This window comes from Phocoena sinus, chromosome 3 (genome assembly GCF_008692025.1).
Source record: "Phocoena sinus isolate mPhoSin1 chromosome 3, mPhoSin1.pri, whole genome shotgun sequence".
NCBI classification, from domain to species: domain Eukaryota; kingdom Metazoa; phylum Chordata; class Mammalia; order Artiodactyla; family Phocoenidae; genus Phocoena; species Phocoena sinus.
The window spans coordinates 137,596,932-137,741,110 of NC_045765.1; the positions used below are offsets into that span (position 1 = coordinate 137,596,932).

General features: G+C 39.4%; 5 protein-coding genes, 1 long non-coding RNA gene and 1 pseudogene across 13 annotated transcripts; 5 read left to right on the forward strand and 2 right to left on the reverse strand.

The window, feature by feature from the left end:
• Window positions 1-3,409: 3,409 nt before the first annotated feature.
• Window positions 3,410-32,506, forward strand: PAIP1 (poly(A) binding protein interacting protein 1). Of its 2 annotated transcripts, none has more exons than XM_032627523.1 (11): window positions 3,410-3,934; window positions 4,524-4,693; window positions 11,070-11,255; window positions 14,639-14,751; window positions 18,471-18,582; window positions 20,224-20,349; window positions 21,509-21,615; window positions 24,469-24,586; window positions 25,340-25,394; window positions 29,773-29,866; window positions 31,324-32,506. In XM_032627523.1, exons 1-11 carry the CDS (start codon window positions 3,661-3,663, stop codon window positions 31,415-31,417), a joined length of 1,449 nt encoding a protein of 482 aa, XP_032483414.1. In that variant the 5' UTR covers window positions 3,410-3,660; the 3' UTR covers window positions 31,418-32,506. The 2 variants fall into 2 exon arrangements, with proteins under 2 accessions (XP_032483414.1, XP_032483415.1); XM_032627524.1 differs by having other exon boundaries at window positions 3,412-3,688.
• LOC116750535 lies at window positions 21,787-22,817 on the forward strand (annotated as a pseudogene).
• Window positions 32,507-37,164: 4,658 nt separating the features above from the next.
• Window positions 37,165-70,817, forward strand: C3H5orf34 (chromosome 3 C5orf34 homolog). Of its 2 annotated transcripts, none has more exons than XM_032627853.1 (13): window positions 37,165-37,516; window positions 41,030-41,263; window positions 41,416-41,505; window positions 43,869-46,361; window positions 48,452-48,553; window positions 52,042-52,165; window positions 57,669-57,760; window positions 58,937-59,006; window positions 59,662-59,832; window positions 60,260-60,354; window positions 61,705-61,803; window positions 64,830-64,870; window positions 70,415-70,815. In XM_032627853.1, the coding sequence occupies exons 4-13, from the start codon at window positions 45,775-45,777 to the stop codon at window positions 70,606-70,608; spliced, it is 1,575 nt and encodes a 524-aa protein (XP_032483744.1). In that variant the 5' UTR covers window positions 37,165-37,516; window positions 41,030-41,263; window positions 41,416-41,505; window positions 43,869-45,774; the 3' UTR covers window positions 70,609-70,815. The 2 variants fall into 2 exon arrangements, with proteins under 2 accessions (XP_032483744.1, XP_032483743.1); XM_032627852.1 differs by having other exon boundaries at window positions 37,167-37,516; window positions 45,718-46,361; window positions 70,415-70,817.
• On the reverse strand, window positions 46,153-62,751 carry LOC116751666. Its single transcript, XR_004349313.1, has 3 exons — window positions 62,414-62,751; window positions 60,239-60,357; window positions 46,153-46,285 (listed from the first exon to the last, which is right to left on the reverse strand). It is a non-coding gene; the product is annotated as an uncharacterized LOC116751666 (long non-coding RNA).
• A 1,436-nt stretch (window positions 70,818-72,253) lies between the features above and the next one.
• Window positions 72,254-103,668, forward strand: TMEM267 (transmembrane protein 267). Of its 6 annotated transcripts, XM_032627859.1 has the most exons (4): window positions 82,336-82,496; window positions 83,844-83,967; window positions 84,715-85,102; window positions 102,139-103,668. In XM_032627859.1, the coding sequence occupies exons 3-4, from the start codon at window positions 84,791-84,793 to the stop codon at window positions 102,472-102,474; spliced, it is 648 nt and encodes a 215-aa protein (XP_032483750.1). In that variant the 5' UTR covers window positions 82,336-82,496; window positions 83,844-83,967; window positions 84,715-84,790; the 3' UTR covers window positions 102,475-103,668. The 6 variants fall into 6 exon arrangements, with proteins under 6 accessions (XP_032483748.1, XP_032483751.1, XP_032483750.1 ...); XM_032627857.1 differs by lacking the exons at window positions 82,336-82,496; window positions 83,844-83,967 and adding an exon at window positions 72,254-72,699; XM_032627860.1 differs by lacking the exons at window positions 82,336-82,496; window positions 83,844-83,967 and adding an exon at window positions 73,034-73,084.
• LOC116751664 (kinetochore protein Spc25-like) lies at window positions 79,926-81,554 on the reverse strand. The gene has a single exon (XM_032627855.1). The coding sequence runs from the start codon at window positions 81,049-81,051 to the stop codon at window positions 80,371-80,373; it is 681 nt and encodes a 226-aa protein (XP_032483746.1). The 5' UTR covers window positions 81,052-81,554; the 3' UTR covers window positions 79,926-80,370.
• A 15,730-nt stretch (window positions 103,669-119,398) lies between the features above and the next one.
• Window positions 119,399-141,073, forward strand: CCL28 (C-C motif chemokine ligand 28). Its single transcript, XM_032627178.1, has 3 exons — window positions 119,399-119,593; window positions 134,559-134,685; window positions 140,356-141,073. The coding sequence occupies exons 1-3, from the start codon at window positions 119,530-119,532 to the stop codon at window positions 140,546-140,548; spliced, it is 384 nt and encodes a 127-aa protein (XP_032483069.1). The 5' UTR covers window positions 119,399-119,529; the 3' UTR covers window positions 140,549-141,073.
• Window positions 141,074-144,179: the final 3,106 nt, after the last annotated feature.

Consider the following 144,179-nt stretch of genomic DNA (forward strand, 5'->3'; position numbering starts at 1 on the left):
TCTTCATACTTTTAATAGCCGCACCTACTTCTCTCCAAACCCCACCCCCTCCTTAATCCCTGGTAACCACTAAACTGTTCTCCATCTTTATAACTTTTTCACCTTTATAATTTTGTCATGTATAAATGGAATCATACAATAACCTTTTTGCTGTGGAGCACAGGCTCCGGACATGCAGGCCCTGCTGCCATGGCTCGCGGGCCCAGCCACTCCGCACGCGGGATCCTCCCGGATCCTCCCGGACCGGGGCACGAACCCGTGTCCCCTGAACCGGCAGGCGGACTCCCAACCACTGCGCCACCAGGGAAGCCCTACAATAACCTTTTGAGATTACTTTCTTTTAACTCAGCATAATTCCCTTGAGAGCCATCAAAGCTGCATTTATCAGTGGTTTTCTTGCTGAGTAGTGTTTTATGGTATGAATACCACAGTTAAACCATTCACCCGTTAAAGAATTTATGTTGTTCCCCGTTTGGGCTATTATGAACAAACCTGTTATAAAAATTGGGGTACAGGTTTTTGTGTGAACATAAATCTTCATTTCTCTGGCATAAATGCCTAATTTGGGCTGCTTTAACAAAAATACCACAGACTGGGTGGAAGCACATCACTTAGCTGGTTTCACAGGTTCACAGCTGGAGAGGATCTTTGCCACTTTATAAGGATTGCCTTTTCTCCGTTGTCCAAAAACATCTTCATTTCTGTCTGATACCTCATCAGAATCACCTTTAGTGTCCATATTTCTAACAACATTCTGTACATGATTATTTGTATACTCTAAGAAGATGGAAGCTTTCTCTACAGCTCTCCTCTTTTCCTTTCTCAGCCCTGACCAGCATTACCATTAACAACCCCTTCATGGCAATGTCGACTTTTTCTAGCATGCATCAAAAACCACTACCAGCCTATACCCATTAACCAGTTCAAAAGCCTCTTCCACATTTTTAAGGTATTTGTTACAGCTGCACCCCACTTCTGAATATCAGATTCTTTCTTAGAGTTCTTCAGAGAAAGAGAACTAATATATATAATATATATATGTATACATATATATGATTTACTATGAGGAATTGGCTTATGTGCTCAAGGAGGCTGCGAAGTTCCATGAGTTAATGTCTGCAAGCTGGAAACCCAGGAAAGCTAGTAGTGGCGTTCTAGTCCGAATCTGAAGGCCTGAGAATCAGAGCAACAGTGTAAAAAAAACACATCCATGTTGTCTGCAAGTCCACTTTTCATATGTCATGAGAATAGGGCTAAAGTTATATAACAGTTAATAGGGAGAGGCAAAGGACAAGATCTCAATTATCTAACTTATCTAACAAAAGGGACTGTAAAGATACCCTGATGTCACCATGGATGCAGAAGAGCCTCATCCTCAGATAAGAAAGTCTTAGGTAAGGAAAAGGAGTTAGCCATCATAAAAGTTCTAAGGGGAAATAAAGGGTGGTGAATGCAAACAAAAGCCTGGGACAGGATTGGAGCATCTGCTTTAGTGGAACATATAGGATAACTGTTGTTGAGCGTACAGTTTGTGGGGCTTTCCTACGCAATAGAAAAGACTGGGCAAGAAGTGACTGACGACTACCTAAAAAAATGGATTTTTATGTTATTGGCATTACCTCATCTAATTTTTAAATTGTAATCTTGTCCTGTCTTTGTAATATATGCTCAGTGCTACAACATACTTACTTTATACATGAGGAAACTGAGGCCCAGAGAAGCTAAATCCCTTACTTACCCAAGACCGCACAGGCATTAAGGGTCTAGGCCAGGATCCAAACCAAAGCTCTGGCCTACTTTGAACCCTACATTCTTTTTTTTTTTTTTTTTTCCTTTAGCGGTACGCGGGCCTCTCACTGTTGTGGCCTCTCCTGCCGCGGAGCACAGGCTCCGGACGCGCGGGCCCAGCGGCCATGGCTCACGGGCCCAGCCACTCCGCGGCATGTGGGGTCCTACTGGACCGGGGCACGAACCCGCGTCCCGTGCATCGGCAGGCGGACGCTCAACCACTGCGCCACCAGGGAAGCCCTGAACCCTACATTCTTTCTCAACACCAAGGAACCACACTTTTTGCTGGCTTCCTTCCCTGACTTCATTATTTTTGCCAACCATCAACAGCATGAATCAGTTATTCACGATTGCCTTCATTAGAGCCATTTTCCTCTTTCAGTTGGGTGAAGATGTCAGTGTTTTCTTCATTAGCAAGAAGAGAAAATGGTTAAAAAGAGTTTTCTTAACTGAAATGATTCTCAAGATGACAATGGTGAAAAACATTAAGGCTTGCTTAAAACACAGGGCTACAATCAATTTGTGGAGATGTTTCAATCTAACAGTAAAGAAATCATTTTTCCCCTCCTTTTCATTACTTATATTCATCCTTCATTTGGCTTTAGTACCGTCAGGACTGATTAAAACAATAATTTACACATAAATAATGTCTAGAACTTTGTTGTGCAATGCGGTAGCCATTAGCCACAGGGGGCTATTGAGCACCTGAAATGTGCCTAATCCCAAGTGAGGTTTGCAGAAAATGTAAAATACACTTTGGATTTTGATTAGTATGAAAAAAGAGAAACTCTCATTAATATCTTTATATTAATTACATGTTGGAATGATACCATTTGGGATCTACTGGGTTAGGTAAACTATATTATGAAAATTAATTTCACCTGTTTCTTTTCACGCGCGTAATGTGCCTTCTAGAAAATTTATAATTACATAAGTGGCTTGCATTTGTGGTTCGCATTATATTTTGATTGGACAGCACTGGTAAAAGATGAAAGGGAGGAGAGTTTCATTGAAAGGTAGGGTATTTTCTTAAAATTTCTGGAGGGGAAGAGAAAAGGGAAGAGAGTAAAGCTTGGTCACAGTGTGACCTACTGTGATAAATATCTACAGTGAATTGAGATGGGCCGGGGTGGGGGGCATTTTTGATTCTGTTCCTACTCCCCTCCCCGCAGCTCACGTAGCAGGTGGCAGAGCAGCTTCCAGAGCCCCCTTCCCGACCAGTCCTCCGGTTTCGCAGGCGCCGGGTCATTGAACACACCTGCGCGCCCACGGAGGTGCGCGTCCGCGAACCCTGGCTCTGGCTCCACGCCCCCTCCCCCCGTATTTTTATTTTCCTGGCATCAACCGTCAGTGACTTCTCTCCATAGAACCTCGTGTAGGCCGGGCCCGCCAGGGGTAAGCGAGCCCGGCCCCGGGAACCGACATGCCCTCGCCCCTCGCCCGGCCCTCGCCCGACATGCCCTCGGCCGGCCCGAGGCGAGCAGGGCTGTCCAGCGGTCTAGCTGCCCCTCTCCCGGCAGCCTGCAGGACCGCGGCTGCCGGCCCGCCGCGAACGGGGCCTCCGGGCCGCGGGGGGCCGCTGTGACCCGCCTTCGCCCCCGACGCGCCGAAGGCGGGGGAGCTGGGTTTTGGGGGAGAATCAGAAAGCGGAGGGTAGCCGTGGGGGCCGGGCGCTCCGGTGCGGCGGCTTTGGCGGGTGCTCAAGCTGCCGTCCGCTCCGCCGAAGCGCGGAAGAGCCGAGCAGGGGCCCGCCGCCCTCCTCCTCCATGAGGCCCCAGTGAGCTCGGCGGCGAGAGCCGGCCTGCGACGCCTCTCCCGGCGTCCTCTTCCGAGCGCAGCGGCGGTGGCCCCCGCAGGAGGAGGAGGAGGAGCATGTCGGACGGTTTCGATCGGGCCCCAGGTGCTGGTCGGGGCCGGAGCCGGGGCCTGGGCCTGGGCCGCGGAGGGGGCGGGCCTGAGGGCGGCGGTTTCCCGAGCGGAACTGGGCCTGCTGAGCGGCCGCGGCACCCGCCGCCGCCGCAGCCAAAAGCCCCGGGCTTCCTGCAGCCGCCGCCGCTGCGCCAGCCCAGGACGGCCCCGCCGCCAGGGGCCCAGTGCGAGGTCCCCGCCGGCCCCCAGAGGCCTCCCCGGCCCGGGGCGCTCCCAGGTACGGAGCCGCTCTAGGGGACCCCGTCCTCCTGGGCCAAACGCTTCCCCACGGCCCTACGCGCGCGGGCGAGGGCGGCGCTCTGTCTCGTCTTTCCTCCCGGTTCCCCGAAAGCATTCCCCGAGGGGCCCGGTTGTTACGGGGTGGGGACGGGCCCGGAACGGGGTTTGGAAGGTGGCCGCTGGAATCCTTTGTGCGCCCGGGCTGGGGGAGGGGTCCGGTGCGTGGTCTCCTGAGTTCTGTTGTCCCGGGAGGAAGTAAAAATCGCCTCCCCCTCCCCAGCCCCCGAGAGGGAGGCCTTAGGCGGGCAACCATCTCTTTTTAACCGACTTTAAAAAGAAAAAAAAAAAGGAAAAATAAGCCCTCAAATGTTTATTCAGGAAGCAGGTCTGTTCATAAATGAGCTAAAGCAAGTCTATTGTTCCTTTTTGTAGGCTCTCTGCGCATATCCTGGCGATAACCTTAAATTTCGTGAGGGTTCTTGTTTGACTTAAAAACCATCCCTGCTCAGATGGCTTCTCAGTGTACAGTAAGTTGTTATACAAGGGAATGAACGCATCTAACACCGATTTTTTTTTTCCTTTCTCAGAACAAACGAGGCCCCTGAGAGCTCCACCTAGTTCGCAGGATAATAGCCCACAGCAGAATTCGGAGTCAACAATGGCTAAACCCCAGGTGGTTGCAGCTCCTGTGTTAATGTCTAAGCTGTCCGTGAACGCCCCTGAATTTTACCCATCAAGTTATTCTTCTAATTATACAGTAAGTACAGTTTTACTGCAACTCTAGGTTAATATTATTGGAATAATACGGTTATTGCATCATTTATCAGTATACTGGTGTGCTTTCTGTACCACACATAAAACATTGTATGAATTTCTTGAAATCATGAAACAAAATTGATTCAAGAATGTATTTTGTAGTTATTATATTCAAGAGATCAGAATGTAAGCTTAAGAGTAGACAATCTTGTCTATTTTGTTTCCTGCTGTATTTCCAGCATCTATAGACTATCTCTAGGCTAATAAATTTAAGGTGGTCAAGGACATCTTCAGTCTATGAAACTAAAGTCTGTGTCCTGACTTTATGGACAACCTATAGAATAGTGGCCTGGCAAAGTTAATTTTTGATTTTAGTAGGACAGCTGAATATTCATTGGTAGCTTTAGGGTAAATTATCAGTGGTTTTGCTGCAGACTAATTCAGGTAGGTTTTTGAATGTTGAGAAATACACATCTGGGCTCTGTTATGTTAAAATAGAAGTGTTTCTGGTTCTAATTAACAGTTATGTAGAAATGTAGGGAGTTTTGATGAAGTGTTTTAAACTTTTGATAAAGTGTTTTAAACTTTCAGAGTCATCTTTGTCAATAACGTAAGAATTTTAGAAATTGATCACACTTAAATGGCAGGAAAAAACACCAAGCACGATTGGGATATATAGAAAGGAATTTGTTGTGCTATGTAAATGCATAGCGATTAATTATAGATAAGCAGGGCAGGGCCCATTCTGGATTGAAGAAATGATAATACTTTAGCATAAGTCCTGTTTTTCCAGTCTTCATTTTTTGACATGTAATATACAGAATAGTGTACATTAAGTTATCAACACCCCCAAAGCCCGCTCTGTCCCCTTCTAATCGTTACTGTTCTCCAAAGGTAACCGCTATTTTGCTTGAACAATAGTTTTGCCTCTGTTCAAAGTTCATATAAATGGAGTCATATAAAATATATTTTTCTTTCATTCAATATCAAAAGTAATCCATATTGTAGCATGTAATTGGAGGTGACTAATTCTCATAGCATTCCATTGTGTGAATATTTGTCTGTTGATGAGCACTTGGGTAGCTTTCAGTTTGGGGCTTGTACGATTAGGGCTGCTATTCTTGTCCATGCCTTGGTGGACATTTGCCCTTGTTTCTGTTTGGTATATACCTAGGAGTGGAGTTGTTGGGACTCAAGGTAGCCAGCTTTAGTAGAGACTGCCAAATATTTTTCCAAAGAGACTGTTCCAATGTATGCATTGAGTACTGTTTGGTTTCCAGTCGCTTTAATTCCTTGTCAGCACTAGGTATTTGCTATTTAAGTTTAGCCATTCTGGTGGATGGGTGTTAGTTTTTTAATTTGAATGTACCTGATCCACTAATGGTGGCACACCTTTTTTTGTTACTTTTGGGGCGAGAATGGGGGGACTTGACTTTCATATTTGATAGAAAGCATGGGAAAGCTTTATTCCATATTGTAGAAACTTCATGCATCTTAGACTGCATTAAGAAGAACCTTGGGGCTGGAGGGGGAAAATATAGGCATAGTAGGAAGAGCAATTGATTTGGGGTGGAATGGGCCATCAATCAGGTAAAGTAGAAATGAGAGCAGCTGGATTCTTGCCCCAAAACTGTATTTGGCTTAGAGAAGAAAGGAACCATTGGAGAGCTGTGAGTAGTTGAATAACTCTTAAGGATACTTACCTTAAGAACCACAAATGTTCCTCATTTGTTTGTCTTCCTATTGATTTGGGCTATCTTATGGTGGGAGGGATGCAATTTTTTTTTTTTGCAGTTCTTTACCAACTAGTTTTATACATAGTTCAAGTGATTCCTGAGAGCAGTGTGTTGAGCCATGTTAGTCCACCTCCTTTGAGCCACGGCCATCTTTTAGGCGCTCCTTGGTCTCCTCAGCTCCTGCTGCACTCATTTTGCCAGAAAAGATTGCAGACTGGAAGCCTGTGGCTCACGTGTACCCTGCAGGTGTGTCTTTTTTGGCCCTGAGTATTTTTAAAAGGGGCTTTATAATTTACCGGTACTTAAATTAGATATTGCAAATCTGAATTTTTTGGTTTCTCTTGAAATCCATAAGATCTGGCCGTACTGGACTGCTGTTTTGATAGAGCAGAGTTGGCTGGAGCTGAATAGAGGCAGCCCCTTTATATAGAATGTGTAAGCTGTAATTTGCTCACTGGCTTACTTCATTTGCCTGTAATCCACCTGGATTCTATAGGCATTCAAGCTTGCTACCCCTGCCCTGATATATTTTCGGGCCTTACCCTTTTACCCTCTGTCAAAGCTAGGAGTTTTTCTCAATCCAGTTAGTCACAGAACAGCAAAATCCTTGTTTTTCCCAAGTCTTAGGATAAAATCTGGTTATGAGAGAAACTTTTCCTTGTAGTAACCGTAATCCAAAGTCACTCACTCATTAAGAAATAGTTGAGGGCTTCCCTGGTGGCACAGTGGTTAAGAATCTGCCTGCCAATGCAGGGGATGCGGGTTTGAGCCCTGGTCCAGGAAGATCCCGTATGCCGTGGAGCAACTAAGCCCATGTGCCACAACTACTGAGCCTGTGCTCCAGAGCCCGTGAGCCACAACTGCTGAAGCCCGCGCGCCTAGAGCCCGTGCTGGGAAACAAAGAGGAGCCTCCACAACGAGAAGCCCACACACTGCAATGAAGAGTAATGCCCACTCGCCGCAACTAGAGAAAGCCTGCGTGCGGCAATGAAGACCCAACGCAGCCAAAAATAAAATAAAATAAAAGTCGAATGCTTACCACAAGTCAGGGGCTGGGGATACAGCAGTGGATAAAATGGACAAAAATTCTTGTCTTTGTAGAGCCTCTATTCTAGTGGTCTCCTAGCTGGGTTTCCAGAAGTTCCTTGAGTCTGCTTTTGTTACACACATGAGAAGCTGTTTGCCTGGTATCATTGAGCTGGATCTGCTCTCAAAAGTGCATGCTTTTTAAATTTTTTCTGATAGTCTTTTGCTGTGCTTTCATAACCCTTCTAAAACTCCAAGCCCTTTTATCTTCAATCCTTCCTCTAATCCCACTGCTAGAATTTTACTGCTTACCATGCCTTCTTACCAATGAGTTGCTGTATCCATCTATTCCTGGCCATTGCTTCTTCTCAGGTAAGCCATTACATCTTGAATATTTAATCACGGTTCACTTACGAGAACCAAAAATTCCACACAGGAGTTGATAAAGCATTTATTAAGAGACAACCCCACCCCACCCCACCCCCACGTGCACAAAAAAATCCCAGCTTTTGCTAAGAACATCCTCCTTCAACTTACTGCCCAGTTTTTCTTCTGCCTTTCAATAGTGATGTTCTCCAAAATGAAAAATTATTCACTGTTGGTACTACTTTACTTCTCACTGACCGTTCAAACCTCTGCAGACTGATCCTCTTAATTGTACTGATATTATTTTTGTGACAGATGCTGATGTTGTTTGGGTTTTAAAATCTATCGTCCTCTTAAACCTCATCTAGATAGACTTTGTTGACCACAGTGTGATCTATAAGGTTTAATTCCCAGTGTGGGTCCTGTTCTAGGTGCCAAGGGTACCTTTTCAGCCTTTCAGGATTTCTTCCTTTTTATAAAAACTGAATATTTAAGATACTAATATACTCAGGTTTTTTCTCTGTGTGCATAGTTCTGATTCCTAAGACTCTGCAACCATCATTCTCTCAGATTTTAACCAATGACATTCTGTAGCATTTGCTATTATGAGCCCCTCTCCTCATTTACCTTTTCCTTTGGCTTCTGTGGCAGTACTTCGTCCTCCCAACTTTGAGACCATTCCTCCTTCCCTCAGACTGCAGGCTCTGAGGTTCTGTCTTTTGTCTGTTTTATTACCTCCCTTAGTGATACTAGAATCCCCTAGAATCTGACCATCACCAACCTGCCTGTTGATAACTCGGGAATCTAATTCTTCCTCTTAACTCCAGGCTTGTGTTTCCATTTGTCTTGACCTTTTCTGAGGATCTCACATTCAAACTCAAGAACGAAAAAGAATTTATCTTTTGCAAACCTCTTCTTATACTTTTATATTCTAACTAGCTGCTCAGGCTAAAAGCTTGTGGTGTATTGACTCACTTTCCTCTTTCACACTCTTGCCCGCTTCCAATCAAGTTAACTAAAATAGTCTCGACTATTCCACCTAAGTGATCATTTCCTTTTGTCCCACTGCTTTGGATTAGGTTCTCATCTCTTGACAGTGTATTCAAAGTACCTACTGGGAAGTGAGTTTTCTTTTTTGTTTTTGTTTTTGTTTTTTTTTAATTAATAGACTGTTTTTTAGAGCAGCTTTAGATTCACAGCACAGCTGATTGGCGAGTACAGAGAGTTCCCATATACCCCTATCCCCCCATATGTACCGCCTCCCCCGGAAGTGAGTTTTCTAGTTGATGTCCCTCCTAACCTCTTGTCACAGAACTCTTTCTAAGAAAAATAAAACTTAAATATTCCTCTGCTTGGAAGCCATTTGACTTCACATTGAAGACTGAAGAAATGTATACTTTTAAAAATCTGGTACTAGAGAACTAATACAAGCTTTAATTCAAACACATTGGAGTGCTTATCTGTTCAGAATACTGTGTCTCCCTTTTTGCTTGAAACAACAGGCCCTGAATCCCCTTTTCACCTTTTTTCAGAACAGCTCTACTTTCCCACTTCAAATTCTCTTAAAAGAGTTATGCTTATTTGGAAAAAAAAAAGACTGAAATCAGTGTTCTAAACTGCATTTGCCACAATGAATGACGTTTGATAGGAACAGTTAAGAAATCAGTACCATCAACTGGGACCTGTAGACTTCCCGCTTTTCATTGTCATTAATAGTAGGATACTACAAATCTATAAAACTCTAAACTGTATATCAGAAACTTAAACTAGTTTTTAATTGTAAAATTCACACGTTTGTGGTTAACATTAAGTAATTATTTAATATACATGCATTTATAATGCTTAACTGCTTTCACATTTCATAATAAAGGGTCTGTATTTATAACATAAATGTTTCCTCACTCCAGATGTAACTACTATTATCCCTTGTCTATCTTCCCAGAAATTTTTATTGGCTGTAAGTCTCTCTAAAAATTAAATAATACTAAAATATGGTTCTGTGTTCTTTTAATTAAAAGGTTGGGAACTACTTAAAGGTGATAGTGGTATATTTAAAAAAAATTGTATTGGAGTATAGTTAATTTACAATGTTGTGTTAGTTTCAGCAAAGTGAATCAGTTATACATATATCCACTCTTTTTTAGATTCTTTTCCCATATAGGTCATTACAGAGTATTGAGTAGAGTTCCTTTTGCTATACAGTAGGTCCTTATTAGTTATCTGTTTTATATATAGTAGTGTGTATATGTCAGTCCCATTCTCTCAGTTTATCCCTTCTCCCTCCTTTCCTCCCTGGTAGCCATAAGTTTGTTTTCTACAAACTTTGTGACTCCATTTCTATTTTGTGAATATGTTCATTTGTGTCATTTTTTTTAGATTCCACATGTAAGTGATATCATATGATCTTTGTCTTTCTCTGTCTGACTGACTTCACTTAGTATGATAATCTCTAGGTCCATCCATGTTGCTTCAAATAGCATTATTTCATTCTTTTTTATGACTGAGTAATATTCCGTTATATATAAGTACCACATCTTCTTTATCCATTCATCTGTCGACGGGCATTTAGGTTGCTTCCGTACCTTGGCTATTGTAAATAATGTTGCTATGAACATTGGGGTGGTAGTGATGGATATTAATTGGAAACTGTTGCTACTATCAAGATTGGCTGGAAACTTGGACATAGCAAGTCTCCTACCACTGTACACTATGATATTTTATAGTCATTTAACTATATATTTATTTCCATGTCCTTGGGGATTGACAGATGACAAACTTCATTTTTCAATATAGAAATTGTCAAATATCTACAAGGATAGAGAATGGTATAATGAATGCCTATGGCCTCAATAGTTAGCTACAGGTGGCCATTCTTGTTTCTATATCTCTGGTCCCTCTCCCCCTCCCATTTTGAAACAAATCCTGGATCTTATTGTATCTATAAATCTTAATTTTGATCTTGGTATTATAATGAAATGTTGGTTTAAACTTTATTTCTCAGCCATCTTGTAAATCTACCAGAGGTGAGAAGACAATTCTCTACCCAGCGAGATGAAGCCCTTCTATTATAACATTTTGGCTATTGGGCAAGGAAGAAGTGGACTTAACTTTTTGAAGAAAATAACACATTTTATCAGGTTAAGGATTCTTAAAAATATAATTTGAGCTACAGACATCCCAACTCAAAGCTGCTTCATGTTTTTTTAGCCAGTGGCTTGGATTAATTTTTTTTAACCTTTTGATCTATAGGAATCCTATGAGGATGGTTGTGAGGATTATCCCACTTTGTCAGAATATGTTCAGGATTTTTTGAATCATCTTACAGAGCAGCCTGGCAGTTTTGAAACTGAAATTGAACAGTTTGCAGAGACACTGAATGGCTGGGTTACAACAGATGATGCTTTGCAAGAACTTGTGGAACTCATCTATCAACAGGTAGGTTGGCTAATAGCATGGGGCAATCACTGGATAGCTTCCTTGATGCCCAGAGGTGGTGGCTGCTCCTTGAGGGAGGCCAGGTACGTGTTCACCAGCCTCCACACTCCTTGACTCTATGGTTCATGAGAGCTTTTAAGTCTCTATCGTACAGAATTTCTGTAATTAGGGATCCAGAACTAGAGCCAGACTGCAAATTTTCCTGTGTAGCCAAGGCTCTGTACAGGCAGTTGGAAGGAGCTTTGGACACTTCTGAGGCCACTACATGAGTATCATGCCTTTTTTCCAAACCCCTGTTTTATAAGGATCTGCCATTATTGGAGTAGGGGAGAAAAAAAGTCATGGGAGAACTTTTTTGCCTCACAAATAATTCTTTATTTAAAAAAAAAAAAAAGGACCACAAAACACCTTGATTTAAGTCTTAACATTTCTGTTTGTCTTTAAAAATTTCAAGGATTTACATCTCAACTCCTTTAAAAAAATCTAATGTCAGCCTAGGTTGTTCACACAAAGTTTAGTTTTAATTCTAGCATATTGGTCATTGACACATTAATGCTATTTTAAGGGGGAAAAAATAGACAACACTCAATTTTGAAGACAAATTTAAGGTCATTGAGGAGACTGGCCAAAAACAGAGTAGGAGATAAATGCCACCAAAGGTTATATTTCTGTTTCAGTCATTGCTGAAAGAGCAGCTCAAACTTGGAATAGATGTGAGGGTGACTTATGATAGCAGGTTGTTTTTTGTGTGTTTTCTTAATCCTACCTCGTGTTTCATTTGACTACTTTTCCAGTTTGTTCTGGATTGTTACTGGACCTCAGTATTACCTGGCCAACTCTTAGATTTCTGAAAATGCCTGAGGTTTTAGGAAGATAGATCTGCTCTATTTGTCCTGATTCCTACTTTTGCCATCTAAATGGATTAAAAAGGAATATTAGATAAGAAAATGGAAGAATTTTACTGTTTTTTTTTTGCTTTTCTGGCTCTATTTAGTTTCAGCTCTTCAGTAGGCTGCTTGATTATAGTTCTTATATCAGAATTATATTATTATAGTTCTTATTATGCTCATATTATATCAGGGTTGGTTAGAAAGGCTCTAACCTAACAAACTACAATTTCTGTGATTGTCTCAAAGCCAATGCTTCAAATATTTTAAGTTCTACCATTTTATGGTCAGTGATATAGATTTACCAACAGTAAAAAAAAAAAAAAACAAAAAAAACCCAGATTAAACCTACATACTCAATTTTGATTCCTCACCAAATACTACTATAAAATGACAGTGTGGGGATTTTAGAACACCAAAAGCCCATAAGGACTTATATGGCGAAAGGAGATAGAAGTACCCATTTTGGAGACAAGAACGCAGATGGGTGAGTGGTAACTGACCTGGCGGATTTTTTTAAAAGTTGAATTCCAAGCCAGTGGGGAAAGTCGAGAATCGCCCTGATTTATGATGCAGAATCTCCAAAAAGGTTCTAGGATAAGGATGGAATGAGGCTAAAAAGATTGCTTGAAAATCTAAAAAAATTAGACTGTCTAGATCTTTTTGCACTGAGTAACCAGTTTGAAGTTTTATCATAATCCTTCTTGAAGTTATTGAAGGAGGTACTCCACCAAAAGGACGATTTAAGGATGAAGACATGGGAACTAGGAAACAGGGTATTTTACAGGAGAGGCTAAGTGAATCATCCAGATGATGGTGAAGGGAGATCCCAAGATAGTAGCCATGCACATAGTAGGCCTAGAGGTACAAGGCTTCACTGGAATCGGGCAGAATGCTCCAGGAGAGACTTCCCTGGTAAGATGAGCACACTCCCTTATGTTTGAAGATATTAAGAAGAAAAAACTAATGAGAAGTCAGTGAGAAATATATTTAAAAAGTAGAAAAAATTAAGTCTAGGGAAAACAAGGTTGTGCAAGAGAGGAGAAATCAGCATAATACATGGTACAACTGTAAAGGGAAACACAAAACTATTTTAAAAAATCACAGTGTATCTACAGTTATACCATAGTGGAATGAAGTAAGGTTAAACAGGGTGAAAAGTAAATGCTCATCTTCCTTCGTGGGGAGCTAGTAAGAAATGGCTAAACTCAAATCATGGAGCATGGAGATACGGAGGTTAAAACCTTTTCAGCTGAAAGAATTGAAAGTGGTTGTCTATGGAAGTAAAATTGAGGTATAGCAGGGAGGCAGGAAACTTTAATGACCAGCCTTGTTGTCTTTAAATTTACTTTAAATTTTAAAAGTAAAGGAAAACAGGCAATGCCAATAATGGGAAAAGTATAAATTTTGAATTTCAAGTCTTCTGGGGTACCAGATACACATACATGAATGTCAGGAGAAATCAATCTTTCTTCCTTGCTGAGAAATGTACAGGGTCCTGTGTGAGCAAGGAAATAATTAGAAATAAAAAGTTCTAACTATAAAGTACTTACTCCATGCCGGGCAATGCTAAACACTTGACCTGTAGTTAACTCATTTAATCCTCAGTGGTTGCAAGGTATTACTCTTATCCCCATTTTATACATAGCTTAACAGAGGTTAAATGACTTGTCTAAGGTTGCACATGAGTAAGTAGACCCAACATAGGATTGGAGGGGCATCAGGCCATTTGTTAGATCTAGACTATGGTAAACTACTACCTTTGTGGGATTGGCCAAGTCCCTTAACCTCTTAATGTGTGTGTTCTACTGTTCTTTAAAAACTGCAGTGAAAGTTAAACTTCCTGAGTACTTCTTTGGCTATGTCACACAGTCTTTGATACTCAGTGTTTTTCCCCTGTCTTCTTATTAAAAATAGCTTATTTCTTTTGATTTCCTCTTTTATTACCCCAAGTGTTTGGAGTGTTGTTGAAGTGTTAATCTTTTGCATCAGGTACCGTTAATTACCTCTTTAGGAATCAAGAAACTGAAGCTCAGGGAGGTTTAGAGATATCCAGGGTCACAAAACAGGCCTGGGATTCTTGTTCTGGACTGCTAGATGCCAAAGTTGGTGCCATCCTATTCCTGAGAAATGCCACAGATCATTAGTTTGGCAAATATACTTCATAATTGGCACTATGCAACTGGGTACATGTACATATTTTGTGCAAAAATTAGTTGGTGTAAAGAGAGATTTATCTCTTTGCTTTCTGCTAACCTCGGGTAAATGGTGGGGAGAGCTTACCTTAATGTTTTTCTTTGTACTTATTCTGGTTCTTGGTGTAAGGTTGGGAGGGAGAGTTAATATCCTTATGCCTAACAATTACAAATGACTTGTACATTTTTCTGTATAGTTTTGGGGGCAGGAATGTTTTTCCTCTTTAGAATATTGCTGTTAAGTGTTTGCATTAATAACTTGATGTGTCTGTGTCATATAAAACTTTTTTCTTTTTGAAAGGCCACATCTATCCCAAATTTCTCTTACATGGGAGCTCGCCTCTGTAATTACCTGTCCCATCATCTGACAATTAGCCCACAGAGTGGCAACTTCCGCCAATTGCTACTTCAAAGGTTAGTGTGTATATATGAAATTAAAGGAAAACTACTTCTAAATGTACTAGAATTTGACCATTCTTCTTTGCTAAAGACTGTTCTTTATAGAAAGTTGCAGGGGAGAATAGGGCAACCATTCTTTTTTCTTTCTTTTTAAAATTTTTATTTTATTTTTTATTTTTGGCTGCATTGGATCTTCGTTGCTGTGCAGGGGCTTTCTCTAGTTGCAGTGAGCAAGGGCTACTATTTGTTGTGAGCGGGCTTCTCATTGCAGTGGCTTCTCTTGTTGTGGAGCACGGGCTCTAGGCATGCAGGCTTCAGTAGTTGCAGCTCGTGGGCTCAGTATTTGTGGCTCGCGGGCTCTAGAGCACAGGCTCACTAGTTGTGGTGCACAGGCTTAGTTGCTCCGTGACATTCGGATCTTCCTGGACTAGGGTTCAAACCCGTGTACCCTGCATTGGCAGGTGGATTCTTGACCACTGCACCACCAGGGAAGCCTGGCAGGTGGATTCTTAACCGCTGCGCCACCGGGGAAGTCCAAGGGCAGACCATTCTTATTTGTATAGTATTAAGTTTATAGTCATATATATGCCTTTTTCTTATGATGGTTTCTGCCTTTGGTTTTGTGCCTAGAAAGGTCTTTTCCTTTTCCAAGATCTTAAAAATAGTCACTTTACATATTTTTTAGTACTTTTGGCTTGAGTAAGGATCTAATTTCATTTATTGCCACATGTTTAACCAATTTTTCCCATACCACTTTTTTGAATGATCCATTCCTTATTAGAACTGCTGCCTTTATCACACTACATACATCCTTATATTTGCGTTGATTCTGGACTTTCATTCTATTCCATTCATTACTTGTTCTCTTCCTGTTTTATTACCAGGCTATTAAAAAACTCTCATTTTTTCACACTAGTTCCCCATTCGTTTGTGTGTCTGTGTGTGTGTGTGTAGTCTTCTTTGCTATTCTTGCATGCTTATTTTCTCTGAACTTTAGAATCAGCATGTGAAATTACACAAATGTTGTTACTTATTTATGTTTTGGGATGACATTGAATTAATGAGCTAATGTAGGGAAATGAATTTTCTTATAATCTGAGTTGTTTTATTCAATAACAAGGTTGTCTTTGAGTTTATTAGAGATTGCCTGTTAGTTCTTTAAAGATACTTTTAATGGTTGCAAAGTATTCCATCGTGTGGTTAAACTGCACTGGAACAGAATAAAGACTCCAAAAGTACACTCCAGAGACACTTGAAAATTAAGCTTTTAACGAAGGTGACACTTCAGATACATGAGTAAAAGACAAATTGTGCTGCTGACATAACTGGCTAGTCATTTGGGAAGAAAAAAACAAAGATGGGTTCCTGTCTCATTCTTTACACCAAAATATATTTCAGATATAAAACTGAAACAGTAAATACTAGGGGAAAAAATGACAAACAAAAATATTAGGTTGGTAAAGCCATTTTAAGCAAGACATGATACCTCAGGCCCTAAAACAAGAGATTAAACTTAATTTCATATAGATTATAATATTGGAGGGGTCATAAATTTATAAGAAGTGAAGTAAAAATAGGGACATTTGTAACAACATGGCAGTGAGCTCATTTATTTAATATGAAAAGAGAGGCCTCTTAGGAATGAGTAAGAAAAAGGCCAGAAATATTTCTATTTTTAATAGAAGTATTTGGAATGACTCTGGATAGGTGCAGTTTGGAAAAATATAACTGACAAAGTTACAGAAATATCTACCCTTACCTAATCATTAAAGTACAAATTATAGCTTTTGGAAAGATGTGAAAGTTGGCACTTTGAGGAGGTAGGATGGTAGAAAGGCTTGCTTATCTTCCCTTGTGCTACTCACCCCTGGCTCTGCCTTAGAGTTACCTAGAGACTTAAAATGGGGCTAAGCCTCCAGTCTTGGAAATTCTGATATAATTAGACTGAAGGAGAGTGTGGGCATGGTTTATAAATCTCCCCAAGTGATTCTACTATGTAGTCATGGTTGAGAATCACTCTTCTGGCTCTTTTGACTCTGTATCCCCTGTGTGTGCTTCTCTAGTACTAGGATACTGTCAAAGCTATCAACATGGAAAGACACTAATCATATAACAAGTGAAAAGATCATAATTCTGTTAACTTAAAAATATGGAATACTTTGAAACAGATAGAAGTTACGTTCACAGCAGTTATTTCTGGGCTGCAGTGTCTTTATTCTTTATATTTTTCTGTTTTAACCTTTTTGAAATAGCCATGTATTACTTTTATAATTGAAAGTCTTTAGCTTAAAGTTTTAGAGTCTTTCCTCTCACCTAGATAATCAACCATGTACAAGGGTAGGGATTTGCATTTGTACATACATTAACATATATTAATATATAATCTAATAGTAATGGCGTTGATAAAACAAAAAGGTCATTTCATCGAAGCTCTTACCTGAAAAGTCATAAAGACAGAAAGGAAAGCAGCCAACAAGGTGCTTGGATAACTGAATTGGCATTAATTAACTGATCCTTTCCATTATTAACCAGTGTTCTATTTATAGATATCCCAACTTTTTTTCTGATGAGGAATTAATATGTATGAGAAGATAACCAATATCTTTCCATGTCTGACTCAAACAGCAGATGTCGCTCATTTAATATAGCTTGTAAGCACTGGCACACTAGGCTAAGCTGGGTTTATGATTGATACATAAACTGAACCAAGGTAAATTCTTGGACAAGAAATGACTTTTTAGGTTCTTTTTGAAAATTTTTTTAAATTGGTACCTAAGGTATGAAAGCCATTAACCCTTCATAAGCTGCTCCCTTGGTCTTTAAAAGGAGAACTATCAAAATCATTTTTATAAAACACATGATTTTTCTAGAATGTTCTTACACCTTATCAAGAAAAATAAAAAAATCTTTAACACCAAAATGGTGAACATTAAAAGTACATTTTAAAAATCCATTTTAGTAACAGTAGCTGACACCATAATTCATTGGTATACACAATGACAGGCTTCTTGTGATTATTTTAGATAATAAGAACTATGTAAGCTCTAAGGTGAATGCACCAAGTCAGGGAGAAATCAAACAAGGGAAAATAAATTGACTCCTTTAGTCTCTATTAGAAACAAAGACCCAAACAAAGACCAGATTAATTGCCTTCTGTGTTTCTGTGTGGTTTCATTTGGGGACTTCTCTTACTTCACTTCTCTGATTTGTATAATAGAAATTCTAAGAATAATGGGCTTAATAAGAATTCATTTTCAACTTAGTTGGACGTCATCTGTATATATCTTTCTTAAAGCTCTGTTCAAAGTTCGTATTTCAGCAAGAGCAGAATATTTTAGGGATACTTCGCATAAAAACAGTGCTTTCTTTAAAAGCCTATGAGACAATAAATAAGGTGAGGCAGTGAGGGTTTTTGTTTTGTTTTTTAGTGCCAATATACAACGAACCTCATGAAATCTATGTAGCTGTAACTTGTTATAATTTGTTCTAGTAATAGGTTTATTTTCAACTATTCTCATCAGTTTCTTAAGACTGGGAATCTTTGTATGAAAAGATAGTACATATTCTGATCGCTACAATAGACAGGAACACTTTTTATTACAGAAAATCAGAGTGTTGGTGCATTGTACTTGCCTCTGTATTGCTTGTGAACAACCAAACTGACAAATGGTCATCTTGTTTGACTATTTAAAAAACAAAGCAATGTGAGATTACAAAAGGTATGTCTTTATTAGATGTCGGACTGAATATGAAGTTAAAGATCAAGCTGCAAAAGGGGACGAAGTGACTCGAAAACGATTCCATGCATTTGTACTCTTTCTGGGAGAACTTTATCTTAACCTGGAGGTGAGGAGAAATTTTTCTTTTTAGTACTGACAAAGCCTGAGAATATAAATTGATCTCAATAAGGGATTTGTGTTTACTCTTTTATAACATTAAAAGTGAAATGGGAGATAAAGAAAATAGTCTCAGTACCTACTCATGGTAGTATCTGTCCTCAAATGGAACATATGTACCATTTTGTCTTCCTGTTCATGGGCAATGTTGGGAGATAGTTACTAAGCATTTTAAAGTCTTTATGTACTTTTGGAAAGCCATGGTTTACATGTGATTTCAAGCTTTTGGAATACAGACAGTCACACCTTTTTGAATCCTTGTATCATAAATATTAGCACATTTAGTACGTTGACTTTCAGGTGGTGACCCAAAAGCAACTTGCCCTGCAGAGCATAAAACTTTGAAGAGGGGAGAGACTAGAGTTTCTGTGTTTGTTTGGTTTTTTTCACCTGATTCACCTGCAGTAGTTCTTTTTGGTCCTATTTTATATATTAATCTTCTATATAGAATGTATTTGTACAAAGTCTACAGCTAAATTGGTGGCATACTTGAGTATATGCTTGTTGGTAGGCAACATAAGTGCTGAATATTACTTTTGTAATGGATTTGCTTGATTTTTTTTTTTTTAACTAGTTAGTCCCAGATATCGGTATACCTTCTTAAACTCTGATTTGAGGACTTAGTATTGTAAATACCACTGAAAAGACACACGAATCCACCGTCAAATGTACATCTCAGTCAATGCATCTAAAAGGTCTTTGTCCAATCTCGTGCCTAATTTACTATGCCTTTTTACCACAGATGGCCTTAATTTTTAACAAAATCTCATGCCGTAATCTTTCTCAGTTTATTTTTGTATAAGCCAAATAAGAACACCAATATAAAATGTACCTTAAATGAATTGTCACTTTAAGAATGCAGTTGAACTTCCTATGTAGAAGTCATGATGATATGTGTGGTGGAAGTTATAAAGATAAGGCATGGCTCCTGAACCTACAGTTCTTCAAGCCGGAGAGCTGAGATACATATTCTATTCTGATGCAAGTTAGAGTATTTTTAAATAGTATAAAAAGCAGAAAAAAGCTCTGTGTTCCCAAAAAGGTGTTAATAGGCTAGAGACTGCTTTATGAAGCAGTAATATTAAAGGAGGCTTAAATTATCCTGACCGTATATATTTTTTTAATATATAAATTTATTTATTTATTTTTGGCTGTGTTGGGTCTTTGTTGCTGTGCGCGGGCTTTCTCTAGTTGCGGCGAGCGGGCGCTACTCTTCCTTACGGTGCGCGGACTTCTCATTGTCATGGCTTCTCTTGTTGCAGAGCACAGGCTCTAGGCATGCGGGCTTCAGTAGCTGTGGTACGTGGGCTCAGTAGTTGTGGCTCGCGGGCTCTAGAGCGCAGGCTCAGTAGTTGTGGAGCACGAGCTTAGTTGCTCCGCGGCATGTGGGATCTTCCCCAGCCAGGGCTCAAACCTGTGTCCCTTGCATTGGCAGGCAGATTCTTAACCACTGTGCCACCAGGGAAGACCCTGACCATATGTTTTGTATTGTTTAACTTAAAACACTTATTTTGCCAGCACTTTGTTAGACCATTTGTATATCTGTGTTATATTTTGGCATAGTTGCTTTTCATTTTCTTTTCCCCAAAAGATCAAAGGAACAAATGGACAGGTTACAAGGGCAGACATTCTTCAGGTCGGTCTTCGGGAGTTGCTGAATGCCCTCTTTTCTAATCCTATGGATGACAACTTAATTTGTGCAGTAAAATTACTGAAGGTAGGTTTTACTTATTTTTTTCTTAAAATGTAACTGTTTCATCCCTTTAGTATATAATTTAGAGGAAGGAAAGTACATATAATGCACAAATAGATCCAAGAGTAAGTTATTTAAGTTAAATATTGACATTTTACTTTACTCTCGAATTTAATATTGGAAAGGCAATATATACTTATTGTTTAACATAAGCAATTTAAAAGTGAAAAATGGAAGTCCTTCACTCCACCCCATACGTAAAGTCCCTTTCTTTCTCTTCCTCTATCTGCATGTGTGCTCCCGTAAGATCTTACTCTGATGTGGCTTGCTTTTTTACCACCAAATGAAGATCTTGGATTTTTGCATGGCTCTTTCTTCAGTAGCTTCCCAGTGTTCCATTGTATGCATGCACATTGTTCATCCATTCCATCCTTGAGCAGTTATTTTCAGTTTAGCCACTACAGCACTGTCAGTAATCTTTCATTGTATCTTTATATATGCAGTTGTTTATGTAACTTAAATTCTTACCCATAGATTTGGTGGCTCAGTGAGCATGTATACCTTAATTTGATAAGTAATGCCAAATTTCCCTTGCAAATGCTGAATCAGAGTGTGTTCCCACCAACAGTGAATGAGTATACCTCTTTTCCCATATCCTTATCAGTGATGGATAGAATCAATCCTAGGTTTTATTTTGTCATCGTGATGAGTAAAAACAAAAAGCTCATTTTAATTTGCATTTCTGTGACTAAAATCACTAGTGAATTAAAGCCTTTTTTTGTTTGTAAGCCATTTTTTTAGTTTCTGTGAATTACCTGCTTATATCCTTAACTCATTTTTTCCTGATTGTGTTTTTTAAATTCTGAGTTTCTACACTTGTTGGATGTTGCATATTTCAAAAAGTGATATGTTGATTACAATTTTATAGCCTTGGTCATATAGCAAATATGCCATACAGTCATTGGCCTATAAAGCCTATGATAAAACTTCTGCTATAGTTCATTCCTTTTTCCTGTCAAGAAAAAGTATAGCGATTCCTGAATATTAGATGGTAAAAAATAATTAGGAATATTTAACTTGCTAAATTCATCTTGTTTAAAGAATGCTTGAACTGCTACTAATATCTTTTTAGAATTTCTGTACTTTATTGAATTCTTTATTTTACTGATACTTGCTTTTTTAGTTGACAGGGTCAGTTTTAGAAGATGCCTGGAAGGAAAAAGGAAAGACTGATATGGAAGAAGTTATTCAGAGAATTGAAAATGTTGTCCTAGACGCAAATTGCAGCAGGTAGGAAAAGAAGTAATATAGATAGCCAGTGGATCTCAATTCCTTGCTTTTTCTTTGGGGTTGTTTTTAATCTGTTGTGCTTCATCAGAATACTCTTTAGAAATCTACAGAAATTTTTTTTAACCTATGGCTTCTGCTCACCTAGCCACTTTTCTTCAATTATGCTTATGAATGGAAGAAGTTAAGATATTCCTGTGGGAATATGAGTCCCTTAAAAAATAAAATGATTTATACTTTTAAGCTCAATAAATATTTGGGTAAAGTACTACTGTAAGTCCAGTTGGAGGTATAAAAGTGTTAGCAGGATCGCACTGCCTTTAAGAACCATATATAGCCACAGTTATATGGAATAAATTTCAAGCCTGTCTTAAAAAAAAAAAAAAAAAAAAAAGACAGCAGGAGCCAGGCAGTGGGGTGCGAGCATGTAGACTTCACCTCAGTGCGTAAGAGAGCACTTCAGACCCTCTGGACAGTGCTGGGTGCCGTTGACCAAATGCGGCTCTCAGAGGCGAGGACAGGCTCCTCAGTGGGCGGCAGTGAGGGCTCTGGCCTCAGTAAAGCAGAAACCGCTGCCAAGTGCAGCGAGGCCCAGTGAAGATCTGAAGGCGCTCCTCTGAAGTCCCACTACCTCCAGTGGAGCCCAGTCATCCCTTCCACAGCAACGTCAGTGAGAATCGAAGGCATGGAGACCTCACTGGATATTAGCTACCCTCCCGTGAGAGTCTGAAGGATACTATTACCAGAGCTCTGCCCTTTTGGAAGGAAGAAATAGTTTCCCAGATCAAGAAGGGGAAACGGGTATTGGCTGTAGCCCGTGGCACCAGCCTCCAGGGGCATTGTCAAGCAGAGAGGGTCTCTGAAGAGCTTATCATGGAGCTGAGCCTGCTGACTGTGAATTGGACAAGAACATGAAGCCCGTCACACCTGTGCAGTTCCTGGGGGATGAGGAGACTGTGTGTAAAGCCATGGACTCTGTGGCTGCCCAGGGCAAGGCCAAGAAGGGAGGGCAAGCAGCAGACAAACTACTCCCAAGGACACCCTCCCTGCCCATCCCATTCCTCTGCACTTCTCCCCTACACATATCAAACTGACCGCATCTGTAAGTTGTAGCTCCAGATGGGGACCAGTGGCTCCCAATTTCATATTAGCCATTTTTTTCTCTTGTACCCACTCCCTTCATGCAGTCTAGTCAGAATGGCACCTCTGGGGCAGGGTTGTCAGTCCAAGCAAGGGAAGACTTGTCCAAGAGGGTGGACAGGAAGTAATTCGGGGCGGGGGGGGTTGCTAATGCTTTGTCTATTACTAAGGACCTGCTTGAGTAAGTGTTGGGGGGAACCATGTTAGGCGTGACCCATGAGGGAAAACAAGAGAGCCTATTTATGTTCCCAGGGGCCAGTCCTGTATTATTCTGTAGTCAGGTGACTGGGTGGCTCTAGTCATTCCAGTGGAGAATGAATGTAATATGCGTGGCAATTGAAACAAATATTTCCTCCCTGCCTGCAGAAGATTGGGATCAATCCTGGTGCTTATGTGTTGTATTTACTTTTACAAAAAAGTATATAATTTAAAAAAAATTTTTTAACATCTTTATTGGAGTATAATTGCTTTACAATGTTGTGTTAGTTTCTGCTGTATTACAAAGTGAGCCAGCTATACGTATACATATACCCCCATAACCCCTCCCTCTTGCGTCTCCCTCCCACCCTCCCTATCCCACCCCTCTAGGTGGTCACAAAGCACCGAGCTGATCTCCCTGTGCTATGCAGCTGCTTCCCACTAGCTGTCTATTTTACATTTGGTAGTGTATATATATCAATGCTACTCTCTCACTTTGTCCCAGCTTACCCTTCCCCCTCCCCGTGTCCTCAAGTCCATTCTCTACATCTGCGTCTTTATTCCTGTCCTGCCCCTACGTTCATCAGAACTTTTTTTTTTTTAGATTCCACATATATGTGTTAGCATATGGTATTTGTCTTTCTCTTTCTGACTTACTTCACTCTGTATGACAGACTCTAGGTCCATCGCCCCACTACAAATAACTCAATTTCGTTTCTTTTTACGTCTGAGTAATATTCCATTGTATATATGTGCCACATCTTCTTTATCTATTCATCTGTCGATGGACACTTAGGTTGCTTCCATGTCCTGGCTATTGTAAATAGTGCTGCAATGAACATTGTGGTACATGTCTCTTTTTGAATTATGGTTTTCTCAGGGTATATGCCTAGTAGTGGGATTGCTGGGTCATATGGTAGTTCTATTTTTAGATTTTTAAGGAACCTCCATACCGTTATCCATAGTGGCTATATCAATTTACATTCCCACCAACAGTGCAGTTATTGTTTGTAGATTTTAAAATTACATAATTAAAAAAAAAACCTTCTGGGGTTTCTGATGACTGTTGAAATATTCCCACGTGTGGTCATCAGCAAATGAGCCATTCCTTACACCAACATGGGATAAGCTCCTTGATTTCCAAGGTGTAGGAGTTCATCCTCTCACATGTGTTAGAATCCCTCCGTTGCCTTATTATTTTATGGTAGTGAAATGCCTCTTGATCACGTCCAAGTATGTCTTTCACTGTGCCAGATTTCTGAATCATGTTCCAGTTGCTTGGCCTGCCACTTGGGCCCAGTACGCGTTTGAGCATAACTGTACTAAATCCTTTTTTCCAGATCAGTATAGTAAAGGAGTGATGTGCATTTTTTTAAAAAGATAAATTTGTGTTATTACAGGAAATGTCTAGAATATCAAAGCATGTTAAATTTTTGAAACAACGTTTTAGGCATCTGTGATATATTAGAGCACGATGACACTTGCTCGTTTTAACTCATTTTCAACTTTTGTCTGCAGAGATGTAAAACAGATGCTCTTGAAGCTTGTAGAACTCCGGTCAAGTAACTGGGGTAGAGTCCATGCAACTTCAACATACAGGGAAGCAACACCTGAAAATGATCCTAATTATTTTATGGTATGCCAGTGTTTGCATTTTAAATTTGGTTATTGCTTGAATTCAATTTTGGCAATTTGTAGATAAGTTACATAAACTTATCTCAGAATTTAATACCTAATAACTCTTTTCACTGGCTTAGAGTCACATGGCAGCCATGGAAGGAATCCTCAGTGAAAGGGTAGACTAGACAAAGAGCCATTCAATGGCAAGGGAAATGAATAAGGCTTGACTTGGACTTGGGTGAGTGTAGGGATTCCTCAAAGCAGTTTTTCCAGAGAATTCATGATCAAAGGCCTGCATTTCAAACTTTTACTTGGCATTTTGTAGTAAAGTAAATTAAGAAAACGAAAATGGTTACCAGGCCAGTGATGCCCTGAAGCTCTCGACAGGATCAAACAGAAAGAAACTATGGAGGAATGCTCTTACAATCCAGTCTTGGAAATACTTAAAGAAAAAAATGGTTGCAGGGGGTGGGAACCACAACTAAAAATCAGCTGACGCTAAATCACAGCGCACAACGCACCAAGTCACCAAGGGTGTGACAGGCAGCAGACGGTGGGGTTAGACCCACAAGAACTTGAGATAATAGAATAGTAATCTGAAGACCATAGACTTTCCCAGTGAAATGAAAATGGCTGCTAGGAATTTAGTTTTTTGCTTGTTTTTGTATTATCAGGTACAGATGAATGAAATCAGCCATGCTCAATTAATGTGCTTTAAAAAAGCAATTCTGAAATGATAACATGTTTTAATCGCTCTGATTCCTCCTAGAATGAGCCAACATTTTATACATCTGATGGTGTTCCTTTCACTGCCGCTGATCCAGGTATGTTGTCTCAGTCATTTTCTGACCATTTTTTGGTAAGATAGTAAATTACAGAAAACCGTACCCTCACTGGCACAAAGTTGTAGCATTTTGAAGAGTTCACATCGTTCTAAAATATAGGGTAAAGGTTTGTCTCACTAGAATATTCTTACAGTTACCACTTGGAACCATTTCACATCAAACATTTGATTCAGTATATAGTGTCTTGTCACCCTAACAGTGAAGGATTGGAAGATCCCTCAATTAAATGCAAGCATTTTTACTTTATATTTCCTCTAATATTTTGTTTTTATACTCTAAACTTTCAGGTAGTTAAAGCAGAAGGGAAAGATGGTTGTAGTTCACTATATAGTCAGCAGCTTTCATTGGTACAGGTTAATACTTGCAGATACTAAGAACTGTGGATCTTACTAATATTTGGTGGGTCAGTTAATTAAAATCTAAATCTCTGCACACTTCCCTTCCCAGAAAAGAGCCGTTTTATAGAATGAGTGCTTTAATTGTGATAAACAGAACTGCACTGTGAGCAAGAGAACATTTCCCCACTTTGAACAAACTTACAACCAGCTTATCAGAATTTTCCCATTTGTTTCCTCTGGATAGCAGGCACTGACTGTCCTATGCCTCTAGCACAAAGTGGTAGAAAGAAGAACCGCTTAACTTCTCAATTTTAAATTATGAAATATTCAAAAATATTGAAACCACACACAAAAAAGGGCATATTGATTCACTGTCAAGATTGAACCAATTTCACTTATCAATATATACTTTGGGTCTTTTCAAAGAAATAAAACCCTTTATAGATAGTAATAACCATTCTCTGTTTCTATAATTGATACCTCACCTTCAAGTCCAGTCCTTCCATAACTTCCCCCCACAGAGGTAATTACTGTCCTGACATTGGTGTCCTTGTGCTGTCTTTTTACTTCATGTATGACTGTAAATGATAGGTGTTACCATACACAGCAGTATTAACCTAAATGGTGCCTTATTGTGCACGTCTTTTTGCGACTTATTTTTTATTCGGTATTTTTGGTGTTCATGTTGATTGATATATATATAGCTTTAGTTCATTCATTTTAAATGCCAAATAATAACATACTCATAGTAAACCACAGTTTATAGATCCCCTCCCACTTGTGGATGGTTGGTTGGTTCACACTCGTTACTACCTACAGTGCTGTGCAAACATCTTTAAGAATCTTTGTGCACATGCAGGAATTTCTTTAGAGTAATGAAGTAGAATTGTTACATTATAGGCTACATGCATCTTCAACTTCACTAAATGTTGCTAAACTGCTTTCCATCATGATTATACCACTTAATATTCCCACCAGCAACATGTGAAAGTTCCTATTTCCCATTGTTGGCAACACTTATTGATACCAGACCTATTTTTTTGTCAGTCTGTTTGTATGAAATTGTAAACTTTTATTTCCCTACTAGTGGTAGTGAATTTCTTTTCATGTTTCTATTGACCTCTGATTTCTTTGTTTGAGAATCACCTGTTTGTGTCCTTTGCCTGTATTTCTGTTGGATCATTTGTCTTTCTTACTGATTTGTAATTACTTACATGGCCTGGAAAGTGATCCTTAGTTTCTCCCAGTATGTGCTGTCTTTCCGTTTCATGTGTTGTCACATAGAAGCTTTGAGTGTTAAAGTCTTGTTTGTGCTCTCTGTGACTTACTATGATCAAATTCCATTGTCTTCTAAACCTTGTTGCTTTTTATATTTAGGTGTTTAATCCATCTGGCTAGTTTTTATATGTGGTAAATGCTAGGACTTAAATATTCTATAGTTACTCATCTCAGTAACAGGTCATCCTTCCTCTCTTGGACAAAACATTCCTCTGTGTACCATGTAACTCCCTATAGATTTGTGTCTTATTCCTGTGTCCATGAATGTGGATCTTCTTGTTTGTCTTGACACCAATACTGCATTCTTAATTATTCTTACCTACTGTAAATCTTGCTATGTCTGGTGAGACAAATTTTCCTTCTTCCCTTATTCTTTGAGGCTACCTTGATTCATTTTGGTTCTTCGATCTTCATCATTGTCCAATCTGTTTTTCCTACTTATTTCTAGTGACTATTTTATTTATAGAAATTCAGTTTGGTTTTCAAACTGAATTTTGTTTCTGCATTTTGTTCAAAGTATCTTGATCTTAAAGTTTTGAGTCCTTTTTTTGTCATCATTCTAAACATGCTTATTTTTGCTTCATACTTTTGTTTTCTTTTAATTCTAATCCTACTGTTATTTCTAATTGTCATACACAAAATGATTTATGTTGTGTTCTTTTTTTGCAATCTCAAATTTAACTGTCTTTCTTAAACTTTTTTTGTGGAAGTGATTTCAAACTTACAGTAAAGTTATAAAAGTAAAAACTGTGCAAAGAACATCCATCTACCTTTTACTCAGATGTACCTTCAACAGTTTACTCCATTTATAATTTGTTCTCTCCACACTCACTTTTTTTTTTCTAAATCATTTGAAGTTAAGTTGCATATACTGTGGCCCTTCATGACAGCTCCAGCGTTTTAACTGCCTGTTTGTTTTTGTTTATAAAAACTTGTGGCTTGGATTGTAGGAACATCTCTCCAAAGGGGGGTTTATATTTGCTTGTGCCAGGAGCCACAGGGGTAATACTGGCTTGGAACAAGTTTCTATTTTCTTGTCGTAGGGATTCTTTACGTGGATAATAGAAATTTGAAGTGCAGGCCCATTCATAAAAATTCTCTGGGGAACCAGTTTCTTCAGAGTACTTCTGTCCTCCCTCCAAACCCAGGCAGAGACAACCAAGCTTCTTTGCCATCTCCCTTTGCCACCGAGGTGTTTTTTGTTTTTCCTTGGTTAACCTTTTGCTTGCAATACCAGTTCTTTGAATGTTCAGCCTTTGTGTTGGTGAGATGGACTTGGGGCATGAATTCCATCTCTCTGTTTCACGTGGACTCAAGGCCTTGCTTTCTGACCTTCTGTGGGTTTTAAAATCGAAGCCCTTTGTTCATAATACCACCTGGTCTATCAGCCTCCCAGCTGCAGTAGTTATGTATGGCTTTCAGTTCCCTTCTCGTTTCTGTCATCTGGTGACTTGATTGTGTGTGTGTGTGTGTGTGTGTGTGTGTGTGTGTGTGTGAACTCATTCGTATATTTAAAAGAATGTTTTATCTGTTGCCTTAAGCATTTGTTGCAGAAAGGTTTTATAGTTAAAATTGTCTCCAAATTGCCAAGATTGGGTATCAAAATATCACTAACCCTTTAAGCTAGAATTAGAGTTTTATAGAGACTGACAATCTTGGAAAAACATGGTCTCTGTCGAGTTAAATGTAATTACATCATCCTCTCAAAATTTGAGGTAGCTGTTGTTCACAAGAAACTAATTGTAAGATAACTAGTTTTAATATACACTGACCCATTATATTATTCAGAGGTAAGGACTTCATACACACATGCTAATCTTTAAAGATACTCGGTAACTCTGCTTAAGACAGTTGGCAGATGGAGCGGAGAACTATAATATCACCTGTTACTGCCTTAGAAGAGCCCAACCAAGGGATAGTATAGCTGAAACATTTATCAGGTATCTACGTTCCAGCTGTCTCTAAGGAGAGGGAAGAAAAGAAAATCTCCTATGCTCAGAACATTTGCTAGGTTAGCCTCCTCTGATTGAGAAACTTCAAGCAATGATGGCTCTTACCTGCTAGCCAGGTAGCTCACTTTACCTCCTTGGGAAGGAGTAATTGGGGAGCCAGAAACTAGGAGGTTTGATTGAAATCCCTCCTTGTGGAAGGAAAAACAGTAGTATGGAAGAAACATGTTCTTCCCCAACAAGTTAGGACAATATCTTGTCTGATGGAAAGAAGCAGCAGAGAATGTAAACAGCATGCACACTGGGTGTGAAATGTACTCTGTTATGCTCACAGTGGCTTTGATTTCCATCTTATATTTAGAGGAATATTAAATATACATTTGACCCCTGAACAACACAGGTTTGAACTGCACAGGTCTGTTTATATGTGGATTTTTTCACTAAATATGTGCTACAGTACTTACACAGGGTTGGTTGAATTGCAAATACAAAGGAAACGTGTGTAAGGAGGGTGGGCTAAGTTATATGTGGATTTTCGATTGTGTGGAGGGTCAGTGACCCTAAAGGGCCAACTGTATAATTTATGAGCATATTTTGGGGGCGGGGAGAAATAAAGCAAGCCAATTAGAATATAAGTTTTGTAAAAGATATTCTTAAATATGTAGTTGGAACCTTAATGTTATTTAAATGTATCTGCTTAAATGAAAAGCCATAATATTAAAAAAATTTTTAGGGATAACTGGCCATTTCATATGAATATTTTTCAGCATTAAAATTTTTTATTTTTTATAGATTACCAAGAGAAATATCAAGAGTTACTTGAAAGAGAAGACTTTTTTCCAGATTATGAAGAAAATGGAACAGATTTATCAGGGGGTGGTGATCCGTAAGTTCTGTTTAGCTGCTTTCTTTTTGGGGGTTTTTTGGGTTGTTTCTTGGGGTTTTTTTATGGGGGGGGCATTGTTTTGCTTTGTTTGGCCATGCTGCGCGGCTTGCCAGCATGATCTTAGTTCCCCAACCAGGAATTGAACCCGGCCCCCCTGCAGTGGAAGTGTGGAGTCCTAACCACTGGACTGCCAGGGAATTCTCATCTTTAGCCGTTTTCTTTGTGAAATTTCTGTGGCCACAGTTTGTAGGTGGAGTTTAGACTAGAAAAGATGATGAAAGAATGTGCATTTTGATTTAATGGTGTTATAGTGGGTATATATGTAGTAGTTATTTACCAAAAATTTTCAGAAAATCATATTAGAGAAAACACTGGTTCTGAAAATTAAATATAGCTAAGGTGGAAAAACTATTAATGTAGCATATTCAAACAATTAGTTTTTATAAAATAAATACTATTATTATACCTAAGACTTTAAATAAGTAACTCTAATGCTGTAAGATCTTTGGTAAGTTCTGTGCCTGTTTCTCCATCTATTAAATAGGAATAGTAGACCCCTCCTTGAGTTTTTTTGAGAACTAAATGAGATACATAAATACCTGAGACAGCCCCCTGGCACATAGTAAAAGGCTCAAAGCTTAGCTGTTAAAAGATTAAAATTAAAACATAGATAATTATATAAAAATGTTCGGACTGATAGACATATATAAATTATAGTCCTGTTCTCATCTCTCAATCTTCATCTGCCATTCTTTGTAATAAAATAAACTTTTACTGTATTACTCATTTATCGTTAGATTGTACTGCATTTTGTATATGGAAGGACCAAGAACTTGTGAGGTTTAGTTCCAGTTCTGTTAACAATTCATGTGAATTTGGACATGCTACTTGGATTCTCCTCTTCATAAGTGGAGGGTGGAAATAAATTAAGTCTGTGACTTCAGTTTTTCTTATCCCTTCTCATGTGTTGTAGGTTTAAAAAAAAATGAACCACCTTTATTCTGTCTCTAAGTAGTAACATTTTAATTATATGTCAGTGTAAGATTTTCTAATGTTAACATACTTTTGTGTACTAGTTTAATAGAAAAAAATACAGGGATGGGCTTCCAAGCACAATTAGGAAGGTTCAGCCCTGCCGACAGTATACTACTGGAAATTAAAGTTGTCCTTGGCATTGAATTTCAGGTTATCCTCTAAAGTTTTGTTTGGTAAGCATTATATTCTCTTTGCCCTAATGAACTTGTGGCATTTCAACATATGGCCTTGTACTAGAAATGGGGGAGGAAGAAGGAGAAAGACCCATCAGCAATTGGTAGGATTGGTAAGATAGTTTTGTCACATATTGGTAGAAAGGGTCATGGGGGATGGGGAGACACATACTTACTTTCATGGCGTAGTATCTTAGACATTTTCTGAATTAAAAAACATTAAACTTGTCATATATGCTTCTTTCACAGATACTTGGATGATATTGATGATGAGATGGACCCAGAGATAGAAGAAGCTTATGAAAAGTTTTGTTTGGAATCAGAGCGTAAGCGAAAACAGTAAAATTAAATTTCAGCATATCAATTTTATAAAGCAGTTTAGGTTATGGTGACTTAGCAGAACACAGGAAAGCAAGAAAATGTGTCACACTTATACCAAATTAAGGATGTTGAGTTATGTTACTAATGTATGCAACTTTAATTTTGTTTAACACTCTCTGCCAAAATAAACTTTATTCCCTATAACTTAAAATGTGTATATATATATAATAGTTTATTATGTACAGTTAATTCCACTGTTTTGGCTGCAATAAAATCGATTTTGAAAAAAATGAAAAATGTCGAAAGTAAATTTTGCTAGCTGGTTAGAAGCTTATCCTTTAAATTCTGCTTTTCTTGAGGGAAAAATTCTTAGCCTGGAAATATATATTACTGCAAAATGTAGCATCCTTTTTTAGATATGAGTATTATAGCTTTCACTTAGTTTTACATTTAGTGTCTCAATGAATTGAGTTTCAAATAGGAATCAGAATCATGAATATCTTTAGCACTGAAGTCTTAGAATATATCATTAACAACTGATTCACATATCCAGATGCTATTTGAGACCAAGGGCTTTTAAAATGGCTTAAAAAAAAAGACTAAGAACTCCCAACTAAACAACCAGGATTCTTCACTGAGGATTTATTGCAATTCTAGAATTGGTTTTTTTCACCTAACCTCACTACCCTAAAGCCTGGAACATTATTCTGCTTTATTTATATGACTTTCTCATTTTTGTTTTATAGCATGAGTTGCATTGACTTTTTTACTAGAGAATTTTACTAGATCTTTGTCACTCAAGTTTTCATCTGCTTTATAATTGCTATACCTTGAGAATCACTTTTCTAATACTTTTATTACTATAATGTGGTACCACCTCAGCCCTACCTAATTAATATTTTTACCAATGTCAAAAATCTTTTTCCAACTAACTAAAAGTAAAACTTAATGTACAAAAGGATTGCTTGTAAATATGCATGTAAATAGTTCTGTTAATAACCCACTGTTTTACATTTGGTACATCTGTGTCTGCCTATACAATCAGCTTTCTCACTTTTCTGCTTGTTTGTTTGGTCTGGATTAAAATTAGACTTTAAAAATAAAATTTAAATAGTTTTGTTTCCTCTAAGTTTTTGGATGGTATCCTGGTATTTTAAAGAGTTTCTGTTGAACTTTTTTACATGACATCATAAAGTTCAGATTTGAAATCAGAGAAACTATACTAGGATAGAAGATATTCTTTGAACAAGAGTTTCAATAACATATACACCTACTCAGAAAAAAACAGCAATTATAAAACATTAAAATTCTTTAGCGTCCTTATTATAAAAGAGAAATATATATGTAATTGGGGCTTTTGGAAATTGTAATAGTCAGAACTCTTTTTTTCAGAATGGCTCCTAACATGGTGGCTAGTACTTTAATCTGCCATTCTCTAAAGATTGAGCTCACTGTAAGTCTGAGGGATAGGGGGAAGGGGGTGTAGGGAAGGGGCCCGACATTAGACTGGGGCCAAGAATATGCTAACTGAATATACTTTAAACTTTGCCCAGTCGCTCTGTGCATAAACACCCAGTTTTATCTGCTAGCTCATTGTCACCAACTACTGCTGTACTCAAAACAGCTACCAGCAGGATCAGTATGTTCCAATTACTAGTGCTACTTAAGTAACCACCCAAACTTAGTGTCTTCAAACAACAAGCGTTTTATTATGCTCATGCTTCTGTGGCTCAGGAATTTGGACAGGGTACAATAGGGGTGGCTTTTCTCTATCCTGCAGTGTTTTGAGGCCTCGGCTGGGAAAACTAAGGACGAGGGGTGGCTCCAACAGCTGGTGGCTCTAATCTTCTGGAGTCGTCTTGACTCACATGGCTGATGACCGGGCTGAGATGACTTGAAGCCATCACTCAACCAGACCCACCTACACAAGGCCTGTCCACATGGCTTGGGCTTCTTGCAGCATGGTAGCTGGGTGTTGAGGGGCCATTGCAAAAGACCTGGAAGAAGCTGCCTTGGAAGCTGCGTGCAGCATTACTTCTGCTACAGTGTCTTGGTTCTAAGTGAGAGGCTTGCTATAAAGCTGTATCAGATAGAAGGCCTTCAAAGAATGTGTGGACATGCTTTAAAGCTGCAACAGTACATACTGAAAGGAAGAGTTGGCCGTGTGCCACGATAGCTGGCCTTTAGGATTGCCATATCTTCAACAGAAATATGGATCAGTAAGTCTTTTGTAACAGGGACTATTAGTACAAATCTTTAATGAGCAAGGACACAAAGGTGCCAGTGAATGTTAGTCTTGTGTCTGGTAACAAAGTGCAAATATTAGTCTGAACCTGGCAGTTGTGTCATCAACTCAGACCCTCTGTATTGTCAGTGCTCTTCAGCCAAGGACTATCAGGACCATACCTGTACCTGAATGTGCTGGGTTTAGTACTTGTTGTCGTGAGGCAGAATGTACACCATGGGGAACTGTGGGGTATGTCAGTAAGAGGGTGTTCAAAAGAACTTACAGGATTTGGGCTTTGGTTGGATAATTTGGGAGAGGGCCTAAGAAACCGGAGGTACACTCTAGCTTAGATGCTGTCAGAAAGCAGGGGCAATTCTATGATTAGGTATTTCATTCAATCTTACCTGTAGGGAGGACAGTAGAGTATGGATTAAGTTGTAATTTGTTTAATAAAAAAATCGTCACATTTATCGAGAGAGGATGCTTGGTGTAAAAGAGTAAAAACCTGTCCAGGACTGAAGGACTGAAAATTAGCTCATACTGAAAAAGAAGGAAGTAGCCCTGCCTATTAATCAGTCTGGGAGGACAGACACAGGTAAAGCCAGCTGCAAATTTAACAGGAAACATTTTTCCCCAAGGCCATGACCACCTCTTTGTGTGACCACTGCTCTGTTAACAATGATGCCTCCAGACCTGCTTTGCTATCCTCACCCATCTTTTACTGGGGATACCCAATTGCTAAACTGCACTCACCTCATGATAACAGCCAGTCCCTCAGTTAAACCCTGCTTCTAATCCTGTGCAGAAACAGCATCCAACCAGGAAGTGGTCTCTCTTCCCTTAGAGCTTCCTCAGAATTCTTCAGCAGGAACCCAAACCTTACAACGATGACGCCCTCCTCCCCCTGTGGAGAGCACCATTTGTGTTTCCTCTGAAGTGTGCTTCCTTCCTTACATGTCAAATATTTTGTCAGACTACAGGCTTGAGCCTGGTGGTCTTTGGCTGACTAGACTTTAGCAGATGTAAATAATTTAAGGTCATGTATGCTACTGCTGTAGTGTGTAAGCCTAGCAAAATGCCAGCCCTGGATGAACTGGACACTGCTGCTGCATCCAAGCATCTGGAGGTCATGTTTCTGGTAGGTTTGTACTGCTATAAATTCAGAGTCACCACCTTCATTTAGGCTGTCAGTGCTGCCTGTAATCTTACTATTTCTTCATTCTCTTGTTTAATTCAAACCCTCCCTACTCTGCTTGCCCCTTTATTCCCTAAAGACTTGCTTCACTGGAAAAAAAAAAAAAAAAGCCACCAGACAAATGTATACAAATGCATCTGCATGTACTTCATTCCTCCTCTTCCTGTATAAGAAGTATCCCTCCACCTATTAAAAACCAGTTACTCAACATGTGCTTGAATCCCATGCCCTCTCCCTCTCATGAACTCTGTTGTTACTTGGTCTGTAATTTTTTTAAAAATCTTTCTGCATCGGCCCTTTGCATGAGCTGTTGACCATGCCATTCCTCTCATCAAAAGAAATCTGGCCCTTACATTTCTCTCCAACTACAGTCCTATCTTTGGTTCCTGGTCAGACTTCTCAAGTGTTTTCCCATTTTTTTCCATTTCCTTACCCATTTGCTCTTCAAACCCACTATAGCTTCTGCCACCACTATATACAACAGACCTCATTAGTCAATAATGATGTCCATGTCATTAAGTTGAATAAAGACTTCATTCTTTAGCTTGTTCTCTAGGCAAGACACCAAAATTGAATACACCCAGGCATCTAGAATACAATAGCTTGCTTTCTAGCTTTTGTGCTGTTTCTCAGTGTTTGGGGGGATTCTTTTCCCTTACCTAATCTGTAAGAACTGGTGTTCCTCAAAGCTCAGTCCTAAGCATTCTTTTCTCATGTCACAATTTCCTTGGACTATTTCATCTTCTCCTGAAGCTTCAGTTAGCATATATCACCATTGACCTCCATATTTATTTCTAATCTCCTGATTCTAGACCTTTACTAACTTGTTTCCACTGGGAGGTCTCACAAAATTTGTCATACTATTCCCTAAGTTTACTCTTCTTACATTCCCCTCTCATTGATGGCACTGACACCTACTCACTTTCCCCAATCAGAAACCCCTGGAATTGTTTTTAACTCCTACACTTAAATCATCCCCAAGACCAAAGAGTTGATCTAAATATTTCTTGGAGCTATGCTCTCCATTCTCACTGTCCAGTCTTGAGTCTGAACTGCCATCAACTCTCCTGTTGCTCTTTCAAAAGCCTTTTACTGGGCTCCACGCGTCTGTTCTCACATCCTACAATCCACTCTCTATTCAGCAGTTCCAGGAATTTTTCTAAAGTACAAAAAGCACCACAAAACCCCTCTGTAGTAGACAGAATTTATATATAGGAGGTTCTTATACAATGGAGGGGGAAAAGGTGGGAGTTGGATAGGACCTAAGTTAGCACTGTGTAATAAAACTGATGTTACAGATCAATGAAAACATGGCTGTCTGAGGATGCCCTTATTACACTTTACATAAGATTGAGGTCAATTTGCATATAAGACTTTTAAAAATGGAGATGAATTTAAGGAGCTATACTTCAATCCCTTAGGGCTGCCACCTTTTGCTTAAAGCCCTTGTAATAGTTTACCACTGCTATTAAGATAAAGTCCATAATTCATATATCTGTACTACCTACCTCTATAGCCCAATTTCAGGCTTCTCTCCCCTAAGAAGAGCCTCTCTCTTCTCTTTAATCATTCTTAAACCAAACTGGCTTTTTTTTCAGCCCTTTTAAGGGGCCAGATCTTTCCTTTGGGCCTCAGAGCCTTAACACTAGGCTGTTACCTCTGCTTGAAACACTTTCCCCCTCTACTTGGCTAACACCTACTTAGCCTTTGGATTTCAGTGAAAATATTTCTTCAGTCTAGGTTAGGTCTGCCCACTATATACTCCCACAGACCTCTGTATTTTATCTTAGGAACACTTATCACAACTGTGATCAAATTATTGTCCAGTCGTTTCTTTCCAGTTAATCTCCAGCCCCCATCCTCAACCCGGGTCTCATTCGCTGCTTTATCCCCAGCACGCCCGGCACGTAAAAGGCTCTCCATAAATACTTGTTTTAATGGAAATAAATAAATATAGCAGACGCGTCCACTTGCCATTGTAGAAAAAGATTTAAAAGGTGCAGAGAAACTGTTGAAAGACATTTTCTGATACCAAACTAGGAAAAGGTCTCTATCTTTGCCCAATTTTTTAACGGCTTTATTGACGTATAATTGCTTAGATTATTTAAATAAGCATTACTCCACTAAATTATACCTCTGTAGCTATCTCGGATAGACCATCAGAATGCAAGTCCCAACCAGGCTTGAAACAACCAGGTCAGACCAGCTCCTTGTGGGGTACCGGAAGTAAAAACCGGAGAGGAGCGGACCAGCTTCCGGACTGGGAGCCCCCGCCTACCCTACTTCCGGTCCCGCCCCCCAATGCGAGCGGAGGGCGCGGTCAGGTCGGGACTTCCGGTCTTCATTTGTAAAGTGGGGCGGCTTTTCTAGGATGCGGGAAGGTTTGAATCGCAGCTGTTTGCCATCGCTTCCTCTGCGGGGTCAGAGCTGTTGCTGCTGCTGCTGCTCCTCCGCTCCTCTGACTCGACGAAAGACCGCCAAATACTCTCCCTGTGGCCTTATTCCTTTCGGTTATAATTGTTTTCTTTCATCGAGAAACATAACTTGCTGGTAATTTGTTAAACTCAAGACAAATTCCTCGAGAAGCAATCGTGGGCAGGCGCAGACGTTTCTACTCCGACCATTTTGGCAAATCAAAAGCACAAGGGCCGTTGATTGTCCTCATTTCCACGACTTTTCAGCTCAGAACTGCTTGCTGTGTGAGTTTAAGATGTTGGTTGTTGTTTTGATGAGGCTTTTTCTGTAACTAGATAGCGCATTTTGAAAAATGAGGTTCCCGTTTATGTCAAGAACAAACTTGTGGCTTTTTGATCGTTAAATGTACTCGGATGTAATGTGCTGGGTAGTGAGAACACAAACAGGAATAGGACAGTAGAGATGAGGCTGGAAATTTAGGTTGGAGCTGGATTTTTTTTTTTATGATGCCAGGAACTTTAGACATTTCTACTGTTTCTTGTGTATGCTTGATTATTTAAATAATCTAAACAACAATTATACCCCAATGAGCTGTTAAAAAAAAAGAAAACTTGGCTAAAGATAAAGACCTTTTTCCAATTGTTATCAGAAAATATGTTTTCCAACTGTGTATCTGCACTTGTTTTTTTCAGAAATAGCAAGTTGATATCATGCATATATATGATACGTATAGCTGCAATATAAATATATTTATTGCTATGAATATTTATTGCCGTTTAACAAGTATGTAGACAAGTGATGTAAAGCGGTTGGTATGGTCGGGTTGTGGAAAGTTACTTGTGAGGGCAGTACTGGAAATGGATTGGAGAGGGGAAAAATTGGAAAAAGGTCCCAGACAGTCTACAGGAATGGAGGGGAAAGTTGAGGCCTGAAATAGGAAAAGGAGGAGCCAGATTTATGGGGGAGACTGACTAAATCAACAGGACTTGTTACTTGGATGTAAAGGGAACCACTGAGAAATCAAATATTGCTAACATTGAGATGCCATTAACTCAAATTGCAAATTCAGGAGGAGCAAGAATTTTAAAATTCATTTATATATTCTTATATATTACTTATATATTTATCATTAAAAAAAATTTATTGCACCCTTATTATTGGCCAAGTATTGTTTTAGGTGCCAGGGATAGAACTGTGAATAAGACAGATGAGGGCCCTGCTCTGATTGAGTTTATGTCCTAGTGGGAAAAGACTAAAAGCAAGTAAATAAATAGAACAGTTTTGATAGTAATAGATATTATGAAGAAAAACGATGAAATGGTTAAAAAGTGATTGGGAGATGGTTGGGAACAACTTTAACTGGTCAAGTTAGGCCTTTGAGGAAGTTAGAAATTTGTGCTGAGATATTAACGGTGCCAAAGAACCAGCCATGTGATGAGCCAGGGAAAGGACATGCTAGGCAGAAGGAACAGTGCAAGGGTTCTGACATGTGATACAGCTTTCTTAAAAAACATTAAAAAGGCCAGCGTAGCTAAGTTGTCCTGAACATGGAGGAGAGGGTTAGGAGATGACATTGGAGAGGTAGAAGATGACATTGGAGAGGTAGATGGGGGCAGGTTGTATGGCTTTTATAGGCTGTGGTTAAGAATTTGAGTTTGGGGCTTCCCTGGTGGTGCAGTGGTTAAGAATCCACCTGCCAATGCAGGGGACACGGGTTTGAGCCCTGGTTCGGGAAGATCCCACATGCCAAGGAGCAACTAAGCCCATGTACCGCAACTACTGAGCCTGTGCTCTAGAGCCCATGAGCCGCAATTACTGAGCCGGTGTGCCACAACTGAAGCCCACGTGCCTAGAGCCTGTGCTCCGCAACAAGAGAAGCCACCGCAGTGAGAAGCCTGCGCACCACAATGAAGAGTAACCCCCGATCGCTGCAACTAGAGAAAGCCCATGCACAGCAAAGAAGACCCAATGCAGCCAAAAATAAATAAATAAAATAAATTAATTTAAAAAAATTATTCAGGTTTTATCTAAGTGCAAATGTTGGGTTGTAAGTCAAGAAGGGTTAGATCTCATTTTTATTTTAAAAGGTCCCTCTAGCTACTGTTTGTAGACTGGCCTCCAGGGAGTTGAGTGAAAGTGAATTAGGGGGTATTACTGAAGTCTGCTTTTGGTGGGAGTGATTAAGTTCCATTTTAGTCACGTGGCGTTTGATGTATCTGTGGAACAGGGACATGAAGAGAGGTCCTGCAGGCAACTGAAAGCTCTGGAGAGAGGTCAGGTAGATTTGGAAGTTCTCTAGAGAAAGAAAATGATTAAAGTTGTGTGAATTTCCTCAGGAGAGCTCATTTAATATCGGTTTAATATTTACTTATATGCTGACATATTCTGCAAAAGATTATAGGCTATATCATATGTAGCTAATTATATACATTGAAAAGGGGTAAGATTTTTTTTAAAAAGCAAGGGTGAGCATAAAAGCAACATGAGTGTATCTAGTAAGAAGAGATGAAATGGGGACTAAATAAGGTCAGGTGCTGATGAATCCTTGATTTGAGAGAATGGTGAAGAAAAGGAACGATTAAACTAAAAAGAGCAATAGATATAGAGGGGGTGGTGGAGGAGGGACCATGGCGCACCCCCCACCCTTTTTTTTAAAAAATAAGAGGCAGAGGAAGAGGAAGTTTGGTGCAAGGGAAGATAGACAACATTGTCACACATTGACCAGTTTAGTAGGGTGAAGACTGAAGTCATTGGGTATAGGAAGATACTGGTAACAGTTGTGAAACAATTTCAGTAGAGAGGTGGAGGAGAAAGCTGGATTGCAATTCATCGAAGATTGTTGGGAGAGAAAGCTGACACTGAGTGGATACTATACCTGAGAAGTTTATTGGTAGGAAATAGAGGTAAACTGGGGAAAGTGGTATCCATGGAAAGTTTTTTTTTTCTGACAGGTGAAACTTTATCACCTGAGTAACAGAAGGAGATGATGTCCTAGAAGGGGATGGAGTTAGTTTTAGAAAGAATCATAAAATTTACTGAGTTCCTACAAGGCAACATTCACACTACTGGCACTGTCATACATGTTGTCTCATTTAATCCTCACAACGATCCTGTTACCCCCATTTTACAAATAAGGAAACAACCAACCCAGCCAACCTGTGGTTTATAGCTATGAGCTAGTGGAGGTGGAACCCAGCCCTCCATTCCCCTTCCGTCATACCTATATGGAAAGCGTAAGTGAAAATACAGAGACATTTCAGAGGTAAAGAAGAGGAAATTGAATTCAATGAAATAAGGATGAATCTAAGACACTAGCTGGTTAATTAGCTTTCTGAGTCGTGACATGGATCTACTTCCTTAATGCCAGGCTAGGGGCAAGAATCCAGGTGTTCTTTTCCTTTAGGCCTAATAGTTACTTTTGGCCTGCCTTTTACATGTCCTACAAATGATTTGCTGTATTCTTTTTGCAAAGATGGAATTTGCTTGTTATTTGAAATGAGATACCGAGCATACAATTTTCAGAAGTTAAACTTCAGAAGTAAAGCTACTAAAATGATAAGGGCATTTATAACTTGGTGGGCCATCTCCCTCTCAGTTATCTTCCACACTGAAGTAGAGCCCTTGGGGTTAATGAAGGCATTCAGATCACATAAGCGTGTATAGCAAGATAATCACTTTTCATTCAACAAAAGTAAATGCAATGGCAATTTTGTGTTTTGCTTATGTTCACTTATTTTGATAGAACTTTTGTACATGAAGAGAACTATTTGGTGCTACTGTATTTCTTATTTCCTCAGCCTTTGCCTTGGAAGGACATTTTAGCCATAGTCACATTAATGGCGGCTGAAGTGCAAATAGTACTTTATGAAGATGACTCAGTGGAGGTACAATATGTTGATGGTTCCAGATTGCAGCTTTCTCCCTGTGGCTCTGAATTTTTATTTGAAAAAGCACCTCCTATTTCAGCACATCCTTTACAACAACCAGAAAGAATTCGCCAAAGGACACACTTTGTTATTAGCACGTACCGAGTAAGTAAAGATGACACAAAAACTACTCTTTTTAATACTAAAATATTGTTGAGGTGGCCAGAATATGGAAAGTAGTTAGGATTCCGGATTACTGTCATTCTAAATTGATTTTCAAATCATTTTTTAAAATTATTTTGTATTTCTTTTTGTAGGAGCAGCTACAGCGAGCCCTAGATTTCCGTAACTCCTTTGCTACTTGCCCTTTTTTATCTGAAAGCATCATACCTTCTGAAAGGAAAAAGGTAATATTTTTTAAACTTCATTTTTAAAACAAATATTTGAGGACAAGTAATTACAAACAGGTATTTTAATATTTAGTCTTTTTCTTCATGACACTTTGAGCATAGACATATTGCTATAAAACACATAGGCCTATATATTTCCACAGACTAGGGTGTTTTGATATTTTGTACATTGAGACACAGAAGTTATATAGTTTCTCTCTCTGCCTTTTTTTTTCCTTTAACATCTTTATTGGAGTATAATTGCTGTACAATGTTGTGTTAGTTTCTGCTGTATAACAAAGTGAATCAGCTATACATATACATATATCCCCATATCCCCTCCCTCTTGCGTCTCCCTACCACCCTCCCTATCCTACCCCGCTAGGTGGTTGCAAAGCACCGAGCTGATCTCCCTGTGCTAGGTGGCTGCTTCCCACTAGCTATCTATTTTACATTTGGTAGTGTATATATGTCCATGCCACTCTTTCACTTCGTCCCAGCTTACCCTTCCCCCTCCCTGCATCCTCAAGTCCATCTCTATGTCTGCATCTTTATTCCTGTCCTGCCCTAGGTTCTTCAGAACCATTTATATGTGTTAGCATATATATGTGTTAGATTCCGTATATATGTGTTAGCATACGGTATTTGTTTTCTCTTTCTGACTTCACTCTGTATGACCAACTCTAGGTCCATCCACCCCACTACAAATAACTCAATTTCGTTTCTTTTTATGGCTGAGTAATATTCCATTGTACATATGTACCACATCTTCTTTATCCATTCGTCTGTCAATGGACACTTAGGTTGCTTCCATGTCCTGGCTATTGTAAATACTGCTGCAATGAATACTGTGGCACATGACTCTTTTTGATTATGATTTTCTCAGGGTATATGCCCAGTAGTGGGATTGCTGGTTCGTATGGTAGTTCTATTTTTAGTTTTTTAAGGAACTTCCATACTGTTCTCCATAGTGGCTGTATCAATTTACATTCCCACCAACAGTGCAGAGAGGGTTCCCTTTTCTCCACACCCTCTCCAGCATTTATTGTTTGTAGATTTTTTGATGACTCTCTGCCTTTTTTTTTTGTAGAAGAGGATTATACTCAGAACTTTACAGATTGGTGACTTATTGATTCTCAGAGGTGTAAAAATTAACAAATTTTGTGGCCATTTTAAGTAGCTTATGTGTAGTTATTTGTTAATGTGTAGTACAGATGTGTAATTACCTATGGGTATACACATTTTATTCTATTTTGAACTTCTAGGAGTAATAATAACCATCATTTCTTGAGGGTTTACTATGTGCCAAGAACTAGGAATAGTATTAAAAATATTTAATAACACCAGTATGGCATGGGTACCTGTTGATCAAAATGGAAGTCCAAACAATCAAAACCAGGTGTATTGACTACCTACCAAACCCCTTTTTACAGGTGAGGGAACTAAATCTCGGAGAGTTTACCTAATATGTCCATGAAATTTTTCTAAGTGGCAAAGTCAGGATCTGAACCCAGTCTGTCTGACTCTGAAGACTGTGTCTCTTAATCACTTTCTGCTACAGTCATGATGCTTGCCTGCTTACTGAGTAACTTTCTGTTGTATTGTCTCATGGCAAAGGAGTCAAGAAAAATTGTAAGCTAATAACTTAGTTTACAAGGCCATTTTTTCCATTGTATCTTTTTTCTTTTTCCCATCTGCATTGGGTCTTTGTTGCTGTGCGCGGGCTTTCTCTAGTTGCGGTGGGCGGGGGCTACTGTTCGTTGCGGTGCACAGGCTTCTCATGGCGGTGGCTTCTCTTGTTGGGCAGCACAGGCTCTAGGCGCATGAGCTTCAGTAGTTGCAGCGTGTGGCCTCAGTATTTGCAGTGCATGGGCTCTAGGGCATGCAGGCTTCAGTAGTTGTGGCGCACAGTAATTGTGGTGCATGGGCTTCAGTAGTTGTGGCACACAGGCTCTACAGCACAGGCTCCATAGTTGTGGCGCACGGGCTTAGTTGCTCCACAGCATGTGGGATCTTCCCGGACCAGGGATCAAACCTGTGTCCCCTGCATTGGCAGGTGGATTCTTAACCACCGTGCCACCAAGGAAGTCCATCCACTGTATCTTTTGAGTAGTTACGCAGTATTCATTGAAACTACGTAACTTGCTGCTGATGCTGCAGTAGGATCATTAGGTTGTCTAATTCTAGAGAAAAGAGTTGTCTGAACTGACCATCCTTATAAAGCAGCTTTGCCATCAATGACTATTGCCCTTAACTTTTTTTATATAATTTTTTTAATTGAAGTATAGTTGATTTACAATGTCGTGCCAATCTGCTGTACAGCAAAGTGACTCAGTTATACACATATAGACATTTTTTTTTTTTTTTTTTTTTTTTTGCAGTATATGGGCCTCTCACTGTTGTGGCCTCTCCCGTTGCGGAGCACAGGCTCCGGACGCACAGGCTCAGCAGCCATGGCTCACGGGCCCAGCCACTCCGCGGCATGTGGGATCTTCCCAGACCGGGGCACGAACCCATGTCGCCTGCATCGGCAGGTGGACTCTTAACCACTGCGCCACCAGGGAAGCCCGACATTCTTTTTTTTAATATTCTTTTCCATTATGGCTTATCCCAGGAGATTGGATATAGTTCCCTGTGTTATACAGTAGACCTTGTTGTTTATCCATTCTAAATGTAATAGTTTGCATCTACCAACCCCAGATTCCCAGTCCATACCTCTCCCTTCCCCCACACACCCCCTTGGCAACCACAAGTCTGATCTCTCTGTCTGTGAGTCTGTTTCTGTTTAGTAGATAGGTTCATTTGTGCCACATTTTATTTATTTTTATTTATTTATTTATTTGTTTTATTTTTGGCTGTGTTGGGTCTTCGTTGCTGCGTATGGGCCTTCTCTAGTTGCGGTGAGCAGGGGCTACTCTTCGTTGTGGTGTGTGGGCTTCTCATTGCGGTGGCTTCTCTTGTTGCGGAGCACGGGCCCTAGGCGCGCGGGCTTCAGTCGTTGTGGCTTACGGGCTTAGTTGCTCCGCGGCATGTGGGATCTTTCCAGATCAGGGCTCGAACCTGTGTTCCCTGCGTTGGCAGGTGGATTCTTAACCACTGCGCCACCTGGGAAGTCCTGTGCCACACTTTAGATTCCACATATATGTGATATCATATGGTATTTGTCTTTCCCTTTCTGACTTACTTCACTTAGTACAGTAATCTCTAGTTGTATCCATGTTGCTGCAAATGGTATGAATACTTCCCTTAATTTTAGCACACTAACATCTGTACACATAGATAGCACTGTAAATTTACGAGGCTTTCTTGACAGTATTTCGTAAATCTAAGGTTTTATGTAAATGGAAGGTGAAATGTGTAAATTGGCAAGCTTAACTGATTAAAAGACTGTTATGTGACACTTGCCATTTTTATCTTATATGAAAAGATGCAACAGGCACTGTTACCTGTTATGAATCTGTTTGCTGTTGGTCCAGATCAGTTAACCTTTGAGTAATTCGATTTTTTTAAATGTTACCCTTTAAGGCACCCGGAATTTAGTGTGTACTGTACCTGGTGCTATGTAGGACGAGTACCGTATACATGTTATCCTATTTAGTCCATGTGATAATCCTTTGAGATAGCATTTCCCAAATGCTGTTCAATAATTTCAGTACCATTTATTAAATATGTAATTCTCCCTTTCCCCCCTTGTTTTGAAAAACTTATGTTATCGTATGTAACATTTTGAGATACGGTTGAGTCTGTTTCTGTGTTCTCTAAATTGTTCTGTCAGTGATTGTTATGCTGGTTCCATACCATTTAGGTTATGATTGCTTTTCATACAGTAGTGCTGGTCTTCCCTCATTTATATTCTTTTTCAGAGTAGACTTTTGGAGAGGGGCTGCAAATCTATTTATCTCTGATGCATTGTACACTTTAAATCAAAATACGTTTAACATTAAATATAACCAAGATGATTTTTCTTTTTCTTCTTTTCTGTCCTTTTTGTCAGAGAGAGTGTGTGTGTGTGTGTGTGTGTGTGTGTTTTATGTCTACTTTTCTAAGAAATAATCTTAACAATATCAAGTGTTCTCTGGAAAACCATATATAGGCTGACACTTTTCATTCTTTCTAGGTAGTAGAACACAAAACTTTAAGAGCTTTCTTAAGTAATATGTAAGTATCAAATGTATGGAAAAATTGGACTGTTAACAGAAAATACCATCCCTTTTTCTCCCCTCAACTCAGCGTATCTTCACTGACATCTCAGAAGTAAGATGGCCCCGTCTTGATACTGATGATGGCATGATATGTATGCAGAGTGGCACCGTGAAGATATCATCTTTAGATGGTCACGCATACCTTTGCCTGCCCAAATTTCAGCATGAATTTACAGTACATTTTTTGTGTAAAGTAAGCCAGAAGCCGGACTCATCTATAGTACTGTCAGAAAAAAATAATAAAGCCAAAAAGGACAAACTAGTTGAAAAAGCTGGCAAAATCTGTACATATGGAAGTTTATCAGGACAGAGACTGAAGAATAAAGAAAATGAACTTTATTATCAGATCACGAAATCCAAAGAACCTTTAGAGAAGAGTTGTGTAAATGGAACTGAAGGGAGGGAGGCGCTGTCTTCACCTGGGACAAAAGACACGTGTGTATACACATGGGTAAAGCAGTGCTGGTCAGTGGCCTCCTGTCCGGAGGAATGGGAATATCCTTTGTCTTTAGCACTTCGTTTTCATAATAAAATCAGCAATATGTCTGGAACTGATGCAGATATCACCCAGAAGAGAATTTTAACTTCTGACGTTTCTGAGGAAAGAGGAAAAGAAGTTTCTGTTCTTCCCAGGGCCCTGTTACTAAGCTGTCCTGTCCCACACCTGCACAGGTAATGGAAGAATGACTTATTTGTCCTAATGCTTTTGTCAGAGCCAGACCTACCTAAGGATCATTTTTCTTTTGGAATCATCTGATACCATTCATAAGGAAAGTTCAATTGATCTAAAACTTTGCTTGTAATGGATAGTAAATAATGTCCCCGGCTAATGTGTTGCTTATATTTCTTAACTTCACATCCATGCATTGGATGTTGGTGGAAGGCTGACTACACTGGGTACTTTGTTAAGCATGGAGACTGTAGAGATGAAGAGTCCCTGCTTTCTAGGAGCTTAGAGTCTAGTAAGGGTCACTATCACTGAAAAGATTATTAAAGTGTGGTAAGTGACGGCACAGAGCTCTGTGGGAGCGAGCCCTGGGAAGCATCCGCTGCTGCCCAGTGGAACCTGTTAGTTCTGTTGCTGGAGCATGGACCTGACGTGTGTGATCATGGGTTCTTTTCTTTCATCCATAGCCTCAGAGGTCACCTTGTCTTTGGTTAACTGACTGTAAATATGTCCATCTTCAACAGGGATAAACATGGAGAGGCTTCTGGATGGCTAGGTACAGACTTTTACCTTCACTAAGAAATGAATAGCCTAATGGTTATAGATTTGTAACATGAACTCTGTATAAGTAATGTAGTAATAATGATAATAGCTAACACAGAGCACTTACTTTGTGCCAGGCATGGTTATACTTTACCTATTTTGTCCTCATAGTAACCCCATGAGGTAGGTACTATTATCAACCCCATTTTGTAGAGGAACTTGAGACACAGAAATGTTGAATAACTCAAGCACAGTCTCACACCTAGTGCTTGTAGAATTGGGATATGATCCCAGGTAGTCTTCTGAGTACATATTTGTTATTGGAAACAAAAAATGGGAATGATTTTTAGCCTTGTCATGATTATGTAGTTAGAATTGGGAATTCCAGTATTATAAGTACACATCAAAAGAGATTTATGCTTCTAAATTAACAGTTTTTCAATAACTTGCCACTGGCCTTGATTGAAATCCATTATCCTTAGGCATGGCTTAACAGGCCTTCTGTTATATATATGGTCTTTTCGTGGGTCTGTAATCCTCACCACTCTTGCCCTTGCTTTCTCTACTCTTGCTAAACTGGACTTCTTGCGGTCCATAGAATTCTTGCCCAAGCTTTCTTTTACCATGGCACCTACTCTTTCCATGCCAGGAACACTCCTTTTATCTCTCTCAGCTCACTAACTTATGCTCATTTTCAGGTCTTAGCATAAATAAGCCTTTCTTCCTTAGGGTCATTATTCTGAAGTCCCTAGATTGGATTAGGCTCTATACAATCCCATAGCATACAGTAATTCCCTTTTCTTTATGTTCAGTATCTACTACTTTCTGTCCCTGCTAGATAGAACTCCATTGAGGGCAGGGACCATGTGTGCTTTCTTGGGTGTCATATCCATAGTGTGTATTGCACAGTGCCTGGCTCACCATAGATATTTCAGTAAATATTTATTGTTTGAATCCTAAATTTTAAAGGTTAGTGAAACTTAATTTATGTATTTATGCTGAGATTCAATAGTGAGATTATTAAAAATACTAAGAAAAATACATGGAAAAATAAGATTACAGTTGACTCTTGGACAACACGGATTTGAACTGTGTGGGTCCACTTATACACAGATTTTTTCAATAAATATCATGCTGTATTTTTATTTTTCAGATCTTTAAATGAACTAAGTATGGGGGGAAAGTTTGTGTTCGATTAGAGATCACAATTTGGGGAATCAACAGAACTAGGGTTTGAGTGCCGATTTTATCCAAACTGTTTCAGCTTCCTGCCCTTGGGTGAGTCATTTATAAACTCCTTTGTTTTTGAGGCAGAGATAACAGTACTTGGTTTTCTACTGCACTGGGGTTAGTGCCCTCAACCCCCATGTTGTTCAAGGGTCAACTGTAGTTTTAAATTTCATTAATGCACTTTCATATTAATTTTTACTTTTCTTTGATCTAATGACTTAAGCAAGAAATAAATCTTACTACAGTAGCACTGTTCTGTTCACTTCTAAAGGTAATTACGTTAGGCAACCAGAATTAATAGCTTGTATTTTGTCCTTCACAGGTGGGAGTTTTGTGATTCACTTTCACAGAGACAGTTTGTTGAAGAAGAATATTCCTATCCTGAACTAGTGAAAGTGGTTTGGTACAAGGGTATTACCTATAGGTAAGGCACTTGTGTTGCATTTGGAGCTATTTAGCAATGTCACAGAAGGTATAGGACTACCCTTGTGGATAGACTCCCCCGTGAGTACAGTTTTGCCTGGGGCCACCATTCTCCTGTGTTTGGCCCTGAGTTTTACAGATCTCTATGTGTACTAATAAAATTTAAATTAAATTAAATTTAAATTTAATTAAAACTGAATAAAATTTAATAATTTTATTAGTCCACATAGATGTCTTGTGACTAATTCACATTAACCATATTCACAAGATTTTTGTAACAACTCCAAAGCCAATGAGGAATTAGTTTTGCTTGTGAATGAAATATTTTGCCAGTTATTTAGGATACCCCTTCCAAGCAATAGGGGATCTAGTCATCTGAATTAGTCACGTCAGAAGGATGCCTGTTGAGCATGGAATTAGAGGAGAAGTTAGCTAGCCTAGAAGAGATTTCAGCCACCATTCATGCCACAAATATTCACTGAATGTCTCCTCTGTGTCTGCACTATTCTATTGAATTATCCCTATTCTACCACAAAGTACACCTCGCTAGTGACTGGAATACTAGTGTTGGCTAGATTCAGAGTTTCACTTCTGTAAATAATGCTAGAAGAGATCTGTGAAATTTTTGTTCTTTGGGGTCTCCTTTTCCTCCATGAAAACCGCCCCTTTCTCTTTTTTTTTTGTTTGTTTTTATTTGTTACTTTTATTTAAAAAATTTTTTATTGAAGTATAGTTGATTTACAATGTTGTGTTAGTTTCAGGTGTACAGCAAAGTGATTCAGTTATACATATATATGTATGTGTGTGTATATATATATGTATGTGTGTGTGTATGTATATACATATATTCTTTTTCAGGTTCTTTTCCCTTAGAGATTATTACAAAATATTGAGTATAGTTCTCTGTGCTATACAGTAGGTCCCTGTTGGTTATCTATTTTTTATATAGTAGTGTGTATATGTTAATCCCAAACTCCCAGTGTATCCCTCCTGCCCTTTCCCCTTTGGTAACCACAAGTTTCTTTTCTATGTCTGTGGGTCTATTTCCGTTTTACAAATAAGTTCATTTGTTTTGTTTTGTTTTGTTTTTTAAGATTCCACATGTAAGTGATATCATATGATACTTGTCTTTCTCTGTCTGGCTTACTTCACTTAGTATGATAATCTCTGGGTCCATCCATATTGCTGCAAATGGCATTATTTCATTCTTTTTTAAGGCCAAGTGGTATTCCATTGTATATCATACCACATCTTCTTTATCCATTCATCTGTCAACGGACATTTAGGTTGCTACTATGTCTTGGCTATTGTAAATAGTGCTACTGTGAACATTGGGGTGCATGTATCTTTTTGAATTAGAGATTTCGTCTTTTCTGGATATGTACCCAGGAGTGGGACTGCTGGATCATATGGTAACTCTATTTTTAGTTTTTTAAGGAACCTCCATACTATTCTCCATAGTGGCTACACCAATTTACATTCCCACCAACAGTGTAGGAGGGTTCCCTTTTCTCCACATCCTCACCAACATTTGTTATTTGTGATCTTTCTGATGATGGCCATTCTGACTGGTGTGAGGCGATACCGCATTGTAGGGGTTTTTTTGTTTGTTTTTTTTGTGGTACGCGGGCCTCTCACTGTTGTGGCCTCTCCCGTTGCGGAGCACAGGCTCCGGACGCACAGGCTCAGCAGCCATGGCTCACGGGCCCAGCCGCTCTGCGGCATGTGGGATCTTCCTGGACCAGGGCACGAACCCGTGTCCCCTGCATCGGCAGGCGGGCTCTTAACCACTGCGCCACCAGGGAAGCACCCTCATTGTAGTTTTGATTTGTATTTCTCTAATAATTAGCAATGTTGAGCAGTTTTTCATGTGCCTGTTGGCCATCTGTATGTCTTCTTTGGAGAAATGTCTATTTAGATCTTCTGCCCATTTTTTAATTGGGTTGTTTGTTTTTTTGATATTGAGCTGTGTGAGCTGTTTATATATTTTGGAAATTAATCCCTGGTCAGTAGCATCATTTGCAGATATATTCTCCCAGTCCATAGGTTGACTTTTCGTTTTGTTTATGGTTTCCTTTGCTGTGCAAAAGCTTTTAAGTTTAATTAGGTTTAGAGAAACTTAGAGAAATTAAAGAAACAATTCCATTTACCATCAGATCAAAAAGAATAAAATACCTAGGAATAAACCTACCTAAGGAGACAAAAGACCTGTACTCCGAAAACTGTAAGAGACTGATGAAAGAAATTGAAGACGACACAAACAGATGAAAAGATATACCGTGTTCTTGGATTGGAAACATTGACATTGTTAGAATGACTATACTACCCAAGGCAATCTACAGATTCATTGCAATCCCTATCAAATTACCAATGGCATTTTTCACAGAACTTGAACAAAAAAATCTTAAAATTTGTATGGAGACACAAAAGACCCCAAATAGCCAAAGTAATCTTGAGAAAGAAAAATGGAGCTGGAAGAATCAGGCTCCCTGACTTCAGACTATACTACAAAGCTACAGTAATCAAAGTAGTATGGTACTGGTACAAAAACAGACATATAGATCAATGGAATAGGATAGAAAGCACAGAAATAAATCCACGCACCTCTGGTCAATTAATCTATGACAAAGGAGGCAAGACTATATAATGGAGAAAAGACAGTCTCTTCAATAAGTGGTGCTGGGAAAACTGGACAGCTACATGTAAAAGAATGAAATTAGAACATTCTCTAACACTATATACAAAAATAAACTCAAAATGGATTAAAGACTTAAATGTAAGACTGGAAACCATAAAACTCCTAGAGGAAAATATAGGCAGAACACTCCAAAGAGTGTTCAAAAGATAAGTTGCAGTGATATCTTTTTGGATCTGTCTCCTAGAGTAATGGAAATAAAAACAAAAATAAACAAATGAGACCTAAACCCACCCCCTTCTGACAATATGTTTTTCATATATGTTTCGATAAAATTGACTTGGCTTAAGTTTTTATAAATTATATACCCAATACCTTGACTGTACCTGGCTGCTCCAGGTACAGTCACCTTCTCTTAGGGGTGGCTCCTTTTACACATGGCTAACCTCATCCATCAGGTATTGATTCTACTAGTTTCATTTTTACAGAATAATATTATTTTTAGGCTCTGGAGTTGTCATATTTAACTCCTATGCAGTGGGCATTGCTTTGATGACTATAATGTACTGGCCACTGTGAGTGGCAGTGGGATACCAGGATGATAAGACAAGATGCCTGACTTCTAGAAGTTGAGCTTAGTTGAAATAGATACATTTACCAATTCTGGATGTTCTGTTTATTTTTTTCAAAAAAATTAATTTAGCTGGTTGATGTGCAGAGTATGAAATTATCCATTTTTTTTAGATAGGCAAAAAAAACCCTCATACTACCTTTTTTTTAAATATGATTGCCATCATCTATATGTTAATCTCAATGAGAAAAATACTTTTTTAATGATTATTTCTTTTCCTTAGACTTAACCACAAAAATATGAACTCAATAGAGGTTTATCCTGGAGATGGATCTGTTTTCAAATCAGAAGGAGCTTATTTGGGAAACTATTTTATATATTGTTCCATTCAAGAAGGATCAGAAGAGGTAGGTTGACAATGAGGTCTCAGCTCAAAATTTTTGGTACATGGCTGTTTATAAATAATTCTGAATATATATATATATATATATATATATATATGGGAAATTTGATCTTCTATAAAATTTCTTGCTACTACTTCTTAGTCTAGAGAATTAATATCATCTTACTGCCAGCATTGGCACAGTAATTACTAACCGCCTTATTTTTGCTGTATTCTCATCCAGTATTCTGTCATCCATTTGCCTAAGCAGTTTGTTTTTAAATCAGAAATTAAATTTCTTCTGTCATAGAATTTATCAATAGGAAACACTGAAACCAGCAATATTATTTGGAATCAGTATACTTCTTTGAATTAATATTTGCATATTAAAAAGCACATTCTTTTCTCTCCACATACAATTGCTTGCATATTTAAAACACCTCTTAACTCCTAAATCTTCATATACAATTAGAACATTGAACAGGATCGTTCTGTTGTTGAAAACAGTGAAACATAACATGATCTATTTAATATATCAGACCAAAATGTAATCATGTGGAAATTTTGTTAATAGTCTATATTTGCTTGTTCCCAGTCTGACATTTGAAATCCACCCTTTTATAGGGATTACTATAGTATCACACAGCTTTGCTTCGCAGGATGGAACATAATACGTTTTCTTTCTCTATTACAGAGTATTTGAGTGATAAGATTATCACGGTTGCTAGGAAGAAGACTTAAAACTAGAGCAGATTTTTTTTAACTAGGGAAAATTTCAAACATATGCAAAAGCAGAAAGACTGGCGTAACAGACCTTCATGTACCCATTACCCAGCTTGTTCCATCTATACTTCCCACTGCCCCCCCACTTCCTATTTATTTTTAAGTAAATCCCAAGTATCATTTTATTCATAAATATTTTAGCATATATTAGAGCAGATTCCCTGCTGAAGTCTATTTGTAGGAAAGTATTTATTCAATAAATATTAATTGAACATTCATAGGCAGGCACTCTGTTAAGCACTGGGTAAAGATGAAGCGTTCTTGCAGTCAAGAGTTCACAGTCTAGTAGTCAGTCAGTCAGGCAAACAGGCAAATGAGATGAAAGCATGACCAGTAGTGTGTGTGTGTGTGTGTGTGTGTGTGTGTGTGTGTGCACGCATGTGTGTAGTGCATGAGATGATTCAGTAAACAGGCAAATAGAATGGGTATGCATATACATCCACACTACTGACTGCTATGTATCGAGAGTTCAAAAAACTACAAGGCAAATACAGAACATCTTCCTGGAGCTTCAGTTTTACTCAAAGGTGTCGTGGGGAGGGGATGATAATTTTTATACTGAAGCAAACATATCACATGTGCTTTGGAGATAAAACAAAACTTCCAGACAAGTTAGTTGTGCCTTTGTGGTGTACTGCTTTGGGCTTTACACACTCAGAACCCAGTGAGCAACACATTCATTCTTCTCTGTCTACTTGAGTGAAAAGATTTAGAAACAATTTGCTTTCTTTTGGGAGTAAAATTGTTTGCTCCTTACTTTAACCCATATTCCAAAATAAATTCCAGGTGGATTAAAGGGCTAAATGTAAGAAACCAAACTTTATATTTATTAAAAGAAAATAGAAGGACAGTGTTTATAGTGTTGTGATAGGGAAGGCCTTCTTAAGTACAATACACAAAACCAGAAGGCATAAAGAAAAGTTTGATCAGCTTGAAATTTTTAAATGTATGTTAAATTTTAAATATTTAACTTTTGTTAAATTAAAGTAAAAAAGACAAAGGCCTGGAAGAAAATCTTGTACACTATAAATCATTAATAAAAAGACCAGAAAAAAACCTAACAGAAAAATGAGCAAAGGATAAGAATGATTATGCCATGTAACCCATAGTATTTGAAAACATGTTCAACTTTACTACTTGCATCAAAGAAATGCAGATTAAAATAACAATGATATAATATTTTTCACTCATCAAATTGTCAAAAGGTTGACAATATCTACTGCCAGCAAAGGTATGGGGGAAAGGGGTGCTTTCATACTGTTGATTGGAGTGTAAATTGATTCAGCCTTTATGAAGGCCAACTTGATAATACCAAGTAAAATTGGCTAGAAATTCTGCTTCTAAGGTATCTATCCTAGAAAACTATGAGCACATATATACAAAGAAGCATGGCCAAGGATGTGGACTGTGGTCTTGTTTGTAGTAGCGAAAAACTGCAAGTAATCTAAATGTTCATCAGTAGAAAATGGTGAAATAAGCTGTGGTGATCAGGTCGTGGGAATGTTGGAAGCAGTTTAAAAGAATGAGGAAGATGTAGACGCATAGAAAGACAGATACTGAAAGATCTCCAAAATGCTGTTGAGTGAAAAAAAAGTTTGCATGAGAAGATGTACAATGATATCTTCTGTGTAAAGAACAAAAAACAAACCCCAAACCCAATTATATTACTGTATATAATACACGTGTAAATGCACAGGGAAAGATCTGGGCAGATAAAAACTAAACTGAAGTGGTTACTTTTGGGGAGGAATCTGGGATTTTGTGAGGGAGGAAGAGTCGGGAGGGGCTGAAATCTTATATTTTTGAACTCTTCCTCCCCCCAAAATGTAGTAATGTATCATCATTGCTTGTATAATTAAAAATTTAAAGAGGAAAGATTGACAGGGACTGACAGTGTAAGTGCTTCCATAGAGATAAACACTTGGTGCCTTGGGTCCACATAAGGAAGGGTACCTGACCCTGTTTAGGAGGCTCCTGGAAAGCCTTCTGGAGGAAGACATGGCAGGAGGAGTTATGCAAAAGAGGGATGGTTGTTAGAGGAGCATATAGCTAAGGGAACACTGTTCTTGCTCAACTCTTTGCATGGCTGGCCTTTTGTCATTAGAATTTCTATTTAAATGACACCTCCTCAAGGAAGCTTTTCCTGACTATCCAGCTTAAAGAAGCTACCTATGACACTCCCTATCAAGGTACCCTCCTCTTTTTTTCTTCTTGGCATTTAGTACTTTGTGACATTTTCATATTGATCAATGTTTGTTTACTAACTAACCCACCTAGAGGTAAGCCTTGTCTTCTTCAGCACACTATTTTGCTAGTACACAGAACAGTAGATAAATGTCATCTAACTGGAGGCAAGAATCTGGGGCCAGTTTGGAATGTTGAAGGAAATGAAAATGCTGTGGTAGGCTGTAGTAGACTAAAACAGAGGTAGAATGGTGGGGGAAATGTCCACAGAAGAGATTAGACCAAGTTGAGCCAGTTCATTAATGGAGCATGAGAAACCCTATTGCTTTTGGAGAGCCACTGAAGGATTTAAGTAGGGAAGTGACATCATATTTTTGTTAGGTCTTTTCAGAGGAAGATGAACTGAGATGGGGAAGCAGTGGCACTTCAAGCTGTAGAACCAGTTAGAAGACATGTATAGTAGTGCAGAAAAGGAAGTATGAGGGCCAGGCAGTGGTAATGAGAATGGAAAGATAAGAATGGACCCAAGAGATATTAAGGAGACAGAACAAATGACTGAACGGGATATTGGGGATGAGGAAGGAGTTGAAAATGATGCCAAGTTATTGAATTAATCAGTGAGTGGTGGTACCAGGCACTGGATTAAACCAAAAATTTTTTAAACCTTAAGTGTATTGATGATGGCATTTTTTGAACTTACCAAGAGATTTCCATAGAAGATTTAAATTCTATTATAGTTCAGTCCCATCTGCCTGATAGTAATTGAAAGAAACTCTTAATTGTAAGATGCATCTTTATTTCAGAGAGGTTAAATTGTGAAAAATAAGCATTTTAGAATTGATGAAATTAGGCAGTGGAAAAAGACAAGAACCTTCGAGGGACTCAGTATCTGACAGATAAGGACATAAATAATTAAGGTGTGATATTTTGAGTGCCTACCATGTGACTTAGCCCACTGTGCTAATAAATGCTGAGGATACAGAGGTCAGCAAAACAGATTCAGCCCCTACCTTCACGAAGCTTCGTTCTAGCAGAGAAGACCAACATTAAGTATAAAACATTAAATTGAAATTGTAATGGAAACCAAGAAGCAGGAATAGAGGTTTTCTGTGCTTGTAGACATAACTAGGGGATTTCACCTAGCATATGGGACCTCCTTAATGGCTTCCCTGACGCTGAAGGAAAAGTAGGAGTTAGTCAGACAAGGGGAGGTGATGGAGGGAGGGAGCTGAGTTCTAGGAAGAGGGAATAACATGTAATGATTGACATACCAGAGGTAAATATGAAGTAGGAGAGAGGGGAAAAAAATGCAGATTTTGAAGGGAAGGTAATTTCATTTTGACATGTTGAAGTTGAAATGTCTTTGTGATATCCGGTAGAGATTTAGATATTCAAGTCTACAGTCCAGGATAAAAGAGGAGAGACTATTTTTTGAGTACCATACTATAGACTAAATTCTGTCCCAGTTGCTTTATATATGTATTATTTCATTAATCCTCAGGACAATGTGGATGGTAGGTAGTATCCCCATTTCATAGGTTGTAGGCACTGAGACTTAACACAAGTTTGTATAACCTTTCCATCATTATAATAGTAAATGGCACACCTGTGATTTGAATACAGCTCTGACTTTGAAGCTTATTTTCTGTCACTGATGGTAGAGTATGGGCAACACTCTCTTGTGGTTCAATTCAGACCTCTACTAATACTTAGCCCTCAAGCCTCAGTTTCCTTATCTAAAAAATAGACATTAATAGTTCATATCTCTCAGGATTATTTTGAGGAGTAAATGAGATAATCCTTTGTAAACTACATAGCATAGCACCTAGCACATAGTATCATCTGTTTAATAAATGTTAGTTGTTGCTGTTGTGATATTTATTATGAACACAGTTTTGGACCCTCCTGGGATTACCCAAGAAGAAACCGGGAAATCAGAAGAGAAGGCTGGAGACAGAGTCCTGGTAAACACTAGCATGAAAGAGTCTCAGAAAGAGGAAATTCAGAGGGAATAACAAAACAACATTTTTTCCTAATTCAAGAAGTTGAGCTTGTAAATAATAATATTGTCTTACACAAACTAGCAATTGTTCTTCCATTAATAAAATATAACAAAATGATATAGTCATTCAGTTAAAATAGTAATTAAAACAGTTTTTTAAGCCTATTTAGCCACCTTCTTCTTCTTTTTTTTTTTTTTTTTCTGTCTAAAGGGAAAAAGGGGCTTATGGTAGGTTTCCTGTTAATGCACAGGGAAATTAGTTTGTTAATTTGAGTACAGCCAAGATTTAAATTGAGCAGTAAGTTATAGGCTATTAGAATGTAATTTTTGAGTAGGATAACTTTTGATAGGAGGAATTCTAGACTTTTAAAAAAAAGGGAAAATGGAAAAGCATCATAAAATACCTTTTAAAGTTACCTTTTATGGGCTGTTGATTAACTTAAAATAATTGCTTGCCTTTTCACTGTATAAATATATATTTTAAGGGAAAAAAATAGCTAAGTAATAATGGCCAATATTTATTATTGAATCTTTTTTAAAATTTTAAACTAATTTTCAGAGAGAAGAGAAAACTTATTCAGTAAATAACCTTCCTCCAGATAGACCAGGAAGTCCATTTTCTGTTTGTTCTGTAATTAAACAGGCAACCAGGTAAGTGCTTCATGTTCAGCTGAATCAAGTGTTATGTGTCTGAGAAACTTGATACATTTTCTAGTGGTTCGGATAAGATTAAGAATTGGTGGGTACAGTGGAAATGTCTTTAGTAAAATCTGTCAACTTTTCTGGTCTCATCATTTATAAAATAAAGTGATCACAATGTCATTATAAGAGTACTTCTTGGCACTTCCCTGGTGGTCCAGTGGCTACCACACTCCCAATGCAGGGGTGCCCAGGTTCAATCCCTGGTCAGGGGACTGGATCCCACGTGTTGCAACTAAGAGTTTGCATGCCACAACTAAAAGATCCTGCATGCCGCAGCTAAAGATCCCACATACCACAACAAAAATCCCTTGTGCCACAACCAAGACCCGGCACAGCCAAATAAATAAATAAAGATTAAAACAACAGCAACAAGAAAATCCCAATTATTTTTAAAAAAAAAGTACTTCTGGCTTTGAAATTTGAAGTTAAATATGGAGAAACATCCACATATGGCAAGCAGCTGCTGGAAGAAAATAAGTGCCTTTTCTGTAGGTAAGTGTGGCATCATTATTGTTCCTTGGAATCAAGTTGAAGATTTGATGATACATTTGAATTTTCATACTTCTTTATTATCCTAGGAGTAATAACGATTTCTGAGAATGAACAGAAGGTGAACTGTAGTTTGGTTCTTTGGTTCATATGTTTTTTAATTCATTAATCAGTCTGTGGCACCGAGAGGAATGAAAGTGGATTGTTGAATTAAATTATTTGTTTTATAAACTTATGTTTAAGCAACTTCTAAAGTAGATTTGAAGGAGCAGAACTGGTCATTTGATTTTCTAGGGACAGTTGATTCACATCCCCACCACTCTTAGACTATGCTAAACCTTTCAGGTGCTGTGAATCTGTCACTTCTTAAAAAGGAGCAAATTCTGAAAATCCTCTCCATTTGGAGTCATTTCATTGCTAAAAAATAGAGGAATAACCTTAATTATGTAAGATTAGCACAAAGGGAAGCAACAGTAGTAGTTCCCTTCTAGGGGCTTAAGGAAGAAAGAGGTCCAAACGTATTTTTGTGGCAACGAGTTACTTGCCTAAAATGTTGTATAGCAGTGAGAATGGGTTGCTAGAATTGGAAAATGACATTATTTGCAAATGTTTAAGTAGTATTTTTCTTGTTGACAGAATTCTTCAGCATTGTGCCAAGATGAAGCTTTCTTTAAGCCATAACTATCATATATGCTGCTGGAAAATGGTATCTTAAATTATTTTAAAAGCAAGATATTTTTAATTGCTTTATTATTTGTATACATACATATAAGTTCAAATTACTTTCATCTAAGTCATGTGAGAAAGTCTTTGTAATATTAATACTGGTTTATTTAAAAAATCCATTTAATAGATAAACACTGCAAAACTGGGCTTTTATGTTATACTTTTACTGTATGTAGTTTGTTGTTTCTTTTTTCTTAGAGGGGGAGGACGGGAATTGATTGGATTTGAAGTATGTGAAAACATAGTTATTTTGAAACATTACAGTATTCATTCTATTTCCATAACTGTAAAAGTAAATTTTTTTTAATGCGGACTTGGAGGAAGTGATTCTCAGACCTTGATTTCTGTATCTATACTGCTTTGATTATAAACCTATATGTTGCTGTAGTTCCTAATCTTTGTCTATTTTCTATGTAAAGTTCAGCAGAATGGTGACTTTCCAAAGGTATTAGTACTTAATCTGCTTACAATAGACTCTTTTGGGTAGCCACTTCTGGAGAAGTCAAAACATCCATAAGGGTTCTACAATATTCAACTTCTGAATGAGAATGTGAAGTTGCCTCAGTGTTCATTAATCATTTCAATTTTATTAGTGGATAACTGTCTTTCCTGCTATTTTTATTTTCTGGTTTTAGGTACCTGGGATAAATAATAGCAATATACTGCCTTTGCTTTTGAGAGAATCGTTCATACCCAACGTGGGAAGATTTCTTGCATACTCTGATGACAAAGTACATGCTGTCTTTTTAGATGGCATTACTCTAACCCTGAATTGGAATTTCAGCTCTCTTATTGAAAAGAGACAGGTAATTATACTTCAGACTGAAATCTATTTTTTATTTATTTATTTTTAATCTGTGGAAATAGTACAAAGAAAATGAAGTACCACAGTATCTCTATTTTTTGAAGTATAAAATCTGTCAAGAGGCTTTACTGATCTCATTGGATTTCCTAGCAGAAATCAGAAAGGTGTGACAAATCGTCATTTTTATAAAGGTAACTCATTATAGAGAGAGGGACTAGTATTTTTGTTCTTTTGATAATTATCTATATAAGGGTGGTGGTTAAATAATACCCATATCCCATGTAAAATAAAACTTTTAAGTTAGTCAAAATAAAGTTTTAATGATTCATCTACTTCTTTTTTTTTTTTTACTGAAAATTAATTTAAAAGAAGGTTTTGTTTTTCAGTTCTAGAATACTAAAACTTACCTTTCCTCCTTGCTTCTTAAGGTAAATCGAGGTCTCAATTTAGGTTGGTGTAAGTTAACTTTTCCTGATGGACAAAATCAGTTATTTCAGATTCAACACCCTGGACCATATGAAAGGTACTGGAAAGCAATTTAAAAAATAATTTCATGTTAGTAAACAACTTCCTTTTAGACAGAGAGGAAGCATAAAAACATTATTTAAATGTTGTATATATTTTTAGTTTTTCCATGTGGAAAATGCATAAAGTCATTTCAGCGAGTTTCAGTAGCTGCATTGTTTTTGCTTTTGATTTTTTGGCCATACCGTGTGGCTTGTGGGATCTTAGTTCCCTGACTGGGGATCGAACTCACGCCCCCTATAGTGGAAGCGCGGAGTCTTAACCACTGGACCTCCAGGGAATTCCTCAGCAGGTTTCAGGGTTTACAGTTATATTGGTCTCTAGCATAACTAAATAGATCAGGTCAGCTTTAATCATTTCCATTTGTATTCTAGTGATTTTTCAAAAGAAATGTGTTATAGATATAACTGGCTTGCTGTGGAGGTTGGACTGTGGTCAGCTGTGTTAACCAGTTAACTAATTAATCCCCTAACCAATTTAAACTAAGGCTTACAGCCACAAATAACTAAACTTATGTATTATTTCTGTAGAGTGAAATAAAACAAACTAGCTAACAATTATTCTTAAAATGGAGAAGATTCTTGAAATCAGCTTTTTATGAATATACTTTTTCTCTTTTGGCTTATGTAATTTGTTATAATAATCATTCTCTTTGTGATGTTCTTGACATGTTAGTGATTTTACTTGAGGATGTTCACAAAACAATTCCTTTTTTTACCTCTTGAATTTATTTTTCTGTTGGGAGTTATTGCATTTTGGTTTAAATGCTCCAACATTCATTGCTAGTTTGAATAATTTGCCTCAAAAGATAGTGTCTGTTTAGCAAACATTAACTATTTATTTCAGCCAGTCACTCCAAATCATTCATTTTATTGAACTTGATACTTGTTTTGTGTGTTTGATGAGTTATATGTAATTCTGGATGTGTGTGTGTGTGCATTAACAGGTGTGTTCTGGTTTAAATTTTAGAAAGCAAATGCTCACTTAGTCTTGTGTGTAAAGACATTTTCATGATAAAATTTAATGAAATTCATTTTACTTTGAAAAACTAAAAGGAGAATTTAGGTATTAGAACTTTGAATGAAATCCAAGTGTTAACCTGTGTTCTGATTCTTAAATCTCATCTTTATTAATCATATATGTGAGTAAATCATTTTATTCCTGATGAATGAGAAAAACTTGCTTTTTCTTTTTCCAATGAAAACGATTTAAAAATTGCCCTACGTTAGAATTTTTTCTTTATTCTTTTTTCCCAAACCGTCTTAATGATTTTTCCAATTTTTAAATGCTTTTATAAATATTCTACAAGTTCGTTTTTCAAACATCGGTCTTAATGTATTCAATCTAGATATGTGACAACAGTAATATCATGGTGCAGAAGACTGACCCAGACTAGTCAGAAAGAAATGCCTACACATCCTTCATCTTCTGTTCCGGAAGAAAACTGGTATTTGTATTTATTTTAAACTTAATCTGTGTAGAAGAGCCAAGTAATTCTCAAAAATTAAAATGTTAAAAGGTAAACTGACTCTTTTTCACAAAAAAACTTTCTCTTAGTTAAATATATTTAACTCCTATGATGTTTTGATAGCTTAAATCTTGAAAATATCTTTAATTGGATATCTCATTTCTTACATTTCATCATAGTATATTTCATCTGAAGATTTGAAAACTTCATATCAAAATGGGTGACTCTTTTAGTGTAATAAATTCATCCTGAAAACTTTATGGAAAAATTTAGATATTTTTTTTTATCTTAGTAATATTAAAGGAAATAAAATGTTGACTAACATAACAAGCTTTCAGGAAAAGTTGATTTTTAAATAATTTCTATTATATTAATTGCCTCCCCCAAATTAATTGATAAATCAACAAATAAAGCAAGATTTCAGTCCCTCCTGTGTGCCTTTCAGTGTGTAGGGGACTAGAACTGGGCTCCGAAGGAATATTTAGGGAAATTAAAGACATTTTAGGGAGGAAGCAAGGGCAGAGGTAAAAAAGGGTATTTTGGCTTGTGGAGATAGTAAGAAGTTAGTTTTTATGGAGCAGACACTTACCTGCTTGGGTGTAGTGTGACTCTGATGGATAGGAATAGACCTTGTAATCAATAGAGGAATTCAGACTTCAAAGAATTACAAGTTCCTATATGGAAAAATGACAGGAAGAAAGAGCCTTAGGAAGGTTAGTGTCACTGCAAGAGTATAATCTGATTATATTGGAAAAGAAGGATATCAGGAACAATTTAGGAAGCTTTAAATTAAAGTAAGTTGTAAGAGGACTTACCTGGTGGTCCAGCTTTTAAGACTCCGAACTCTCAATGCAGGGGGCCCAGATTGGATCCCTGGTCAGGGAACTAGATCCCACATGCCGTAACTAAGAGCCCACATGCTGCAACTAAAGATCCTGCGTGCCGCAACTAAGACCTGGCACAGCCAAATAAATAAATAAAAAGAATAAAGTAAGCTGTAAGGTGTCTTAGTGCATGGTGCATGGTGCAAAAATATATAAACAATAAGCTTGATTCTTATCACCTTTTCCTAAGTTACTTAGAGAAAGAGGTACAATCAAATCAGTAGATGTTATTTGAATATCCAGATATCTTAAGGACTCAGCTTTCCAGGTCCCTCTCTTCAGCTACAGTTTGGGAGCAGAAAAGTTGCCTTAATAGCTAGCAAAAAACATAGTTGGGAAGAAAGGGAAATTGTACATGGCTATAAAATTGGTTACTTCATCATTGCTCAGCTGGCAAAGTTTGTAAAATGCTAGCCTTTTTGTATGAAAGCTTATAAGAGGATAACTGTCAAGACAAACTGAGAAGTGAGGGGGTAAGAGAAGTACAGATTGGTGAAAGCAGCTATGTATGGGTGGAAGCAACGCGGAGTCGAGGGGAGACAGGAATTGAGGAGTGGGGAGGGGAGATACAGCACTTGAACAGCTCCATTCCCCTCCCAAAGCCTAAGGCATCTCCACAAGAATCAGATGATTCTTGTTTTCTTGTCAAAGTGGATAGAGGTTGAAGGGAGAGAAGAGATCGCATAATAAACAGTTACCTAAATTGTATTTCAGCTGTAAACATAATATACAGCTACCTAAATTTTATTTCAATATTTTATTTCCAACTCACCTTATATTATTAGCTTACTCATTCAACTTTTTAATAGGAATGCTTGTCAAAAAATAGTACAGGAGATATTTTATAAGACGTTGGTTTATCATATGAGTGACAGCATTAAAGGTAGTTTGTATGGTTCTGGGTGTACCCAGAAAATGTGTCTCATGTTTAAAAAAGGCAGGGGGAGTGTGTTTTGCAGTGATGAAGAGTCGGCGGGTTTTGGAGTAAGTCACATCCAGGTTTTTACTACAGATGCTTAAAATGATGAAAGATCTCTTTTATTCTCCGTTCATAGGCTGGAGTACAAGGAGAGAGTGCAGGCTGATGAGGTGCATGTGGTCCATTGTGTATGGTCCATTGTGTGCCAGTAAAGCAGACAAGTCGTATACCCTATTATGAGCTGTGAAAAGACTTTTCTAGTGACTTGAATAAAGAGATGTTTCAGCATGAATGTCCTCATTAATTTTGCAGAGCTAGTCCAGTTACACTATTTTCTAGTTGTGTGCCACTGCTCATATTTCATCTAGTGATGAGGGAAAACACAAAGAACACACACATAAGAGGTTCTGCTGGATTTGTGTACATTTAGCCTTCTATCTCACACCAGTTGCCCCAATATCTGTTTCTGTGGAACATGGTAAGGGCTAATGTTCATATATTAACCCTTCAAGTCAAGAAGAGAATGTTTAGTATACTGTGCTTAAGAAAACAATGAAATGGTAGCCTATTCCAGAAGAAATTTAATAGAAAGTAGTTATTATGTTTTGACACCTAATTCAGTCGTATAAAAAGTTGGCCCTGGAGACCGTCCATTCCCTAAGAGTTCCATATAAATGAGGTCTTAACTATATGTGTAAGATCCCTTCTCCTCCAAAGAAACTATCTAGGTATGAAGATCAGAAAATTAAATAGTTCAAGAGAAAGCATTACAAAGAAGTTTATGATTAATTAACATACTGCTGTAGGAATTCAAAGGAGAGAGTATTTCTTTCATAGAAGTGATGAGATTTTAGTAGGTTTTTAAAGTTTTAGTAAACCATGAGGAGGAAAGTAGAAGATATGCCATGTCAGTACTGAGTTGTAGCAGGAAGGCTCATTACCTTCAAACCTCAATACTTAATTCAAAAGTCCTGGAGGTGGAGGACTTTTATTCACTTGCCTTACTCATGAAAGGCACTCAGTAAGCATCAGTTGAGTCAAGGTGATTTGTTGCTAAATAAAGCCAATATAAAGAGAATTCTTAACCTCTAGGTTCTTATGTCAAAAATTCTAACCTTTATGAAAAAAAATTAAGTATGCTCATTTGAAATATTGTGGATATAAAAGAATCAGACAACTAGCATGAGGTTTTTTTTGCACAGGTCTGTGGCTTCTGAACTTGAAAAGATACAGAAGTTTAACTGTATCCTTTAAACAGAATGTATTGTCCTGCATAATTTCTCTCTTTCCATTGTAGGCTTAATTCATGACTCTGTACTTTATATTAATCCATACTTATATATTACAGAGCTTTATTGAATAATATTTAAGATTGTAATTTAAGATGTATCTTGTCTATAGGAGGTACATCATGTTAGCATTTGTACTTTTCATTGGGTTTAACTCAGCAAAGGACAGTGAACTGGGGTTAAGATGTCCTCTGGAGACTTTCACATTTATATAATTATATTCTAAATTATAACTGAGAACTGTCTCTGACTTCTTTCTTTTTTAAAATTTGTAGGATTTTTATATACTATTATTTGTAAAAAATTTCAGCTTTATTGAGGTATAATTGAAAAAATTATAAGATACTTAAATAGTATATCATAGTGACCTGACACACATACACATTGTGAAAGGATCACCCTATCTTGTTAATTAACACATATATCACTTCACATATCTATCTTCCTCCTCTCCTCTACCTCACCAACCCTCCCGGGGTAGGTGGTGGTGAGAACATCTGATTTCCACCCTCCCAACAAACCTCAGTCATACAACACAGTGTTATCAGCTACAGTCACCATGTTATACATTAGATCCTCAGACCTTATTCATCTTATAGCTGAAAGTTCATATGCTTTTACCAACCTCTCCCTCTTTCCCCACCCCCAGCCCCTGGCAACTACCAGTCTACATTCTGTTTCCATGAGTTTGACTTTTTAAAATATTCCACATATGAGTGACACCATGTATTTGTCTTTCTCTGTCTAGCTTAGTTCACTTAGCAAAATGCCGTCAAGGTCCATCCGTGTTGTTGCAAATGTCAGAATTTCGTTCTTTCTCATGGCTGAGTAGTATTCCATTGTGTGTATGTATATGTACCACATCTTCTTTATCAATTCATCCAACAGTGGACACTTAGGTTGTCTCCATATCTTGGCTATTGTGAAAAATGCTGCAGTGAACAAAAGAATACAGCTATCTCTTCAATAGACTGTTTTCATTTCTTTTTTTTTTGTTTTTGTGGAACGTGGGCCTCTCACTGTTGTGGCCTCTCCTGTTGCTGAGCACAGGCTCCAGACGCGCAGGTTTAGCGGCCATGGCTCACGGGCCCAGCCGCTCCGCGGCATGTGGGATCTTCCCGGACCGGGGCACGAACCCATGTCCCCTGCATCGGCAGGTGGACTCTCAACCACTGCGCCACCAGGGAAGCCCCGACTGTTTTCATTTCTTTTGGATATATACCTAGAAGTAAGACTGCTGGATCATATGGTAGTTCTATTTGTAAATTTTTGAGGAAACTTCCATACTGTTTTCCACAGTGGCTGTACTAATTTATATTTCTACCAAGGTACACAAGGGTTCTCTTTTCTCCATATCCTTACCAACACTTGTTATGTCTTATCTTTTTGATGATAGCCATTCTAACAGGTGTGAGGTGATATCTCATTGGTTTTGATTTGTATTTCCCATGATGATTAGTGATGTTGAGCACCTTTTCATGTACCTGTTGGCCATCTGTATGTCTTTGGAAAAGTACCTATTCAATTCCTCTGCGCATTTTTTAATTTTTTTTTTTTTTTTTTTTTTTGCTATTGAGTTGTATGAGTTGTTTGAATATCTTGGATATTAACCTCTTATCAGAAATATAATTTGCAATATTATCTTCCATTCCATAGGTTACCTTTTTATTTTGTTGAAGGTGTCCTTTGCTGTGCAAAAGCTTTTTAGTTTGACAAGTACCGCTTGTTTATTTTTGTTTTCTTTGCTTTTGGTGTCAAAAAGTCATTGCCAAGACTGATGTCAAGGAGTTTATTACACCTTATGTTTTCTTCTAGGGGTTTTATGGTCTCAGGTCTTACATTCAAGTCTTTAATCCATTTTGAGTTGATTTTTGTGTATGGTGTGAGGTGGAGGTCCAGTTTTCCCAACATCGTTTATTGAAGAGTCTATCCTTTCTCCATTGTATATTTTTTACTTTTTGTTGTAAATTAATTGACCATTACAGACACATGTGACTTTATTTCTGGACTCTTTATTCTGTTCCATTGATCTATATTTCTGGTTTTTGCCAATGTCATACTGTTTTCATTACCATAGTTTGAAATCAGAAAACTTCCAGCATTGTTCTTCTTTCTCAAGTTTGCTTTGGCTATTTGAGGTATTTTTTGGTTCCATACAAATTTCAGTACTGTTTGTTCTATTTCTGTGAAAAATGCCATTAGAATTTTGTATTGTTCAATACATTGAATATTGTATTGAATCTGTAGATTGCTTTGCGTAGTATGGACATTTTAACAATATTAATTCTTCCAATTCATGAGTACAGAATATCTTTCCATTTATTTGTGTCTTATTCTGTTTCATCTAATGTCTTATAGTTTTCAATGTACAGATCTTTCACCTTTTTGCTTAAATTTATTCCTAGGTATTTTATTCTTTTTGATGTAATTGTAAATGGAATTGTTTTCCTAATTTCTTTTTCTGATAATTCATTATTTATTTTTATAAATTTATTTTATTTATTTTTGGCTGTATTGGGTCTTCGTTGCTGTGCGCAGGCTTTCTCTAGTTGCATCAAGCGGGGGCTGCTCTTTGTTGTGGTGTGCGGACTTCTCACTGCAGTGGCTTCTCTTGTTGCAGAGCATGGGCTCTAGGCACGCAGGCTTCAGTAGTTGTGGCACGTGCACTCAGTAGTTGTGGTTCATGGGCTCTAGAGCTCAGGCTCAGTAGTTGTGGTAAACGGGCTTAGTTGCTCCACGGTATGTGAGATCTTCCCGAACCAGGGCTCAAACCCACGTACCCTGCATTGGCAGGCAGATTCTTAACCACTGCGCCACCAGGGAAGCCCAGGTAATTCATTATTAATGTATAGAAATGCAGCTTGTTTTTTTATATTGATTTTGTATCCTGGAACTTTACTAAATTTATTAGTTCTACCAGGTTTTTGGTGGAGACTTTAGCAGAATCTATATATAATATCATATCATCTGCAAATAGAGACAGCTTTACTTCTTCCCTTCTGATTTGTATGCCTTTTATTTCTTCTTTATTTTATTTATTTTTTTTTGTCTAATTGCTCTGGCTGGGACTTCCAGTACTATATTGAATAAAAGGGGTTGAGAGTGAGCATTACTGTCTTATTTCTTCTTTTAGAAGAAAAGCTTTCAGCTTTTCTGTTGAAAAGCTGTTGAATATGATATTAGTTGTAGGCTAATCATATATAGCCTTTATTATGTTCAGGTATGTTCCCTCTATACCCAGTTTGTTGAGTGTTTTTCTGCATCTATTGACATATGATTTCTATCCTTCATTTTGTTAATGTGGTGTACCACATTAATTTTCATATGTTTAACCATCCTTGTATTCCTAGAATAAATCACACTTGATCATGGTGTATGACCATTTTAATATATTGTTGAATTTGGTTTGCTAATGTTTTGTGACTTTTGCATCTATGTTCATCAGAGATACTGGCCTGTAATTTTCTTTTCTTTTAGTGTCTTTATCTGGTTCTGGTTGTCAGGGTAACTGTGGCCTCGTAAAATTAGTTTTGAGGTATATTCTCTCCTCTTCCATTTTTTGGAAAGAGTTGGAGAAGGATTGGTATTAATTCTTGTTTAAATATTTAGTAGAATTCACCAGTGAAACCATTTGTGTTGGGAGGTATTTGATTACTGATTCAATTTCCTTACTAGTAATCAGCCTGGATTCAGTATGTTTCTAGGAATCTATCCATTTCTTTTAGGTTGTCCAATATCTTGGCCTATAATTGTTCATAGTAGTCTCTTATGATCCTTTGTATTGTGTGGTATTGGTTGTGATTTCTCTTCTTTCATTTCTAATTTTATTTGTTTGAGTTTTCTTTTTTCTTGATAAGTCTAGCTAAAGGTTTGTCTATTTTATCTTTGCAAAAAAAACCCAGCTCTTTGTTTCACTGACATTTTCTTTCATGTATAAGCTCCTCCAGGGAGATAGCAGCAACCTTGAGTAGGCCAGAGAAAGAATGTGGAGATATCATCTGCCAGCCTCCTGAGTCTCCAGAGAGGATCACATTCAGCCCCTAGGCACGTGCTAAATTAGAAGCTTTTAAAACATGCAAATAGGCATACCTCAGGCAGCAGCTTTTTTTTTTTTTTTTTTTTTTTTTTTTTTTTTTTTTTTTATGCGTTACGCGGGCCTCTCACTGTTGTGGCCTCTCCCGTTGCGGAGGACAGGCTCCGGACGCGCAGGCTCAGCGGCCATGGCCCACGGGCCCAGCCGCTCCGCGGCATGCGGGATCCCCCCAGACCGGGGCACGAACCCGTGTCCCCTGCATCGGCAGGCGGACTCTCAACCACTGCGCCACCAGGGAAGCCCGCAGCAGCTTTTAAAGTATGCAAATAGCCCTCTTTGAGGGAAAGACTGGGAGATGGGTGTTTCTGTCTGCTCAGAACTAGGAGTTTTAGGGGCCTGTCCCACACTTGGGAGTCTTAAAAGTTGGAGCATTAGATCTTGGGGCAAACTGTTTACTCCTCAGGGAGAAGCTGGGAATTGTGAGTTCCCCCCTATTGTGCTAAGGGTGGGGTTTATAGTGAAAGTGTGTCTCAACCTTTCTTACCCATTTAATTGTGAATATATTCTTATTCACTCAGTGTATAGGAGTCACTCGGGTAGTTCCTGGATTTCTGACAGCGAGAATTTCTCCGTGTGTAGCTGTAGATTCAGTGTCACATTTGTGGGAGGAGGTGAGTTCAGGAACCTCCTACCTCACCAGCTTGGACTGGACTCTTACTTCTTTTTCTTATTAAACCTTTTGTTCTGTACATTCCTATCCCACTCATCTAAATTTCTTTTATCCTGTTATTTTTCCATAATCCTATTCAAATAATAAAGTAGCTCTGCAACAGAGGACAGATTCTTTTCACTCTAGATGTTTTAAGTTAAAAATACCCTACACAGGGGCTTCCCTGGTGGCACAGTGGTTGAGAGTCCGCCTGCCGATGCAGGGGACACGGGTTCGTGCCCCGGTCCGGGAGGATCCCACGTGCCGCGGAGCGGCTGCGCCCGTGAGCCGTGGCCACTGAGCCTGCGCGTCCGGAGCCTGTGCTCCACAACGGGAGAGGCCACAACAGTGAGAGGCCTGTGTACCGCAAAAAAAAAAAAAAAAAAAAAAAAATACCCTACACAGATTGTTTGTATTCCTCTCACCCCTACTTTGGTTCCCTTTTATTCCCATATCATTTCTTCATTTAAAGAAATGTTACTGAGGTTTTAATTCTTTTATTTCCTCCCTGTCACCAAACTTCCATCCAAATACAGACATACATACTCTCTTTTCCTTTCCCCCTCTTATAGTCTTAACTAGTTTCTTCATCTATAAGGGATAGACTTGATAAATTCTGAAGTCCCAACTCTATTGTGAATCCAAGAGATCTTCACAATGGAGAAATAATATTTTAATATGAAGGCTAGGCTTTCTGAATTAAAAACAATTATAATGAAAAATATGGGGAAAAAGCTCCTTAACTAAGCAACTTAGTATTATTGGAGAACAGTGGTGTCCTAAACCAGATTTCTAACAAGAAAAATGAACAGTCTTCGGATCATTGTAAACCAAAATCTTCAGAAAACTTGCTAAAAGAAGTTAATGAAAAGAGTGTATCAGTGGCATTGAAAAAAACCTCTGAAATCCTTCAGGATATTGACTGTCTTCTATCAAACTCTAAAAGGTGAAATATGGAATTATTACAATATATTATTAAACCTTGAGGATGTTATTTCAAGTGACTGGTAGAAAATTACTAGAAAGCCAAGAAATTATATATATGACTTCTGTACAATGATTTTATGAGAAATGACATTTAACTTTGGAGGTATTTTACCTAAATTGTAAATTTCAAAATATGTATTTTATTAATAAAGAACTATTTTAAAAATTTGAACAATTTCTTATCTCAGATTTGAGAAAAAATTTTATAAAACTGCAGTTGTTGCTGTTTTGTCTTGTGGAGCATTCACTATTAATCAAGTTTTTTCATTTTACTTATGCAGAATTGTATACATTGATCATTTGCTATTTAGTCTCTCTACTCCAAGTATTTTTCAGTAGAACCATGAAAAGAGAATTAGATCTTAAAAAAACAAAACGAAAAACCTTAATGTGGGCAATATTGCTTCAAGCTAAGAATCGAGCACTTTAGCTAAGACTAAATTTTATCTGGACTATCTCATGTACCAGATATTTTCATTTGTTTTGAACATCTCCAAAGATTTATGCTACAAAGTGTATGAAACCAAAAGAGGAATGAGCTCACCGAAAGTGCTATGTATTACACCTGTCTCTTGGGAAAGAACAAAACCATACATCTAAAAAGACTTCAAGATTATACCAGACATAATCAGAAATGTTCAAATGAACTTATGATTTCTTGAAAAGACCAGTCTCTTCACATAAAAGAGAAGAAGCAACAGAGGAAACAACGAGAAAAATAGAGAGCAAAGCAAGCAGAGTGTAGTAGGTTAGTAGAGGTAATGTAAGCAATTTGAATGGGCACAATGCTCTCTTTAGCTCACAATGGGCTCCCTGCCACCTTCAGGTCTCAGCACAAATATCCCTGCCTCAGAGGGGCCTCCGCCAGTTACTATTACATCACCATGTTTACTTCCTTTAGAGCACATATTTCAGTCATTCAACTTCTTTGTGGTCTATATCCTCCACTAGAACTTGAGCTCCATAAAGTTATTTTATAGTCTTATTACCAAGCATAGTGCCTGGCATATTGAGAGCGCTCAGTATGTATTGTGTAATGAACAGTCCCTTTGGGCAGCAGACTGCCCACAGAGAAAATAACTAAGTTGTTTTGGTTGCAGGAAACCACCTATGTTGTCCCTAAATAACTCTAGAAAGCCTAGACTATAAGAAATGCACCCATGCTGCCATAAGGGTAATGCCAAACTGTTACTGGATTCAGACAGAAAATATTTGTTCTTAACATGACTAAAAGCACCCAATATTGTGGTTAATGTGTTCAGTAATATTTTTAATAAGCTTTTAAGCTGTGCAGGTAAAATATGTATAATTTCCTCCCTCAGTTGAGTCTTTCCCGTTGGCTAAGAACCAAGAGTGTGACAAGCAATGAAAAGTTCTGTAACAGAAACTCAGCCACACTAAGGTTCCGTGAAAGACCTAGAAGTTTGCTTGAGATAGATAGAAGATTCGGATTCTCTATGGTCTCCTTCAACTATGTACTTAATATAATCCCATTGCCGCCCCTGCATTACATCCAACACTTGTTTTGAGAAACCAGGTAGGAAGGGGAAAGTTTCCTCTTTGAGCCCCCGCTTTTCGCCCAGTGCTTACTAGAGCCACATGTCAAGCTCGATGTCTCCTTGGTGCTCACAGAGCAGCCACCACTCCGAGGCAGGGAGTCGGGATGGGAACTGGCCACAGATCCACTAAACAAGCTGCACCTTGTCCGTCCAGTTAATCAGAATCAAGCCAGCCTTTATGTTGTCTCTTTTTCCGACTCTTGGGCATTCAGTAGTCATGATTAAGCGTTCTAGCCTTCTCACTGCTGTCCACAAGAAAAAGCTGCCCCCAACGTATACCGCACAGCGCCAAAGAGTAATTATCAAGAGCTCCCCAAGGGGGCGGTGGAGCGCCACAGAGGAGCGTAAGGTCCGCGAAGTCGCCCGGTCTTGCGGAGTGAAAAACTCTCTCCTACGCCCACCCTAAAGGATCCCATGCAGGAAGTCGGAAACATCTCTACATCTCCGGGACAGCCGGCAGCACCTCTGGGCAGAAGCCCGCGCGTCCCATATTCGGTGAGGTTAATTCGCGTCCCCGGCTTCCCGCCCGCCGCGTGGGTGCGCTGTGGACGGCGCCGGCTAAGCCGAGAATGAATCCTCAGGGTCGAGAGAGGGAAACCAACAAGGCACTTTTCACTTCCCACCCGTCGTCCCAAATGTGTCCTTTTGGGGAGCACGACGGTAGGGGAACTCAAGGTACCCAACCCCTCGGCTTAAGAGCCCTCAAGCCGCGTTCCTGGCCGCTTACAGTGGAACCAGTATCCCGGCGTCCTATCGGCCTGCGTCGCGGGCTAGAGCCGCTCAGGCCCGCGGCCGGCGTCTCTCTGGTACCGACGGAAGCGGGTGTAGAGGGGCGGAGCCGCCGTTCGCGCGGCTGGCTTGTTTCAGCGGGGAGCAGACGGTGGGTGCGGCTGATCCTCAGCGAGGGACCGGGCGGGGGGGTGACTGTATGGACGCTGCGAAACTGCGTCCTGAGGTGGCAGGCCGGAGGCGGGGACCACCTGAACCTGAAGTCTAGAAGATCCAGGTTCCCGATGGGGAAGGCGTGGAGGGGCGGCAGTCGCGTGGGACCCGAGAGCAGGCGGGGTGTGCTCGACAGACACTGGCCGGTGTCTCCGGGATCTGCGCGATCCCTGCACGGCCCTCCTGCTTCGTCGCGCCTTATAGATCCCATGGGCGTCAAGCCCTCGCCTAGGCTTCGCGCCCCTGGCGTTTCCCTGGCTCTGGGCGGGTTGCCGGCGATCTTGCCAGAGTTGCCCATTGCCACCTTACCAGCCACGAGGGCCCTTAAGGCGCCCAGGCTCCCGGGAGGCGTGATTGTAACTTGTTCCCTTCCCTGCAGTCGCCAGGGCTTTCCACCTATTTTCTTAATAGACATTTTAAAAATTATTGACTCATGCCAACCTTAGGAAAGAATGACTTTGGGAATTTGCTAAGACTTGTTGAAATTCAGAATCGTCTGTATTTGTAATGGTCATAGGAAAGAAACATTCTACATGCAGGTTACGAAGAGTATCCGTGAAAGTGAGCAAGATTTGTGTTTCCTTTCTTTGCAAATTAGCTGAATTAGATTTGGCATCTGCTTTGAGTACTATAGCATTAAAGAAAGTAAATATATATTAAGTTTCACAGTAACTACAGTTCATTGAGGAGGACTTATTTGTAAAGCATAATAAAGGCAGTTTTTGGATTCTAGACGGTGCTTTTTCCTCAGGTTTTTGTAAATATTTGTGATGGGGTTTGGGGTGGGGGAGAAGGGGTGAAGCAGAAAAGGACATTTCTGTTGGGAATTTGCTACCTCTTATTTTTTTGGTAGGAATAACGTCAGAGATTATTAACAAACAATGCACAACAGTGTGTAAAGTAACTGGCTAAGTATGTGTTTGTCGAGTTAAGGAAAGGGAGGATTACTGCTAGGTATACTTTGAAGACCCCATAGTTGATGGCATAGTACTCTTATGGGAATGGTGCGTGGCAGAGTTTGGCCATTGCCGAAAATGGCTCCCGCAAGTCCTAGAGAGACATTTATGATCTGGGTAACTGGCTGTTACGGCAGAGATCATTCCAAATAATATCTTCAGTTCACAGGCTGAGGACTGCTAACCTGCTTACCCCCTGTATTAGTATAATGAAATATTAAACACCTTGAGCACATAACTTCATGCATGACAAGTTTAACAAAATTATAGTTACTGCTCTTAATGAACTTACCCAACAAAAGTGAATATGTAAAATAAAGGTATTTTACAGTTTAAGAGGTTCTGGAGTCCATTCTATTAATGCGGGAGGAGCAGGAAGTGGAAAAAGGAATCAGAGAGAAGAAAAATGGGACACTTAGGTGTTCTAGTCAGAGACAATAAATAAGATGAAGTACAACTATTAAATTACTGTCTCATACTCAGAATCTACTCTAAATATCTGCACCAGTAGTTGGAGTGGAATAGATGTCGGAACTGTGTTTCTGGGACCATAATTATACCTTTCTTGAAAAGAGAAACTACTGTTTGAGCTATCCATGCTGCATAACAAATTACTGTACCCCAAAACTTAGAGGCTTAAAACAGTAAACAGTTATTATCTCACTGTACCTTTGGGCCAGAACTTTTGGAAGAGGCTTAGCTGGATGGTTCTGCTCAGGGTCTCATGAAGTTGTAGTCCAGATGTTGGCAGTGCTGCAGGCATCTGTAGGCTTGACTAGGGCTGAAAGGATCTGCTTCTGAGTTCGCCCAGGTGAGCTTTTTGTTCCTCTCTCATCAAGCAAGCTGTTTAAACTTTCCATTTAAAATGCATTTTGTGCTGCCCCATTATGTGTATCTGTTCCTATTCATAAACTACTACAGTATATAGACATTTGGAAAACAGTAAGTTTTTCTTTTTCACGTCGCTTTAAATTTGGATCATCATTTAAATACTTTAAGTGATCTTTTCATGTTTCACTTTGCTCATGACACTTAATTAGCTACTCGATCCTTTTTTGTATCTGAACTCATCGAGTAAAACATTAGGTGAGTACATTTAAATATATTTAGTGATGACAAAAATTGTTTAGTGAGTAAAAGAAGATGGATGTAATGAAATGGCTTTATAGAGACATCATGCAATTTGCAATTAGGTGTATAATGACCTTTTGTCTGCTTTCTAGGATGAGACTTGACAATAAATTTGCAATTAAATGCATAGAGAAGCATAGTTTGAGCGGCAGAAGAGCTTTTCTGTTAGGCCTCTGTGTGTACTGTGCCCAGCCTACGTTCTCCTCACAACTCATCCATCTGACTGGCCTTCTTTCTTCTTAGGGCTAATTTACAGGCCACGGCTTACCGAAGGAGGGGGATATTGCTCTGCGGCTATACCTCTCTGGCTTGGTCATTAATTCAAGCTTTCTGTGTCCCAGTTCCCATCCAGCTAAGGGGATAATGATATTATCTTTGGTTCAAAGGAATATTTTATGAACTTTAAAATTATATGCACTGAGCCTTTAAACACATTGACTTCTTTATCCATTCAGGTGTCAGATGTTTACTTTGCAAAGCAGAGACCTGATTCATGATGTGTGGAACTATAAATCCTAAGGTATATGGAAAGGATTCATGACCTTGGAGGTTTCTTTTGCATTTTGGTCATATCTCTTGGTTGAAAGTATCTTGAAATCATTATTTCCTAATCCTGGAAGAATCTGTAGACTATAACTCAATCTTAGTGCTTTAGAGAACAATTTTCATTTTTCCAAATGACTAAGAATTTGAGGATGGTTTTAGATTCCATTGTCATTAACAAAATAGTTGTTCTCTGCAAAGCAAGTATTCTTCACACTAATAAAAAAACTTAAAGGAACCTGCATAAGTTTATTTCATCTGGAGATACAGAAATCTTTCATACAGGCTTTTCATGTACCAACTAATACATAAATGTAAATACATTATTTTTATATTATACTATAAATTTGATGTGAGATTTGCATACAATTTTATTAATGTTATATATTCTAATTTATTAATATTTATAATGTTATAAATATGTTTCTACATTTTTAAAAATTGTACTTTAAGAAACTGAGCTTAGCATCATGGTCTGAGTTATTAATTACTTCTAACTTTTCAAAGGAGCTTTATTGGTTTTGTTTTCATGATAGTAATAGCATTAAAAATTTTTATGAAATCAAAAAAAAGGGAAAAAAAGTAATGATCACATGTAAGCCCACTAGTGAGAGGCAAGCCAGTTGAACAGCCTTCCAGATTTTTTATTCATATGTACATATTTTTAACAAAAATGTAATATTTTAAATATTATTTTTAGGCTACCTTTTAAATTTTAGTATCTATTGAGCATTTCCTATGTCAACAAATATGGGAATAAGTATTTTTTTAATGACTGCATAATTGTATGGAATTTATTTCACTAGCCCTGTATTTTGGACACATAGTTTCTGATTTTTCCTTATTATAAACAATGCTGTGCTGAACATCCATGTGTAACTCTTTGTATTTATCTAATTCGTTTCTTAGGATAATTTCCTAGAATTGGAAATCCTGAATCAAGTGTTTGCTCATTTATTAATCATTTTTGATACATATTGTCAAATTGTCTGCTAGAAGAGTTATACCAATTTATACAACTGCTAATACTGAGTGATCGTTTCCCCACCACAAACAAATCATTAGCAATCTTTCGTCGATCTTATGTTGAAATCTCATTGTTTTAAATTCAATTGATTACCAATAAAGTTGAAATCTTTTAATAGTTTTCTTTGACTTCCAAATTGCCTTTTCATAGACATTGCCATGTTATTATTGGGATACGTATTTTTTCTTCTTGTTAGTTTTAAAAGCCCTTAGTAAAGTAGGGCTTCTAATCTTTCTCCATCATAAATGTTCAAAATTTCCTCCATTTATTAGTCTTTAATTTTGACATGCAGAAGTCTACATTTTTATATAGTTATGTCTATCGGTATTTTTTTTATTTTTATTTTTATTTTCTGTGGTATGCAGGCCTCTCACTGTTGTGGCCTCTTCCATTGCGGAGCACAGGCTCCGGACGCGCAGGCCCAGCGGCCATGGTTCACAGGCCTAGCCGCTCCGCGGCATGTGGGATCTTCCCGGACCGGGGCACGAACACGTGTCCCCTGCATCGGCAGGTGGACTCTCAACCACTGCACCAGCAGGGAAGCCCCCAACTCCAAGTTTTGAGACCAAAGAAACAAATATGCCAAGAATCTTTTATGACAGCAGCAGATAGGGCAGTACTAGCAACAATGCCAATGATAATATGTGGTGATGGGTCAGGCAGTGTAGGCTGGGCTCAGGGTCAGAGAGGTCTTCACCACAGGTGTCTGGTGTCATTTTCACTGAGGTGCTTGAGGCAGAGTTTGAAGCCTGGTTCTTGAAACCTGGCAAGTCTGTGATTTCCCAATATCCTTTTAATGGTTTTTGCTTTTACTTAGAGTCCTTTCTCTTCCGTGCACTTAAGAACCCTAACTGACACAGGATCTGAGTGAAATAGTTGTTCCTTACCAATTTGGAATTATACATACATTTCCGCCTTCCCCAAACACACACTTGACCTGTCTCAGACTTTGCATTTACCTTTCAGTATTCATATTACAATGCTTTTGCAAGTTTATTGGCATTAACTCTTTCGACTGCCAATCTGAAAATGTTTTGTGAAGTTGCTAAAAGAAAATCACTTTTATGATTTTGATGAGAGTTACATTAAATTTATAGATTAATTTGAGGAGGATAAGACCATCCATGTTGTCTTCTTCCTCAGTAAAATGGTCTGGCTCTTGTATCAGTAAAATTCCATCAAAGGAGCAGAACTACTTTGCGTGCTAAGGAATAAGAAGTTTAGACCTGCTGTAATCGTGGGGCTCGGAGGGCAGGTGCTGCAGGCCGTTGCCTCTGAGTCTGTTTTTGAACCTGAAGCTGCAGCAAGTCGGGAGGGGAAGGTAGATGTGGATGAGAACAAGGACAGAATGGAACCTGCACTGGCCTCTCACCAAATCCAGTTTTGATGCTGTGGGTGACCTGCAGGAGAGGCTGGCTCTCTTGACCTTGGGGCTGCACATACAGGCCCAGGATTTGGAGAAGCTGAAGGAAGATATGGTGAAGGCTGAAGGAGCTGCAGGCCTAGCTGCTTGCTCATGCCAGCAAGGTGAGCTGACAGATCAGCGGCAAGATGTGCGAGCTCCATGGTGCGTCCAGCACCAACCTTTAGAGTTAAAAAGTGTGGCTGCTGCTTCACTTCTGCCTTCCAAGTCCCATGTACAGTGTCTCCTGTAGCCAGCACTACAAAGAACTATAAAAGGAAGGGGATTCTCGGAAATGTCCTTCCAACTTAGCTGCGTTAACATAGCACAAAGCCACCAGAGCTCTAAACAGCTGATTGATAAAGCACAGCTTTGACATTTTCTTCACATGCATTACCTGTTTAGTTTATTCCTTGATGTTTGAATTTTTATTGCTGTTGTGAACGTTCATTTTCCTGTATTTTCCCCTTATGATTATTGCTGGTATATTAATAATTTATCTTGAATTAGCCGCCTTTTGCAACTTAAATTTTAACAATTTTCAATTTATTCTCTTGGATAGGCAGTCATTTCACTTACAAACTAATATAATTGTTTTCTTCCTGATAAGGTAATGACACATTTTCTCTCTCCCTCCCTCTATCCCTTCCTTGCCTCATTACATTGATTAAAACTGCCAGAACAATATTATAATAGCTGTACTGTTTTGAATTTAAAGGTAATGTTTCTTGGTTTTCATTCATTTTGGTTTCTTGTAACCTAGCAGTTCTTAATGTTTAGTGAACATAAGAATTACCTGGTATTCACACTTGCTAAAAATGGAGATTTCCAGGAACACATGCTACATTTTACTAAATGCCATTTAATCATTTAATAGGCAATACCTGGTGGATAACAGATACAGTGTATGATGATTTTTATTTAATTCATTCAATGAATACTTGTTGAGCATCCACTGTGTGCTAAAAGATAGTGGTGAACAGATAGACAAAGTCTGCTCTCTGAGCTTTTGTTTTCTTTCCTGAAATGTTTACAGAGCATAAACACTTGAAAAGTAAGCAAGTCTTTTGGCTCTAACAGAATTATTTGCACCACCATTTAAGCTTAGTTTCGTCGAGCTAATTAGGTCACTATTTTTCTTTTAAGCAGTTTAAAAGTGATGAATTATATATTGCATTGTGGTCAGAGAATTTGGCCTGAACATTTCCACTTTTTAGATTTTGTTGAAGTTTTTCTTGTGGATGAGTAAATGTGTAATTAAATTTTATAAATGAGCCACAGACATTTGGAAATAATGTGTATTCTATGTAATATACACAGTTTTAGACCTGTATATGAAATTAAATTTGTAATTAAATTATTCAGACTGTCTATATCTTTTTTTTTTTTGCTATTTGACCTAATTCATGTAAGCACGATTTGACATGTAAGCATCTTCTTATCTAACTTTACTATGACTTGAATATTTTATCCCTTTTAGTCCCACTAAGTCTTTTGCCATAAATTGTGATTGATGGTAGTATTACCACAGCTGCTTAATTTTGTTTGTGTTTTCTAGGTATGTATTTTCTCATCTCTTTATTTTCTGTATTGCTAAGACTTTTTGTTTGAGATGTTTTCTTATGAACAGTAACTTGGGAGATATTTACTTCTGTTCCAATCTGTCTCTTTATAGAGAAATTTAATACATTCACATATATTATAGTATTTGTGTTTGATGTGTTTGTTTCCTTTTTTACTTTTTTGGTGGGTGGGGGTGGGAGTACAATTTTCTTCTTCATTTTTTTCCTTTTCTGTTTTGCTATATTGAGCAAGTTTTCTGTATTCCTCTCTTCTTCCCCTAGAAATTTAGAAGTGCTGCTCCTTATTTTTTCCCCAGAAATCATATATAAAAGTGTTATAATTTCTAAGGTAAAAATCTTAAAATTTGCAGTTGTCACATAGGGGCCATAATTTAGTTGTTTAGAACCCTATTGTCATAGTCCTGTTCTCCCAGAGCTCTGTAATTGTTGTCCCACAATATTTGGTGTTGATGTTAATCACATTCTCTTTCTTTTGCAGATAACCATTGTTGTTGATGATGATGTGTTTTTTGGACGTGGAAACTCTTAAGGATTTTCTCTATATTTTTATTTTTTTAACGGTTTTTATACACTATTTATACATTAATTATAAACAATAGCAGTAAAAGCTTTCCAAACATTGGCAAGAAAAGCCGAAAAATTGTTGGTCTTCCTTACATTTTCTTGAAATTCTGCTAGGCACTCAAAATGAGGAGCGCTATCTGACACCTCATAGTCCCTTGCTTCATTTAGGCTCAGGGAAAACATAAATAGGCTCTCAGGATGCTTAGGGTCAATATTAGTGAATAGAAACTGCAACTTATCACCATAAATTTTTTGAATTTCTAGTCCCAGTCGACCTGTATACAGGTCTGCAGATTTCTGTAGCCTTTTCAACCTCTCTTCTTTAGCTTTGTTAGCAGTGGAAATAGTTTCCCTCTTCCTAGCATATTCTTCCTTAAGGTCCTGGATATCTGCAGTCAGTGCGTCCAGGTCCTGCTTTTTGTCTTTTACTTCAGCAATCAACTTCAACACATTCTCTTTCTTTTCTTGAGTGAGCTTATTCTGCCTGCAGATCTGATTTTGATATTCCAGAAACATCTCAACCATTCGTTCTTCTTCCTTTAATTTCACAGCCAGCTTTTCTGCAAACGCTTTAATGGAATCCTTGTAGGTATCTCTTAGGCCCACCATCTGACAGGAGGTGTCACTGACAGTGCTTTTGAATTTATTCCAAAATTCATTTATGCTTTTATCGAATAGTGCCAGTCCGTCCTCTACCATTGTGTAAGACAATGCGATACCAGCCAACAGCGGGTCTCCAGAATCGGATCCCGCAGCCGCGCCAACTTTCCTATTTCAAAACTCTCTATATTGTTTGAATTTGTTTTTTCTTTCAATGCCCACCTCTTTGTCCTTTTTTTCTCCCTCAAGCTTTGGGAAAATTCTTTGAAAGTATTTTTACTCACTAATTGTGTTTTTTGAAGCATTCATTTTACTATGCATTGCTTCTATTGACTTTTATTTGGGCCATCAGGTTTTTCATCCCCATAATCTCTTTCTTGTTTTCAGATGCTCCTTTTACATGAAAGGCTGCTACTGTTACTGACAATAAAATGTTTCCCCTAACTTTTTAACATCTTTATTGGAGTATAATTGACATGTAATAAACTGTACATATTTAAAATGTGCGATTTGATATGTTTTGATGTGGGTATGAGACTATGAACCGTGAAACTGTTACCACAATCAAGATGATGAACGTATCTGTCCCTCCAGTTTCCTTATGCTCCTTTTTTTTTTTTTTTTTTTTTTGCGGTACGTGGGCCTCTCACCGCCGCGGCCTCTCCAGTTACGGAGCGCAGGCTCCGGACACGCAGGCTCAGCGGCCATGGCTCACAGGCCCAGACGCTCCGCGGCATGTGGGATCTTCCCGGACCGGGGCACGAACCCGTGTCCCCTGCATCGGCAGGTGGACTCTCAACCACTGCGCCGCCAGGGAAGCCCTTATGCTCCTTTTGAATCCTTCCTGCCCCTCCGGTCTCCAGGCAACCACTGATCTGCTTTCTGTCACTTAGATTAGTTTGTATTTTCTAGAATTGTATATAAATGGAATCATACTATGTACTCTTTTAAAACAATATTTCTAAATGAAAATTTCAAACATAAAAGGAGTATAATGAACTAAAGTATGTCCATTACCTAAATTTAACAATTATAACATTTTCACATACTTGCTTCAATTATTTACTTTTTAAAAATAGACTTTTTTTTTTTTATAGTAGTTTTAGGTTTACGGGAAAATGGAGCAGAGTAGAGAGTGTTCCCATATATTCCTTCTACCTCTGCACACATTTCTCCCTATTAACTTTTTGCATGAGTGTGGCACATTTGTTACAATTAATGAACCAATATTGATACATTATTATTGACTAAAGTCCACAGTTTACATTAGGGTTCATTCTTTGTGTTATACAGTTCTATGGGTTTTGACTATGTAATCTTTTTTTTTTTTTTTTTTGGTCTGGTTTAGTGTTATTTTAAGGTTCATTCATGTTTTTGTATGATTCACATTTTGGTTTCTTTTTATTTCTTTTTTTCCACATTTTGTTTATCCAGTTGGGTTGTTTCCAGCTTGGAGCTAATGTAAAGAAAGCTGCTATGAGCATTGATGTGCCCATCTTTGATGTGCAAGTCTTTGTGCAGATGTTTGCTCTCATTTCTCGTAGGTAAATACCTAGGAATAGAATGACTGAGTCATATGGTAGGAGTATGTTCAACTTTTTCAGAAACTGGAAAGTTGTATCATTTTACATTTCCACCAGCAGTGTATGAGAATTCTGGTTGCTCCACATCTTGTCAACATTTGGAATGGTCAGTCTTAAATTTTAGCAGTTCTAATAGTTATGTTTGGAATCTCATTGTGGTTTTAGTTTCCATTTCCCTAATCATGAATGATGTTGAACATATTTCATGAGCTTCTTGACCACCTGTGTATCATCGTTGTAAAGTACCTTTTCAGATCTTTCACCCAACTTTGTATCAGTCTGTTTTTCTGTTATCATGTTTTGAGAATTCTTTGCTCTGTGTACAAATCCTTTATCAAATATGAGATATGCAAATATTTTCTCCCAGTCTGTGTCTTGTCTTTTCATTCTCTTAACATTGTCTTTCAAAGAGCAGAAGTTCTTAACTTTGATGAAATTCAGTATATCAACTTTTTAAAACAGATGGAGCTTTTGATACTGACACTAAGAACTCTTTGTATAACCCAAGGACAAAAATATTCTCCTGTGTTTTCTTCCAGAAGTTTTACAGTTTTGTTTTACTTTTAGGTCTGTGATCCATTTTGAGTTAATTTTTGTATAGGGAGGAAGGTATGGATTGAGGTTCATTATTTTTGCATATGGCTATCCAACTGTTCCAGCACCGTTTGTTGAAAGGAATATCTTTTCTCCATTGACTTTCCTTCGCACGTTTGTCAAATAATCAATTGACCATCATGTGTGGATCTATTTGTGATCCCACTCTATTCTGTTGCCTTGATATATTTGTCCATCTTCATAACGATACCACATTCTTCATTACTGTAGCTTTATAATAGACTTGAAATCAGATGGTGTAAGTCCTTCAACTTAGTCTTTTTTAAAGGTGTTTTCCTATTCTAGGTCTTTTGCATTTCCCTATAAATTTTAGAATATATACAATGAGCTATGCATAGTTTTTATTACAGAATGGAGGTTGAATCATTCTCAATAAATCATTTAGTTATTCTTTAAGTCTCAGAACTAAAACAAAATAATACAAACACTTCAGGTATCACACAATGTTGATAACTTTAACTAGATAAGTGATTTCAATATTCTATGCCAGGCAAGCACTCAGAATTATGATTGCCTTTTTATGTCAGTTAAGGTTCTTTGGTTAGAGGTAACAGAAAGGAAAAGGGGGCTTATTGGGAAAATCCTGAGGTAGCTCATGGAAGGTGAAAGGTGAGCTGCAGGAACCAGGGCAGCTCTGAGAACCTTAGAGCTTGGACCTGAGGACTTGATGTCCTTATGATTCTTTTTTCCTAGGCTGTCCCATGTAGTGGAGTCCCTGGTCTGTAAGAAGAAAAAGAACTTTCCCCATCAGCTCCACTAGGGAAAATTCTGGAAGGGAGTCTGGATTGGCCAAGCTGGGGTCACCTTCATAAGCAGAGTAATCACTACTAATCACTACTATAAAATTATTACTAATTAGTAATTGCTTGTTAATCACTACTATTAATAAGGGATACAGGGAATTCTAATTGGTCAGCTCCAGAGTTTGGGTATTTTGATGAGCAGTTTTCCCAAGGGAAGTGGATGCTGTTATCAGAAAAAGTATGGAAAGCAGTTGCTGGGTACCCAGACGCAATGGATCCCCACTACTGTGTAGTACACATTGCTGAAAGAACTATTTGATGACCTCAAAGTAGTAGATTAGTCAGTGGGCTTTCTTAAATTTCCCTTGATACATGCTACCATCTAAACTGTTGTTCCTACAAAGCTAATCTGTTCTCTTTGGGCCACATGGCATATTATGTATAAATGTAAGAAATACCATTTCTTTTAATACAAAAGTTGCTAAGAGAGTATATCGTAAATGTTCTCATCACACTCACACAAAGGTAACCATGTAAAGTCATGAATGTGTTAACTAACCTTATTGTGGTAATCATTTCACAATACACATGTATATCAAATCATCATGTTGTGTAAGATAAACTTACACAGTGCTATGTACCAGTTATATCTCAATAAAGCTGGAAAAAATAAAATGAAATTACTGATAACAGTTAAAGAAAAAAAGAAATACCAGTTTTTACAACTTGGTTTTATACTTGTAAAATTATTCTCGATATCGTTTTGTTTATATATTATAATGGCCGCCCATAATCTTCATTTTCTCTGCTTTCTATTTTAGGGTGACTGGGAATGTAAACAAGAATAAGCTGTTTGTTTCCTGATGGCTTTTAGCATATACTGACATACCATTTGTGATGGCATCCGAGACTGAGAAGACCCATGCTTTACTCCAGTCTTGTAGCACTGAATCTCTTATTTCCAGCCTTGGTCTGGGCATTTTCTGCCTAGTAGCTGACAGACTTCTTCAGTTTTCCATAATTCAACGAAATGACTGGCTTCGTGCACTCTCAGATAATTCAGTACATTGCGTGATTGGCATGTGGTCATGGGCAATAGTCATTGGAATCAAGAAGAAGACTGACATTGGAGAAATCGTCTTAGCTGGATTTTTAGCCTCTGTTATTGATATAGACCACTTTTTTCTAGCTGGATCCCTATCTTTAAAGGTAAGAAACCTATATGTTTAATTTTTCTGGTCTTTCATTTTTTTTAACATCATTTTATTTATCTTCACAGCATCATTCTACTTAGAGCTAGAGAAGATTAGCCTTATTTTAAAACAGGAAAGCCCATTCTTCCAACTTTTTTGAGCACCGAGTACTTCCCTGAGGGCACAGACATGTTGCTGACCACATCATATGACATCACAAAGTGTCGTGGATGCACCCAGAGCAAGGGCTCACTAATTGTACCGAAGGAGTTCCATTCTGGCTTTACAGAGGATGTGTTTAGCCAAGCCTTTTTTTTTTTTTTTAAATTGAAGTATAGTTAATTTACAATGTTGTGTTAATTTCTGCTGTACAGCAAAGTGGTTCAGTTACATGTATATATACATTCTTTTTTTCAAATATTTTTTTCCATTATGGTTTATCATAGGATATTGAATAGAGTTCCCTGTGCTATAAATAGGATATTGTTGTTTATCCATTACCCAAGTCTTGAAGGAAAGATTAGCTAACTGCTTTAAAGTAATGGGGGTCATTCTCAAGGCCATCCTAGTCCTTTTTGTATCAAGGTTCTTTCTTTAGGACCACACTTAAAATTTTCCCCTATTCTTCATGTTTTACAGTTAATATGAAGCTCCTATGTGCTCCATAACAGCTGAATAGCTTTAAGATGATTCATGACTGTAATGGATTCATTCATTCCTCAAGTCCCTCTTGAGGCCAAGGTGTGCATTTCAGCAGGCTGATCAGGACACAGTCCCTGGTGGAGAAATTGAGGAATTTCATTGAGGCTTTAGGGGTATAGCTTACACAGTGACCTATTAGTATAGCTTATACAGTGACCTATTAGTATTTAAGCCTAAAATGGCAGTTCAGATAATATTTTCTAAGTGTCAACAGATTTACCTACTGTTTGTGTAGTTATGATCTATAAACACATCAGGAAAGAAATACAAACTTGTAGAGCAAGGACTTAAGCTTTGTTCACCACTGGCTAGAACACTGTCTGGCTTACCTAGTAGGTGTTCAGTAAACATGTGTTGAATGAATAAGAAATGATCTTTTGTTCTTCCCAGTATGTGTCAAGTCCCGCACCAGGTACTTCTCAGAGGTTGTCTCACTTATTTAGAAATTTAATCAGTAAGGAATCAGTAATTCCTGATTAAAGACAAATTTTAACTTTTTTTTTTTGCTATAAGTAGAGGCAGCATAACATTGCTGTTTAAGATTGGAATCAGAAGACCAGAGTTTAAATCCTAGTATATGGTCTCAGCAGAGCACTTTTCTTCCTTAAGTCTCAATTTTGTCATCTCTAAAATGTGGATTGTGACGTTACTTGTCTCATAGGGTTGTTGTGAGGATTAAATGAGTATGTTAAGTGACACACCCTGGCAAATAGTTGGTAAAAAGTGTGATTTAGGAAAGCTGCCAAGACGGTGGAGTAGAAAGACCCTGAGCTCACCTCCTCTCATGAGCACACCAAAATCACAACTATCTGCAGAACAACCATCAACGAAAAAGACTGGAACTTACCAGAAAAGATCTTCTACAGCTAAAGACATACAGAAGGAACCACAACGAGGTGGGCAGGAGGGGCAGACTCGTGATACAATCAAATCCCATACCCGCTGGGTGGGTGAACCACAAACTGGAGAATAGTTATACTGCAGAGGTTCTCCCCCAGGAGTAAGAGTTCTGAACCCCATGGCAGTCTTCCCAGCCTGGAGGTCTGGCACCAGGAAGACAAGCCCCCAGAGCATTTGGCTTTGATGCCAGCAGGGTTTAATTGCAGGATCCTCATAAGACTGGGGGAAAGAGACTTCACGCTTAAAGGGTGCACACAAAATCTCATGTGCGCTGGGACCCAGAGCAAAAACGTTAATTTGATAGGAGCCTGGGCCAGACCTACTTGCTGGTCTTGGAGAGTCTCCTGGAGAGACAGGGCAGCTATGGCTCAACCTGGAGACATAGACATTGGTGGCAGAGATATTGGGAAATATTCAAATGTGTAAATACTGCTGCTGGGGGCTGCCATCTTAGCTCATTAGTGCCAAAACCTGGCCCCACCCAACAGCCTGTAGGCACCAATGATGCCTCAGGCCAAACAACTAACTGGGTGGGGAATAGCCCCACCAGTTAGCAGAAAGTCTGCCTAAAGATTTCTGACCCAGACACACTGCTAGACATGGCCCTTCCCACCAGAGAGCCAAGACCCACCTCTAGCCACCAGTGGGCAGGCACCAGCCCTTCCCACCAGGAAGCCCATACTAGTCTCTAGACTAGCCTCACCCACACCAGTAGCAGAAAAATACAGTCCTTCAGCCTGCAGACCAAGCCTGCCAACAGCAAGCCAGACCTGACCCTGAGACAAGCTGGGCCCTGCCCCTGCCCACTAGCATGCCAACGCAATCTTTGGGACACTCCACACACTATACCCAACTATGTCAGGAGCTGCCCCCCACCGCCCCACCAGCCAGTGATACGAAACACGCTTTGGGATCCCTGGGCCCTGCAGTCAGACCAGGAACGAGCTCTGCCTGCCAGTAGTCCAGCACTAACCCCAGGATCTAGCTTCACCTGCCAGTGGGTAGGCAATAGCCCCAGTGTCTTCAGGACCCTGACTCTGCTCAGCAGTAAGCCAACACTAGCTGCAGGGCCCCATGGAGTTCTGCAGCCAGCTGCCTCATGACCAGGCCCCACTAAACAGCAGCCAGCAGCATCCACACAAGACGGGGCCTGGCAACCAACTGGACTAAGAGCCAACCAAGCCTGCCAGGCCACCCACATAGCCCAACACAAAAGAAGGACCCACACAGCCCTCTTAGGGGGACCCCTAGACCATATAGCTTGGGTGATGAGAGGGGAGTGCACTGCTGGGATGCATAGGATGTCTCCTACAAAAGGATACTTCTCCAAAGTTGAGAAATGTAACTAACCTACCACATACACAAAAATGCAAATAGCAACCTATGACAGAATGAAGCAGCAGAGGAATATGTTTCAGACGAAGGAACAAGATAAAAACCCAGAAGAACTAAGTGAAGTGGAGTAGGCTATCTACCTGAAAAAGTTCAGAGTAATGATTGTAAAGGTGATCAAAGAACTCAGGAGGAGAATGGATGCACAGAGTGAAAAGTTAGAAGTTTTTAACAAAGAGTTAGAAAATATAAAGAAAAACCAAACAGAAATGAAGAATACAATACTGAAATGAAAAATGCACTAGAAGGGATCAATAGTAGACTAAATGATACAGAAGAATGGATCAGTGAGCTGAAAGACAGAGTACTGGAAATCACTGCTGCTGAACAGAAAAAAAGAATGAAAAGAAATAAGGACAGTTTAAGAGACCTCTGGGACAACATCGAATGCACTAATATTCACGTTGTAGTGGTCCTGGAAGGGGAAGAGAGAGACAAAGGGCCTGAGAAAATATTGAAGAGATAACAGCTGAAAACTTCCCTAACGTGGGAAAAGAAATAGTTACCCAAGTCCAGGAATTGCAGAGTCCCATGCAGGATTAACCCAAAGAGGAAGACACCAAGACACACTGTAATCAAAATGACAAGAATTAAAGAAAAAGAGAGAATATTAAAAGTAGCAAGGGAAAAGCAACAAATAACATACATGGGAACTCCCGTAAGGCTATCAGCTGATTTTTCAGCAGAAAACTCTGCAGGCCAGAAGGGAGTGGCAGGATATATTTAAAGTGATGAAAGGGGAAAACCTACAACCAAGAACACTCCACCCAGCAAGGCTCTTGTTCAGATTTCAGTGAGAAAGCAAAAGCTTTATAGACAAGCAAAAGCTAAAAGAATTCTGCACCACCAACCCAGCTTTACAACAAATGTTAAAGGAAATTCTCTAGGCCAAAAAGGAAAGTCTGCAACTAGCAACAAGAAAATTATGAAAGGAAAAACTCATGGTAAAGGCAAACCTACAGTAAAGGTGGGAAATCATCCAAACACAAAGCTAGTAGGGAGGTTAAAAGACAAAAGTAGTAAAAATCATCTGTATCCACAATAAGCGGTTAAGAGGTACACAGAACAGTTAGATGTAAAATATGACATCAAAAGCAGTAATTGTGAGGGCAGGAGAGTACAAATGCAGGGTATCTAAAATGCATTTGAAATTAAGAGATCAACAACTTAAAACAATCATATATATACATACATACATATATATATATATATATATAGAGAGAGAGAGAGAGAGAGAGAGAGACTCTGTTACAAAAACCTCATGTTAATTGCAAACCAAAAATCTCTAATAGATATACACACAAAAAGAAAAAGGAATCCAGACATAACACCAAAGATAGTCATCAAATCACAAGAAAACAAAAGAAGAAAGGGGGCAAAACACATACAAAAACAAATCCAAAACAATTAACAAAATGAGAATAAGAACATACACATAGATAACTACCTTAAATGTAAATGGACTAAATGCTCCAAACAAAAGACATAGAGTGGCTGAATGGTTAAGAAAATAAGACCCGTATATATTCTGCCTACAAGTGACTCACTTCAGATCCAGAGACACATACAGACTGAAAGCAAGAGTATAGAAAAGGGTATTCCATGCAAATAGAAATCAAAAGAAAACCAGAATAGCAATACTTATATCAAACAAAATAGTCGTTAAAATAAAGACTGTTACCAGAGACAAAGAAGGACACTACACAATGACCAAGGGATGAATCCAAGAAGAAGATATAACAATTATAAATATATGCACCCAACTTAGAAGCACCCCAATATATAAGGCAAATATAACAGCTACAAAAGGAGAAATCAACAATAACACAATAATAGTAGGGGACCTTAACACCCCACTTACATCAATGGACAAATCATCCAGACAGAAATCAATAAGGAAACACAAGCCTTAAATAACACGTTAGACCAAATGAACTTAATTGATATGTAGAGAGCATTCCATCTGAAAGCAGCAGAATACACATTCTTTTCAAGTTGGAACATTTTCCAGGACAGATCACATGCTAGGCCACAAAACAAGCCTCGGTAAATTTAAGAAAACTGAAATCATATCAAGCATCTTTTCCAACCAAAACACTGTGAGACTAGAAATCAACTACAAGGAAAAAAACTGCATGAAACACAAACATGTGGAGGCTAAACAGTATGCTACTAAACAACAAATGAATCACTGAAGAAATAGAGGAAATCAAACAATACCTAGAAACAAATGATAACAAAAACATGATGAGCCAAAACTTATGGGATGCAGTAAAAGCAGTTCTAAGAGGGATGTTTATAGCGATATAAGCTTACCTTCGGAAACAAGAAAAATCTCAAATAAATAACCTAACTTTACACCTAAAGGAACTAGAGAAAGAAGAAAAAACAAAACCAAAGTTAGTAGAAGGAAAGAAATCATAAAGATCAGAGCAGAAATCAATGAAATAGACATGAAGAAAACAATAGAAATGATCAATGAAACTAAAAGCTGGTTCTTTGAAAAGGTAAACAAAATTGATAAACCTTTAGCCACACTCATCAAGAAAAACAGAGAGAGGGCCCAAATCAGTAAAATTAGAAATGAAAAATAAGAAGTTACAACTGACACAACAGAAATACAAAGGATCATAAGAGACTACTATGTGGAACTATATGCAAATAAAATGGACAACCTCTAAGAGATGGACAAATTCTTGGATGGGTACAGTCTCCCAAGACTGAACCAGGAAGAAATAGATAATATGAACAGACCAATTACCAGTACTGAAATTTAATCAGTAATTTTAAAACTCCCAACAAGGGACTTCCCTGGTGGTCCAGTGGGTAAGTCTCCACGCTCCCAATGCAGGGGACCCGGGTTCGATCCCTAGCCGGGGAACTAGATCCCGCATGCATGCCACAACTAAAAGTTCACATGCTGCAACTAAGTCTGCATGCCGCAACTAAGAGTCTGCATGCTGCAACTAAGAAGGCCACATGCCACAACTAAGAAGGCCGCATGCCACAACTAAGAAGCCCAAGCCTGCATGCCACAACTAAAAGATCCCACATGCCGCAACTAAAGATCCTGCATGCTGCAGCAAAGATCCCATGTGCCACAACTATGACCCGGTGCAGCCTAAATAAATTAATTAATAAATTAAAAAAAAAAAAAACTCCCAACAAACAAAAGTCCAGGATTAGTTGGCTTCACAGGTTAATTCTACCAAACAAATAGAGAAAAGTTAACACCTATCCTTCTGAAACTGTTCCAAAAAATTGCAGAGGAAAGAATACTTCCAAACTCATTCTATGAGGCCACCATCACCCTGATACCAAAACCAGACACAGATACCACAAAAAAAGAAAATTACAGGCCAGTATCACTGATGAACATAGATGCAAAAACCATCAACAAAATACTAGCAAACTGACTCCAACAATACATTAAAAGGACCATACACCATGATCAAGTGGATTTATCCTAGGGATGCAATGATTTTTCAATATCCACAAATCAATCAATGTGATACACCACATTAACAAACTGAAAAATAAAAACCATATGATCATCTCAATAGATGCAGAATAAGCTTTTGATAAAATTCTATATATATTATTAAAAAATTCTCCAGAAACTGGGCATAGAGGTAACATACCTCAACATAATAAAGGCTGTACATGACAAACCCACAGCTAACATCATAGTCAATGCTGAAAAGCTGAAAGCGTTTCCTTTAAGATCAGGAACAAGACAAGGATGTCCACTCTTGCTGCTTTTATTCAACATAGTTTTGGAAATCCTAACCACAGCAATCAGAGAAGAAAAGGAAATAAAAGGAATCCAAATTGGAAAGAAGTAAAGCTGTCAGTGTTTGCAGATGACATGATACTATACATAGAAATTCCTAAACATGCCACCAGAAAACTACTAAAGCTCGTCAATGAATTCAGTAAAGTTGCAGGATACAAAATTAATATACAGAAATATATTGCATTTCTATACACTAACAATGAAATATAAAAGAGAAAAAAAGAAACAATTCCATTTACCATCACATCAAAAAGAATAAAATACCTAGGAATAAACCTATCTAAAGAGGCAAAAGACCTGTACTCAGAAAATTACGAGACCCTGATGAAATAAATTGAAGATGACACAAACAGATGGAAAGATATGCCATGTTCTTGGATTACAAAATCAATTTTGTTAAAATGACCATACTATCCAAGGCAATCTACAGATTCAATGCAATCCCTATAAAATACCAATGGCATTTTTCATATAACTAGAACAAATTTTAAAATTTGTCTGGAAACACAAAAGACCCCGATTAGCCAAGACAGTCTTGAGAAAGAAGAACAGAGCTGGAGGCATCAGGCTCCATGACTTTGGCCTATACTGCAAACTACAGTAATCAAAACAGTATGGTACTGACACAAAAACAAACACATAGATCAATGGAACAGGATAGCAAGCCCAGAAATAAACCCATGCACTTATGCTCAGTTAATCTACCACAAAGGAGGCAAGAATATACAAGGGAGAAAAGGCAGTCTTTTCAGTAAGTGGTGCTGGGAAAACTTGACAGCTACATGTGAAAGAATGAAATTAGAACATTTTCTAACACCATATACAAAAATAAACCCAAAATGGATTAAAGACCTAAATATAAGACCAAATACTATAAAACTTGTAGAGGAAAACATAGGCAGAACACTCTTTGACATTAAATCACACCAGTATTTTTTTGGTTCTGTCTCCTAGAGTAGTGGAAATAAAAGCAAAGATAAACAAATTGGACCTAATTAAACTTAAAAACTTTCATACAGCAAAGGAAATTGTAAACAAAATAAAAAAACAACCTATGGAATAAGAGAAAATATTTGCAAACGATGCAACTGACAAGGGATTAATTTCCAAAATGTACAAATAGCTCACATAGCTCAATATCAAAAAAACAAACAACCCACTCAAAAAATGAGCAGAAGAACTGAATAGACACTTTTCCAAAGAGGAAATGCAGGTGGCCAACAGGCACATGAAAAGATGCTCAACATTGCTAACCATCAGGGAAATGCAAATCAAAACCACAGTGAGATATCACCTCACACCTGTTAGAATATCATGAAAAAGATTACGAATAACAAATGTTGGTGATGATGTGGAGAAAAGGGAACCCTCGTACACTGTTGGTAAGAATGTAAATTGTGTAGCCACTATGGAGAACAGTATGAAGTTTCCATTAAAAACTAAAAATAGAGCTACCACATGATCCTGCAATCCCACTCCTGGGCGTATATCCAGAAAAGATGAAAACTCTAATTTGAAAAGATATATGCACCTCAGTGTTCATAGTAGCAGTATTTACAATAGCCGAGACATGGAAGCAACCTAAATGTCCATCGACAGAAGAATGGGTAAAGAAGATGTGGTGTATGTATATGTGTGTGTGTGTGTGTGTGTGTGTGTGTGTGTATACACACACACAATGGAATATGTCATTTGCAGCAGTATGGATGGACCTGGAGATTATCATGCTAAGTGAAGTCAGACAGAGAAAGGCAAATATATGACATCACTTATATGTGGAATCTTAAAAAAACGATATGGTCTTATTTACAAAACAGAAATTGACTCACAGACATAGAAAACCAACTTATGGTTATCCAAGGGGAAAGGTGGGGGAGGAAGGGATAAATAAGGAGTTTGGGATTAACAGATACACACTACTATATAGAAAATATTGAATAGATAGACAACAAAGACATACTGTAGAGCACAGGGAACTATATTCAATATCTTGTAATAACCTATAATGGAAAATAATCTGAAAATGAATAAATATATGTGTATAACTGAATCACTTTCCTGTATACCTGAAGCTAACACAACATTGTAAATCAACTGTACTTCAATTAGAAACAAAAACAAAAAAGGAAAAGTGTAATTTATAAATGCATTCATCTAGAATTTAAGTATTTCTATTGTAATTCTTAAAAAACATTTAGGCTGTATACTGTATTTATTCCCTGATTCATTGATAAGCAGTAGTGTTAAGAATATGAGCCATAGAGTCAGGCAGATCCAGTATTAGATTCCAACTCTGCCACTTGATAACTGCACACTGTGGGGAAGTTACTTAGTCTCTCTAAGTCCCAGTTTCCTCCTCTATAAAATAATCCCTAACTCATAGGGCTATTTCTAGGATTAAATGAGATACTGTACATAAAGTATAGCATACTGCATGTATTGATCCTTATATTTTAACATCTTTATTGGAGTATAATTGCTTTACAATGTTGTGTTAGTTTCTGTTGTATTACAAAATGAATCAGCTATATGTATACACATATCCCCATATCCCCTCCCTCTTGCATCTCCCTCCCACCGTCCCTATCCCACCCCTCTAGGTGGTCACAAAGCACCGTGCTGATCTCCCTGTGCTATGCAGCTGCTTCCCACTAGCTATCTATTTTACATTTCGTAGTGTATATATGTCAATGCCACTCACTCACTTCATCCCAGCCTACTATTCCCTGTCCCCATGTCCTCAAGTCCATTCTCTATGTCTGCATCTTTATTCCTGTCCTGCCCCAGGGTTCTTCAGAACTTTTTTTTTTTAGATTCAAAATATATGTGTTAGCATACGGTATTTGTTTTTCTTTTTCTGACTTACCTCACTCTGTATGACAAACTCTAGGTCCATCCACCCCACTACAAATAACTGAATTTCATTTCTTTTTATGGTTGAGTAATATTCCATTGTATATATATGCCACATCTTCTTTATCCATTCATCTGTTGATGGACACTTAGGTTGCTTCCATGTCCTGGTGATTGTAAATAGTGATGCAATGAACATTGTGGTACTGTCTTTTTTGAATTATGGTTTTCTCAGGGTATAGGCCCAGTAATGGGATTGCTGGGTCATATGGTGGTTCTATTTTTAGTTTTTAAAGGAACCTCCGTACTATTCTCCATAGTGATTGTATCAATTTACATTCCCACCAACAGTGCAAGAGGGTTCCATTTTCTCCACACCCTCTCCAGCATTTATTTTTGTAGATTTTCTGATGATGGCCATTCTGATTGGTGTGAAGTGATACCTCATTGTAGTTTTGATTTGCATTTCTCTAATAATTAGTGCTGTTGAGCAGCTTTTCATGTGCTTCTTGGCCATCTGTGTGTCTTCTTTGGAGAAATGTCTATTTAGGTGTTCTGCCCATTTTTGATTGGTTTTGTTTTTTTTTAATATTGAGCTGCATGAGCTGTTTATATATTTTGGAGATTAATCCTTTTTCCGTTGATTCGTTTGCAAATATTTTCTCCCATCTGAGGGTTCTCTTTTTCCCTTGTTTGTAGTTTCCTTTGCTTTGCAAAAGCTTTTAAGTTTCATTAGGTCCCATTTGTTTATTTTTGTTTTTATTTCCATTGCTCTAGGAGATGATAAAAAAATATCCTGCTGTGATTTATGTCAGAGTGTTCTCCCTATGTTTTCCTCTAAGAGTTTCATAGTGTCCAGTCTTACATTTAGGTCTCTAATCCATTTTGAGTTTATTTTTGTGGGTGGTGTTAGGGAGTGTCCTAATTTCATTGTTTTACATGTAGCTGTCCAGTTTTCCCAGCACCACTTATTGAAGAGACTGTCTTTTCTCCATTGTATATCCTTGCCTCCTTTGTCATACATTAGTTAACCATAGGTGTATGGGTTTATCTCTGGGCTTTCTATTCTATTCCATTGATCTATATTTCTGGTTTTGTGCCAGTACTATACTGTCTTGATTACTGTAGCTTTGTAGTATAGTCTGAAGTCAGGGAGTCTGATTCCTCCAGCTCTGTTTTTTCTTCCCTCAAGACTGCTTTGGCTATTTGGTGTTTTTTGTGTCTCCAAAGAAATTTTAAGATTTTTTTTTCTAGATCTGTAAAATATGCCATTGGTAACTTGATAGGGATTGCATTGGATCTGTAGATTGCTTTGGATAGTATAGTCATTTTCACAATATTGATTTTTCCAATCCAAGAACATGGTATATCTCTCCATCTGTTTGTGTCATCTTTGATTTCTTTCATCAGTGTCTTATAGTTTTCTGAGTACAGGTCTTTTACCTCCTTAGGTAGGTTTATTCCTAGGTATTTTATTCTTTTTGTTGCAATGGTGAATGGGATTGTTTCCTTAATTTCTCTTTCTGATCCTTCATTGTTAGTGTACAGGAATACAAGAGATTTCTGTGCATTAATTTTGTAGCCTGCAACTTTACCAGATTCATTGATTAGCTCTAGTAGTTTTCTGGTGACATCTTTAGGATTCTCTATGTATAGTATCATGTCATCTGCAAACAGTGACAGTTTCACTTCTTCTCTTCCAATTTGTATTCCTTTTATTTCTTTTTCTTCGCTGATTGCCGTGGCTAGGACTTCCAAAACTATGTTGGATAATAGTGACAAGAGTGGACATCCTTGCCTTGTTCCTGATCTTAGAGGAAATGTTTTCAGTTTTTTTCCATTGAGAATGATGTTTGCTGTGCGTTTGTCATATATGGCCTTTATTATGTTGAGGTAGGTTCCCTCTATGCCCACTTTCTGGAGGGTTTTTATCATAAATGGGTGTTGAATTTTGTCAAAAGCTTTTTCTGCATCTATTGAGATGATCATATGGTTTTTATCCTTCAGTTTGTTAATATGGTGTATCACATTGATTGATTTGCGTATATTGAAGAATCCTTGCATTCCTGGGATAAACCCTACTTGACCATGGTGTATGATCTTTTAATGTGTTGTTGGATTCTGTTTGCTAGTATTCTGTTGAGGATTTTTGCATCTATATTCATCAGTGATATTGGTCTGTAATTTTTGTGTGTGTGTGTGTGGTACACGGGCCTCTCACTGTTGTGGCCTCTCCCATTGCGGAACACAGGTTCCGGACGCACAGGCTTAGCGGCCACGGCTCATGGGCCTAGCCGCTCTGCAGCATGTGGGATCTTCCCAGATCGGGGCATGAACCCATGTCCCCTGCAACGGCAGGCGGACTCTCAACCACTGCACCACCAGGAAAGCCCTGTAATTTTCTTTTTTTGTAGTATCTTTTTCTGGTTTTGGTATCAGGGTGATGGTGGCCTCATAGAATGAGTTTGGGAGTGTTCCTTTCTCTGCAATTTTTTGGAAGGCTTGAGAAGGATGGGTGTTAGCTCTTCTCTAAATGTTTGATAGAATTCACCTGTGAAGCCATCTGGTCCTGAACTGTTGTTTGTTGGAAGATTTTTAATCACGGTTTCAATTTCCTTACTTGTGATTGATCTGTTCATATTTTCTATTTTTCCCTGGTTCAGTCTTAGAAGGTTTTACCTTTCTAAGGATTTGTCCATTTCTTCCAGGTTGTCCATTTTATTGGCATAGAGTTGCTTGTAGTAGACTCTTATGCTGCTTTGTATTTCTGCAGTGTCTTTTGTAACTTCTCCTCTTTCATTTCTAATTTTATTGATTTGAGTCCTCTCCCTCTTTTTCTTGATGAGTCTGGGTAACAGTTTATCAATTTTGTTTATCTTCTCAAAGAACCAGCTTTTAGTTTTATTTATCTTTGATATTGTTTTCTTTGTTTCTAGTTCATTTCTTTTATTTATTTATTTATTTATTTACTTATGCATGCCTGTGTTGGGTCTTAGTTGCTGTGCAGGCTTTCTCTAGTTGTGGTGAGCGGGGGCTACTCTTCATTGCGGTCTGCAGGCTTCTCATTGTTGTGGCTTCTCTTGTTGCAGAGCACAGGCTCTAGGCACGCAGGCTTCAGTAGTTCTGGCACGTGGGCTCAGTACTTGTGGCTTGTGGGCTCTAGAGCTCAGGCTCCATAGTTGTGGTGCCTGGGCTTAGTTGCTCTGTGGCATGTGGGATCTTCCCGGGCCAGGGCTTGAACCCGTGTACCCTGCCTTGGCAGGTGGATTCTTGACCACTGCGCCACCAGGTAAGGCCTATTTGTTTCTGCTCTGATCTTTATGATTTCTTTCCTTCTACTAACTTTGGGTTTTGTTTGTTCTTCTTTCTCTAGTTCCTTTAGGTGTAAGGTTAGATTGTTTAGCTGAGATTTTTCTTGTTTCTTGAGGTCGGCTTGTATTGGCATAAACTTACCTCTTAGAACTGCTTTTGCTGCACCCCATAGGTTTTGGGTCATCGTGTTTTCATTGTCATTTGTCTCTACGTATTTTTTTATTTCCTCTTTGATTTCTTCAGTGATCTCTTTGTTAGTTAGTTATGTATTGTTTAGCCTCCATATGTTTGTGTTTTTTACGTTTTTTCCCCTGTAATTGATTTCTAATCTCATAGCATTGTGGTCAGAAAGATGCTTGATATGATTTCAATTTTCTTAAATATACTGAGGCTTGATTTGTGACCCAAGATATGATCAGTCCTGGAGAATGTTCTGTGTGCACTTGAGAAGAAAGTGTAATCTGCTGTTTTTGGATGGAATGTCCTATAAATATCAATTAAATCTATCTGGTCTATTGTGTCATTTAAAGCTTGTGTTTCCTTATTAATTTTCTGTCTGGATGATCTGTCCATTGATGTAAGTTAGATGTTGAAGTCCCCCACTATTATTGTGTTACTGTCGATTTCCTCTTTTATAGCTGTTAGTAGTTGCCTTATGTGTTGAGGAGCTCCTATGTTGGGTGCATACATATTTATAATTGTTATATCTTCTTCTTGGATTGATCCCTTGATCATATGTAGTGTCCTTCCTTGTCTCTTGTAACATCCTTTATTTTAAAGTCTATTTTGTCTGATATGAGTATTGCTACTCCAGCTTTCTTTTGATTTCTATTTGCATGGAATATCTTTTTCCCTCCCCTCACTTTCAGTTTGTATGTGTCCCTAGGTCTGAAGTGGGCCTCTTTTAGACAGCATATATATGGGTCTTGTTTTTGTATCCATTCAGCAAGCCTGTGTCTTTTGGCTGGAGCATTTAATCCATTTACGTTTAAGGTAATTATCGATATGTATGTTCCTTTTACCATTTTCTTAATTGTCATGGGTTTGTTTTTGTAGGTCATTTTCTTATCTTGTGCTTCCCACTTAGAGAAGTTCCTTTAGCATTTGTTGTAGAGCTGGTTTGGTGGTGCTGAATTCTCTTAGCTCTTGCTTGTCTGTAAAGATTTTGATTTCTCTGTCAAATCTTAATGAGATCCTTGCCAGTTAGAGTAATCTTGGTTGTAGGTTCTTCCCTTTCATCACTTTAAATATATTGTGCCACTCCCTTCTGGCTTGTAGAGTTTCTGCTGAGAAATCAGCTGTTAACCTTATGGGAGTTCCCTTGTATGTTGTCATTTTTCCCTCGTTGCTTCTAATAATTTTTCTTTAATTTTTGTCAATTTGATTACTATGTGTCTCAGCATGTTTCTCCTTGGGTTTATATTCCCTGGCACTCTCTGTGCTTCCTGGACTTGGGTGGCTATTTCCTTTCCCATGTTAGGGAAGTTTTCGGCAATAATCTCTTCAAATATTTTCTTGGGTCCTTTCTCTCTCTCTTCTCCTTCTGGGACCCCTATAATGTGAATATTGAATTTAATGTTGTCCCAGAGGTCTCTTAGGCTGTCTTCATTTCTTTTCATTCTTATTTTCTTTATTCTGTTCCACGGCAGTGAATTCTACCATTCTGTCTTCCAGGTCACTTATCTGTTCTTCTCCCTGTTATGCTGCTATTGATTCCTCCTAGTATATCTTTCACTTCAGTTATTGTATTGTTCATCTCTGTTTGTTTTTAATTCTTCTAGGTGTTTATTCTTTAATTCTTCTAGGTCTTTGTTAAACATTTCTTGCATCCTCTCAATCTTTGCCTCCATTCTTTGTCTGAGGTCCTGGATTATCTTCAGTGTCATTATTCTGAATTCTTTTTCTGGGAGGTTGCCTATCTCCACATCATTTAGTTGTTTTTCTGCAGTTTCATCTTGTTCCTTCATCTGGTACATAGTCCTCTCCCTTTTCATTTTGTCTATCTTTCTGTGAATGTGGCTTTCCTTCCACAGGCTGCAAAATTGTAGTTCTCCTTGCTTCTGCTGTCTGCCCTCTGATGGATGATGCTATCTAAGAGGCTTGTGCAAGCTTCCTGATGGGAGGGACTGGTGATGGGTAGCTATTTCTATTTTTAAGATATCTATTTTTACTTGTATAATTTTATGGTATGTCTTTGTTTTATTATCTATGAATGAAAAATTTGCATGAATATTTTAGAAATTAGGCAAGCAACAGAAACTTCTTGTTTCTTCCTTAGCAACTATTAATATAAATAGACTTCACAAATGAAATTGTGAATAGTCAGTATCCCTCCACACATCCAGAGCACAACTGCTAATCATCTCAACATGAGGCTATTGCTCTCCTCCAAGTACTGATTACTGTAGCCCATCCTGCCCCCCATCCCACGCTGCTATTGAGGAGCATGATATATTGTGGGTATATAACTTAAAAACAAAGGTGGAGGCTAAAATGGCATAATACAGAAGTGTTATGTGTTCTGACAATGTAAAAATAAAACAACTAAAAATGTGGAGGAGTAGGGAGAGGGAATTAGGAATGTAAAATAAATAAACTCTTTGATGTTCAGTGGGTAGGTGGGGATTAAAGAATACTGGTTTAAGGAGTGGCTTTACAAGATACCCAGTTTAAGGTTGGTCTGATTTGACAGTGTTGCAAGGTACAGTCTCTTTAATGGATGATTTTTTTTTTTTAAATGTGGTGGGAAGGTTGTGTCCTCTATTTTTTAAAAAATAGGAACCTGACTTTTGCCTTTACTACTTCTTTTTTCCCTTTACCACCCAAGTCTCCAAAGGCTACCTCTCCCTTCCTTTGTACCATCTTCTCCTGGAAAACTAATGCTTTTCAGAGCCTTGAATCATGGCCACTTTTAAGTCCTTTCTGTGTAGTTAGTGCTCTTACGTACCAGAACCCCACACTTGGGTTGAACTTTCTCTTTCTAGTGGTAACTTTAGATCAATCTTAGATTTCCCGTCATCTTTCTTCAATGCAGGTTTTTTTGGCTTGAGGGGAGAGTGTGAGAGAGTGCTCACTGACTTGGTGTTTAATACTTTAGAGTAATTGAAGTTTGGGCATTCTCTGACTTCTGGCTATGCTAAGTGGGGCTTGGTATAGTTTTATTTGTCATTGTTCTGTAGTGTTTTTGAAGATGTATGGGGAGATTCCAAATCAGGCAATCTTCTCTATCTTCAGCTTTATTTTTATTAGAAATTATCTAGTTGGAAATTAGCCTTTAGAATGTGTGAGAATGAAACCTTACTCATGGATCATTCAGGTGTTAAGCCTGAAATTTTCACTTGTTTAGATATTGATTACATTTTTACAATGGTTTAGAAATGCTATTGGTTTATTTAACTCAACTTTCAAATACTTGTTTAAAATAATATACTGCCTCTAAATGTTGTTATAAATAAATTCTGAAAGTATTCAAGGCTAATATAAATGGTTACAACAAAAATACTCATCTTTTATGCATTTATTAATTGAAGAATGGGGCGGGGGAGGGACAAGAGAGGGGAAGGAGATTAAGAGGTACAGACTATTAGGTATAAAATAATTAAGATACAAGGATGTAACGTACAGCACAGGGAATATAACCAGTATTTTATAATAACGTTAAATGGAGTATAATCAATAAAAATATATGTTGTACACCTGAAACTAATGTAACATTATATATCAACTATACTTCAATTTTAAAAAGTTTAATTGAAGAATATTTTATTCAGTTGTAAGACTTTTTCAATGCTCTTAGAGGTCCCAGACAATTCTTTAAAACTCCAAATTTACACTAACCATACATTTAGGATATAAATTATTTGTATTGTGACTTTTCTAAGTAAATAATAGGAAGCTTTTAAAAATTAATCACATGTTCCTGAGATTGTGATTTCATTTTTAGTGCAAAGTGTTTTTGGAGGAGGTGGCATAGAAAATGTTTCCTTTGCATTTCCATAGCCTGCAGGAAAACAGATGGTTACAATATTAGGAAGCAGCTATAAAATTTTGTTTGCCAAGAAGGAAATGATACTAGCTACCACGCTTTCCCTGTGCAGGCTGCTATTACTCTTCCACGAAGACCTTTCCTTCACTGTTCTACTGTGATACCCGCTGTGGTTCTGACCCTGAAGTTTACGATGCACCTTTTCAAGCTCAAAGATTCATGGTGCTTTCTTCCCTGGATGTTATTTATATCCTGGACCTCACACCATGTTCGAGATGGAATTCGCCATGGCTTGTGGATATGCCCATTTGGAGAAACTTCTCCTTTGCCATTTTGGCTTTATGTAATAATCACATCATCTTTACCTCACATCTGTTCATTTGTTATGTATTTCACAGGGACGAGCCAAGTGATGTCTTCAAAACATGGAAATTATATTGATGTCTGAGGTAACCATATGGCCGTCTTAAAGAACCAATGGTTGAGATAATGACAGCCAACATTAAAGTGAATTTTAAAAACATGTTAGGTACTTATATTAATTATAAGATGTATAATGAATGCTAACGTTTATTTCATATATTTTGATCCTGACTGAAGTTTAATTTGCCAAGTGCTTTAGTGAGTTGTGATTACTGGCAGAAACTGCTTTTGTGCACTTATGTTATAATATTCTTAAAAGACAGTAACATTAGACCTAGGTTATTGTTTCAGAAATAACTTTAGGAAATAATTATTATGTTGACTGTAGTAACATTCTACCAAACTAGTATTTTTTCATTATCTTTGCTCTCAAATCTCATGTGTTGGAGTTTTAACTGTTTTGAAAAACATAACTAAATTTAACAAAATATTTGTTTAAAATTAACATTAACAAAATATTGATACTTGACTCATAACCATAAAATCCACAAAAAAGGACCTAACCAATAATGTCATTTCAAATGTAAACTCCTGAATGTGCCATTAAAATTGTTTTAGTTGCTATCAATTTGTTTACATGCTATTCTAAAATATTATACCAGTTAAATCATTTTTTTAAAATTTGCCTGATACTAAGAGACAAAACAATTTTTTTTCAAAAAAGTAGTTTTAGGAAATTGGCTTTTTCCTTTGTTCTTTCAGGATATCGTCTGTTAAAAATGATTAACCTTTATTAGAGAAGGAAAATTGAGTTGCTGTAAGTTTTACATTTGCACAGTTTAATATACTTTGACATAACAATCAGTGCCCCAAAGGCACCTGTTTTTTGGTAGCATTTGTACCAGCTGCTGTCTTCAGATTTTCTTACACATTTGTGTTTGTAATGCTGGTGACTGTGTGCCTTAATCTCTGAGAAGTGATGAAACAGTGCCTTATCCAAAGCAGATTTTTCTCATTAAGTTAAACAGAGTTCTGTAAATTGTTATAAAGGGTCAGCCTCTTTACTTTTTATTGTTAAGCAGTTGGTTGCAATCTGTTATATTTTATAATTTATTAGCTCTTACAATGTATTATTGTCTTTTGAGAGCAATTATTGTCAATTTAGTTGGTATAATAGTAAACATTATATAGTGGGGGTAAATCTGATTAAGGTAGAGATTTTTAAAAAGCATATGATTTTAGAAATCCCTGGAAATAAAGCATATATGTTGTGTAAATCTTTCTGACTAAATCACAAAACTCTCCCTTTTTTAATTTCTCCGTATTAAACAAATGAATATCATAAAAATATAAGGCCTTATTTAAGAATGTCACATTGACATTTTGGGGGTTGTCCTAACTTTATTAGAATGGGAACTCACTTTGACCATGAGTCCTTGCTTAAACAATAACTGACAATTTTAAGTGTGAGTTTATCTTTGTTCCTACCTCATCAGAAATGTTCCTTGTCCTCTAAGTGGTCTCTGATAGCTGTAGTTGTAACCTCTAGAGATATAGTAAGCAACTTCCCATGCCGCCATTTTGTCCCTTTTCTTAGAGAAAGAGTTTGCTTCAATACAACTTATGTTGAAAGTTGGAGTGTATCTTCTTTGCACGGGTGTGTTTTTTCCATTCTCCAGACGTCCTCCTTTCACTTAGTGTTCTCTCTTGGCTGTTTCACTGATCTGACCTCCCGATCTACTGTTTTCTTGAGCCACGTTCATTATGCTGGCTACTCAGGAGAACTTCCACCACTGAACTATTTTCTACTCATCCCAAGCCTACTTTCTTTTAGTGGTGGGCTAAGAACCTCAGTTGTGTATGGGTTAAAACTCCCATTTATCCTCACCTCCTTTCTTTAACTTAGACCTCTCTTCTCCCAGGCAGCCACCCTCTTTCTCCCAATCAGACACATACTTCTTGACTCCTTTCTCTTTTGGCTGGTGGAACAATTACTTTGTTTTTCCCATTTTTCGCAACTGAAGGGGAGAGGAATAGGGGCTATTCTGGTACTTGCTCACCACTGTCACAGCTAAACCATTTATCCAACACAATTCTGTCTTCTTCCTTTGATAGCTCATTATTCGTTCCAAATCCTCTTCACCCTCACATGCTACCCTCTAAGACTCAGTTTCACCTTCTTTGATGATATGAGCAACTGGATCACTTTTTTCCCTTTTATTCTAACCCTTGATTTTATCCTCAGTCATCAGATGACTCACCTGAAATCGGGACTTCAGTATCCCCTCTTCTTCTGTACCACTAACTCTCATCACATCATATCAGCCATCCACCAGCACAGTAGGCCTCTGTACCTCCTTTTTAGGTGACACTGCTCATCTAGGAGAGCTCCAACTTTGTTTCCTTTTTCTAAACCAGTAATTCTCAAACTGACATACATCAGAATCACCTATGAGGCTTGTTAAAACAGGGATTGCTTGAGGCCCACCCCAGAATTTTGACTTGGTACATCCTGAGAATTTGCATTTCCAGCAAGGTCCCAATTGATATTGATGCTGCTGTTCAGGAACCATCCTTTAAGAGCCACTGCTCTAGACACGTCCTGTTTAACTTCATTTTTCTCCCCTCCCTTCTCTTCATTGAGCCAACTCTTTGCCTTACTGATATGTTTAATTTTTCTTAACCTTCCTTTGTCAGCAGGTCCACCAGCCCGCTTCTGGGTACATTTAATTCTGTCCTGGCTCCACATATGCAGTGTGTAAGTTACTATGTCAATACCCTAATACCCCAGACTTTCTTGTGTGCTATCCAATTAGCCAACCCAGAATAATCCATAGCCTGCTTTCCCCAGTTCTTTAGATTACATGTCTTTAAAGTAGTTATGGATCCACGCTGACTTGGCCTACTACAATTCATACTATCTAACTTTGACTGGGTACTTAATAATACTTTGCTCGCTGCCAAACAATTTTTCCCCAAATATTGTACTAGACAAGCCAAGCCTCAGAATATCTGCCCATGTTAGATCCAGCCACAAGCCAGGAAGTTCACAGCATTTCACTGATCTGAGAAACTCTCGTTAATAATCAATCTCCACAGTTACTTTGCACTTTGCATAAATCCAAAGCATTGCCACATGCGTCCCTTGGCATTTCTTTACTTCCCAGGGATCATGATAATAATCAAAGGGTTTCTGAAGCATATTACCCTTTTGACTGATCTTGCAAGGAGTTATTTGGCTTATATACCCAGCAGCACTAATTAACGCTGCTTCAAGGTTTAGGCAGGCTTCCAATTCCATCTGCCCCATGATGGCCTGAAAAGGAGGGGAATGTCAGATTAGAGCTCTAACACTCTGATATTCCTCAAATACCTGTGTGAGCTCGCAAAGAAAGCACCCATCTGAATTCACACATCCTTACTCATTCAATATTCATTTGATTTAATTTAAGCACTGTCCAGGTTCTCAGATTAGCAATACTGAGACCATGCACATAAAGTGGAAGTCAGAGAAAATTTTCCATAAATGTCTGGGTGATGTTAAATAAAGTGTAAAAATGTGGTATAGTGGTTACATAACAGACCGCATACAGGGGTGGCATATCTAAATAAGAGTGGTCATAACCTAGCTACCCTGAGGTAATTCACGCAATCGCAGGGAGTAATTGGAGCTTTTTGAAGTTTCATAAGAGATCCTATCAGGACCACAATGTATGCGGCAGAGGCCCTGCTCTTGGAAAGCCATGTGTAAATACCATACTTCCCTCTTCCTGGAGCTCTGTGGCTGTTTGCCCAGAGTCAGTAACAATAGTCTCTCAGTGTTAGGCCTGTTCCATGGCCAGCAAAGACTGTGTCGTTTCTCTAGATTCTAAACTGATTGGCACAAGGCTGCCTTTGGTCAATCTGGACTCACAAAATGTTGCACGAGCCCCAGGCCAATCTTTCTGTAAAGGGCTCTGCCATTTCTAGGGTGTGAGACCCAGAGCAAATCACTCCGCAAGCCCTCTGCTCCCACCTCAACATATCAACCCAAGTGAGATGGGGTTAGATAACTCCCCCAAGATCTCTAAAGGGTAAGAACACTACAGAAGAGTGAGAAGAAATTATGGACAAGAGATGGGAAGCCTGCCTGTTTGGCCTGCTTACAATGTGTGTAGCCTACATTACTCTTCTCTTGATGCTGTAACAAATTACTGTAACTCAGTGGTTTGAAACAAATGTATTATCTTACTGTTGTGTATGTCAGAAATCCCACACAGGTCTCACTGGGCTAAAATCAAGACATCATCAGGGATGCCTTCCACCTGGAGGCTCTAGGGGAGGCTCAGCTTCCTTGCCTCTTTCAGCTTCTAGTTGCCGCCTGCACTCCTTGGCTCGTGGTGCCCTTATTCCATCTGCAATGGCAGGTCAGCTTCCTTTTCACATTGCATCCTTCTGATCCTCCATCCATAGTCATGTCTCCCTCTGACCACAGCTGGGGAAGATTCTCCGCTCTAAGGGCCCATGTGATTAGATTGGGTCCATCTGAATAATACAGGATAAACGCCTCATCTCAAGGTTCTTAATCACATTTGCAAAGCCTCTTTTGCTGTGTAAGGTAACATTCACAGGTTCCGGAGATTAGGATGTAGAGAGCTTTGGGGCCATTTATTCTGCTTACTCTTTGATTCTAGCCCTGGTGTCTTTGAACAAGTCATTCGTCTTCTTTTAAGCCAATCAGGAATAAGCCAGGTGCTTTCCAAGTCTCCCTTCCTGCTCTTTCTATAATCTTCATCTCCTTGTCCTAGTAACGGGCATCCTCAGTTTCTGGGGAAATGACCTCCCACTTGTCAGAGTTAAGTTTAACCTTGGGATAATAATGTCCTTTTCTCCCCTGCTATTAACACCTTTGGTTGTTACTTCTCTTTATTTTTTCCATGTGGAACTACTGAATCTTCATACATACCCTTTCTCTATTCTCCATGGGGAAAAAAAAATTAATTAAATTCCTAAAATTCTTAGCCAGTAAAACACTCAGCATTCCTTTGGGTGAAAATGAACACAATACCTACCCTCACATGACACCAGTCCAGTCAGCTCTGAAACAAATGTTTAATGTATTCCTGCTGTGTTGCAGGCTTTCAATTAAAAACTAATGTTCTAATGGTGAGAATGACAATCTCTACATTAAAAGAACAGCTAGGCTAGTAGTGGGGACATACAAGAGACAGCACATCTCAGGACAGCGTGTTAAGTGCTGCAATAAGCAAGTGCAGGGCCTCCGAGGTCCCACTATGGAAGAAAGGGGGGTTCCCTGAAACTAAAAGAAAAGCAGGAGAGCTCCAGTGAAGGTGAGAGTGAGGTGATGGGAGGTGGGTGGGAAGATGCCCACAGGCAGAGGGAACAGTGTTTACAAAAGCCTGGCGAGACTCCAGATTGTAGGTAATTCAGCATTGCTGGAGCAGGGTGTTTGAAGTGGGAGAGTGGTGAGGGTTGATGGCAGTCAGCTGACCATGACTAGGGCCTGGAAAACCTTGTTTACCTGTTAAGAAGTTGGGAATTTATGCTGAGGGCAATGTGGAAGCATTGAAAGGTTTAAGCCTGAGGGTGGCATGATCAGGTTTGCCTTTTTTCCTGGAGACTCTAATTGGGAGCTCAATCCAAGAGCTCCTGCGTTTTAACTGCTGTCACGTAATCATGCGGCCTTCCCATGAAGAACTTTGGAGGTTAGAGACACAATAGCAATAAGAAGCCTATGTTTGGGCTTCCCTGGTGGCGCAGTGGTTGAGAATCTGCCTGCCAATGCAGGGGACACGGGTTCGAGCCCTGGTCCGGGAAGATCCCACATGCCGCGGAGCAACTGGGCCCGTGAGCCACAACTACTGAGCCTGCGCGTCTGGAGCCTGTGCTCCGCAACGAGAGAGGCCGCGACAGTGAGAGGCCCGCGCACCGCGATGAAGAGTGGCCCCCGCTCACCACAACTAGAGAAAGCCCTCGCACAGAAACGAAGAGCCAACACAGCCAAAAATAAATTAAATAAATAAAATAAATTAAAAGAAGGCTCAACATTAAAAAAAAAAGAAGTCTATGTTGTCGGTGCCACTTGCCTCTGAATCTGGCTACTCATAATCTAAGAATAAAACACTAGAAATACTATGTAAGCAAAATCACCCCTACCTTAAGCAAACCAGGGATGTGGTCCCTCTCCCGCTGATTGTAGCTGTTTGGTTCGGGTCTGGCCCCTTTACATGGAGCACTGGACTCTCCGCGGTGCCTGGAATGAACCGTGCTCCACAACACCTTTGTGCACATGCTGGACTGGAAGCCATTTCCTTCCCCGCTCAGACGTCAGGGTAGCTCTTACTCTCCTTTCAAGACTCACCACAAGTGTGTCCTATCAGTAAATCATTTAAATCCTCTCAATTCAGCCTCCAAGGTTGAGCTAGGGTTCCACTTCAGTAAAGTGTTCTGCCTCCCTCTGTTTTGTGGCTATCGTACTACGATGCAGGCTAAATGCTTTCCTGGTCCTACTACTCCCCGTCACCACCACCACTACAAAGTCCAGAGGAGAAGTCTTGTAACTAGAGCAGATCTGGATGTGCACCCTTTGTTACCAATGCAGCATGCTTGGCAAGGCGAATGCTATCTTAGTATAGCAGCCCCAGGATATTAATTAACAAGAAACCAGTTCAGAGATATGTGAATGAAAGAGTTAGGACTTTCTCATCTCACCAGGGGTTCGCATGGGAATTAATCTTGGGGTGTTGAACCAACCCTAACCCTGCACAACTTCTCCCCCACACCCATCTTTGCTGGGCAGCAGTAACTGGGCAGAGGAGGAAAGGACGGGGATGCAAAATCTGCAAGTCTCAAGGCACTGTGAGGACAGAGACTTGATTATTTCCATAGGGAGGTGCCAGCGCCTGTGCGGAGGACCGTGAAATGGCAGAGCGCTGAGGGGAGAGGGCTGCTGGGAGGGAAACGGGGCACTGAGGTGGGAAATGAGGATGCCCTCTGAAGGCCCAGGGAGAAGGCCCTGAAGGAGGCCCAGGTGATAAGCCTTGCCCCTGAGAAGGAATAGCTCAAACAATGTGTTCACTGTGGAGAAAAATATCAGGAAGTATCAGGAAAATTGATAGATGAGGTACTTGAGGTTCCCAAACTTTCTTGGTTTACAGTTGATGTCCTTAATGTCTCAGTAATTTTTTTCAACATACCACTAGGCCAAAAGAAATACCAAATAGTGCCTGTTATTTGGTTGGATCCAAATGACTTAACAGTGGTAGTTGTGTGGCATCCGACAGTTGTCCTTGTACGTCTCTCAATAATTTAGAATATCCCACAGCACCTCTAAGAGTTCGTTTCAGCACCTGGGTGGGCCTCAGCACACAGTTTGGGAACTACATTACCAATGCAAGAGCAGCCTTCTTTTTGAGGACTTGGGTTCTAGGAAGCATCAATCCCAGACAAGACGAAGATTCACCGAAGACCTGGAAGGGTGCTTGTTTTGATTTGCCCCACTTCAGAGTAACCTAGGGCTCACCCTGAGGAACAGAATAGGACAGAACCTATCACAGGAATTGACATTGTAATTTTTGATTTTCTTTCACTCTCCCTCCACCAGCAAGGATTCCTTGAGGGCAAACACGCTGTCTGCACCTCTTACTCTTTCCCTCGAGCTGTGCTCAACTCAAGGTGGGGACTCAATACAGGCATACCTCCCTTTATTGCATTTTGCAGATGTGTACTGCATTTTTTACAGATTGAAGATTTTGGCAACCCTGCGTTGAGCACGTCCATTGGTGCCATTTTCCCACCAGCATTTGCTCACTCTATGTGTCTCTATGTCACATTTTGGTAATTCTCGCAATATTTCAAACTTTTTCATCATTATTATATGTTATGGTGGCCCGCGATCTGTGATCTTTGTAGTTACTATGACTCCCTGAATGCTCCGATAATGGTTAGCATTATTTAGCAATAAAATATTTTAAAATTAAGGTATGTACATTGTTTTTTTAGACATAATGCTATTGCATACTTAATAGACTACAGTATAGTTTAAACATAACTTTTATATGCACCAGGAAACCAAAGAATTCGCTTGACTCACCTTATTGTTGTACTTGCTCTATTGTGGAGTCTGGAACAGAACCCACAGTGTCTCCAAGGTATGCCTGTACATTTTTGTTGAATGAATGACTGAATGGTTATATCTATTTCACCCTTCCCTATTTTCTTAGAAGATACGCGCTGACATGCCCTTGACAGTCCTAACTCAGGACTCTTTCCTGAAATATCAGCCAAAAAAAGGAAAATATAATTATCCAGGTTCAAAGCCAGCAGCAAAGACCTGGTGGGAGCTTAAAATTTCATTTGTTCTCCACCCTAAGGGAAATATAAGGGGAAAGGTGACCTAGGAGCAGAAACACAGGAAAAAGAAAGATGGACATTACTTTGATGTTTTATTATTTAAGATTGTGGGGCCTTTGTTTTGATGCTTTTAAAGAATTGCTAAATTATTGGGGTGGTTTGGGTACAAGCTAGCACTGAGATAGAGGAATACATTAATCACCCATTTAGAGGCAGTTCACAGCAATATTTCAGGTTCTCATGCTTTTCCAGAGGCTTGCCACTTTCCATCGAGAGGTAAAGTCTATTTCTCCTTCCTTTCAACCTGTGTAGAACTTTGTGACTGCCCCAGCTAATCGAATGCAATAGAAATGAACCTGCATAAGTTTCCAAGACAAGTCATAGAAGGCCATATAACTTCCACCTGGTTCACTCTCTTGCTCATGGGATACTCCTTGGAAGCCAGCCACCAGACTGTGAGGAAGACAAACTAGTCCCATAGAGAGGCCCACGCAGAGACCAACCGAGGTCCCCAGCTGACAGCCAGCATGAACTGCCAGGCATGGGAATAAGCCCTCCAGACGATTCAGGCTCCCAGCCTTCAAATTACTCCAGGTGATGCTGAGTGGAGCAGATGTAAGCCATCCACTGCCTCAAGTGCAGATTCATGAGCAAAATAAGGCTGATTTTTTTTTTTCCACCCCACGTGGCATGCAGGAGATCTTAGTTTCCCGACCAGGGATCGAACCCGTGCCCCCTGCAGTGGAAGCATGGAGTCCTGACCACAGGTCCACCAGGGAATTCCCCAATGTTGTAGTTGTTTAAGCCACAAGTGTTGGCATATTTGTTATGCAGCCTCAGTCAAAAAATTTTTTTTACCACTGTATTTGAAAAATGTATACATAGTGTAGTAAGGAACACAGAACTCTGAACATAGAATGCCTGGGTTCCAATGCTAGCTCCAATACTTACTAGCTTTCAACCTTCGGTAAATCACTTAACCTCATGCCTGTTTCCTTATCTATAAAATGAAGGTAACAACAGTTCCTACTTCATAGGATGGCGCTAATCATTAGGTGACTTAATATGTGCAAAGTGTTTGGAACTGTGTCCACTACAAAATAAGCTCTACATAAGGATTGGATATTGCTGTGGTGGTGATGGTGGTCTTATAGTTGGTAATGTTGGTGTGTTCGGCAGAATTCTAAAACCCCAGTGACTCCTGCTTCATGGAATCCTGTCACTTGCTTCTAGTCAATAGATGTAATTAAAGTCCCTAAAACTAACTTTAAGTGAATCAAAAGGGAGATTATCCTGGGTGGACCTCACCTCATCAGGTAAGCTCTTTAAAAAGAGCTCTTTAAAAGAGGACTTAGAGATCAGACTCTCTTGCTGGCCTGGAAGAAGCCAGCCACCAGGAGTTCAACAACTGTGAGGAAATGAAAGCTAACTACCACAGGAACTTGGAAAGGACCCCCAGCCTCAGGAGAAACTGCAACCATGGCTGACACTTTGACTGCAGCTTGTGAGATGCTGAGCAGAGGATCCAGGTAAGAAATCATACTTGACTCCTGACCCGTGGAAACTGTGAACCAATAAATAAACAGATGTTGTTTTAAGTCACTAAGTTTGTGCTAATCTTATTCAGCAATAAAAACAAATATAATTAGTAAAAATTCAAACCACAAAAAAGTATAGACAATGAAAAGTAGATTTTTCTACCACCCTGGACATTCATCCTCCTCAGAGGCAACCACTAGGAAAAACCTGTGTCTCATCATTCCAGAAATTTCCTATGCATATGAAAACATTTACATGCATCTGTATTTCCTTCATACACACACACACAAGGATATATATATAGTGTACATATATATATATAATATGGATATATATCTTGAAACATGGGCCAAGGGCAGTGAGTGAGTGTGTTATCTCAGAAATCTGTATTCTTTAGAAACAATATAGAACATCTTCCAGCTGAAATGGCTTTTAGGAGAGACAGGATAGGTCCTCTTAAGTGCTTAGGTGGTTTCATGATTTACACTCTGTATTTAAATGTGTGATGGGGTTGGGCATTAGTCTGCCAGAGTAGAGAAGAAAGACAATTTTTCCACTGCTTTCCACTTTTTTTCCTTTCACTTACAGACCAGAGATCTTTACTTACAACACCTTATCTTTACTGCTACAGTAAAGTCCATCGTGTTGTGTGCCATGATTTATTTTTCCAGCACCCTACTGACAGGTATGCAGGTTGTCTTTAATAGTTTGCTATTAAAAAATGCTACAATGAGATTCTTATGCTTACATCTTTGCATATATGTGTCTGTAGTATAAACTCAATAGTCAAACTCTTACGTCTTCATTTTAAATTGATAGGTATTGCCAAACTAATGTTCTAAGACTTTGCACCAAATCACACTCCTTCTAACCACTTCTGATAAATAGATACTTGCTAACACACTTTGACCTTTGCTACTCTCATAGGTGAAAAATGTATCTCACTTTGTTTTCTTTTCATTTGTTTACATAGTTTTGAATAATGTTGAATGATGTTTATAAGCCTTATTTTTGTGAACTACATGTTCATATCCATAGCCAAATTTTCCATTAAGTCACTGGCCTCTTCCTTGTTGATATACAAGATCTCTTTATGTAATAGCCCTCTGTTTGTTGTCTTACCAATGTCACCCCCCTCCACATGCAACTTTATGCCATTTGTCTTTTATAGTTTTATTTTTCCATGACAGAATTTCACTTTTTTGTACAGTCAAATTTTTCATTCTTTTCCTTATGACTTCTGAGTCTTGTTTTATGCTTAAAAAGTTGTTTCCTGCTCTATTTTTTTAAGTTCATATTTCCTTTGGATACCTTTATATTTTATTTACATTAAATATGTAATACATCTGGAATTCAAAGCCTCAACTTTTTTTCACATGGTTAACCAGTTGTTTCAAACAATTCATTGAATAATCCAGTTTTTCCTGATGTAAAATGCTAATTTTACTACGTAGTAAATTCACACATTATATTTTCTGGATTTATGCACTGGTGTCTTGTGTCTACTGTAACTCTTTTAATGATAGTAGATTTACAATATATTTTGACATCCAGAAAGACTAGTCATCACTCACAGCTCTTCTTTCTCAGATTTTCCTGAGGAGATTCTTTTTGTTTTTATTAGCTTGAGGTACTATTCTGCTTTGATTCCAAATTATTGACTAATCTTAGGCAAGTCACTATATTTCTGTACCTCACCATCATAAAAGGCTGATGATACTGGACTGAATCTGGATTATTTATATATATGGAAAGCATGAATGCTAAAAAAGAAAAGTTATAAAATTAAGTCTGGAACAGAAACTACAGTGTTAACCAGGAATAAGAAATCCAGTGAGAGGGAAATTCCCTACTGAGGCTCTCAGGTTATACTGTTTCTACTTAGTCCTGCATTCTTTGCTCTGTTTACTTTGGCATACCTGATACCCAGCCCCATCAAACATTTAGTTAAGAGTATAAATCAGAAACTGTGGCACTGAAAGAGACCTAGCATGGCTCTCTTAAAAGCCATCTCAGCTGAAAGATGTTCTAACTCATTTCTAAAGAATACAAGTTTCTGAAATATCACATACTCACTCTCTCACTCAATCACTCACCCTTGACCCTTGTTTCAAGCATACAAATTCCCTGGTGATATGTATTTTTACAACTAACCGTCCTCCATGCTTTAAGGAAAACTCAATGCATAATTTTTTTGTTTTCTGTGTGGTATAGAAAACAACTCCTTCTGAGAAATGAATATTTGAAATATTATTACCAATTAGACTATAGATATTCAGAAGAGGCCACAAGTACCAACCGTGGGCATCTGTGACCACATTGGCAAGATTTTGCCCATATAGTGAAGGCTTGTTCGAATAATCCAATTTCTTGTTCATTCAACACTAAGCCTCTAGTATTTGCTGAGCACTGAATGAGGCACTGGGGGTATAATGATAAGTAAGATACAGGCCCTGTCCTAACTGAGCCCCACTCTATTGGAGGGCAGAGGCACACACGTATATACAACAGTGTGAGATAAGTTGGCAATATACATTAAAAAGTGACTTAAATGGGCATACCCTTTGAGAAGTTCCATTTCTAAGAATTTATTTAAGAAAATTTTGAGATGAATGAAGAAAGTGTATAGAACTTATTATCATAGCATTTCTGTAATAGTAATACCAGAAAAGGGAAAAACCAAACTACCTAAATATCCAAAAACTGAGTAGAATCTAGTAAATAAACTATGGCAAAACCATGTGATTGAATACTAGTAAACCCTTTCAAGATAAAAAAACAATACAGGGCTTCCCTGGTGGTGCAGTGTTTGGGAGTCCACCTGCCAATGCAGGGGACACGGGTTCGAGCCCTGGTCTGGGAAGATCCCACATGCCGTGGAGCAAGTAAGCCCATGTGCCACAACTACTGAGCCTGTGCTCTAGAGCCCGCGAGCCACAACTACTAAAGTCCGCACGCCTAGAGCCCACGCTCTGCAACGAGAAGCCACTGCAATGAGAAGCCTGCGCACCGAAACGAAGAGTAGCCCCCTTTCTCTGTAACGAGAGAAAGCCCGCGTGCAGCAACAAAGACCCAGCTTAGACATAAATAAATTTATTTTAAAAAACAACAACAATACAGATCCATAGGTTTGGCTATGGAGAGCTATTCCTGATTAATGTAAAGTCACAAAACAGAGGGGGGAGGGGCAAAATAGGGGCGTGGGATTAATAGATACAAACTACTATGTATAAAATAGATAAGCAACAAGGGTATATTGCATAGCACGGAATTATAGCCATTATCTAGTAATAACTTTTAATGGAGAGTAATCTATAAAAATGCTGAATCACTATACTGTATACCTGAAACTACTATAATATTCTAAATCAACTACCCTTCAATTTTTTTAAAAAGTCACAAAACAGAAAGTGTTATATGACTCTACTTTTGTAAGAATAAACTACACTTACGGATAAAAAATAAAAAAGATAAACACCCAAATGTTGGGTTTCCCTGGTGGCACAGTGGTTGAGAGTCCGCCTGCCGATGCAGGGGACGCGGGTTCACGCCCCGGTCCGGGAAGATCCCACATGCCGCGGAGCGGCTGTGCCCGTGAGCCATGGCCGCTGAGCCTGCGCGTCCGGAGCCTGTGCTCCACAACGGGAGAGGTCACAACAGTGAGAGGCCCGCGTACCGCAAAAAAAAAAAAAAAAAAAAAAAGAGTAGATCCCTAATAAAGGTTTATTCAATGAATGAATATGCACAGAAATGACACTGGAGGAATATGCACCAAAGGTTAAGAAACTTTATTTCTGGATATTTAAACATTTTCCTTCTTTATATATTTTTTACATATTCCAATTTTTTTACAGTGGACCCAATATAATTTTATAATCAGAAGAGAATAACATACTATATTCAAAAATGGTAACTCAGAGCCTACCATAAAGTATTTGAAGCTCAGTTTTGAAACAGAGACCCCTGTTTGGCTCTTCATATCACAGAGGTTAAAAGATGATTATTCTCATCAGCAAAAGATTAATGAAGGAGCCCATTAAATTTTAAATTCTTCTAGGACATTTAAAAGTTGACATGGGGACTTCTCTGGCAGTCCAGTGGTTAGAACTCCACGCTTCTACTGCAGGGGACAGGGGTTCGATCCCTGGTCGGGGAACTAAGATCCTGCATGCCGTGTGATGTGGCCAAAAAATAAAAATAAAACAAAAATAAAAGTTGACATGATTTTCAAAATATCAATCTATATACTTATTTCAAGACAAATCTTCAAGGGAAATTAATTTTGTGAAAGCTACTGTTTAGAAATCTTCATCTCCCTAACCCAAACTGGCCATTTCTAGGGCCTGGATGGCATCAAGTATTTTATGACAGTCAGAGGTTCACACTTTACTTCTCCTTAAAGTGAAAACGATTTGGTTTTTCCGGGTAAAGTAAAATATATGTATGTGCGTGTGTATGTGTGTGTGTGAGTGTATATATAAATTTTTTTTGTTTTTAAGTTTGCAACCTGGTATTCTTTGCCAAGGACAACGGAAAACACAAAACCATACAGTTTTAGATTGTACTCAAACTGTTTCATTCTATTGCTCTACCCTCCAACTATCTTTCCCCTAGGTCCTAAAGGCATACGTTTCCCAGGCTCCTCCTCATTTGGTTTTGTAGAAGCCCTGAGCCCAGATAACAATATTTAAATAATTAAAGTTGCTCTGATACCACTTGGTTTTGTTTTGTTTTGTTTTTGCGGTACGCGGGCCTCTCACTGTTGTGACCTCTCCCGTTGTGGAGCACAGGCTCCGGACGCGCAGGCTCAGCGGCCATGGCTCACGGGCACAGCCGCTCCGCGGCATGTGGGATCTTCCCGGACCGGGGCACGAACCCGCGTCCCCTGCATCGGCAGGCGGACTCTCAACCACTGGGCCACCAGGGAAGCCCTGATAACACTCTTGAAGCTCCTTCCCAGTTAATTCTGGTCCACATCTGCCTAGTGAACACCCTTTCACACACAGACATACACACCCCATAATTACAGCTTGCACCATGTTCTCTCCAGACAAAGTCCCATCCCAATTTTGCCCTCACCCCAAACTGATCTGCTGGTGGATGTCAAGTTTGCTTTTTAACACCAGGCTGACTTAATGCCTTGCCCCAAGGCTGCCATTCTAAAGGTGGTAATTTCACAAGTGCAAGCTTTAATGCTTTTGGTTCTACGAGCCACACCAACTGTCTTCAGGTTACCACTACCCAAGCCACCATCTCAGCAGTGACCCCCAGGAAGGAGAGGGAAAGTACTAATAACCTGTGACACTCAAGGAGGGGCTCCTGTGCTCTCCAAGTCCAGATTCTGTCCCTAGGTCTTTTTCCTGGAAGGCCCATGGTGACATTTCCTAGCAGAGGAGACAGGCACACACAGTGAAAGGGAAGCTTTCCTGTTAAATAGAGAAACAAGTAAGAGTTCTCGAAAAAGCACACAGGGTCTGTCTAATCCCAGGTTCATCAAAACCGAGCCCAGCCTTCCTGTTTGATTAAAATCACTCCTATTACCCAATAGTCATCCTTCATTTCATCTGAACAGAGGCTTTTTTCTACTGCACAGAAGCCACCCTCAAGAAGGCCTCTTAGGGCAGGAACTTCAGGCACAGTGGCAGGCTGGTGACTGAATGTTTATGTACCTGTGTTGTTTCTGTAAATCAAAATAATTTCTTAACTGTGGCTGTTTCAGAACATAACTTCTGTGCAGCTTCCCTGACTCGCCTTCAGAGCACCTGGTCCTCTGTTAGGTCCAGAGGCTGCGCAGTTGTGGTGGGCGCATATAGCTTCATGGGCCTTGACAGTCACCTCTGCAGGATCTCTGTGCTCTATTTCCGAGAACTTCAGCAAGAGTCTTAGGACCTTTGTTTAGTGGCAGAGTCTGGAACGGCTGCTCTGCAAGACTAGGTCTTCCCATGCTTGGCCTAGCCCTGTGCCCACAAAGCTCCCATTGCCTATTGTATTATAACTCCAGTTCTTGATAGTGAAATTAGAGCTTGGTTAAGTACCACAACTTGACAGCTGGGGGACAATTCTGACCTCGAGCTCTTGACCTTATAAAGTAGCGCTGCCCAATGCAAATACAGTGTAAGCTACATAAGTAATTTAGAATTTTCTGAGTAGTCACATTAAAAAAAGTAAAAAAGCAGGTGAATAATTTTAATAATATAGCTTATGAAACTCAATATATCAAATATTATCATTTCAGCATATAACCAATACAAAAATTATTAACAAGATATTTTATATTTCTTTGTACCAAGTCTTTGAAATTCGGTGTGTATTTTACACTTATAGCACATGTGAATTTGGACTAGCACATTTCAAATGCTAAAGGACCACATATGGACAAGAAGCTACTGCATGAGACAGTGCAGTTAGAGGAAGCATGGCAGGACTTTGGAGGTCATCCAGCCTGACTTCTTACTTAAAGTTAAGAACATTTGCTAAGGTTATGTAACCAGTTAGTAGAAAAGGCAGGATTAGAACCCAGCTATCCTCAGCCTACCCTATAGTTTTATTCACAAAGCTGATTAGTGACAAAGCTGGACTAGAGCCCACACCTCCTCATGCCTGCTCACACCTGCTCTAGGGCTCTTTTTTACCAGGCATAGCCCCTCTACCTGTCTTATTACCTTTCTCCTAAATAAACTAACAGCCTCACTGGAAACACTTTGGCTGCAGACCAAGACCAGAATGGGGTTGAATTTTCCCATCTTTCCACCAGATAATGTTTTTTATGACTTGCCACCTTTGTCCCTAGAAACTCAGTTTCAATAAGCTACTAAAAAACTGATTCCTTTACACAATGGTTCTCAATAGAGGTATCCATCAGAATCACCTACGGAGCTTTTTAAAACGTCAAATTACTGGTTCTCTACTCCAAAATTTTGATTTATAACTGTGGAGGAATTCATGTAGGTAGCTATTTTTAATGGTCCCCAAATTGATGCACACCTCCAAACTCACAGCAATCTCACCAGAGGTCAGATCACCACAGACATCACCTGATCCCTCAGGTGGTTGAACACAGGTCTGGTCTTAAGAGCCTGGTTTCAAGGAAAGAAACATGAGAAAGAGGTACCCTAGCACCTACCAGGGTGGAGCTTTCTGGCTTGCTTTCCTCCACGCTCTTTCTCTGCACCCAAGGGCACTTTTAGCCTCATTTCCTGATCTTAACAGGCTCACCTGTGGTGCTGTCGAGCTGCTGGGGCAGGCAGGAATGCAGCGGACAGGACTCGCTCTCTTGGCCTTGGCTGCCTGGGTGGCTCTTCAGCCCTCGGAAGGTGAGTGGCCGGCTGGCTATCTAAGCCTCCAGGGGAAGGAAGGGGGCTGCCTTCCAAGATGGAGCTGGAAGGAGTGAGGTACTCCTGCAGTTAGGGGTCAGATTTCCAATTATCTACATGAGAGTGGCGTTGGTTTAAATTCCTCATCTCCAAGAGGCAATTTCAGGAAGGAACCTCATTTGCACTTAAATATCAGTAATTTGCCACCAGTGCAACTTTGAGCAGTGCTTTCTTTTCTGTTGATAGTATCTTAAGAGAATCCCTGGGTAGAGGCTGGAGGAAACCCTCTATTATTCAACTGTCTTCCCCCTTACCCTGACCTGCTGAACTGTCTGAATACAAGTGTGCATAGTCCTGGAAGAAAGACAGACTGGACCTCTGGTTTATGTTTTGGTAAGCTGCAAGCTTTCTGATCAAAGTCAGCCATGTGGTTACTGAAAACCAAAAACTTCAGTCTGATCTTTAAAAAGGGACACAGGATAAAGGAGATGATTGAACCATACAAATTATATCAAAGAGAACTTCTATAGTGATTTGCTAGCATATATATGGAGACTATAACTGCGTCTGGACTGGAGGCAATCTTTTCTACTGTATTTAGGAACCTCTAAATATAGGTATTTAATACTTGACTGATTTGACTCTTTTCCACTGTCTTCTTTTCTGAAACTTTACCCTGAATAGAGTCTCTAAATTCAGAAGAGGTGAAATGTAAGTTTTGTTTGGTCTGCTTTTTGAAAAATTAAGCCAACATTTTTTTTTTAATTAAAAAAAATTTTATTTATTTTTGGCCGCACCGGGCGGCCTATGGGATCTTAGTTCCCCGACCAGGGATCGAGCGGGTGCCCCCTGCAGTGGAAGCGTGGAGTCTTAACCCCTGGACCACCAGGGAAGTCCCGAGCCAACGTTTTTAAACTGACAGATTCCAAATACACATACTCATATATACACACATACGAATTAGATTTTAGAGCTTCTCTTGAAAAATCAGATCTGGCAACAATGGTTCCACATTCCCCGGCAAGAACTAGCTAGAGCAGACCAGCCTCTGTCCTACTCTGGAGTTGGCTATCATCCCAATAGAGTGCCCCAATCTACTGAGCTTTATTACTGAACACAGTTCTTCATCTCTAGCCACTTATCTTAGCAAAACAAAAAGGTTTTCAGTTTATATGTTTCTGTAAATTTTTCAGAAAATTTCACCATTAAAATTTTAGGATTCACCCCCATTGTTAAACAAAAGTCTACCAGCTAAGGCTTTATTCCTAGTCTTGGCAATGCAGTTGTTTTTTTTTTTCTCACATAAAGCTTTGAAATAAAAGTGTATACAACTCCCCGTCCAGCTTCCGGGCCTATTTTATAATCCAGCCGCAGCAGCAGCAGCGGCCCTCCTCCAGGAGAGGAGGGAGGGAGGGAGGGGCCGGGGGAGGGGGCAGGGTAATGAGGGAAGCCCTGCCAGACCCAAGGCCAAGGTCTGCTTGGGACTGAGCTCTGGCAGAGAGGGTGGGACCACAAAACACAGAGGTGTTTGAAAAGGAACAGTTGGTGATGATAAGAAAGAGCTGAGGAGACCCAACAGTAACTTTCTGGGTTAGTCTTGGGGCTTTTTCCTAAGGCAGTTTGGGTCACAGGGAAATCACATTGTCTGGGAAGCTCCAGCTTTCTGCAATTTAAAAATAAGTGATGTCGGGGTTAAAATACATGAGAGTAGGCCTGAGAACAGTTGTGGAACTGAGGGGCAAGCCCACTGCTTTCCGTGCCAAATGTCCATTCAAGTGTCTGTGTGTCTCAGGTGCCTTGTGGGAGGTTGTAATGAATTCAGGCTGGGAGAAAGGTCAGGTTGGGAGGGAGAGAGGGAGAGAGGGAGAGAGGGAGAGAGGGAGGGAGGGAGGGAGGGAGGAAAGTGAATACTGAGCAGCGCAGGGAAGGAGGTATACATGGCCCTGACAATTGTCTCAGGCTGAGGGAGGGGATAGGGAAGTGGCCCGTGGCAGTGTGGGACTTTGGGAAATACATTTTGTTTTTTGAGGCATTAAATGTTCCATTCTCTTAATGGTGCCTGAAGTGTCCATCTTGATGTGATAGCTCAGTAACTGGCATCCCCAAAATATTCTGCATAAATCAAGGAGCAGTTGACTTACCCATAATTAGAAGCCCTGGATTCTCCTCCAAGATAGGGCATACTCCACACCTGCTGACGTGGCTGCCGGCTCCCAGAAATCAATTCCGGCTCCATAAAAATGTCTATCATCCAGTGGCCAAGAGCCAGATTATTTAAAGCCACAACCTAGAGCTTTGTGGGACTTGCTGTTTTTATTGTGCGTTAAAGACTAAGGGTCCACTTTGTCCAGCAGATACAAGTTGGGGGATTTTGCTTACTCCCAAATTGGCTTTCTTCCAATTTCCTGTGACAACCTACTTTCTCAGTGTAGGATGGCTCCTGATTAGAGATACTTGCTAGGGACTTGCTGCTTGCATCCTAAAAGAAAACTTTTTCTTTTGTTTGTTTTAATCATAGAAGCCTCACTAAGGAGGGTTGGAAGAATATACATTTGTGCTTGAAAGTTGTTCTGAACAGTTGGGACTCTGTTTCACCAGGAGTGCTTCCTGAGAAGCCAGACAAGACGTGCCCAGTAAATCTGCCCTTCAGTTTCTCTCCAAGTGTGCCCTTTAGTTAAAACAATAGGTCCTGATTTCCCTGAGTTCAATAACATTATTGGATTTAGCATCTAGATTTGGTTAAAAAAAACCCAATCATCATCTTTATAATGTAGTTCAGGTTTGTTTTTTTTAATGTCCTTTTCTATATCTAGAGAAGCAGACTGGCTTCTTATAATAGCAATCTTCTCAAATTTCAGTCATATATGGGCCCCTTTAAAGAAAAACATTCTCTTTATTCTCAATGATGATTTTTACATTATTTTACTACATCACTTGATGTATAAACGTATAACTAGGTATAAACCCCATATATATGTGTTTGTGTATCTTCTGCAATTGTAAAACCAAAATAAATTTAAAATTTAAATAAAACCACAACTACAATGCCAAGAAGATTTAAATGTAACAATATTAATTTAACCTAATGTTAATGTTTGGCCAAAACGAAAATCGCTATTCCAAACATGAATATAGCACTGATACTCGAGGTGCAGGTTTTGAGTTTCATGTGCATTAACCACCCTGTTCAGAATAAGAAGTGTTTTTTTCCCCACCATCTTTTTCTGTTTGAACCCTGATGGTATAATTTGCCCCTCCCTTAGCATGAATCCATTTTGAAACTCCACTCTGTTCTCTTCTTATTGGCCTGGGACAATTAAGATAGTATCTGACTTGGTAACAACACTAGCATAAACTTAAAGCAAAATTCAAATGTCCTGCAAGTGCTCCTTTAAGATGGTCTTCCAGAAGGTCCGGAACATGTCTATGTAAAGATTATCATTGAGATGAAATATTAAATTTAGGCATTGTCTGGAGAGCTCACGGACCCTGAGAACACATCCCCTGAGGTCTATGAAACCCAGTTTAAGAAATGCTGGCATACTGGGAAGAGTGTGAGCTTTGGACTCCAAAACGCCAGGTCAGAATTCTAACTACATGAACTTGGGGAACTGCTTAACCATGCATAACCACACAGATTTTAAAAACATTAAATAGGACCATGAAAACGTTCCTGTACCCAATTCCAACATGTGTGTAGGTTTCCCCAGACCAACAAACAACACTGAACTCCTCTCAATTCTGACACTATCTACCCAGAGATAGATTCCACAGGCAAAGGGGTCAGCCCCACAAGGCTGCCCTCCACTTCAGGTGCCAATCGCAAGCCCACATCGTTACCTGTGCTTCTGACCAACTGGCTATAAATAGGTGGTTCCAATGATCTCCCTCCTTGGGTTTGATTAATTTGTTAGAGGGCTCATAGAATTTAGGAAAACCTGCTTACTCACCAGATTACTGATTTATTACAAAGGATATCAAAGGATACGAATCAACAGCTGGGTGAAGAGATACATAGGGTGAGGTCCCGAACAAAGGAGCTTCTGTCCTGTGGAGCTTTGGGCCCAGCATGGCAGCACATGGAAGCATTTTGGTTCCCCAACATAGAAGCTCTCCAAACCCCCTCCTTTTTTTTTGCTTTTATGGAGGCTTTATTACATAGGCATGATTAACTCATTGGCCATTGGTGATTTTTATCTATTTATTTTTGGCCATGCTGTGCAGCTTGTGGTGTCTTAGTTCTCTGACCAGGGATCGAACCCGAACCCTCAGCAGTGAAAGCGAGGAGTCCTAACCACTGGACTGCCAGGGAATTCCCAGCCATTGGTGATTGATTCAACCTCCAGCCCCTCTCTCTTCCCTGTAAATCCGGGTGGAACTAAAAGCTCCAACCCTAACCAGTCCGCATCCTTAGGCGCTTTGCAAAAGTTACCTTCATTAACATGAACCCAGTTGTGGTGGAAAGGGCTTGTTACCAATAATGACCAGACACTCATTTCACCTTTATGGTTTGAAGCGTTTTCGGGAACTGAGGACAAGAAAACCAAATATTTTAACAAAAGATGCTCCCGTTGCTCTTATTACAAGGCAATTCCAAGCGTTTTGGGAGTTGTGAGCCAGGAACTCACGTATAGTTGAAGATCAAATATATCTGAGAAATATATTTTGGTCATGTGAATGACCTATATTTTGATTGTCTGAATGTCCAAATATAAATATTCTTATAAATCACAGAACACAATCTACATACTGCTTTATATTTTGTTCCACTTAATCATAGGTAACAGCATATCTGTACAACACATATAGTCATTTCTTAAAAGTTTGCATCATCCGTCTTAACAGACAACAAACTTCTTGGAACATTAAAGTTTCATTCATTCATTATCAATTAAGAGTCCTATCAAGAGACAGAAACCAGACAATAATTTGAACAGGAAAAGTTTAATACAACAAATTATCAACTATAACAAGAGATAGGCTAGAAAGAGGACACTAAAGCACACAGGAATAGCAGATTTTCCCAGGACAAAATAGAGTACTCAAGGAAGAGATCCTGCACCCCTTCCCTGCCCAGCTGAGACCAAGACCTTGTTGGAGGGCACAGCCATGCTCACTGAATGGCAAAAAAAAATCACCAGGTCTGCCCTCCAGTTTGCAGGGGAAAGTTCTTCACAGGGAGGTGTCTCACTGGAGGGAGAGGGGGCCAAGGATGGGGCAGTCTGGCTCTTTAGTTCTGCAGCTGACAATACGTTTATTCTGTGGATGACTCTGAAATGGATGCATTGGCAATCAAAAGCTTAATGTCAGGGCTTCCCTGGTGGCGCAGTGGTTGAGGGTCCACCTGCCGATGCAGGGGACATGGGTTCGTGCCCCGGTCCGGGAAGATCCCACATGACGTGAAGCGGCTGGGCCCGTGAGCCACGGCCGCTGAGCCTGAGCGTCCGGAGCCTGTGCTCTGCAACGGGAGAGGCCACAACAGTGAGAGGCCCGCGTACCAAAAAAAAAAAAAAAAAAAAAAAAAAGCTTAATGTCAGGCACCTACATTACAATCAAAAAAGGTGGCTTTCAGGCACTTACACTACAAGGGCCCATCTTAATTTCACAGAATAGGCAATTAAGGGTGAATTTGAAGCTAAGGGGCAATACATTGACAATGGACACATTCCACAAACACTCAGACACCTGGATACCTACTGTGGAGCTGGCACTGTGCTGTATATTGACCTCCAGATGACGTCTTTTTTGTTTCCATTTATTGTTTACTATTTGTCACTTCTGTTCTAAGCGCTTAAATGTATAAACTCATACAAGCCTCACAACCCCATGAGGTAGGTGTATTACCATCTCCATATTGCAGATAAAGAAACTGCGACACAGAGTATTAAGTAACTCACCCAACATCAGCTAGTAAGTGGCAGAGCCAGGGCTTGAACCTGGTAGTCTGTCTCCACACACCTAATAACTGTGCAGTAATGCCTGTCAGCATGTCTCTATGGCAAAAAATTACCTAACCCCCTTCAAGACTACCCCCTGAGCACTCCAGTGTCCATGATGTAAGAAGTACTGGTGACCAAATCTGTTCAGATTAACTAAACAAAAACCCTCATTCACTCTCCATTACACAAACATTATCTCAGGGCTCCAAGAAGTCTCTGGGAGAACTTTATATGGGCACAGCAGTTTCATGCATCATATCTTCGTGACTCCTTCTTGCCTATATGGTGACAGCAGTGGACCCCTTTGTCTGTAGGCATCCACAGTGTGATGTGGCTCCATTAAGGTGTGAAGTTCACTGGAAGGGGAAATGTGTCCCCAACCATATTTGGAACATTTAACTACTATCATTCTTTTTATAATTAAAAATTTTTTGTACCTATTGCCATTCTTAAGTTACACTTATGGACTTGAGATACTGACAGCAGCCAAGCGAATCTTTCTTATCATTTTTATCTTTATCCTGGGAATATTTCTCTAACAATGGCGTGTGCCTTTGCTCTGTTTCCTTTCTGCTGTGTTCCATAAAGTATTCTTGTAAGGCCAACTGGCCCGAGGCAGGGGAACACAATCAGATTCACAGGTTGCATCAGACCGAAACTCTCTGGACCACCCAGTCCAGAAACTGACCTGGAGACTTTCCGGACCACCCAGTTCCAGGAACTGGCCTGGGGACTTTGAACCCGGCCCAGCCTTCCCGCCTTTCAAGGGGCGGGACTAACGGTCCCCCTGGATACCCGAAAAGACCACCAAATAAGGAATACCCTGCGCCCTCCCAGATTCACCACACCCCTTTCCCTTCTTCCCCTATAAAATCTTGCCCAACCCTCGCCCGGGTGCAACTTCTCTGGCCCCTTTCTCTCGGACCAGTGAACCTCGCCCGGGAGCGCTCCCTAATAAAGCTCACTTGAAGCTTTCCTCTGTTTCGTGGTGCTGTTTGTTAAGATCCGACCTTACAATTCTTTGTACTGGTGCTTTTCAAACTGCATTTCTAATAAGCCCCCAAGGGACAACCATACTGCAGCTCTGGGAACCGTACTTAGCCATCCATCTAAGGAAGAGAGGAAACTGGGTCACCTCTGTACATTAACAGAATCCTTTCCTTAAAACCCAGAATCTAATCTTTATATCCAAATTTGATGTGCAGTGTTTTAGTGCTGGTCTTAAAAGGTCTTGAGTCGGGAAATCTTTAAAGCCTTCTAGTTACTGACTAAAACTGGATCATAGACATAAAATCAAATCAGGGACAGACATTCCCATTAACCATCCAACTCTGACACTTAATACTGGAAACAATGATGACAACCCAAAACCAACAGAATCAACGGCAATAACACTATAATAAGACAAGATAATGCTTTTAATGATACTAATAACATCATCTTTAAAATATTAAATATAATATTTAATTATATAAAATTACATAATATTTAATTATATAAAATTAAATATAATGGACAAATGATTCATCATACTGAACTGACCCCTAATTACTTGAGGGTGGGATGGTATGTTTCTGAAAAGCACTGTGTAATTTTAGGACACTTGGGACATAAGACCTTGATCAAAAAAATGATAATCTTATTTATAAAAAAAGGAAAAATATTTAATATTTAAAAGCCTTAAAACAAGATAAAAGGAAACATGATATAAGACTACAACAGAGTTTAGATCAGCTTAAGAGACATTCAGCACTAATGCCAGGCACTGTGCTATGTGGTATGGGTATAAAGATATGCTGAGGGAGTTCACAGTCAAAAGACAGTCGTGTAAACGCTTAATTTTATATATGGTAAAGACAGAAAAGCACAGGGCGTTGTGAGACCTCAGATCCATGTGGGGGAAGAGCAAGACTGGGAAAACGGAGGCAACTGGGAGGGTCAGTTGGCCAGGAGCAAACTGATGAGGTTTGGAATTTGGGCAGTGGTAACAGGGACGAAAAGGGGGAGAAATATCTGAGAAATGTCCAGGGAGTAAAATTTACAGGTGTTTGTGACTGGCTGTGGAGTGCAGGAGGATGGAATGACACACGGGTTTCTGGCTTCAGTAACAGTAAACGATGGTTAAATGAGATGAGAAAATGAAAAGGAGTAAGTTTAAAGTGGCAGGAGATAACGTCCTCAGTTGGATACAGAGGAATGACTATTAGGGGAATGAGGAATTTAGTGTCTTGAAAATCAGGGATATGGAAAATTTCTAGGACGGAAAGGGTAAAAATGTCACATGCAGCAAGAAGGTCTTCTAAGATATTAGGAAATTGCTAGGGTAGGGACTCTGAGTTCAGGTACAGTGACTCACTAAGTTTTGTATACCTAGTGCCTGGAACAATGACTGACACAAGGCAGGCGCTCAATAAACGCTGCTGAATTGTACTGATGTGGCAATTACCTTCATTAGTAAAATAATACTTGATTCAAACTCAAAAAGGTTTGTATGAGATATTGTTGCTCTTCTCCCAGGGAAGTTTTTTCTTGACCTAACCAAGCCTAAGTTTTCATTAAAAAAACTTTTGAAGGAAATGTATTAAACTTATCAATCCAACCGAAGGGGAAAAAAGCAAAGAAAAAAGATGACTGAAAATACAAAATGATGGATAAATAAATCTAACCAAAAGTTTAGTGTCATGCTATTAATATAAGAAAAACAGAATTTACGCAAAAGTCTGTAATAGCACTAGAGGAATCTTAGGGAAGGATAAGTACAATCAATTCCCCAAGAAGGTTCACCCAAGGCTGAGAATAGGGTGGGGAAGTGATGTGACCGAGGTGAGTCGTGCAAGCGCAGGGTCGAATTTTGTTTTTATTTAAAATTGCAGTATTTCATTCATCACATATGTCTTTGTATTAATTCTTATTTTAAAAAATGCTGCATTAAAATGTGACTTGTCTTCGTTACTGAGTTTTTTGGCGCCCCTTTAAATTTGGCAACCGAGGCTAGTGCTTCTACTCCAATCCCGGCGGCATACCGGAAGGGTACTTGTACGCGTTTGAAAATATAACCCCAAGCGATGCATTGTAAAAGCTGACAGACTGGCAAGGAAAAAAAAAGATCTGACATAATCTCAACAACAGTGTAAGATTTCTTACCTATGTGCATCAGAAACGGATAGATCAAGCACGCAAAACACTAACGAAGGTAGGAAAGACGTGCCCAGCGCAACTGACTTTGCCCCACAGCTCCAGGAAGGACAGCCCGCGGTAGGACAGGCTGGTCCTGCGCGCCCCGGCCAGGCTCTCCCGCGCCGCCAGAGAGCGTCCTCAGGAGCCGCCGGGCAGAGGCAGGACTCGCGCTTCCGCTCGGGGAGGTCCGGGCGGCGGGCGCAGGTGTCTGCTGTTTCAGGGTCGCGGCCGGGGAGGCTCGCGCTGGCTGACGTCCGTGGGCGCGTGAGCAGCCCAGCCACCACGCCGGTCGCGTGATGTTACCCTCGCGGAGGCGCACTCCTTATACTTGCCCGCTTCTTCGCTCCCGCGCCCTCCCTGCGCCGCACGCACCAAACACCCGCAGAGCGAAAAGCAGGCCCACCTTGCCTGTGGCGCCCAGCAGGTTGCACAGGCGCAGAGACCGGAAAAGCGGCGGGACGTGCCCCAGACAAGCACCACCCGCATGCCCACAGCTGTCGCCCCGCATTCCTCCTCCTCCTCCTCCCCTTCTTTGGGCCGGGGCTTCGGCTTCAGCAGCTAGTCTCCCGATCCACGGCCGCCTTGCCTACAGATAGGTGTAGCGCGACAGCCGTAAAGCGCCGCAGCGTCGTGCTGGTGTCTTTTTCCCATCTTCGTTTTAGTTTCCTCTGATTTTCCTTTTCTAGGGTCGCGAGTTGAACCTTTTATTTTATCGTGTTTGTGTTTTAAATAAATGCACTTAGGCTAAATTTAGCTGTATCCTACCTGTTATAATAAATAGCACCTCCGCTGTTTTACAGAATAAATGTTTCGTGATTTCACTTTTAACGAATGAGTTCAATGCATATTTTTAGTTTCTAAGAAAATGATTTTTGTAAATTTATAAATATATTTTATTTATTATTTAGACCCAGATTTTTAAACGGTTACTTTGCACAGGAACTGCCTCTTCAAACACTGTATACTAAAAAAGAACTCAACTGTAGATACGGTAAGATAGTGCTGTGATGTAGGGAAGGAAAAAAATTTTTTTCCTTATACCCTTCTAGGTTCTGTACTAGGACCCCTGTAACAAAAGACAGATTAACAAGAGAAGAGCATACAAATTTATTTAATGGGTGCCTTTGAGGCAGGAGATAGATGGGCCCCAAGCTAGGCATTTACAACTGGCCTCCCGTTTACATTTCTTGGGGTAGGAAAAAAGTGGGCTTCAGGCAGGACCCTTACAACTAGCCTCCTGTTTGCATTTCCTGAGACAGGGGTTAGATGGGCTCCAGGTTAGACATTTAAAATCAGCCTCCTGTTTACTCTCCAAAATGGAAGCTATAACAGGGGCGGACAGGGTAAATAGCCAAGCTTTGTCTCTTGTGGATGCCTTAAGATAACAGTTATGGCAAGAACAAAGAGGGGCAAAACCTTGTTTGAGTAAAGGATCAAGGGATCTCCGTTCCCCCCCTCCGTGGGGCAAGGGAGACACTAAACATGCACAGAAAGTCTCCTTGGGGGTCAAAAGTCAGGGGAACAACGCCAGGCCATGATGAGTCTTGCTTCCCCAATCCTTTGTGTGGAGATCCATCTTAGCTGAGAAGTGCGTGCGCACCTACGGGGAGGGTCCTGAGACAAATTAGCGTAGGGGGACAAAGCAAGATGATTGGCCAGAAGGGAGACAAGGACCCAGAAAACTGGCCCCTCATAAAGGGTTTAAACTTCCCAAGTGTGCGTCTCTCCCCTCTCCCCCCTCCCCCCTCCCCCCTCCCCCTTTCCCTGTGCGTCTTTACATTTCTCTATACCTTCTACCTCCTCGCTTAAATTCTTTCCTGAAACTGCAGGCAAGACCTGGGGATTTACGCCCTACCCGCTGGCTTCTGTGGTTTAGCACTTAGGACTCCCGGTCAGGGAACTAAGATCTTGCTTCCAACTACTGCTCACTGCTGCTTGTTACAAGCTGCTGCTTACTGCTGCGTGCGTCCGAAATCACCTTCACGAGGAAATGTAGACCCAAAGAAGCAGTCTGAGTTACTGAAACGGAGCAGGACCCTATGGTCCTTCCCCCCACCCCCCATGTCCTCACCCTGCCATTTATCTGTGGAAAAAATTGAACCAAAGAATAAGTTTCATCAGAGAAGTGAGAAAATGCAGAAACAGGAAAACAGTCAAAGGAGACCAAATTATAATAGTTTAGTCATTAAGCAAAATCAAGGACTTTTAATTTCTCCTTAAGGTCCATAGACAATATTCTGAGCCATATCTGGTGAGCTGTACCTAAGCTGCCACATTTCCAAGAATTGGCCTCGAAAGAAATGGGAACAAACCAATCCCGGAACTGAAGATTAACTGTGCCTAAAACAATCGGTATGACGCTGGTCAGACCACCGATGACTGTCAGAGCTTCTGCACCACGTAGCCCCCTCCCTCTGTCTATAAAAACTCTTGCCCCCTGATTGTCAGGGGGGGAGTCGGCCTTTGGACAGGAGTCTGCCCTCCGTACCCTGCCCCCACCCAGGTTTCCGGCATCCAAAATAAACTTTCCTTTCCACCAACCTCGCCTCTTTATTGGCTTTTGAGCGGCGAGCAGCTGGACCTGGTTTCGGTAACATTACGACTTATATATTAAGTTGGACAAAGAGTGGTAATTGTGAAAACGTGAGAAGACAAAGAAACTTGGGCTAAAGCAGTTAACCAAGAAAAAGTGACTAGGAACATAAGGCTTAGTTTAACAAGGTTCGTTTGTGGTTCCTTTGTGCAGATTTTCCTTGGCTTCAGCTTCCTGTGGGGTGGAGATACCATCTCACTTCACCCAGAAGGTGGGGTGGTACCACCCTCTGCTGCTAAAAATTTCTTTCTTCCCCAGGTGTTGGGAGGGTACCTTTTACGTGGAAGTTTTCTCTCTTGCTTTTAGGAAGGTCAGAGTACCATTTCTGCATCTGTTGGTTTTTTAAGTGGCTTTAACTTAAAATAATCAACATGCCAGAGTGGCACATTTTGGGGTGGCGTGTTCCGAACTCTTTCAGTGACAAAACATTAGAAATTGTAGATGAAATGTACAATTTCTTAGAAAGCTAAGATATCAAAATTGACTGGAGAAGTTACAGAAAATCTAAATAAACATGTAACTACTAAGGAAGTTAAGTCAGAATTGAACATCTTTTCTTCAGACAGACAGTAGACATAAATGGTTTTAGAGGTTTTACCAAACATTGGAGGGACAGGTAATCCTTGTCTTACACAAACTTTTTCAAATAATAGAAAAACAGAGAAAGCTACCCAATGCATTGTTGAGATTGATATAACGTTAACACTCAGAACATTCAAGGATGATATCAGGGGATAAAAGTATGGAGTAATCTTTTTTATAAACATAGATGCAAAAAGATAAAAATGCAAAAATAAAAATATGTTTTTATATTTATATTTATCATCGAAATCAGAGGAAGTTCCTGGTGGTTCTTTCAAAATGGAAATATTGATAGAAAGCTGCTCTAGAAAACCTCTAGGGGGCGATGTTATCTAAAAGAATCTTACCTTTGCCCTAATCCAAACCACCCTGTTAAGATTCTTCATTACTTAACTCCTTGTGCACGCTTCAGAGGATTCCATCTTTCTTGGCCTTTTACATTTCCAGCTGCCTCACTAGGGCACCAGTCACATCTGTGAACATATGATAAATGCTGGCCTGCCTCTTGCCTTTCGATAGTTAATCTGTCTTAGGTTAAGTGATCTCCAGGTGAGCCCAGCCTACCTTTATATCTGAGAAATAAAATTCAGTTTATTAAGTACATATAGGTCCTGAGTGCTTTTCTGGCTTAAAACTGCTTTGAATTGATGTCAGCATCCCGAAAACTCAAATTCTTAAGCACATAGGTTTGCCTATGATTCTTAATTCCCACAATGCTTCTGAAAGTCCATTTCATATTTTATAGTTGCCTGGGTTACAACTAATAACAGAAGTATGTGTAGTAGTAACTCTTCATCTTTCTACCCCCAAGGTCCAGCATAGTGATTCACTGTAAAAGAGCTCATAGACATAAATATAGATAGTATTTCATTTATAAGAATTCACATAGTAATTCTTATATAGTAAGATGGGTGAATGAATGAATGGTTACATGAATAAACCCAAAACCTTGTTTGGGATAGTAAAACAGATTGACTTGGAGAATAGGAAGCACAGCGTAGCTAAAGAAAGAAACAATTAGTTTAAGGAAATCAATGCATTAATAAATGTGAGGACAATCAGTGTCCTTCTCCCATCGTACTTTTTAAAACATTGAAATAAGGAATTCCCTGGTGGTCCAGTGGTTAGGACTTGGCGCTTTGCTGCTGTGGGCCTAGGTTCGAAGCTCAGCACGCCCCCACCCTCCAAAAACAGCATATAATTTGGGGAGTTCCCTGGTGGCCTAATGGTTAGGATTCCGGGCTTTCACTCTCGTGGCCCCGGGTTCAATCCCTGGTCAGGGAACTGAGATCCCTCAAGTTGCGGGATGTGGCTAAAAAAACCCAAAAAAACCAAAGACAAACAAAAAAAGGGGTACAATTCAGTGATTTTTAGTATATTCACAGAATTGTACAACCATTACCACTGTCTAATTTCAGCCTGTTTCATCAACCCAAAAAGAGACCCTGCACCTATTAGCAGTCATGTCCCATTCCCTCCTACTCCCACCCCTGGCAACCACTAATCTCCTTTCTGTCTTTATGGATTTGCCTATTCTGAACATTTCATATAAATGGGATCATACAGTATGTGGCTTTTTGAATCTGGCTTCTTTCACTTATAATCTCTCCTTGTCCCAAGAGCAGGGACCTCTATGGCTTAGAGCTGACACCACTGAGGGGTTTTACTCATTTCTTTTAACCTCTAATTCAGGGGCTAACTTCTGTCTGTTATTATGAGACTGCCACCTGCAGCCACTGTTGACTATAATTTCTAATTTTTTTTTAAAAAATGTATTACCCACTTGGAAGAATGGGGAGCATAGAATACTGGGTGCGTGTGGCATGTAGGAATTTGCAGACACACATTTTCGTAGGAGATTAGGTTTCCTTGCATATTTGTGTTGCCCTTTTCTCCTTATATCTGGGTAACATAAGCTCCTCCTAACCTGACTTCCTGCCCCAGGCACTCCTCCCTTATATTATCCCCACTTGCTCATCACTGCAAGACAAATTTTCCTAAAACCCTTCTCCTTTCTCAAGTATTTAATGGACTCCATTTCATAAAAGATAAACCTCCTTAGACTGGCATTCAATGGGGTGTGACCTCAGTCTATGCTTTGAACATACCTCCCATTAGTTAGCTTCCCAGCCACTCAGTTCACACCAAGTGGTCTATTTTTCTCTATTCTCTAAATGTGCCCTGGGCTTTCCTATCTCAGAACTCTTGACCATGCACTTCCTTTGGCCTGGACAAGTTTTCTCCATTTTTCTCCACCCATCCAAGTCCTTAAAGATTCAGTTAAGAACTTCCCTGGTGGGTCCATTTCAAACCTGCTCCAGGGACCCATGTGGTTGCTCCCTTCGGAGCTCACGGGACACTTTGTTAACCTCACCTCTGAGGCTGCAAGTACGGTTGCAACCCCTGTAACATCATCTGAAACTGTTTCTCAACTCTTGCCTTGTTTTGTGTCTTTGCTTGTGCTTAGTTTTATCTCCCCGCCCCCAATACAGTGTAAGTTCTGTAGGGTAGAGACGTGTCCTGCCCTGGAGTCTGCATGTACGAAGCCCCCAGTAAGTGTTTGCCTCTTGCTTCAGTGGGTTAACATTCTGTTTCTCTAGAGTCTTCAAGATAAGAGCCAGGCCAGTGTTCGGTAAACTGTGAGAGTTCACATTTCTTTCTTCTCCTCTTTTAGCCATACTTCCCATTGCCTCCAGCTGCTGCACTGAGGTTTCACATCATATTTCCAGAAGGCTTCTGGAAAGAGTGACTACATGTAGCATTCAGAGAGCTGACGGAGATTGTGACTTGGCTGCTGTCATGTGAGTGTTCTTGGGCAGGGAGGTCTAGACCTGCTGAGTGGTCGTTTCTCGTCTAGTGAACAATAGGTTGGGGAGACTTTGCCTGATACGCAGCATACAAATAATTATTTGAACAAGGGTGGGGAGGGTGGCGTGAATGCGCACTCTCTCTGTGCCAGGATGTCCAGAGGCACATGCTAACCCTCCGTTCCCTGCATTGCACTGCTGTGTTGAGAGGGAAATGCCTTTAGTCACCAGACAGCGTGCACGACTTTCCTCAACCAAACAAGGGACATTCTGAGTGAAAACAAAAGCAAAAGCAAAAATAAAAACAGAAGGTGACTCTATTCAATTTCATGGCTTTAACTATAATTTTTCCCTGCAAGTAATGGGCTGCTATCATTTTTCCTCTCTGAATTCATCAGAAGTGTATGTAAGATTCAAACAGAAGCGTGGAGGTGTCCATACCTGTCGCAAGTGCTACATGCAATCAAGTTCAAATGCCCTTCTTTGCTTTTGATTCTGGGCTGTTGCTCTCACCCCTCCTACCTCCACCCATGGCTCAGCTATTCAAAACTCTGTACTTACATATGTACTCAACGTCTCCACACAGACTTTAGAATCAGAAATGCATTGGTACTTAGCAAATCTGGGTTCTAACAATAATGCTGTGAGGAAGGCATAAATCATATCCATGTCACACAGGAGAACGCTGTCACTGAGCAGATGACATAGCTCACCTGGTGACAGATAGCTAGTGAACAGCAGAAATGGGATGAGCACTCAGAACACTATATTCCAAGGTCTCTCAAAACAACGGTGGGACTACCCATAAAATGTTCTCCCAAACTCCAAAGCATTTGGCACCTTTAAATCATAACAAGGGCACATTAGGCATCTCCCAGGAGTGCTGGTTTTAATACCACTTGTGGCTCCAGGTGACACAAATAAGCCCAATGCTGATGCCTGAGTTCCTGAGTCACTGGGGAACCTCTTCATTAATTGAATGAATTCAACAAATATATATTGATTAGCCATTATGTACCAAGTACCCTTCTACGTGCAAAGATACAGCAGTAACAAAACAGACTCTGCCCTCCTGCAGAGTCCCCAGGAGACTCTATCCAACTGGGTCCTGCAGACCATTCTCTGAGATTTAAGATACATTTTCCCCCCTTTCAAAGGAATCCATCCATTACTCATCCTTGAGAAACACTTCTCCAAGAAAAGATTCTCAGAAGTTCAGAGGAAGAGTTTGTAAGCTGTCCATGGATAGACTTTCTTCAGGTCAGGGGGCTGTGAATTCCCTGAAATTTGTGGGTATGAATGTGTGAGCATTTTCTTAGGGAGAGGGTCCATAGAATTCACAAGCTCCTCAAAAGGATCTCATATCCAACAAAGTTTAAATATCACACTTGGGGTTACATGTACGGAGGAAAACAATTCCTGACCCAAACTTTTAATAAGCACAGGTGTCTGTGGGGGAGAAGCGAGAGGACCGGAAATTCTCTCAGTGTCTCCTCAGGTCACGCCCCTCACTGGCACTGTCAGCTCAGGAGGGTTAGTCGGCAGGAACCAGTGACTCCCATAGCAATCCGGGGAATACTAACTGACGAGCTCCCTTCTGAGGGGATGCTTCACGTTCCCAACGGGCTTGAAAAGCTCCCATAGTATATGCCTGGCCAAGATCCCATCAGTTTTTATTTAATCTGAATAAATAGTGCTGGTAATAGTTGCAGAGTGAAAATTCATAGGCAGTTCACGGATAGGCAATGCTCTGGAAAATTGGAAACACCTGGGTATTTGTGTCAGCCCTACCTAGCTGAAGTAAATTTGCCTGAGGCTGCTCTCAGAAATGCTAGATTGTCAGCTTTCAATTCCCTCCACCTCACTGGCATATGTCACCTCAAACTAAAAAAGCCTTCAGAACTTGTAAGGGCTCCCGTAGGACTCCCAGAAAGCCACAGAGAAAGAACCAGAGGAGGTGTCTGTGTGTATATGAGTAAGAGATAGATGCTGGGGACTCTCAGGGGACACTGTTCTCAGAATTTTCAGAGAAGTTTCTTTGGGTTAAGCAGGTGTGAGATAGAGATCTAAAAGGTATAGGTACAGGGACTTCCCTGGTGGTCCAGTGGGTAAGACTCCATGCTCCCAATGTAGGGGCCCTAGGTTTGATCCCTGGTCGGGGAAATAGATTCCCCACGCCAGAGCTAAGAAGCCTGCATGCCGCACTAAAAAGTACGCATGCCGCAACTAAAGATCCCACGTGCCGCAACTAAAGATCCCGCATGCCGCAACTAAGACCCAGTGCAGCCAAAATAAATGAATAAAATAATAAATAAATATTAAAAAATAAAAGGTATAGGTACAGAAATATTGCAAATCCTCACTTCGATAAGGGAAAATATCAAAAACATGATTCTTCATTTTAAAAAGGACTCAATTTTAATTAAAGGGAAACTCTGAAGCCAATCACTTGGATCTAAAAATACTTCATCCAAGTACAAGTTTTTAAATTGGCCCCTCTGTGCTGATAAGACAGCTGAAAAATATAGAGTAGTTATGACTTAGCCTCAAATAAGATGAAATTGGACTATGTAGTATTTTGTAATCATAAATTACAGGTCATCTCTGTTGTGTTTTCTGATTCAACATAAATAAATAAATGTTCTCTTGTTTTCAAATTGTTTTACTACAGACCATGTTTTTACTTATCCAAAATGTAGTCCCTTAACCTTGACTGTGTATAAAGACATTAAGGTTTGAGACAAGTGCTTTAGATGTAGAAAATATTGCAAGCGTTGAAAATACAATTCCCAAAAAGCATGTATCAATATTATTAATCACAATTCACAATATTATTAATCACAATTCACTAGTATAAATTAACTTACATTGAACTCACTAGATTTATTTCCTTGCCCTTTCCGCCTAGAAATAGGTCCTTTGTTTCACACCCTTTAAACAATCACTGGAATATTTGATGTCTGAGACAGCAGTTTGTTTAAAATTTCTCTACAGTGATTTCATTAAAGAGCTTCTAGCTCTTTCTAAACATAAACACAAGGCAAAGTTGTATATCTTGAGCAGAGCACTGCGTTTTTTTGTTTCTGTTTTTGTTTTCATCTTTTGGCCATGGCATGCAGCATGTGGGATCTTATTTCCCAGACCAGGGATTGAACCCTTGACCCGTGCAATGGAAGCGCAGAGTCGTAACCACTGGACTGCCAGGGAAGTCGCTGAGTTTTCTTGAATCATATAGACATTATCCGTTGGGAAGAAAATTTATAGTTATTGAATAAAGATATTTGGGGATCTTTAGTACCTTTTCAAAAGTGGTGTTGAAGGGCTGTTGGGCTTAGAGGAATAGGTAAAGAAATAAAGTTTAGGGATCAATTATAGGTATAATCTATGGCAGGGCCACCCCTTTAAATCCACTGGACTGTCGCTAGCTACTCTCTTATGGGTAAAAAAAAAAAAAAAATCAAGGGATCAGCCTAATGGTTTCTTAGAGTCAAACCTCTTCACCTAGAAATTCACAACCCGGTGGGTCAGTGCCATCAGAATATTGTGGAGTTGGGGGAAGGGGAGGGAGTGTGAAATAGGCTACCTCCTTGCGCCACATGACCTCGTCTCTTTTTATCCTGATGGAGACACATGGGATACAAGTGGAAGTTTAAGCAGTCTTTAAATTTTAGGGTTTTAAAACATCAGAGCATCTTGGATTTTGGAGCTGTGTTCTGGCAGTTGACTTTTTTTTTTTTTTTTTGTGGTACACAGGCCTCTCACTGTTGTGGCCTCTCCCGTTGCGGAGCACAGGCTCCAGACGCGCAGGCTCAGCGGCAATGGCTCACGGGCCCAGCCGCTCCGCGGCATGTGGGATCTTCCCGGACCGGGGCATGAACCCGTGTCCCCTGCATCGGCAGGCGGACTCTCAACCACTGCGCCACCAGGGAAGCCCTAGCTGCTGATTTTTCCCTTTGTATTACACCTTTGAAAAGGGTCCCACATGGCAGGTGTTGCCTGTTTTCCTGTGGCTGTCTTCCTCCCTGGATCCTCTGTCTGTATTCCCCCATCCAGGGCTCTCCTGCAGCCCCAGAGCCAGTGCCCCTCCCTGAGGCTCCCCCAGGAATAGTGGCGTTGAGTCCTAGTTCTCTCCTGTGTAACCAATGGGCTTATCTGGGTGTCGGTGGAGTCTTTCTCCACTGGATGTCTCCACTGGATGTCTGCTCAGGTTCTTGCTGACACCACAGGGAGAGGAGAGAATTTAGTCCTTTGGAAAGGGTAGGAGCTTCAGCTCTTTCTTGTTTGTTGTTTTTTCCTCCACATTAATGCTGTAGCCACGTTTTCTCCTATAATAGCTTAAGGCAAACCAACTGGCCATAGTGAGAAGTAGCTTCTCTTTTGAAGACCTCTCAATCTACTATACTTAGAGAATGTGTTGTCCTCCTATTAAGATGCCTCACTTCTTTCAAATTAACAATCCCACATGCTGGCTTTATTATGCTCAAATGCATTCAAGCCTTTCCCAACTTTTTCTCCCATTTTAGGAGTCCCCACATTAGCTGATGGGTCCTCTTGGACTGCTGGAGAGATGGCAGCCTGCTCTCTATCACGGTTTTTCCCCCCATAGAAAAGGGTAGGGGGTTTCAATTTATCCAGATACAGAAATATTGTATATGTAGAGCCAGCAGGATCTGCAACATTTCATAAAAAGCTGGATGGCATCTGATGGGGTATTAGAAGTCACAATATCTTTTGTAACAAGAAATTCTTCTAGTTACCAGAAATTGTGAATGGTGCTCTAGGAGTCTCCCACCCCAATGTCAACATTTCATACAGAAAAATAAAAACGAAAACAAATTCTGAGACATGGTATAGATCTATATTATATTAAAATGTTAATAAATGTCTAGAACATTTTAGTTGATTGTTTTGTTGAAACAAAACCAGATTGTCCTTATTTTGAACAATTTTCACTTCATATCTACAACTAATTACTGGATTCCTGCTCTGAACAAGGCCTTTTCAAGACACTTCCAAACTATTCCTCCTTCGAGGCTCCACAGAAAAAGGAGAGAGTCTGAGACAAGTACTCAGATAAAAGGTGGAGTAAACTAAGTGTCAGAAGAGAGGTAACAAGCACCACGGAGATTCAAAGGAAAAAAGAGGGCATTTAGCTGAGAGGATCTAGAAAAACCTTAAGGAGGAGGATGTGTTTAAGATGGGCGGTGAGGAAGGAATTGGTTTTGTTGGGTGCTTGGGGTCAGGAAAGAGAATTGTTTTCACATGGTTTCTCTCCTTCCCTCTCCCTCCCCTCCCCTCCCCTCCCTCCCCTCCCCTCCCCTCCCCCTCCCTCCCCTCCCCTCCCCTCCCCCTCCCTCCCCTCCCCTCCCCTCCCCCTCCCTCCCCTCCCCTCCCCTCCCCCCTCCCCTCCCCCTCCCTCCCCTCCCCCTCCCCCTCCCCCTCCCCCTCCAATTCCTTCTCCTTCTCCTTTTAGTATTTTCTGCAGGTGTCTGAGGAACCACAGGCAGCACCATAGTAAAGACTCATCCTTGTGGTCCTCAGCTTTAGGATTCAGTCTATGTCCAAAGATACACTGTCCCAAAGTGGGAACTGCCTATAAGTTCACTAAGTTTTTACTGACTTGTACTTTCTATCAGTGATTTTTTTTTCTTCCCTTCTTGGCAGCCTTCACATCAAGCGCAGAAGAATCTGTGTCAGCCCGCACAATCACGCTGTTAAGCACTGGATGAAAGAGCAAGCAGCCAAGAAAGATGCTAAAGGCAACATTTGCTGTAAGAAGAAACACCACAGCAGGAGGAACAGTAAAGGGGCACATCAGGGGAGGCATCAAACACATGGCCATAAAACTCCTTATTAGAGAGAGTACAGATGAAGCTACACAGATGAGTCCTGAGTGAACTTGGCCACGGCTGGCTATAAATATATCATGTGAATGTTCCAACAGGGAACAGGGCAAAGCAAAATATATATTTTTAAAGGAACAATTATACAGATGCAAATGTAGCCAATAATATACTCAACTGAAAAGTGAAATGAAGAGAGAATACTTACCTTCACATAATATTTTAAGCGCAGCATACAAATCGAATTTCTCCAAACTTTTTATTATGATGTTTTCCAAACCTACAGAGAAGTGGAAAGAATGGTACCGCGAACATCTGTATGCCTTTACCTAGATGAATCCTTGGTAATATTCTGCCACATTTGTTTTGTTTTCTCTCTTCTCTCCTTGTACATGTATATATAAAACATTATATACATAAAGATATAATTTTTTTTGCTGAACCGTTAACCATTTGAAAATGTTACAAACATCATGACATTTCATTCCTAAACTTTTTTTAGTGTTACAACTTGGTATCCCTCAAGAATAAAGACATTCTCTATATAATCGCATAATCAGCTTTATACCTAGCAACAATTTCATCATATATATGATATAATATATATGTTCAGATTCCACATTCAAATTTTTCCAACTATCTCCAGAGCATAGATTTTTTTCCAGCCAGTTAATCAAGGTTCACATATTGCAATTGTTGTATTTCTTTTTTTTTTTGGAATTTTTGAATTTTATTTATTTTTTTATACAGCAGGTTCTCATTAGTTATCCATTTTATACATATTAGTGTATATATGTCAATCCCAATCTCCCAATTCATCACAGCACCACCCCCCACCGCTTTCCCCCTTTGGTGTCCATACGTTTGTTTTCTACATCTGTGTCTCAATTTCTGCCCTGCAAACCGGTTCATCTGTACCATTTTTCTAGGTTCCACATATATGCGTTAATATTTGTTTTTCTCTTTCTGACTTACTTCACTCTGTATGACAGTCTCTAGATCCACCCACATCTCTATATATTTCTTTAGTATCTTTTCATCTAAGAAAGTCCCTCTGCTTTTTTTCTTTCTTTCTTCCCATGGCATGAACTTTTTTTTTTTTTTTTTTTTTGGCATGAACTTTAAAAAAAAAAAAAGAGTGTAGGCCAGAACCTGTTCTACATTCTGGGTTTGTCTGTTTCCTCAGGCTCATGTTCAGATTTAACATTTTTTGGTAAGAATGCTTCCTTTGTGAATTAGTATATTTCTTATTGCACCATTTAGAGTTCATGAACAGTGGAGTTCATTTTCTACATAGAAAACTTTTAGCTGAATATCACCTTAAAACACGGACTAGTTTGAGTATCTGCTGTCGTTTGGACTGACAAATTTGGATGCTGAAAAAAACGCCTGCTTTGCTCTGGGGGCCCTCTGCCTCCTAGAGTCAGTTCTTGGCACTTGTAAGTGGTCCAGAGTTGGGTCCTGTGTGGGATTATCTTATGGTTTCCCAAACAAGGAGCCTACATTCTTTCATTCCTAACGCACCTTTCAAGGCTCTGCTGCTCTTTTGGCCTCCTTGCTCACAGAGGCTTCGCGATGTAGAGTAAGAGGTAGTTTTCATAAACAGCCACCAGATGGCAGGAGCACAGGGTCCACTGAGCCAAGTGTCAGGCGTCTGAGTCGCTGCCAGCCACTCTCTGGCACTGGTGTTGCCAGCAGGACTTGGAGGTGTTAATGAAGCACACGGAGGTGCTGAACCTAATGTAGGTTAAAAATATCACCAAATGACCGATTGTCTAATACTCCTCATTGACACTAATTTAGCATGTGATTTATTTATTCTTACCATCAATCCTGCGAGTTTTGTATTGATGTTTCCACTTTATGGATGAGGAAACCAGAAGCTCATGGGGTAAAATGACTTGCTCAAAGGCACACAGTAAGTGGCAGAGACAGCCTTGTACCCAGGTCTCCAGACACTTCCTGTTCTCCCTTCAGCCCCAGCAGTCGAGCCTAGAAGGGGTGGACATGGAAGTGGGGCAGAAGAGGAGGAATTCAGGTAAAGATCTGGGCATCAGGTGCTCCACAAAGGGCCGGGGATGCCTGCTGACAGTTTTGCTTGGGTCTAGAATTAAGACATGTTGCTACTGGCATGGGTGCTAATACCGGCAAAAAACGTCTTCATAGATTAGAACAGGCCCCAACATGATTTTATTGAGTTTTGCACTCTTAGGAAGTGAAGGAAACTGCACACTATTTATGGCCTTTGTTCTGCAAAATCTCCCTCACCAGCTGCTTCTCTTCAACTTAAAGACAGATTTTGTCAGAAAATGAGGCATGCTTCCACTCAACTCCATCATGCTTTTTAATATGCTAATATGATAAAGCAGGTAATCCTGAGGAAAATAATTCCTAAATGTCTTAGTCCGTTCCAGCTGCAATAACAAAATCTAATACCGCAGATTGGGAGACTTATAAACAAACCTTTATTTCTCACTGTTCTGGAGGCTGGGAAGTCCAGGATCACAGTGCTGGCAGATTCGGTGTCTGGTGAGGATTCTGTTCTGGGCTGGAGACTGCTGACTTCTCTCTGTGTCCTCACAAGGTGGAAAGGACTAGGGAGCTCTCTGGAACCTCTGTCTCAGGGCAGTAACCCCATTCATGAGGGTTCTATGCTCATGAAAAAAGCACCTCCCAGAGACCCCGTCTACTGATACCATCAACTTTCGGGGTTAAGATATCAACATATGAGTTTTAGGGGGACACAAACATTCAGACCATAGTGCTAAATATTCCCTTTTGATATTGTAGTCCTATCATCCAATGTCATCAAATTGCAGGTTCTAAAAGCTGAAGAAAGTGACATTGAATTAAAAATAATTAATAAAATAAGATAATAATATGGGAGTAACTTAAAGTCAATCACAAGTTTTAAAATTAATTAATCAGGGCTTCCCTGGTGGCACAGTGGTTGGGGGTCCGCCTGCTGATGGGGGGACACGGGTTCGTGCCCCGGTCCGGGGGGATCTCACGTGCTGCGGAGCTGCTGGGCCCGTGAGCCATGGCCGCTGGGCCTGCGTATCCAGAGCCTGTGCTCCGCAGCAGGGGGGAGCCGCATACCGCAATAAATAAATAAAATTAATTAATCATAACAGACAACATTAATGAAAAATTAAAATAAAAACATCGGTCTCTAATCTTCTCAACCAACAACTTGAATTATTTTCAATTTTGTCTCCCTTCCAGTCCAGGTCCAGAATTCTACACAATTTTTTGTAGCTATAAGGACAGTAAGTTTTATGCGATATTTAAAATTTTTGATTTTACTGCAATGCAAATAAATGAAGCTTTGTATAAGGACCACATGCCTGGGAGAACAGCTTCTTAAAGAAATTCCATTTTACAGGCCATCACATGTGCTTATTAAAACATTACTGTGTCACCAATACTGCACTGTGAATATATCACCAAGGCTAACCCTCTACGTTTTTTTTTTTAGATTACATTTTTATTAAAATAATGCAAGTGTGTATTAAAATATAAAAGAAAAAGTGCAGCAGAATTTATCATGAAAAACAACAGCCTCTCACTCTGTCCTCCCTCTTCCCAGACTGCTTCTTTGAGGCACCCTCTTAACCTTTTTAAAAGTTTTCCTTCTTCTGGAGG

What these genes read in the sequence shown, in the direction of transcription:
- TMEM267 (XM_032627857.1), top strand. Translation starts at nt 84,791, where the DNA reads ATGGCATCCGAGACTGAGAAGACCCATGCTTTACTCCAGTCTTGTAGC. An exon ending in CTGGATCCCTATCTTTAAAG is followed by an intron (nt 85,103 to 102,138) that starts GTAAGAAACCTA and finishes TTCCCTGTGCAG; the next exon opens with GCTGCTATTACTCTTCCACG.
- CCL28 (XM_032627178.1), top strand. Translation starts at nt 119,530, where the DNA reads ATGCAGCGGACAGGACTCGCTCTCTTGGCCTTGGCTGCCTGGGTGGCT. An exon ending in GGCTCTTCAGCCCTCGGAAG is followed by an intron (nt 119,594 to 134,558) that starts GTGAGTGGCCGG and finishes CTCCTCTTTTAG; the next exon opens with CCATACTTCCCATTGCCTCC. An exon ending in TGTGACTTGGCTGCTGTCAT is followed by an intron (nt 134,686 to 140,355) that starts GTGAGTGTTCTT and finishes CCTTCTTGGCAG; the next exon opens with CCTTCACATCAAGCGCAGAA.
- PAIP1 (XM_032627523.1), top strand. Translation starts at nt 3,661, where the DNA reads ATGTCGGACGGTTTCGATCGGGCCCCAGGTGCTGGTCGGGGCCGGAGC. An exon ending in GTTATTCTTCTAATTATACA is followed by an intron (nt 4,694 to 11,069) that starts GTAAGTACAGTT and finishes TTTGATCTATAG; the next exon opens with GAATCCTATGAGGATGGTTG. An exon ending in ATGATCCTAATTATTTTATG is followed by an intron (nt 24,587 to 25,339) that starts GTATGCCAGTGT and finishes GATTCCTCCTAG; the next exon opens with AATGAGCCAACATTTTATAC.
- C3H5orf34 (XM_032627852.1), top strand. Translation starts at nt 41,069, where the DNA reads ATGGCGGCTGAAGTGCAAATAGTACTTTATGAAGATGACTCAGTGGAG. An exon ending in CTCTTATTGAAAAGAGACAG is followed by an intron (nt 59,833 to 60,259) that starts GTAATTATACTT and finishes TTGCTTCTTAAG; the next exon opens with GTAAATCGAGGTCTCAATTT. An exon ending in TCTGTTCCGGAAGAAAACTG is followed by an intron (nt 61,804 to 64,829) that starts GTATTTGTATTT and finishes TTTTTTGCACAG; the next exon opens with GTCTGTGGCTTCTGAACTTG.
- LOC116751664 (XM_032627855.1), bottom strand. Translation starts at nt 81,051, where the DNA reads ATGGTAGAGGACGGACTGGCACTATTCGATAAAAGCATAAATGAATTT.